A 144179-nucleotide genomic window follows, 5' to 3' on the forward strand; every position below is an offset into this window, starting at 1 on the left:
TATATATGAAAACCAAAAAAAAAATTATTATAGGAAAATAATTAAAATGAATGTTTAAAAGAATATGCAAATTAGCTAGATCTTTTGCAGATGAATGCAATTCCACGACCTATATATAACGAAGTGGGGAAAAAGGGTTTTTAATATGAACATCAATACCTAACCCCTCCCCAAATTTATAGGAGTATATATATATATATATGTATATATATATATATGCGTGTGTGTGTGTGTGTGTGTGTGTGCGTGTGTATAAAAATGTGTATGTGGTGCACGTAATTAACAAAACATTGATTTTGTATAGTTCCGATCGATTTTCATAGGAATTAAATTCCAGAACAAATATTTAAGTAACTAAAAATAAAAAAAAGCAATAGATAAAAAAATAGATAGAGAGATCAAAGTTGTATCATATTGCAATTTGATGGCAGTTTCGATGTAAATAAATGCTAACGTGTTTGGGAAAATTCAAAAAACGCATTTTGGACAAATTCAGGCAATAACATAAAACGTTTTTTGCACAAAGTTGCATTTTGCTGATCTCTGATTTTCATTTCAACAATATTTAATCTATAACAAGTTATTCAGTAGTAGATTAATTCCAATGGACGGTTTGGAACAACTTTTATGTCCTTTTATGAAACTTAAAAGCAAGATATATATATCGTGAAGCATTGATCACATTAGATGAATTTCTTTCGAAAATTTTAGGATTTACTCTTCCAAATAAATTGCTAATAAGTATGGATCATATTTCATGTAAATCTGAAGTCTTTGAATTTTCAATAAGCCGCTGTGCGCATATCATGCCTCCTTAGCAATCCTCTAAAACTCTCCAAAGAAACATATTTTGGGAAATTTTGTTGTCATTATCAGAGTTGTCACGAATCATTATGCTTATTAGTTTTATTTCCAAATATATATATATATATATATATATATATATATATATATATATATATATATATATATATATATATATATATATATATATAGAACTTGTTTCTTTTCGTTGAGCACTTTCAGTTGTAATAAGTCGGTTAACTTAGCTCATATGCGTAGATCGTCATATAATGACTAGATCACTCTGACTGATGTTAGAAGCATTCAAAAAGAATACATGTTTAATTTCAACTGCATGTCGTTGTCGGTAGCGGAATGGTTCAGGTGCTTGCTAATGAAGCCAGACATGACTTCTGTTGCCAGGGTTCGAATCTCTCGACTGGCGTTAATCGTGACATCCTGCACTGATGATTCCCGAAAGGATGACATACTAGTGTCTGTAGGTATTTAATTATTATAGTAAATAATCGGAGCAGAGTCGAATCAAGACAGCAGACTATTCACACATGCTCGACGTCATTTCAGACTTTTATGAAAATAATTTCTTTATTAATAAAAATTTGTAACTGCTTTATTTATGATTAGTCGATTATTTAATGATCTAAAAATGCTTTGTATTAAAACGGCCTTTTTAAAATCCTGTTAAAGAATCATTCAGTAGTCATAGTTTAAAATTTTTATTTTTTATTTTGTGACACTTCGAAATTAGAAAGGAAATTGAATGCATTTCAACTATTGACTGGAAAGGAAATTGTTATGTATTAAAATATTGAAATTGTTATGTATGAAAATATTGAAATTGTTATGTATGAAAATATTGAAATTGTTATGTATTAAAATATTGAAATTGTTATGTATGAAAATATTGAAATTGTTATGTATGAAAATATTGAAAATATTTTTGTAGACATGGAATAAACATGATTTTAATAAAATTAGTTGTAGCTTTATAAAGATTTGGTTCGATTATAAAAATATGGTTTAATTATAAAAATAAACGAGTCAAATCTTTATAATTAAACCATATTTTTATAATCGAACAAAATCTTTATAATTAAACCATATTTTTATAATCGAACCAAATCTTTATAATTAAACCATATTTTTATAATCGAACCAAATCTTTATAATTGAACCATATTTTTATAATCGAACTAAATCCTTATAATTAAACCATATTTTTATAGTCGAACCAAATCTTTATAATCAAACCATATTTTTCTAATCGAACCAAATCTTTATAATTAAACCATATTTTTATAGTCGAACCAAATCTTTATAATTGAAACATATTTTTATAATCGAACCAAATCTTTATAATTGGAACATATTTTTATAATCGAACCAAATCTTTATAATTGGAACATATTTTTATAATTGAATCAAATCTTTTAATTAAACCAAATCTTTATAATTGGAACATATTTTTATAATTGAACCAAATCTTTTAATTAAACCAAATCTTTATAATTGAACCATATTTTTATAATTGAACCAAATCTTTATAATTGAAACATATTTTTATAATCGAACCAAATCTTTTAATTAAACCAAATCTTTATAATTGAACCATATTTTTATAATCGAACCAAATCTTTATAATTAAACCATATTTTTATAATCGAACCAAATCTTTATAATTAAACCATATTTTTATAATCGAACCAAATCTTTATAATTGAAACATATTTTTATAATCGAACCAAATCTTTATAATTGAACCATATTTTTATAATCGAACCCAATCTTTATAATTAAACCATATTTTTAAAATCGAATCAAATCATATGATTCAATAATAAAGATTTGGTTCGATTATAAAAATATGGCTCGATTATAAAGATTTTGTTTCGATTATAAAAATGTGGCTCAATAATAAAGATTTGGTTCGATTATAAAAATATGGCTCAATTATAAAGATTTGGTTCGATTAATATTTAAAAGATCGAATGATATTGTAATAAAAATTTCAAAATACTATTAAATCTAGCATAGTTAACAAAAACAGCGAAAAAAAATATATGCTTGAGATAATCACGTGAAACAATAACATAAAGTTGTATTTTAGATAAATCGATAGTTCGATACTAGCGCTATAAATATTGGTCTTAAGGATTCCACGTTAAAAAGATTCATCAGTGATACTAGACGTAGCAAGATTATATATATTGTTCCTATTTACAATGCCTCCCCACGGGACAGAGTTAGACACCAGGGTCGTTTTTTTTAACGTGGAGAAAAGGGAAAAAAAACTATATATCATTTTAATAATTATTTTCGACAAGATTAACAGGACAAGAAGTAAAGCTATATAGACCTCTAGACAATTACTAAAACCATCCCACCAGTCTCCGAGCAGACTTGCCCTCACCCCTTGGGGTGGGGCCTAAATAATGACGGCTCCACATAGGTTTATAAAAAGAGGCGTAACCAAATGCTCTATGTAAGTAAAAAGGATTTACTTTGTAACTTTTGTCTTTCCACACTTGTTTGCTTGGATTTCCTTGCTCAAATATATATGTACATGTGTCGCATCACATTAATGCTAGGACTATATATATATATATATATATATATATATATATATATATATATATATATATATATATATATATGAAGAGAGAGAGAGAGAGAGAGAGAGAGAGAAGAAGAAGAATGAAGAAAAATTACGTGTACATATATATTTTTTAAAAAGGTTTTAATTTCGTTACGTTTTTTTTTCAACAAAACTAGTTGTCATTAACCGGCGTTATCCGAGAGTATTCATTTTTATGTTTAATTTTTGTTTAGCTTTCTTCTTTAAATGTATTCTTTTTTTTTCAGCAAAGTATTTTGAAAGATAAATTTAATAATTGTGCTACCGCTTGTTTATTAAATCATTAATTGAACCAAATTGTTATTACACTAAACTAACATGTTAAGATAATGTTGTATTCAATCTCTGTTTATAAACTTATTGGGTACAAATAGCTTCTCAAATTGTTCAGCTTTTAATTAAATGAAAATTTGCTAAGAATTTGAACGTCAAAAATGATTTACTATTCAGCAAAAAAAAATGCTTTCAAATTCCATACAAATTTGGAAAGATTACGACATATTTGATTCTCTAACATTTTATATAACAACAATTACAATGACTAACTTGTTTACGAAAAAAACGAAAATGCATTCTGCTGGATTACTATTTTTAATAGGATTTAAACATTTATTGCATTTTGTATTTAAATAAGTAATATATTAATAATAAATATGTAGGTTTACGCAGAAGCGAGAAACACATTCATCCTTACACACGAGAATAATCGGACATCTGAAAAATCTATCCAGAGAGATAATGATTTTAAAAGTAATAATTTTGTGTTTTTAATCACGCTGTTTATTAACTTTTCTCTAAATAAATAAAATTAAAAAATGTGGGTTCTGAATGAAAAATTGTTCGCATTAAGTGAAAGGCTATTGTCAATCAAATAAATACATATGTAAAACAGTCAAAAAAAAAAAAGAAGAGAGATAAGAAATATCTGTCTTACTGTTTTTCTTTTCTTTTTCTTTCATTTTCCGATTTCCTCCGATTGAAGCCGAAGTATCTTCGGCTCTGGTGACAGGCGGTCTCGGACCAATAGCAACAAACGACGTGCTACTTAGTGTAAAGAGTGGGCCGGATTAGAGACAACATAATAACTAACCGAGAGAGAGAGAGAGAGAGAGAGAGAGAGAGAGAGAGAGAGAGAGAGAGAGGGGAGAGAGAGAGAGAGAGAGGGGGTAGGGGTAGGGGTGCGTGTAAGTGTGTGAGATAGAGAAGAAGGGACTGGGGAACGTGGCTGTGGAAAAATCAGGGTTGATGACGACACAAGCTGTTTCAGATCGTAGCTAAAAGCCGTCAGTCGAAAGCTGTTACTCGCCCATTCAGTCATCACAGCGCCGTCTCAATCAGTGACAATATATATAAATATATGTATAAATATACGTATATGTACGTATATTTATGAGATTCTCTCCCCATTAGGAAAATCGTTACTTCTGATACAATACATTGGCTAATATCGTTTCCACTCTCAACGTACGGGTATGTATTGGACAATCATTCACGTTTGAAAGCAAAACAGAGTGGCGAAAACCCGACAACTTTGGAATAATAATAATAATAATAATAATAATAATAATAATAATAATAATAATAATAATAATAATAATGACAACAACAACTATATTTAAAAAGTAAAGAAAAAGGATAAAAAAAGAAAAAAGTGAAAAAGAAAAAGTTCTTGATGTTTTTAATATATTTTTAACTTTTAGAAAAATTCATAGAATAAAAGTTTTTTGTTGCTATTTTTTCTTGTGGTTTCTTTTCTTATAATACGGAAAATGACTACTGCACATGATTTATAAAAAAAAAAACTCTCTACAAAATGATATAATAATTTTTTTTACCCATTTTTTCTTTCTGTCAAATAATTAATAATTTATTTATTCTTTCACTTCGACATTCGGAGACGTTTTCTCGCATTTTTTCCCTAATGAAACCAAACCAGACTTTTATATATTTTTTGCCAAAAACCCAAACTAATTGTTTCTTATTAGATATATAGGTATTAAACATTAAAATAAAATAACACTTTATTAAAATAAAACAGAATTTATAAAACATAAGAAACTTCGGAAACCCCTCAAATCTAGAATGAGTACGTCATCAGACGAGGAGCGCCCTCGTGCAACCGAGGTTAATTCAGTGATCCCTTCCGGGACGCTGGTAGGTGCGGGTGGAGGCGGAAATCAACCACCACATTCTACCCCTATTTTCATTCGAGCTGCAGATCGCTACCCACGGACTCCTAAGTGTGCTCGGTGCCGTAACCACGGCGTCGTGTCGGCGCTCAAAGGCCACAAACGCTACTGTCGCTGGCGGGACTGTGTGTGCGCAAAGTGTACACTGATTGCTGAACGACAGCGGGTGATGGCTGCTCAGGTGGCCCTGCGACGCCAACAGGCGCAGGAGGAGAACGAAGCCCGCGAACTGGGACTGCTCTACGGGCCGAACGGTCTGCTCACAATTAACCCGGAAAGTATGCCGCTTTTCCAAGGCGGTACCGCTTCCGCAAACTCTGCCGGATCTCCAGGGATGACAGCGACAACAACAACGACAACCATGGCAGGTGAAGCCCGAACGGGGGCACCTACATTGGCCGGTCAAGGTGGAGGTCATATTACCAACGTCTACTCCGAAAGCAACGCTTACAGCTGTGACACTGCTCTTAACGGCGCAAGCCCAGGTAAGCCAAAAATTGGACAAGAACATTTCACATCTCTCTCTCTCTCTCTCTCTCTCTCTCTCTCTCTCTCTCTCTCTCTCTCTCTCTCTCTCTCTCTCTCTCTCTCTCTCCATATAATATATATATATTAAATATAATATATATATATATATTAAAAATAATTATAGTAATAATTATGTGTGTGTGTGTGTGTGTGTGTGTGTGTGTGTGTGTGTGTGTTACTAATCAGTGAATATGGATACTTTTGGTTTCAGGAAGTATGCCCGTTGGACTAGAGAATACCACATGTTCTCCGCTCATCAGTCGGATTAGATCATTGAGTGACGAACGAAGACAAACGGGCAAGATATACGATACATACTGTTAATATGAAATGTATTAAATATAATATATATAATTATATAATTATAAACCTAATGGAGAATCTTGTTTTTATTTTTTTATACAAGTGCAAAAGTATATCATATATATGTATATATGCGTGTGTATATATATATATGTATATATATATATGTATATATCTATGGGTGTATATATATATATATATATATATATATATATATATATATATATATACACACACCATAAAATTTATATCTAGATATATATATATATATATAAAGATTATTGGCTACATATGTTTAGACATGTTTCAGTCAGCTGCGACTTAATTCAAAATCCAGATTTGTCCCGCCACTACTGTTACATGTATGCATATATATATAACCAAAATATAATCATACATAATGCCTACTGGAGAGAACTTGAATGCCTCAGGTGTTTATGATGTTTCTGTACAGGAGTTTGTCAGGAGTTTTGCATGGAGGGGGGGGGGGTTAGGGTTAGGGTTAATAATTAAAATAATTAACCCCACAATTTGACATTGACTAAATATTCATCTGACATAGTATTCGTAGTCCGAATAAGATCTTACTATGGCTAAACCACACTAGCTTTACGAGGGATAATACACCTTCTCCAAATGATGCTACTTCAAGTAACAGCATGACACCGGACCCCACACCAACTAGAGGAATTCTTGTCCTAGAATCTGGTAATGTCAATAGATATGCAAGATATACTATAATATATTAAATGGTCAATTTGGGAGAGAAAACTTATGTTCTCAATTTGGTTATAAACTCAGTGTTTAAGAGGTAAATGAGATTTAATAGAATATTCGAATATCTAAGGGTTTAGGCTCATTACCGTTGGGTCCCGATTCCGAATCTCGCTAGATACAGCCACTCTGATGAGTCGTAGACGACGAAACACGTGTCAGTGGATAATTTCATTTTAAAAATAATATACATACCGCTCCCCATGTGGGGGTACCAAATTGGTTAAAAGGGAAAATTATTCCCAACTCGCATTTAGGTAAAAATGCACTTTCGTAAATGATTGAATTCATTCAAAACATATCGCTAAAACCAAAACAAAACAACATCTATGTCATATCTCGTGTAGAGATCAAGTGTTAGTCCCTAGGAAAGGAACCCTTGAATTCCAAGAACTTTCACTGAAGTAAAATAGAATTTGTAAAAATAAAAATGTATACTGAATTTTAGCTCTACTAGTTGCTGAGCACTTATCTATAAACATGTAGTTTGATTGGATTAACATCCATGAACCACCAACCACACAAATACTATATATATATATATATATATATATATATATATATATATATATATATATATACATATATATATATATATATATATATATATATATATATATATATCGACTGGTGTTAATCGTGACACCCTGTACTGATGATTCCCGAAAGGATGAAAGACTAGTGTCTGTAGGTATTTAATAATTATTATGGTAAATAATTATATATATATATATAAATATATATATAAAGAGAGAGAATGAGGAACACCAAGATCTGACAGATAGCCAGATCTTGGTGTTTCTTAATTCTATGTCATTGATTTACCGAAGTATTTGACAATTAATCTATTGTTTTGATTTTTTGTTTGTTTTTAGTGGAAATTAAAGTTTATTTTTGTTGATTTGTATTTCTGGTTACTTAAATTCTCTTCTGAAGATGATCCGAATTTGAAAAATGGGTACTTGGCATTACTTTATTTTTAATTTATTCATTTATTTTTGAGAATGTTTTGCTTTTCATTTTTTAAGAACACCGTTTAAGGGAGAAACAAGTCAAGACCCTTTCCAAAAATATCAACGTTTCGTGTAACTCTTAGTTAAATACAAAGCAAATCTACTAAAGTAATTCGATAACATAAAATGAAACATTAATTATCTGAACATTTATTCAATTAAAATAAAGAAAAATTCGTTTTCTCAAAAAAAAAGTCCCATGCATTTTAATAATGATTATTTACAACTATTTGTAAATTTTAAAATCGTACATGAATGAAAATCTTCATTAATTTTAGGATCTGTTCAATTTTTAATTCAATAAATATTCAAATATTTATGTTCGATTTTTGTATTATCATATTACTTTAGGATAATAGTTTGGTTTTGAACTAAAACTTACACCAAACTTTGACATGTTCGGAAGTTGTCTTTTTGAATTCTTTTCCACTCACATCAGTTCTTAAAAAAATGAAAGCAAAAAAAAAAAAAAAAATGGTAAAAATAAATAATAAATAAATAAAAATAAACAGTTATACATAAGTGCCGAAATATGTTATTTCATTGAATAACTTAAAATAAACATTGTTTTGAAAGCTGCAAAGAACTTTCATATTTTTGTGCATAAACTTGATTTTGTTCATGATTTGAAAATTATTTAAATCAGCAAACGCATACAATATATATATATATGTATATATATATATATATATATATATATATATATATATATATATATATATATATATATATATATATATTTACTCATGTTCACCCCTTACAAAGCATATCGCCACTTGGACGTAAGGGGCTACTATCTGGGGTCATGTCTAGGAAAGGTTAACAAGATATTTGTTTATGTTACATTTAAACTTCTGCATATAAGTACAGCCAGGGAAGCAGGCAACAGGAAGGGAATTCCAAAGTCCAGCTGTTCGAGGGAAGAAACTATTAGAATAGAAAGCTTTCTGGCACTTAGGGACAACAACAGTGAAGGGTTGAGATTTTGTTGCTAAGCGGGTTTGTCGGGGATATATATGGTTTCCACGTACGCTTCATATACAGAAAGATGTGTGTTAACTCGGTCCCCTGGAAAAAAAACCCCAGGGGGACAGATAAATTTGCAAGGTTAATTGATATTCTGCTTTCCTCTAATAGATTGGACAGTTTAAGCAAAAAATCTATTATTGCTCGTATAATTATCTCAATGTTATTTTGTTTTAAGTAAATAATTTGATATGTATAATTTACTTAACAATATTCTAAAGCTGAAAATCAGAATCTAAACAAAACTGTAAATTACACATTTCTGTGATGTTACCATAGTTGTTCGAGTTAGCATTTCTTCATCTCATAGTTCCCAAATGCAGTTTCATATTTATACAACAACCTGCGATTTCTATTAACTGGAAATTTGTTCATTTTAAATTAAGATGAATCTATAAATTCGATGGTGAGTATTCAAAAACCATATTTTATTTCATTCAGTTTTATCATTCAAATTATTTTTATTGGTTTCTAGAAAATGAAGAAAATGTATCTTTAATTGTTACACATATAAATTATATATATATATATATATATATATATATATATATATATATATATATATATATATATATATATATATAGTGAGATAAATTTGTCAGATTGGGCTAAGTTTCTGTTTGATTTTTTTCTTTTAACTAATATGTATTAATTAAATGGAAGGTAAATAAAACTTATAAATTATTATAAGTTGATTTACATATTCAGAAATATCAAGGCATAAAAAAACAACCAGGGATAGTGTACGACCGTTTCAGAGACAATATCAAGTTTATTTAAAAATAGTCTCCTCATCAGCACAGAGGTTTACACTAAATGATGATAAACTGCAATCGAATTGATCGTTTACTGGAAAAAATCACAATAAATAATTAATAATACATGAGTCTACTCAAGCTTAGGTATAGGCGAAGATCATAAAAAGCGGTAACATTTTTTCTTTTTCTATTTTTTTTTTTTTGCATGGGGGTCACAACTTATCAAGGTCCAAAGACCACTCAGGAATAAGGGTTATTGCGTGTACAGTAATCAGTGAGATAGTATTGTTGTAATCATTAGTATTGGGGGTTTTGATAGAGTGTCTTACTTAAGGGGGCGGTTTGTCAGGAGTTTGTTTATGTTGGACTTGAAGACGTCCAAGTTGTAGTCAGGTAGGAAACAGCCAATTGGGATATATATATATATATATATATATATATATATATATATATATATATATATATATATATATATATATATATATATATATCAGGTTGATAAGAAAGTTCCTGCGGTTTTTTATTTTTAAATTCAGATGAATGTATCTCGGTCAATATAAACACCATCAGAATGAACACTTGTTTGCCGGCGTAAAACAAGTGTATTTTTCAGTAACGTAAAAAATTTCGTGTTCTGGTGGGTGAAGGCGTTTTTGGTATCGGTTAGGTTCTTTAAGAATTTCTCATACAGAAAGTAGTTGAGATGCTTGAAAAAGTGGTAGTCGGTGGGTGAGTGTTCAGGAAAATATGGCGGATGAAGCAAAGTTTTGTAATTGAAATCGTTCAACTTTTGTATGGTCGGTTTAGCAACGTACGGTCGGGTATTGTCGAGGAGGAGAATTGCATCTTTTTTGTTGACAAATGCTGAGTGATGTTGTCGAAGTTTCTGATGCATGTCATCCATTTATTGACGATAATTCTCCGCCGTAATGGTTTCGCCTGCATTAAAAAAGCTATAATGGATGAGACCGGTTGCAGATCACCAACAGTTAGCATGATCTTCTTTTGGTGCAGTTCTGGCTTCGGGAAGTGTCGTGGAGTTTCATCATTGTCTAACTGAGCTGAGCATCGTCGGTTGCCGTAAAGAACCCACTTTTCATCGTAAGTCAAAATCCGGTGGAGAGACGGGTCGTTCTTGTTGCGTAAAAAAGGGAAGATGACACTTCATAACGGCGTTTTTTTTTTTTTTGGTTGTCGTTCAATTCGTGAGTCACCCATTTTTGTTTGTCTTCCCAATCTCTCTAAAATGTTTGGAAATCATCTAATTCAGAAGCAAATTATCGAACAGTTGTGCATGGATTGGCTTCGACTAAGGCTCTTAATTGATTGTTGTCAACATCCGATGGCCGACCACTACGCTAATCATTTTCAAAACTCTCGTTTCCACCAGAAAATTTCTTAAACCACCATTGTGCTGTGCGTTCAGTAGTAGTTCCTGGGCCAAATACTTCGTTGATATCGCGAACTGTTTCAGCAGCTTTTCGGCCTAGCTTGAATTGAAATAAGAAAATTGTGTTAATTTGCTTTTCCCCATCTTATATGTAACGTTCTGAAAAGAAGACATAATTGTTTTAAAACGATTGTAATTTAAACAATTATATTGATCGAAAAATGCTCTTAAAAATGATATATAATGTAAAGTATTATAAGGAAAACTTATTTGAAAATACATCAAAACTAAGAATTCCGAAATAAACTTTCTTCTCAACAATATATATATATATATTTTATTTATTTTATAATATAAAGCTGAACGTCTGTGTGTGTGTGTGTGTGTGTGTGTGTGTGTGTGTGTGTGTGTGTGTGTGTGTGTGTGTGTGTGTGGTCACGAATAGGCTCCTATATGGTTGATTATTTTCAAAAACTGATTACATATAATAATAGAAGATGTATCGAGGATCAGGAATGGGTATGTTTGATCTGGCAGAACGGTGGTTCATAAAAATTGTGGGGTCTACGTTCGCGCCTGGCCCCCAAAGTATGGAAATAAAAAATAAAAAAAAAACGTTTACAAGGTTTTTTTTTATGTAGATGTACATAAGAATACTTTGATAATATGTTTCAACTAAAATTGGGATAGTATAATAAAATTGTGGGGTCTTCGTTCGCGCCTGTACTCCATGGAAATATGGCACAAACTTTAACAGATTTTTCATATCTATTTTCGTAAGTATACTTTGATTATTATATTTCAGTTTGAAGAAATATGATATAATAAAATTATTGGGTGTTCGTTCGCCTCTGACCTCCATAGAATGTAAATATGTCACAAAGTTTAACAAGGTTTTTTAAAAGTGGTGAGGGTCTACAATAACACATTAACTTTAATTTTAATTCACGTTAGCTTTTATTTTTTTTTTTTGGTTGAATCATATTGTGTCGAATAAATTCACCTCATAAATTCAGGTTCTTATTAAAGTGAAAGCAAAAAAAAAAAGTCGAAACTTTAGACAATTCTCGACACAAATTTTGCATAACTCTGTTTTTTTTCCTTCTCCACTTGCACGTGGCACTCTTTCGAAAATAGATAAATAGATAAATAATAAAAAATAGGAACGTTACTTGTTATCGGGTCAAAAGAAGGAAAAAGTCCTGCTCACGTCATTACGTGTCTTTTTAAAAACATTTACATAACCTTTTTATTTTTATTTATATATCTGTTTAAGCTTTTTTTGTCAGTGTACTAGAAGGAATTCAGTTGATTACAACCCTTTCTGCGTGTTCTTTACATTACAATAGTACAACCCTGAATCCGACGGCGCAATATTACACCGTTCAATACTGTAAAACTGAAACGAAGCTGTTCTGCTTGAAAAGGGCGTCATTTTCTGCTTGAAAAAGGCGCCATATTTATATCGATTCTTTTCTATAAAAAACTAAAGTAATTACGTGTTTACTTTTTTAATATCCCATTTTGCTGTTTCGGATTATTTTACTACAGTAAGTAAAGCTTCATTATTTTTCAAAACTGTTTTTGTTTCTTTCTTTTTTCGATATTTCGCCGATATTATTAAGTAAAAGTGTTTAGCAGAAAAGCGAAATTAAAACGAAATTTGAGGCGATAACTACTTAAATGAATTTTTATATAAACTACACATGCCGTAATCGAATATTCCTCAAGCACAAAATAATGGAAAAAATTAACATATGTTTATAAATATTCCTTACGTTGACGGAACTCTCTTAAATTGTTAACACAGAATGCTCAGGTGCCCCTCCTTCAAATTGAAAACGGGGCTCTCCATTTCAATGTCGCTGCCATTTAGATTGTTTTTTAAACCGGTTCGTAAATTAAAAACAATTTTTTTACAAACTACTTAAAAATACAAACCAATGGACTTTTCCACCATAAAAAGTAACTTTTATTGACATTTATTTCTTGTATATTTATATTATTATATATATATAACATTTTCTTTTTGTAAGGAAACACCATTTTGTTGGTCACTCTTGGCTACGAATGGAAACAAAGTTGATATAAAAAATATATTTTCGCGAAAATTATCTTTACTTTCATCATATTTTACTTAGGGTAAAATGTTTGAGTATCAAAACCTTTACAACCCCCTTCTTTTCATAACCTATCATACTTTCATCAATCACTGTCCATTTTCTGTAGGCTGCTTTTGAGTTTTTGAACCTAGTCAACGACGGGTACTTCTGGTAGTAAATATATATATATATATATATATATATATATATATATATATATATATATATATATATTACATAGGAAAATGCGAGCGTGAAAAGTAATATGGTTACGATTCAGCTTAGAAAAGTAAAAGGACTAGTTGTTTAAACTGGAAAAGAAAAAGACAACATATTCTAGTAGAAAATATAATAAATTTATAACTTAAAATATTGCAGCATTATGAATTTATATATAATGTTAAATTGAATTCCAAAAAATTTTTTATGCTGACATAATTTTTAGTTATAAATTTATTATATTTTTTACTAGAATATCTTGTCTTTTTTTCAGTTTTAACAGCTAGTCCTTTTACTTTTCTAAGTTTAATCTTAACGATATTACTTTTCATGCTTGCATTTTTCTATGTAATCCTTTTTCCAGGCTTTGAAATTATATTTTCTTTTTTGTGTTCAACATCATACACATTGCCAACAATCCATAAAAATTATTACCAACTTCTTACATTGACTAAATAAAAAAATCAAATAAAATACGTAATTAAGTAAATAAACAGAAAAAAGGGGATAAAAAGGGGAGAAACAGAATTAACGGGCGACGTGGTAAGCGAAAGTTTATCAGTCCTAGCACGGCAAAGAGCATAACTTTTATTAACTCTCTCTATATAACTCCAATAAGATGGCATGCAAGAGACATTCCCTCTATGATTTATGAAGGTGTCAACGACGAAAAAGTTGCTATGGTAACCAACAGCCAATAAGAAGAAATCGTCTCTAAAGCGTCAATGTTGAAAAAGTTGCTATGGTAACCAACAATCAGAAAAAAAATTCGTCTCACATGTTCCTTACTTATTCTGAAGACTTTTGAACAACAGTAATTTTGTTATAACTTTTAATTTAATGAATGAACATTTAAAATTTTTATTTCAAAATATAGCTGAGAAGTGACATATAAGCTGTAAAAATTGTTTGAAATTTGGTTGAATATTGAGTGAATGATGAAGTTTTAAAGTAGTTCTATATGAGTAAAACTAATGCTTAATCATATGATTTAAACACTACCGTGTTTGAATCATATTATACAATGAATCTGAAGTAACCGATCATTTAATGCCGTTTTAGTTAAAGTTAAAAGTCAAGTATTACAGTTCTGCTGTTCTTTAAAGGTGAACGAACATATATTTCACATGCACACCTGATGTATCAAAGAATCGTAATTTCTTAAATTTTATTATTTGAAAAAGTTTTGGCTGTATAGTGCACACACATATGCATATCTATACACACACATACACATATACATTTAATGCGTGTGTATCTGTCTTAAACGAAATAATAATTACAAATCGTTATCTGTATATTTCATAATCAAACGTTTAGGAATCGTTTCATACTAAAACTGAAGATAAGTTGGTTATGTTCGAATAAAATTGAAAAAATGTGGCGTTGGAAATTAAACGTTAAAATTTGATTTTACATATGTGTGTTTGACGTCCGGTAAGATGCCCCATCCCCAGTTTGAACAAACTAATAAAACATTTGAAAAAAACAAATGTATTGTATAGGAATGCACTTTTGACGATTTGGTTTACTCTGAAACTGTCATAATTTTTAAATTAACATTTTTTTATTTAATTTTAATTTTTTTCTTATTGTATTGACATAATTTCTTATTGTATTGACATAATTTTTTATTGTATTGACATAATTTCTTATTGTATTGACATAATTTCTTATTGTATTGACATAATTTCTTCTTGTATTGACATAATTTCTTATTGTATTGACATAATTTCTTATTGTATTGACATAATTTCTTATTGTATTGACATAATTTCTTATTGTATTGACATAATTTCTTCTTGTATTGACATAATTTCTTATTGTATTGACATAATTTCTTATTGTATTGACATAATTTCTTATTGTATTGACATAATTTCTTATTGTATTGACATAATTTCTTATTGTATTGACATAATTTTTATTGTATTGGCATAATTTCTTTTTACTTATTGTACTTCTTTGACTTAATTTCTGACATAATTTCTTTTTCTTATTTTATTTCTTTTTATTTCTTATTGCATTTCTTATTTATTTTTTTCTTAATGTAGTGACATATTTCTTATTGCATTGGCATATATTTGTAAATTTACTGTCTCGTCACCTTCGGTTGCTTTCAAATCAGAACATTATTACATCCATAGAAAAAGACGATTGTTTAGGACGGTATTAATGGATTTCCAACATGTGCTCAGGTGGTTCTCGTTTGTAAACTTTTGAAATGCTGAAACTTAAAGAGCCATTTTCATTTCATTTTACCCTAATTTTATTTCCTATCTAGACCTGCATGAGACACCTAAGCATTTTGTGATATAAACCTAAATGGTTCCACGAAACAAAAACAAATCATTAAAATATGAGCTTCGTTATTGACTGTAACGTTCACCGAACGTAACGTTATTGGCTGTAACGTTCATGGAATATAACGTTTAAGACTGTAACGTTCATTGAACGTAACGTTATTGAACGTAACATTCATTGAATATAACGTTATTGACTGTAACGTTTATTGAATGTATTGACTGTAACGTTCATTGGATGTAACGTTATTGGTTGTAAAGTTCATTGACTGTAATGTTCACTGAATTACACAAACAATACATGGGGTATAGATTAGAGTAATAGGCGTGACTTATGTTAAGACATTTTCCAGATTAGTTTATTAATGTTCTTCCGATAATTGGCCAATCGATAAAAGTTCAGTAAAGTGTGAGGATGAGACATCACCAAATCTGAAGAAAGTCATTATTGAGTGCAAAATGTTTCACTTCGGTCGATGATAATTTGATGAACGTTTCGAAGTTGTTGTTTTTTAATTTTTTTTATTATTCTTATCAATAATTTCTGTCAATTTTACAAATAAATTTCTTGATAATAAACTCAAGACGTATTCAAACGTTTCTTAAGTGAAATATTTCTCGGTCAATTTTAACCAAAAGAATGTAATAAATCTGGAAGTTAAGAAACTATAATATCGCAATTAATATTATCATGACATTTTAATGATGCTTATAGATAGATAGATAGATAGATAGATAGATAGATAGATAGATAGATAGATAGATAGATAGATAGATCGATAGATAGACAGTTAATTTTGGATGTAAAACAGCGAATTATAAAAACAGGAAGTTAACAAAAGGTGAATATTATTCTAAAACTGACAAAAGAAGCACGTGAATAAAACTCGGTCAATGGAAAATCAACGCGAAATGATATGAAAGAAAACGAAATAACGTGAATAAAAAACTAATGCAAAACATAAAAGAAACATTATTCCAGTTTTTATGTCTTCTAATATTAGTTAATGTTATTTACATCAACAAGCAACTAAAAGTTTCATTATTGGTTTGATTTGAACAAAAAATGATAAGTAAAATGAAGAGAACAATTTTTTTATGGTTTTTGTTGAATTTGATGAAAATATTTAGTGTTTTGGAAACCAGATCTGACATTGCTCGGGATTAAATGACAACCACTATAATGAACTTTTTTACTATGTTCATTATAACTTATTTACTTTCTTTGTTTTTTTCTTCCCAATTTCGCCCTTAATAATTTTAAATGTTGAAAAACTGTTTAAATTAAGTTTAAAATGTTTTTTTGAAAATATTTGGAATTTGTTATTATGAAAAAATATTTGGAGAATAAGAAGAAACACTTTTTTTATATAAAATATTTATTGAAAGAAATTCGGAATATTTAAATAATTATTTCAGGTTTAGTAATCTACATTCTATTCATCTACGTATTTTGTGAATTTAAATTATATATATATATATATATATACATATATATATATATATATATATATATATATATATATATATATATATATATATATATAGGGTGTTTGTATGTGTCTGTGTCTGTGTCTATGCATATATATGCATAAGTATTTGTCCGATGTAAGCAATTTGAGACGCAAGATTCCAACATATTACCTGGTTTTACTGCCCATAAAAAAAATTTAAGAGAAGTATTTCATTTATTGCTATTTATTTTTTTATATTATTTTTTTGGCTGATTAATAATTTTCTGGTATCTGTTAAATACAAATTCTTAACTCAATTAAAAGAAAACATTGAGCTTAAATTGTTTTGTGATTTGTAATGTGTCCAAGTAGATTTAATAGATTTGTTTATTTTGAAGTTTCCACATCTGCTTCTATATAGACAGCTTTGCATAGAAACATTAACATTTAAATATACGAGAGCACTTCCAAAAAGTAAATCTTCCCATTTTTTTCCTATTAAAAACATTGAAAAGCTACGAAGATGACCTTTAGTGTCCGATTATTTATTTTTCCTACATAGTCACCACCATTTCCAATGCCTAAAACTTCAATGACGCAACTCCACTTCTGATGCACGCCCGTGACAGCATATATATATATATATATATATATATATAGTGCAAAACTTTGTTGAAATTCAAAGACTTACTTTTCCTTTTTTATAACTTATGTTTATTTTCTCCTGGATTTTTTTCATTACTGCTGTTTCGTTAGTAATGAAAAAAATCCAGAAGTCTTTGAATTTCAACAAATTTTTGCATTATATATACTTTGCACTTTTATTAAATAAATACATTTAGCTTAACTTGAAATTAACGGTGATTGGGTTTTTAACATCCATAGATATACCACTTTTTTTGGCAATTTCAAATTTCATTGACTATTGGTCAGAATTTTACAAATGAAATCTAATTGGAAAGGTAATGATCCGAATCGTGTAGTGCGCTATGTGACATTTGCCCTTAAGAGGACCGTCGATCACCAAGAGCCTATTTTTGGCACTTTTTTATCTTTTAGAAATAAACAATAGATTTTTACAAACTAATTTTTTTTAACAACCTTTAACTTAATGTATGTAATAGTAAGTGTAAACTGTATCCTTTATGTCGCATATTAAGAGGTACGTCCATTTTTTTCCTATTTCTTTTTTTGTTGTTAATTTTTCCCAAATTTATACACCCCATTTCACAGTCGTAAAATGTTTTAATCATAGTCATTTGTTGTCTTAGTTTTGCATATGAATTACAAAATATCTTATTTTTCCCCAAATCCTTTGGCCTTGACGGGGGTGGGGGAGACTAAACTTTCTAATATGATTTCAAATGATCTGAAATAGCAGCAAGGCGATACATGATTCCAAATTTATATTGTGTTATTTTAAATATTATTATTCTTTTTATATTTATATCAGACACATATCAATGATAAATATTTCTCATATGGTATAGCTCTTCGCTTTGGAAATAGGAGACGGTTATGTAAATCTCCAGTATCAAATAATCCTTATGCATTGTAAAATTTACTTCATGTATGAAACCCAAAATAACCACTTTGGAAATAGGGTACGATTAGTAATATCCCCAGTATCAAACCATTTTTATTTTATATTTATAATTTTTATATACTGTGAAATTTACTTTATGCATGAAAACCAAAGAGAGGAGATATAACATATGAGAAATATTTATCGTTGATATGTATCTGATATAAATATGAAAAATGTATCTGATATAAATATAAAAAAGAATAATATAAAGAAATTCAAAATGATATAATGGAAGTTTGGAATCAAGTCTTCCCTTGCTGTTATTTCAAATAATTTGAAATCATGTTAGCAAATTTAGTTTCCTCTTTATCAAGGCCAAAGGTTTTGGGGAAAATATAAGATATTTTGTAATTCATATGCAAAACTAGAAAAAACAATATATATATATATATATATATATATATATATATATATATATATATATATATATATATATATATATAAGTGAAAGTGTCTGTCTGTCTGTGTACATTTCCCTACACAATAATTTTGTCAATTTTCAGTCTATAGACTCGAAATTTGATATACAGGGTACTGAGATTTGGGAAAATCTTTGTAATCCATTTTCGGCAAGACATTTGGCTATTAAGGGGTCAAAGTTCAACAATTTGACATTTGAGAACTCTACCAAACTCCTCCGCCAATTTGGGGTATAAACAATCAAAATATTTGATATAGGTTCCTTGGACATAGATCTAGCTCAATAACTTGATTTGAGCCTAAAGTAATAAATTTTAAGAGGTCATAATAGGGGTCAAAGTTTTAAAAAAATTGACTTCTGCGGTCTCTACCAAATTGCTCAGCTAATTGTCGGTCTAAACATTATAAATTTTACATAAAGGGTATTCAGAGATAGGGCAAGCTTTTTAATCGGTTTGGGTCGAAAAGTTGAACTATAAATATATAAATCTATGTGTGGATGTTTGCATATCTGCCTAAACTTTCGAAAGAGGCGACGGTTTTACTAAGATCAGTATCGTTTTGAAGCTCGACCCTTCAGACGACAAATACCGAAAAATTGGCTAAAACTTTAATGTCTTCACCCCCAACTGGGCACCTTTCTACAGGGAGGGGTCGCTATTTTCGCCGATATTTTTAAAAGTCATTCCCTGTTTTCGATTGTCTAATCTTAATTAAAACCTACGTTACTTCCGGTTTGTCACGTTTTTTCACATTCTTTTCCTCCTTCGTGGTACGCGTTCGAGCCTGCCTTCCTACTACCTTTTTTTTTTTTTTTGCTCAACACACACCTCCAAACACTCGGGCAACCATCCTAATATATATATATATATATATATATATATATATATATTATTTTAAAAATATAATTATCCACGGTAATGAGCCTAAAGCCCTTACCGCTCACCCATCTCGCACAACTGTCTGGTAATATCGCGATTTACTTAGATGTTGTTTGTTTTGGTTTTAGCGATATGTTTTGAATGAATTCAATGTGGGGGGGTACCAAAAAAGGGAAAATTATTCCCAACTCGCATTTAGGTAAAAATGCACTTTCGTAAATAATTGAATTAATGCAAATCATATCGCGAAAACCAAAACAAACAACATCTAAGTAAATCGCGATATAACCAGACAGTTGTGCGAGATGGGTGAGCTGTAAGGGAGTTTCGGCTCATTATCGTGGGGTCCCGATTTCGAATCTCGCTAGATTTAGCCACTCTGGTGAATAATAATATATATACTGCTCCCCCATGTGGGGGTACCAAATTGGTTAAAGGGAAAATTATTCCCAACTAGCATTTAGGTAAATTTCGTAAATAATTGAATTCATTCAAAACATATCGCTAAAACCAAAACAAACAACACACACACACACACACATATATATATATATATACACACACATATATACACACACACATATATATATATATATATATATATATATATATATATATATATATATATATATATATATGCTTTTTAATGTAATAAAATAATTATCTTACACTGGCTTCTATCGTTACAGATATGTGCTGAATGTTCGAGATAGAAAATTCACCAAATATAAAGTTACATAATTTATAACTTCATAATAATCAAATGTTTCCACAAAGAGTAAATTATGAAAAAGTTTTTACCCATGGATTTCCAAAGAAACAAATATTTCCCCTAGAAAAACAACTTATAATTGACTAATGATTTGTAAATATAAATGTGAAAACTTTAGAGAACAATGTTAAGTCATATAAATAAATAAACAACAAAAAATATGATTAGATTTTAAATTATTTCTGGCTGGCTATTTTTATAAAATCGACAATTTACGGGTTGTCTTTTTTATTATTTTATTTATTTTAAATAGATTTTATTTTTCTACAATCCTTACAATAAATAAATGAATAAAACTGAAAACATTTTTCAAAAAATTGATTTGCGTTACAAATCAAAAGAATCGGACAAGATTTGAGATTAAGCGGCAAAATACTCTCGATTCCTATATCACATAAATATCGTCATGTTACTATGCGAACAATAGTTAAACAATAATACTGTTATTTCACAAGTTAAAAATTGTTAATTAGCAGAACTTTTTTCAAAATGAACAAAATAAACAGAACTTCCTAAAAAATAATAAACACTTTTTATTTATTTTAAACATGTATGTACAGAACAATTTTTCAAATTTTAACAAAATAAATAGAACTATTTTATAATCTTAAACAATATAAACCTTTTTCTTAGAAATTTTAAACAATATACATAAAAAAATTTAAAAACAAATATTGTTCACGAATGCTTTTGATTATATGGGGAAATACTTCCCCCATTTTCTCTTCTTCACATTAATCCCATCATATGCATTCCAAATGTTTCTCTCTCCAACTTTTCTCATTGTTTTACAAGGGACGATAAACCTTCTATCGTTTGCGTGTGTATCGAGGGGTAAACCGGGTCAACGAATTTTTTTTCATGAATAATTTCGTCATGTTGATACTTTCCATGATCGAAGTAGTCCAGACCTTTATAGACCACCCATCCATCCGAGAAAATTCGTGTCTCTGGTAGGATCTACGAATTATCGGGAATAACGTGTCCCAATCCCTGGTATGAACTCTAGTAATATTACACAGATTCGAGCAACGTTCGACGTCCCGATAATCAATTCGTGGATCCTATCAGGGGCACGAATTTGATCGGATGAATGGGCAGCCTTTAAAGGTCTGGACCACTTCGATCATGAGAAGTATCAAGATAGCGCATATTTTTGCACATGCTTGCGCCTACAACAACGACCACCACTTTTAACACAGTAAATTACAGTTTAATATTTCGGAAAACTATTTATTTGCGGAAAATTTAAATGCGATATTCGTTTTCAGCATACTTGTGTCATCATTTTAAAGAGAAATGCTAAGATGGAAACTAAGTCAAAATTTACCGAAGTTTTATTCAGTCTTTATTTGAATATTTCATAATAAATTGTAACCTTTATAACAAAAATGTGTTCAATCAAACATCAGGTGTTGGTAATTTTCTTTTTACATTAAACCTAAAAATATAACTGTTATAAAAATATTTTGACTTTTTTTTCCAACGAGATTTTGTTAAAAAAATATTTATGACCTGTTTTTTTTATATAATAATATACTATTTTTTGTTTTTATGCTTGATTAAACAAAAAACAGTTCATAAATATTTTTATAACAGTTATATTTTTATGTTTGATGTAAAAAAAATTGTCAACACCTGATGTTTGATTAAAAAAATAACAGTGCATAAACATATTTTTATTATGATGGTGATAATTTTTTATATAAAAGTTCAAGTAAAGACTGTTTTTTTTAAAAGCTACATTATATACAGTGTTAGTCATCGATATTTTAAACTTTGTCTGACGTCACTTCCGTCGAATGGCTTTGTAATTAAAAGAAGTGCGACTCTAAACAATAGCTGCCATACCTATAGAGTAATACGGTATTGTAGTGATAACCCTGTATTAATTCCTAACTGTGCATCGAACAGTTACCATAATACTTAGTTTGTTACACTTATCATAACAAAAAACACACACAAAAAAACATTCGACAATTAATATATTTTTATTATGTATATGAAATCGAGTGAAAATAATCACACGGACATATACTGGGGGTATAATTAGGTTTATTCTTGAAACGATTCAGAGAAATCTATGTTTTCTTTTTAATAAACTTTCACACGAATGTTTCTGCTATGTAACAAAATATATATATTCTTGATCCAGTTACGTAATAGTTAAAAATATTTTCTTACCGGCACGAGTATCACGTTTATACATTAATTCTGTATACTCATTAGCCCATAGCTAGCTATAACATATACTGACACAAGTATATAACTATCCATTCACGTGAAATCACCTTTTTCTTCACGATATTCCCTCTGCTTCACTTTTTGTTATCAAGTAAGACCTTTGACTAACTTGCAGTTTCATCAAATACTTTTGTATGCAAAATCCGATCCCGCATTTTGCTAATTCCTACCCTCTGATGAGAAGGAAAGTATTTCTTCGAAACTCCGCGGATTAAGGACTATCCACTTATTAAGTGTTTCCTTTTCAGATTAAATATGTTTTTAACTCTTTTTCAAAGTGTTTTTTAACATGTTTTATTAGCTATTTGTTCTTATATATATATATATATATATATATATATATATATATATATATATATATATATATATATATATATATATATATATACAGAGGGGGGAGCGGGAGAGAGAGAAAGAGAGAGAGCGTCTTGGAATTTTTTTTTACCTTTAAAAATATATAAAAACTTATTTATAAGTGTAAGTTTTTAGTCCTTCACTGGAAATATATATTTTATCTTCTGCAATCGTGGAATATATATATATATATATATATATATATATATATATATATATATATATATATATATATATATATATATATATATATAACTACTTCATTTATTCGTATAAATTTAATATACGAAAGTATAGATTTATGCGTAAACTTTAAGCATTTACTTCAAAAGTGCTCAATACGTAGGTAGAGCTAGTTAGTAATTTATAAAATATATATGGCGATTAAGCTACACTGAATATTCTGCGTTTCATCCAACTATAGGATTCGTCAGGCGCATAAGCCTGACGAATCCTATAGTTGGATGAAACGAATCCTATAGTTGGATGAAACGCAGAATATTCAGTGTAGCTTAATCGCCATATATATTTTATAAATTACTATATATATATATATATATATATATATATATATATATATATATATATATATATATTATTGTTGAGACGATTAATCGGATCGGCAATTCAAAAATTCATAACTTTGGGGGTATCGGAATCGAAAAATTAAGCCTAATTTCCGATTCCAAAAACGATTCTTTGCACTTTTTGAAAACTTAAGTTTCCATTGTTTGTATTACTTATATATACTTACTGTTTTTATTTTTCGTAAAATAAACAAAACAAAAATTGAAACTTTACATAAATTCGCTATGTACACTTTAAATGAATACTGTTTATTTACAATTTTCGAAAAATATTTTAAAAATCCAATAAAATATTTTTGTCAAGAAAAGTATGATCAAACATTATTGATTATTAAATCAAAAGTAGAATATGAAAAAGTATTTTTACATCTTTTTAACTATTTATTTTGTGCTCTTCGCTTTTGTCCACTTGGGTTTTGTGTCTGGTCCCTCATCTAGCATTTGCAAATATTACAAGGGAGGCGAAACGTATGAGAAAAGGTTGACTATGAATTGAATGAGATATACATCAATTTGGGAATTTTCATACTTCCGTGCGCAATAACGGTGTCAATTCTTCTTTGTATTACTTACACTTAGACACTTAGAATTCCTGTGACGCCTTAGGCAGTCAAAATAATCCACCGTTTTCAGCCCGAAGGCAGATCCATCTCCCCATAATAGATCTGTACACAGATTGCAAAAACAAAATTAATTAAGATTGTTTGAGGTGGATATAGAAAGCCATAAAATCGAAACTACTGATAAAAATGATTCTTGGTTTATTGAAATCTTTAGGTAGTTTATTTGTCACAGAAATGTTGCACTGACTAAACCCACGTAAAAGACTGAAAATTTGCCAAATGTAGGTGTATTTTTAAATATTATTCTAAAGACACTTAAATTGTGTTTAATGAATTAAAAATTAATTATTAACATTTTTACAATTGTTTTTCATATTTAAACATATATTTTAATGAATATTTGTAGACATTAAATAGATTCATTTTTACTATATACGAACTTATAAGTATTATTATCTATACATTATTACTCTTGTCGCTTCGACCGTTATCATGCTGAAATTCCTTAAAAGGAAAGTAGAATATTTCAAATGGCTAATAAACATTTGAGTTTAAATAAAACAAAAAAAAACTGATGTCACTAAAAAAATAAAACCTTACCACATTCTGATTGGATGATGAAAACTACATCCTTATTGGTAAAAGAAATATTGCTTATCAATGAAAACAAAACAAAAAAAATCGCGACGTGTTAAATTTCCGGCTTAAATACTTAAATAATGTACGTATTAACGTTTATTCATAAAAATAGAAAGAAATATAAAAATTAAACTCAAATTGTTTATATGAGGGTTCTATTGTGTAAATTTTAAATGAACGTAATAGATTCTTTTTTTTTAATACGAATTGTGCTGTTTTTTTGTTCGGATTTTAAAGTTAAATTCAATTTTTACCGCATCTTTTGTTCATTAAATTGTCAGTTGAAAGTACAGAATTGTTTTTTTTTTTTTTTTTTCAGTTATAATGATTTCATTAACACGGACTTAGAAGGCTTTTTTCGTAATGTTACTGAAATATTAAAATATTAAACAAGACAGAATTTCTGGTGCTTGTAGTGCTATTTTTAAAATAGTATTTTCGAGTTAAATTCAATTTTTACGATATTTTTATTTATTAAATTATAAGGTGAAATTACAGAAAAAAGTTACAAAATACCTTCCTTTCCATGTTTAGAATAGCTTTCTAAAAATAACGTTATTATTTCAGCGCAGTAACAAAAGTGCGTACTGCGTAAATACCAAAACTTAGGGGTTTGATTATAAAAAAAGCAAAAATAAAGTCATGCGTTTTTTCTTAGTCAAGATATTTTTGTTTACATAAAACTAATACTAACAAAGATTAACAAAAAAAAAAAGAATAATGCGTCCATTATATTCCATGATTATTAATTAATAAATACTGAAAATTTAATTACAATTGGTTGATTTCCTGAATTTAGGTGACATTTTATGTTAAGTAGGGCGGGAGGGGGGTCAAAATGTCGATCATTCATTTTGAAGGAACCCAAAGTTCCGTATGTTAAGAATGGTTTTCTAATTAATAGAGTAATTATTTCAGCACGATCCGTATTCTGTATAAATATATTTTATTATTTAATATTATTTTTTAAAAATGCTATAACGAACTTAAAAAAAATCCTATTTAAAAAAATCCAAAATTTATTTCATCAAAATACATTTCAGTTTCTTCGTAAACAAGTTAGGTGGCCTTTTGACTTGGAGCAATGTGTAGTATCTGTTCAATACGACACTTCATTTTTCTGTCCTTGATCAGTGGAAGAGAAATCCTTCTAGATTGAGGCAATTTTTTTTCCTATGCAGAGTGCTCCGTTTTGGGGAGCTGGATTTTCTCCACATAAAAAAACCGACCCTATGTTTAACTTTGCTCTCGAGCGGAGGCAAGTAAATAGGTACAAGTCAGCCATTTAAATATTTTTTAATAGTTGAAAAAATATTTTTATTAATTTTATTGAGAAACATCTTTATATTCAGATTTAGTTTTATAAAAATTTAGTTCAATTAATAATTTAACGCAATAAGTTAACTGTATTGAACATATGACTGATTTTTGACATCGACACTTTGATTTGAGTTGTTTCGTCAGATTTCATGATAACCGACGTAAACATTACGATTCGTTTAGTCGTAAAAGTTGATGTTTTTTGATAAAAAAAATACTTGATCGATTTACATGATTTTTAGAATATGACATTTTCGTTCTGTAACGATTGCGTACATCATTCAGACTTTTCTGTATTTTCTTTACTTTTAATTGCCACCATAAGTGCCAATTTGAATAAACACCCAAAATTCATTTTAATTTCTTCGTAAACAAGTCAGTCATTTTAGTATTTTGTTAAGAGTTGAAAAAAATCAACACTACATTCACAGCACTTATTTTTATAACAATTTAGTTCAGTTACGATACCGTAATTAGTGAGTTTATTCGGCGGACGTTTAGGAAATTACCCCCCCCCCTCTAAATTTCACAATTTATATATTTTTTTCTTTTTTCACGTTAATCTCATCGATTACGAACTTAATTTTTAGATTAAAACAAAAAATTTGAAACGTTTTTTTTATGACTTTTATCGTCCGGGTCAGTTTTCAATTCTATCGTTGTACTAAATTGAACACCTACTCTGTGACCTTCTCTCTTACTGGTGAATATTCCCGTCTACAAAAAGGATTCGGATAAAAACTTTCTACCCCCTCCAATTCTCCTCTCTCTCTCTCTCTCTCTCTCTCTCTCTCTCTCTCTCTCTCTCTCTCTCTCTCTCTCTCTCTCTCTTACGTATTTGAAAAAAATCTTAATTATATGAAAAAAAAAAACTATTTAAAATATTTTTTTTTAAGAATTAAGTAACAAATTGAAATAATCATTCCAAGAATCGATCTTTTGCAACATTTTACGGAAAATAATGTGTTACATGATGCACAGACAAAACTTCTTTTGGACATGCCATGACATGTCAAAAATAACATATTAATAAAGTTCTATTTTAGCGTCGGAAAAAATGTATGATTAAATATTATTTCTATCAAATGCTATGTTAGATCCATTGAATTGTTGGATGTTTTTATTCATTCAAAAACGTGTTTTTTATTTTTCATACCATTATACAAATTAAACTTTGTATTTAATTTTTTTTCTTTTAATTTTATATCTTAAAAACTTTTTTCCGACGCTAAAATAGAATATTACTGTGATATTAATTCTCAGCATACTCGTGCCGTAATCGAGTTAGAAAGAAAGTAAATATTTACCCTAACCCCTTTTTTAACCGGCAATATTCACCGGTCACGTGAGAGATAGCCATAATGTAGGTCTTCAATTTAGTAGAACGTTATAATTGAAAACTGATCCCGGACGATAAAAGTTTTTAAAAAAAGTTTCAAATTCTTTCTTTTAATCTGGGGAAAAACGTGTTGTGTGTCGAATTTTTATTAAAAACATTCTAAATTTTTTTAATCAATTCTTTTTAGCTTTAAAAGGTTAAAAAAAAAGAATTTGCTAAAAATTGTTTTAAATTCGTTGTTTGTTTCATATTATTTTTTGTTCATTTTATTTATGCGTTTCAAAAATGTTCAACTACTGTGGAATTTCCACGGGTTCTGCGAGTTATTATTATTATTATTATTATTATTATTATTATTATTATTATTATTATTATTATTATTATTGATGTGGTTGTTGCTGTAAATCAACACCCTCAGCAAAATCACCCCTCCAAACTAAAACGGGATTCAATCCTTTTAGGCGATTACGTGTTAACATTCTGAAAAACTTGGTGGGAAGGAAAAAAAGTAAATTATTTAAGAATTTAGGAGGGGGAATCTACTTCACATAATAATTTAACATAAAATGAGTTTCATTTCCTAGACGTTGTAGCATTTTAGAGCAGTTAACCAAAACGTATTAGTTTTCAGTTAACCAAAACGTATTAGTTTTCTCTGCGTTTTAGGGAAAGTTATGACCTTGCCAGTCTGACTTAGGGTTAGTGCTAAAAATTTAGTGAACATCCCTATAAAGTCAGAATATTCTAGAAATGATGATCATTTTACAATAACTATAAAGTTAATGTAAAATGATCATTATTTTACGAAATTTAACTGCGTGTCTGAATTTTAAAATTATTGCTGTTTTTTTTGTTAATATGTAATCACCTAAAACAAAAAAAAATCCCATTTTTATTTGAGTTAATCTGCAAATTTGACATTATTAATAATAGTAGTATTTCTATTATCTGTATCTGTTTTTCTTTTTGCATTAAAACAAATCAATCTACTACATATTTGTCATATTAACAGCAGCAATAACCAAGCAATTCTTTATAATTTTGGATAAAAACATTCTTTGGTAGAGAGAACGAACGAACAGAATAGTTAACAATACATCTCTGCTCCATTCTTCTCAGCTTAAGAATGTTTTCCTGAGTGACCATGTTATTTAGAAACTCATTCTTGACATGTTAATTTTTCTGTTTCATACACTGTCTTATTTTGCATACCAGTCATCAGCTATTTTCAACGGTTCATAAAAACATTTAAATAACATTTTGTCAACTAACAGCAAGCGCATATCGACTTTGTTTTATAAAAGAAATAAGTTTTTAGTTGTTTCACTATTTTCAATCAATTACAACAAAAAGATTTAAGAAAATATTTTAAAAGATTTATTCATGTAATGTACGCCCCCCCCCCTGTATTTTTTTTTTTTTTTTTTTTTTTTTGCGAAAATATAGGCAGATATAACATGAAGATTTTACAGTAATTGAAAAAAAAAATTAAACAAACAAATATCCAATTAAATATTTAGAAATTTAAAACGAATCGGAATCGGTAAGTGTATCAGAATCGGGAAAAATTTTGTAATCGTCCCATCACTAATATATATATATATATATATATATATATATATATATATATATATATATAATAATGTATGCATTTATATGTATATATATATATGTGTGTATGTGTGAATTTTAAATTAATTAAATGTTTTATTTCATTAACGTACAATTTCTTTATTATACAGTTACCCTAGGTGGTATTATTCCATGCAAACTTTTATTATATATACCGATGTCTATTACATTCCGTCATGCAAAACTTAGCAGGCAAACCCGGTGCCCTTTCTTGGCCCCTGGACAAAACAATGTCAGTAATTGGTGACGGAAAGCAAGAAAATAAATAGCAAGTCAGACAACCACTTCAAACTTACTTCGCTGGCTTAAATAAGTTTGCAAAGATATCTTCCAATAAATTATCGATTGTGGGTAAGTTATCAGAAATAATAATTATTATTTAGATATGAAAAGTTGATATATTATTGATAGCGATTGTGAAGTTTAATTTTTTTCGTCATTTTTGACGGAAGATAAGTGTTTAGATAAGCCACATTTATTATTTAGTATTGTTATGGATATAAACATATTTACATTTATATATATATATATATATATATATATATATATATATATATATATATATATATATATATATATATATATATATACTAGCAGGAAAAGCCGATGTTGTCCGGGATTAAATGGGGTTCAAGAAATGTTTGACCCTACCATGATTTTATTGTCATCAAAGTCGGTGATATCACCCATTTTTTAAAATCAAATCGATTGGGGCTTCCCAAAGTTAATGCCTTCACGCAGTCACTTAGACCACAATAAATTGTAGTATACATTACATTGCACATTTGAGAATTTACTGTTGATTTTATAGAAATTATTAAATAGTAGATTCAAATGCAAAAAACAATATCATGGTTTGATTGTGCTATAAAATGACACATTTATTTCGGACGCGCCCTTATCTTATAAAAAAAAATCTACAGTTGATTTTATAAGCTGGGCCTTTCTGCTTGTGTGGTGATAAAATATCTTGTAATGTTATATATGATAAAAGTTTTAACTTTGCTCAAAACAGACCGTCTTTCTTTAATCGGATTTTTCGATTATCTATTTTCGATATTTATCGGAGACATTCCGATACAAAACCCATGTACGAAACCTACAGACACATCAAGTACCTTCCAGTAAAATTTTAAAAGATCAATCCAGATATTTCCGCGTTCATAAACAACGAACACAAACAAAGTTCCATGTATATATATATATATATATATATATATATATATATATATATATATATATATATATATATATGTATATATATATATATATATATATATAACTATTTAATTTACTCACATAAAATAAATATACGAAAGTATAGATTTATGCATAAGCTTTAAGTATTTACTTCAAAAGTGCTCAATACGTAGGTAGAGCTAGTTAGTAAGTTATAAAATGTATATGACGATTAAGCTACACTGAATATTCCGCGTTTCATCCACTTTAGGATTCTTCAGGCTTATGCGCATAAGCCTGAAGAATCCTAAAGTGCATGAAACGCGGAATATTTAGTGTAGCTTAATCGCCATATACATTTTATAACTTACTATATATATTTATATATATATATATATATATATATATATATATATATATATATATGCATATAATATATGTATATATACGTATATACATATATATATATATATATATATATATATATATATATATATCAAGAGAGAAAACGCTAAATATACTAGTATGCGAATATATGACCTTGCTCGGCCATTACTTCTATAAATCGTTTTTCCGGTGCTGAACCCAATGTTACTATTTTTTGTTGTTTTCGATAAATTAAATGTATATTATTTTAAAGATTATTTGACAATAATTTAAAATAAAAATAATTAAACACGGAAAGACCAGATATTTACCGGTTTCGTTCGTATCAAGGAACGTCTTCACAAAAAGTGAACATTTATTGAATAACATCTAAACAAAGGAGAAGGACGCAAAAATTGTGTTTTCGTACCCCAACCCACTTTCACACGCAATTTAAAAAAAAATAGTTACCAAAATCATCCGGTTTTGCGTCTTCTTTTTTTCTATGTTTTGTCATCATTCAGTATCTTGACATTCTCTGAGGAAACATTGATCCAAACCAAACAGGTAAATCTCTCGTTTTATTGATTTCTTCCTGTGTTTAACTGTTATTTTTTTTCCATTTGCTTTTATAATGTTTATGGAATTCAAACAATACACATTTTTTAATGCGTTTATATAATTATTTTTAATCTGTTTTGGCTTTCTTGCCACACAGACACACAATTTTATATTATAAATAAGGAAATTATTATTTCATTAATGCTTACTATAAGTAATATTTCCTTTGATAAATATCTTTTAGGGTCAAAAATGTTAAGAAAATGTGTCTCTTTTTGTCCTGTTAAAATTATTGTCATTGGCAGTCATGCTTTAAATAAATAAAACGAATATGTTTACATGCATGCATTTATGCAAAAGTTTAACATATTTTAAATTGTAACGTATTCAAAAAATAAATATCCTTTTTTATAAAACTATTTATCAACTAAATGTCTTCTTGTAAATAAAACAAACGTTTTAATGAAAACTTAACCGCTGTCCATAAATATCTCGTTTTCCAATACTATCAAAACTTTGAAAGAATCTAGTCGAATATTACCATACTTCGATCACCAGCACACACACACACACACACACACACACACACACACACACACACACACACACACACACACACACACACACACACACACACACACACACACACACACACACACACACACCACTCGGCCTCTAACCCTAACCTATTCATTTCATACATTTACAATATTTTCTCTAATACCTCACTTCCTACCTTCGCATTTCTTCTTCCTCTTTTTCATGTTTTCCCCACCGCTGTAAATTTTCTCGTTACTTCCACTGCGGCATTGCCGCGTAAATATTTACCTTGAACTATCTTAACACATTATTGACGTCTTCGCCATTTCGACTAATCTCTATCGCAATTCGTATACATGTGTATAAATACCTTATATCTACCTGTAATATAATTCCTCTTAATAAAGCCTGAATACTTTGTTTTGGGTGAAATATCAATTCCTACACTATCACTGCATTGATTTTATTTCCCTCTCTGTTTAATCTTTTATAGCTTTTTGAATTTTCTTTATAGAATTTCGGATTTTAAAACGTGTAAAATGTATTGCGTGTTAGAACGTAAAAGATTACTTTTACGGTTAAAAATTCACAAAATACCAAAACGAACCATCTATATTAATCGTGAAACATAAGCAGCGGATATACCTGTAACACATTCAATAGAAACGGAGATCATCAGTTTTTTTACTATGTAACTGGTTTTGGGGGATTTCAAAAGAAAAAACAAAAACAAAAAAAAAAAAACCAGTTATTTTATTCAGGTCTCTCTCGTAGTATTGATCCATTTCTTCCATTTCCCACACGGTGATATGATTCAGTTATTATTTCACTCAGAGTAACATTACAACTCAGCATCATGCAAGAAATGAAAAGCAGGTACATGAAAGAAACACATGAAAGAATGGAAACAGAAACCCAAAAACATGGACAACAGTTCAATTATATTCAACACGATGACAAAGTTCATGCAGACAAAATTCTCAAACATACAGAATTTAAGCAAAAAATTATCAGAATTTTCATTATGCCGACTTTTCCAAGCCAATAATGAATGAACACGTGAAGCTCAGCATGATCTATTAATCTACTTACATAAAAGCATACATAAACACATATAAAAATCATACATAAACACATATAAAAAGCATACATAAACACATATAAAAAGCATACATAAACACGTATAAAAAGCAGACATAAACACATAAACAACATACATATACACATATAAAATGCATAACTATACACATAAAAAGCAGACATAAACACATATAAAAACCATACATAAACACATATAAAACGCATACATATACAAATATAAAAACCATACATAAACACATATAAAAACCATGCATAAACACATATAAAAACCATGCATAAACACATATAAAAACCATGCATAAACACATATAACACGCATACATATACACATATAAAAACCATACATAAACACATAAAAAGCAGACATAAACACATATAAAAACCATACATAAACACATAAAAAGCAGACATAAATACATATAAAAACCATACATAAACACATATAAAACGCATACATATAAAAAGCAAACATAAACATGTAAAAAACATACATAAACATATAAAAAACATACATAAACATATAAAAATCATACATATACACATATAAAAAGCAGACATAAACACATATAAAAACCATGCATAAACACATATAAAACGCATACATATACACATATAAAAACCATACATAAACACATAAAAAGCATACATAAACACATATAAAAAGCATACATAAACGCATATGAAACGCATACATATACACATATAAAAATCATACATAAACATAAAATAAGCATACATAAACATATAAAAATCATACATAAACACATTAAAAAATCATACATAAACACATATAAAACATACATAGACATATAAAAAGCATATATAAAAGTCATAAAATCATACATAAACACATATAAAAATCATACATAAACACATGTAAAAAGCATACATAAACACATATACATAATGTAGAAAAAGAAATGTATTACATATATGTTGTAGACCCGTCTAGGGGTTACAAATGAAAGAAACAACAGGTAGTGTAAAGTGTATAAAATATATGTATTTATCATAAACAATACAGGAGCCACTAAAATGGTATGAGAGGAACGTGTTCGTAGCATGTGGTTAAACATGGTATGAATGTTTCCGTTTTGTCTTTGAAACCAGTGGTATTCATAAGACTGGTTGATTCCACTTAGTTCTACAACAACAATATATATATATATATATATATATATATATATATATATATATATATATATATATATATATATATATAAGTTTCGTGGTTCAATTTTAAATTCTGAAAAAAAAAACATATAGAGACATATATTCAATTTAAGAATTTATTGCTTGACAAAGGAATATATAGGAGGGGTTATTTTAATTTCCTTAATCCATGAATTTTCAACAATGGCTCACATCATCAGAGGAAATGAAATGCAGTTAGCAAAATGTTCAGCTGCGAATGGACCACGAAACTTATATATTGCTCTATTCTTAAATATTGAGCTTTTCCTTTTTGGCTAGGATCTCATTGAAAGCATTACTTCAAGTAATATCTTTTTTCATCTGAATTTCTATCAGTGTCTTATCTCGCTTATACAGGGTGTCCATAAAGTCTGTGTGCACTTTAAAAAAATTATAACTTTATTTGTATTTGCAATAGAAATAATCTGTAAAATGGATTTAAAAGAAGTACATCTATATTTTTTAAGCTTTTATTGGAATTTTATTTAACTTTTCACATACCCTCCATCATTAGCAATACAAAGGGTAATACGATTTTACAGTTCACGAAAAACATTTGCCAGACCGTGGTTTATCATGGACAGAGCCTGTCTCTTTAAATTTTTTTCATCCATTTAACAATGGTGTTCCTATGAGGCGCTTTTTTATTGTATTCAATTCTAAACTTTCTTTGTACAGCAATAGTAGATTTCAATTCAGCCAACCAAAGGACACGGTTTACTTTTTCCTCAATGGGATCAAATTGATTCTGAAAAACAAAAGAAAATATTTTTTACTTATTTTTTACTTATCTAAAAATTGTTACGAATTTTGTGGTGAAAAATTATTCAATAACTCTCGGCTAGCCCCCCTGCGGGGCTGGATACCAAAGTTCAAGCAAAGACCATATGTGGGAGAAACTCCACATATAAGATCTTGGTCAATGTAGGGGCAACCCTTCATACCAATTGTCACTATCCAGCTCCCCTACTCCCCGGCGAGTTAGTCTCTATTTCCCCATTCACTCCTCACATTAAAAATCGGCCTTGTGCCTAATTTGCTCGGTGGGGGAACAAATAAATATCAACTATACTTAAAACTAAATACATAAAACTTTATAACATTATTTACAGATTATTTCTATCGCAAATATAAATAAAGTTATAAATTTTTTAAAGTGCACATGAACTTTATGGACACCCTGTATATATATATATATATATATATATATATATATATATATATATATATATATATGTATGTGTGTGTGTGTGTGCGTGTGTGTGTACGCATATATCTGTAGAATATATATATACATACAGATAAATACATACATACATATATATATATATATATATATATATATATATATATATATAGAGAGAGAGAGAGAGAGAGAGAGAATATATATATATTATTCCAGATTGCTATATGCCATGAATGAAGACTTTTTATATTAATTATATAAATATCTCTCTCTATATATATAAAGAGAGATAGACACACACATACACAGATAGATAGATAGATAGATAGATAGATAGATAGATAGATAGTTTTATATTTAAAAAAATCCTTCATTCATGGCATATAGCAAGTTGGGATAATATATCCCTTTTTCAGATATGTAAATGCCAAGAGAAAAACGTGAATAGATGCATATTTCAAATATTGCCGACACGCTCTTTAAAGTTTCTTTGTTGTATGCCCTTGATCAGTCTCCAGGGGACCATGCTCTCAGGCCGATGGGGATACCCAGGCATTTTTCGTGAGCCAGAGGACGCTAATCGCTGTGCGATTTCAAAATCACATCTTGTTACTAATTTTCTTGAGAGGAGATAAATAATATACATGGAAAGTTAATTTGGAATGAAAATCCTTTTTACATAAAATTTTTCTAATCATATCAAGAAAAATAGAAGGTGAATGATTTTTCCATGTGTTTCATTTCTTCCCATTTATTTTTATTTATTTATTTTTAATTTTTTTTTGATTTATGAGGCGCTGGTGATTTGGCGTGGACAAAAAGACGTACTTTAACTCAGAGACAGTCTCTCCGTAACAATAAAACTCTGGTTTGCCATCAACAATTGTAATGTATAGTTTATATATATATATATATATATATATATATATATATATATATATATATATATATATATATATATATATATATATATATATATACATACATATATATATATATATATATTATATTTAAAAAAAATAAATAGATAAATAAAATAAAAAAAATAAAATAAAATAATATATATACCGCTCCCAATGTGGGGGTACCAAATTGGTTAAAAGGGAAAATTATTCCCAACTCGCATTTAGGTAAAAATGCACTTTCGTAAATAATTGAATTCATTAAAAACATATCGCTAAAACCAAAACAAAACAACATCTCTCTCTCTCTCTCTCTCTCTCTCTCTCTCTCTCTCTCTCTCTCTCTATATATATATATATATATATATATATATATATATATATATATATGCAAAGAGAGAGAGAGAGAGAGAGAGAGAGAGAGAGAGAGAGAAAGACAGACAGACAGAGAGACAGAGAGAAAAGATAGATAGTTGGATAGATAGATATAGAGACAGGGAGAGAAGTAATAATGTAAATGACGAAAGTACAAAATAATAATTAATTCAAATATTTGATGCATGCCCCGAGTATAATCAATCATATAAGTTTCCATACATGCACATTTAAAAATAAATAAATAAATAAATAATAATAATAATAATAATAATAATAATAAAAATAATAATAATAATAATAATAATAATAATAAAAATAATAATAATAATAATAAAAATAATAATAATAATAATAATAATAATAATAATAAAAATAATAATAATAATAATAATAAAAATAATAATAATAATAATAATAATAAAAATAATAATAATAATAATAATAATAAAAATAATAATAATAATAATAATAATAAAAATAATAATAATAATAATAATAAAAATAATAATAATAATAATAATAATAATAATAATAATAATAATAATAAAAATTATATTTTAGTAAAGATACAGACTATAAATGATTTTTTATCCATACATATCATTTTTTTTTTTCATTTTTAAGCACAAAATATTGACATACATATATTTTTTTTAAAGTCGGGGCGGGGAAATACAATAAATCATAGTTTTCAAGGCTATATTTTTCAACTATACAGAAAAAGTAGCTAAAACGAATATTTGTTTACTTATAACTATTTTATCAATCAGTTTTATTTATTGTTTTCTGTTTTCGATCAATATGTAAAATACGTCTTAAATTGTAACACAATTCAAGAATAGTCATCACTTGAAATGACTGATTTTAGATTATATAGTTTATATTGATTTTTTTCAATCAGAGTTAATAAAAATTGTAAAACAGTGGGCGTTTATTAAATCAGATCTTGCATATTTCTATGGTATTATCCCAGAAAGTATCGATCTATTCGGCGATCACCATTATTGAGCTTAATTCGATCTTCAGTATAAAACTATTTATCGGATACTTATAGGAAATAAAAATAAATAAATAATATTATGTGATACCATATTTCCTTGTGATATTATTTTTCCCACTATAACTAGGAGGTAAGTTATCGCTGCTGTGGTCTTGAATCTCACTAGATCTAACCACACTGATGAGTTATAGAGAAGAACAAAACGCATGTATGCGGATAAAAATATTTAATATACACGCTAAAATATAATTCCCCGAATAGAATCGTTTTGAACTACTTTTATTTCTCTGTATGAAAATTAAAATTAATATATAATGATACTAAATCTTATTTCTATTGACCTAACTCCGAAATTGAAATAACAATTCCAGACATAACCTTTATTAACATTTTATTTTGAGCGTAATTTTCGTATGGGATATTAAAGTAGTGCAAGATTGTTTAGTTTGAAAAATTAATTTTCTCTGTCTTCAGACAAGTAATATATATATATATATATATATATATATATATATATATATATATATATATATATATATATTAGCATGGGTGCCCAGCCGTTGACCGGGTGTTTATGCTGAGTAAAAAAAAAGATCAATTTTTTAAAACTTGGAACCCTATTATGACCCCTTAACATTTTATTGTTTTGGGCTCAAATCAAGTTATTAAGTTAGATCCATGTCCAAGGAACCTATATCTAAAATTTCAAGTGTTTAGATCCAAAATTGTCGGAGGAGTTTGGTAGAGTTCTCAAAAGTCAAATCGCTGAACTTTGACCCCTTAACAGACAAATTTCTGGCCGAAACCCGATCACATAGATTTTCCCAAATCTCAGTACCCTGTATATCAAATTTCGAGTATGTAGACTTAAAATTGAGAAAGTTATTGCGTAGGAAAATGTACACAGACACACAGACAGACACATTCACTTTTTTAGATATCTAGATAGATAGTTAGATAGATTAAACAAAAATACATAGGCATACATAAATATATATGGAAACAATTTTGTGTTCCCCGTAAACTTTTTACGCAAATATTATGCAAGTATAAATCATGTAGAATATCTGCATGAATATAATTACACGTAATAGTTAAGTAAAGATGATCATCCTATAAGAAAACCGAAAAAAAAAACTAATAGGGAATTAATTAAAGTGAATGTTTAAAAGAATATGCAAATTAGCTAGATCTTTTGCTAGTGAATGCAATTCCACAAGCCATATATAAGAAAATTGTATTTTCTTTTTAAATAAATAGAAAATAGGATTTTTAATATGAATATCAATACACGCAAAAGAAAACCGAATTCATAGGAGTATATATATATATATATATATATATATATATATATATATATATATATAGATAGACATGCATGAATATATACGAGATGGTGTGTGCAAATTGTTGCAAGAAATGCCGCAGTTGTAACTAAATAATATTTATAATTTATATTCTTACAAATAAATTTTTATAATTTCTCATTTTTAACATTAGAAAATTAGACAATATTGAAAATGAATTAAAAATTCTCGTTTGAAAAAATTAAATACTGACATATATATAGTAAGTTATAAAATGTATATGGCGATTAAGCTACACTGAATATTCCGCGTTTCATCCAGTATAGGATTCTTCAGGCTTAAGAAGAATCCTATACTGGATGAAACGCGGAATATTCAGTGTGGCTTAATCGCCATATGCATTTTGTAACTTACTAACTAGCTCATCCTACGTAATGAGCACTTTTGAAGTAAATACTTAAAGTTTACGCATAAATCTATACTCTCGTATATTAATTTTATGTGAGTAAATTAAGTAGTTATATATATATATATATATATATATATATATATATATATATATATATATATATATATGAATAACATGAAGAGCATATAGCTCTTAAAGAAACTTGTTACGGGAAAAAATAAAAATAACAGCTTTTTAAAGTTGTTAATATCGCTTAAAAACGCCAACAACAAATCTTAAATTTAAGAGCGATAAAAAAAATCGTTAATTCAAGTGGTGATTGATCGTGGCACATTTGTACATTATAAGGCAGCCGATACTGGTGTAATGTGTTCGATCCTAACCTATGCTGATGACATGTACGTGCATAGGTATAATAAAATGACAATTAAATATATAATTATTACTAAAATTACTCTTAATACCTACAAACACTACTGTTTCATCCTTTCGAAAATCAGTGAAGTGTTTCACGATTACCACTGGTCGGTCCCGGCCACGAAGCAATCTCTGACTCCATTAGCATACAACAAATCGCTGGACTAACGTTAACCGCGAAAAATATAGTTGAAATTAACATTTATATAAAGCGTACATGTCATTCAACGTCATGATCTGTTCACGTATTGAGTACGGTTAAATAATGAAAAATACATACGCCATAAATTAATAAACAAATGTGTGTATATATAAGTAGTAAAAAGATTCATATTATCAGCTCCGAGGATTAAATGCAGGAGATATTGCGTAGTTTAATTGCCATATATTTTGATAATTTACAATATGTATATATATATATATATATATATATATATATATATATATATATATATATATATATATATATATATATATATATATATATGAGTGAAATTGTGTGTGTGTGTGTGTGTGTGTGTGTGTGTGTGTGTGTGTGTACATTTCCCTACCAAACTATTCTGTCAATTTTCAGTCTACAGACTCGAGATTTGACATAAGGGGTATTGAGATTTGTGAAAATCTTTTCAATCGGTTTTTGGCTAGAAAGTTGGCTGTCAATGGGTTAGTTGACCTTTAAAATCTCTACCAAACTCCTCCACCATTTTTTTGGTCTAAACACTTGAAATTTTAGATGTAGGTTTCTTTGACATGGATCAAACTTTTTAATTTGATTTGAGCCCAAAACAATAAGCGTTAATAGATTAAAATTGGGGAATTTTTTTTTAATTGACCTCTGTAGCCTCTACAAAATTACTCAGCCAATTTTTGGTTCAAACATTTGAAATTTTACATAAAGTGTATTCAGACATAGGCCAAGCTTTTTAATCGAGGTTGGACCGAAAATTTGGCTGCCAAGAGGTCAAAGTTAAAAAAAATTTGACTTATGGGGTTTCTAGCAAACTATTCAGCCAATGTTAGGTCTAAACATTTGAAAGTTTACATAAAGGGTATTCAGACATGCAACAAGCTTTTTAATCAGTTTTGTGCGAAAATTTAGCTGCCAAGAGTCAAAGTTGAAAGAGTTGACCTTTGCAGTAAATGTAGGTTACCTGGACATGTCAAACTTTTGAATATATATATAGATATGCACATAAAGTTATGAAAAGTACATAGGGTCTGAGCAAAGCCGGGGTGAACTGCTAGTATATATATAATTATATATATATATCCGCTTCTTCAGTTCCTCGCGATTAATTGTGTGACAGTTCCCACACTGACATCAAACTATGTCTATAGACATACAGCGATCCTTACCCATAGAGTTCTTTATTTAGCCAATCAATTCTGATAGTCTGGCTTTCTTACTCCTCCAACACCTCTCATTATCCCTTACAGACATCCTGCCTTCCTTGAATCTCTTATGCCGCTTAGAAACTGATGTTTGATTCATGCAAGATGGTTCGAATACATCCTGAAGCATGCCATACGTTTCTTTAGCAATTTTTCCCCAAGTTTAAAACAGAATTCTTTTACATATCGTTCTTCTAACTTCCAGATTACGTTTTTGAAATTCACCAGCTGTGACAATCAGGCTTTAGTAGGATGCATTCCAATTCCCACTGTAGCTGTTCATTTGAACCTAAAATCATAAAAATTGGTTATAAAAATATATGATAATTAAGTTACACAAAATTCCTGGGTTTAATCCTCGTAGGAAATCGTCAGGCTACACCTTAGTCTTACGATATGTATCCTATTAGTAATAATATATAGACACATTTAATGCTATACAATAATATATTAGATGGCGTATATATTTTTTCATTATTTAACCTTACTCAATACGTGCGTATAACTTAGCTGTATGAAAACATGCTTATGGCATTGCAATTAATCTACACAGTAATGCGTATGCTTCATTTTCGAAGGAAATTCATATTTGTGTACTTTTTTTTTAGTTTTTCGCCTTTTTAATTTAAATGTTCCCCTTTTAATTTTGTTTTGTTATGTTTGATTAACAGAAATTTGAAAGTTACATGTAATTATTACCATATCAGCTGGTCTTTGATTATTAGATGAAGATGCGATAAAAGTTATAAATCCAGAAATGCCTTTCTCTCGACAGTTTAAATGCCTCCAAATTTTAAAGGTTCACAAAGTAATTTATTCTTCCTTTAAACAAGTAATTAAAATGGTTGACTTGTTTTCGAATGAAACAGTAATCCATATTTAGTATTTCATAATTTTTTAATATATTTGTTTTACTTCATTTAAGTTTGCTCCATTTCATTTTGGTATTTTAATAACTATTGTATTATTTTAAATAAAAATCAAAATAACCTAGAAAGAAATTATCCAAGTCACATTAAGGCGAGAAATACACATACGAGTGAAGTTTATTTATTATTAATATAGATGTACAAAATTGATATTATCTTAGAGAATAAACATTTATTGAAAACAAGTAGACCCGGTTTCCCGGCGTTTTACACACACACACACACACACACACACACACACACACACATATATATATATATATATATATATATATATATATATATATATATATATATATATATATATATATATATGAAATTTATTTATACAAACATTGATGGCTACATATGTGCATACATGTTTCTGTAATCACCCGCGTTGGGGGATTACGTCTTCAGGCCAAGAATTATCGTCGAGAATTCATATATATATATATATATATATATATATATATATATATATATATATATATATATATATATATATATATATATATATATATATATATGCTACATGTAAAAATTCCGAAAATAATTTATGAGCCTTATTTTGTGCTTATTCTAATTTGAGTTTCGTAAATTGTATTATTTTTTATTAAATGCTAATAAAGAAATTATTGTGCTTCCCAAAGAATCAGTGACGTCATCATTTTGAGCGTATATTATGGAACTGTTTATAGGCGTTGTGTATTAATGGATAAAACAAATATTACTCCAGCATGGATAATGTTAAAATTTAGTGCAATATATTTTCAAAAATCAAAACGAACAATATATTTTAATCACAAGCAGCAATAATACATGATTTGTAAAATGAAAACGAATGATAAATTAGTTTAACCGAAAAACAGACGATAAGTTAACAAAAATCAAACAAATTAAATTCAAACTAATAATGTTAATATAAACAGAGTTACTAGTGCAGAAATATTTCAAACAGTTTTTTTTTTTTCTTTTCCTGATTTTTTTTAATATTGTCATTGTTTTGCGAGATTAAAAAAAGCATTTTTCAACTGTTTTTGCCGCTTTTTTTTTTACTCTAACAGGGATGCAGTTAAAGAAAAATAATAGTAAACTCTAATAATAATAATAATAATAATAATAATAATAATAATAATAATAATAATAATAATAATAATAATAAATCATTTAATGATTTCTTTGATAAATAATTAATATATACGATAATACTTATTTTATAATATCTTAATAAAACTTCAAATTTTACTAATAATTAAACTAAAAAAAAACTTTCCTATTTTCTACTCGCGAAAAGTCTCTTTTAATTGCATGTATCCAAATGTAATGGCTGACGAGCGTCAAAAAATGGATTCAAAGCTGAAAAAATAAACAAAAAATACTGATAGAAACAACCCAATAATTATCACTGTGACACTTTCTGACATTTGTTGGGTAGATCAGAATTTTGTGTACTTTTTTTTTTAATTTAAACCATTTTTGACGTTGGAAAGACAGCATGTTTTTAATTTTTCGTTTTTTGGCTTCTCTGCTAAATCATTGGAAACGGTTGTGTCATTAGACATTATCTACTTCTGGTTGTTTCTTGGGACACGTGACTAGATGTACAGAATCAGATTCAATGACGTCACTAGGCTATTTGACTTTAGTTCTTGGAAAATAAAAAAGACGTATATACAAAAAATAAATCCTATTAGATAAATTATTTTCTGGAAGAATTTTTTTTTTAAATAAAAACAATAATTAATAATAATTAACAAAATGATTGTACATTTCACAAAATAAAATATTGATTTTGTAGAAAATGAACATTATCGATAACAAACAGAAAATCCGATTGGATTTACTTCATATATATATATATATATATATATATATATATATATATATATACATATATATATATATATATATATGTATATATATATATATATATATATATATATATATATATATATATATAAAGAGGGGATAGAGAGAGAATGAGAGAAAGAGAGAGAAAAGAAGACAGTGAAACATTATACAACTGGTTGTGAATAAAAAGGTTTTCATCGAGAACACAACCATGAATAAGTATTAAATAAAAACACCTTTTTGACCTTTTCGCAATCCTCGACTGGTTTTCATTTATTATTTTTATGTCTTTATTCGCTTTTTTCCCCTCCGTTTTTTGTACGAGAAACGAAAATTGATACCTATGATAAATTAGATTACTAAAAGATACGTTTTGGCAGTTTTTAATCGACAAAAAAAAGATTGAATTTCTTCCCTTCCCTCTCTGACTTTTATTTTCTCATATATTTTTAATTTCTGTATACAATGAATGAATCGCTGAATAAATGAATGTTTAGATTTCAATCGGAAACCTTTCACCTGATTTCCATCGCTGATAAATGAGCAATGTCTGATTTCACGATCGCCATAAGTGTAAAGGTTTCATAAAGGACTGAAAAAAAATGTGATTCGTTGAGTTACTGACTGAGCCCGGGTTATATATATATATATATATATATATATATATATATATATATATATATATATATATATATATATATATCAGCACTTATCAATGCCAAGAGGCCACTCAAGGATAAGGGTTAAAGAGTGTACAGTATTTTGTTGGAATCAGGGAAAAAACATGTTTTTGAAAAATGTAAAATAAGAAGACAATATTCAAAATTTGTCTGCTTGCTATCAAGCAACTTCTCCCTCCCTCTTTTTTTATTTCCATTATTCATAGGAATGCCAAGATCTAGTCTACAAGTGAAATAGAATCTATACATTGAAGATCACCCTCAGTTTAATGATTTTAATCTGTGAAATTATCTCAAAGATAATGTCGATCCAAAACAATTCCCATATTATTCCTGTAATGAAGTGATTCAACGAAGTCAGAAATATTTTGGAGAATGGCTCATCCCCTATTACTTCACATGCTTTAATAGTGTCGACAAACTCTACAGTAGTTGTAAGCGATGGCATTTTATAATTATAATTAAATCTTACAGCTGGTGTAGTAGAGTAGTTTAGTTAGTTTAGCATAGTTTTTGTAGGGTTAAAGATGTATCGTTATAGATATGCTATTGTTGCGTTATCAAGGTTTAAAAGCCACTTGAGGACAAGTGTTAATGAAATGAAATGATCGTCAGCTGAAAGATGAGGAACAATCAATGATATGAACTAACTTTGATTACTTATGAAGTAGTTTATAACAAATATTTGTTGACATTGGATTTGAAAACGGTCAGGTTATAATCTGTAGAGTAGCAATCTCACGATAATTTGTTCCACATACGGGAAGTTATTACAAAATTCTTTGGCTACGGAATTTCCGTCTGACGCTACACGCATGGACTAAAAATAGAAAGTATTTTCTCGTAGTAATAACAAGTTTTTACTATGAATGTCTTACAAGAAGAAACTAGAGATTGGAGCTCAGTCGAGCACATTATATCAAAATGACGATAGAGCAGAAACAGACCAGCAGCGTCTCGTCTGTGAGAAAAGGGTTGTAAGGAAGAGATGATCCCACCAGATTTCGAAGTCTATTTTGTACTCGCCATATGTGGCAGCAGTACTCCATCTTAAGACGCATCTATTTTAGATTTTTTGAGCACTTTACTGGACATTCTGCATCGCACAAGCAACTTTTCGGAGAGTATCCATTGTTTCCCAAATCAGAATATGATCTGTCATATTTTTTAAAATTATAATTTAAACCTTTTACCAGCTGTAAAAGTATATTCAAGCTATACTAATATATATTTTGTAGAATATAAAATAAGAAAAAAAATCAGAAAGAAAAACACGAAATATTTATCGTTGTAGTTAAGTCGATGGGATTTTCAACGAAATTGCTGCGGTGAAATATGGCCGCCCGTTCAATTTATATTAAATCACCGGTTTTATTTATCCTCCGTACGCCTGTCGAGTTTCTTGACAATCTGACTGGGTTACACGGCCAGTTAACAGACCCCAACAAGTGTGACTAAGCAGCATTCCAATAAAAACATCGCGCAATGCCTGTAGCGTATGATGCTACTCAGGAAGTGATCCTTTATCCCACCGGACATTTGTTGGCTTCTTCTGAGGTTCGAGGAAAGAGTTGGCGACACAGGGTTGGCTAAGCCCAGCATATATATATATATATATATATATATATATATATATATATATATATATATATATATATATATATATATATATATATAGAGAGAGAGAGAGAGAGAGAGAGAGAGAGAGAGAGATAAATATATAGATATGTGTGTGTATTTATTTATATATATCAGAAAAACTGAATCATTTACAGAAAAATCTGAACCATTTGCAGAAAAAAAAATAGTAAACAATTAATATGATGTAATAAAAACAAATAAGATATATAAATGAATAACTGATTTGCTATTTAAGCACTATTTATAAAAGACACGTAAATGCTTAATCTACATAATGTAGCCAGACGTTGTGGACAGTCTGTATATATTAGTTGATTCTCTTGGTTGGAAAAATCATTCGGTTGTTAACTTGACAAGAGGGTCTTATGTATTTATGATTTCACAAAAGTCTGGCAAAAAGAAAAATGTCTGGTGTCATCTGTTATAACGATTGCCACATATGTTTGATAGTTATCGGACATTACGATGGACTATACGGGGATTTTTTTTGGGGGGGGGGCTTGATTACGTGTTATGAAATCTAATGTAAAATCATATCATATCATATCATATCATATATATATGTATATATATATATATATATATGATATCGTATATATATATATATATATGATATCGTATATATATATCAATCATGCCATATATATATATATATATATACATATATATATATATATATATATATATATATATATATATATAGTGTGTGTGTGTGTGTGTGTGTGTGTGTGTGTGTGTGTGTGTGTGTGTGTGTGTGCACGGTGGAAGAACGACTTAGCATTCCTAACTCGGGGTTTGTTTTCGCAATACTTTGTTTTTTGTTTTATTTTTAGTTTCCACATATTTTAATTTTCAACACATATTTAATTCCATTTTCTGAGCACGCATACACGCACACACATAAATGCTATATACTATAGTACCCCTCTTTGAAGATATACGGGATTAAGTTTATTTCAGTTTTATTTCCAACAGGTAATGTTATTAACCTCTGATTTCTCTAACCGGCATATCGAGCTTCCAATTTTTGTGATGGCTGCTAATTTAAAAGCAACCCTTTTTCCTTATATCTGTCATTTTATGTATGTATGTATGTATGTATGAGTATATATGTGTATACATGAGTGTGCATTATGAGGAAAATAAAAAAGAGACATATGGACACACAGACGGACAGAGGAACTAGCCTAATAGTCAAGATGTTTACACTGATATTTTAATATGTTTGAACAAAAATAGAAATTAATTAAGTAAATAAAAATGAACGTAAAGAACAATCTTCGTTTATTTTTTAAAACACATTATATGTTTATATGTATAAATTAATGAAAAACGCTAGAATCTACAGTAAGCGGGCGAAAAAATGTGTGTGTGTGTGTGTGTGTGTGTGTGTGTGTGTGTGTGTGTGTGTGTGTGTGTGTGTGTGGACAAACCAAACAAGCAGCTGTTCCTTTCACCCGGTCCCGTACCTAGAACCATAATAAATTTATGATTCCAAGCTTTTGGTCAGAAGTTTCTATTTATCGACCTACATCTATTTATGTTTATATGTACGTATGTCTATAAACATGTGTGCGTATTCTGTGTGTGTACGGGTACGTGTAGAAGCATATGTGGTAGTGTGCGGGTGTACATGCATGTACGTTTACATATGCGAGTGTGTTCGTGGGATGCGTAGGTATCCAATTCAATGTTTTAATTTAATATATCTGTATATATATAAATAAATAAATATATATATATATATATATATATATTTATATATATATATATATATATATATATACATATATATATATATACGTCGACGAGAGGTAAGACCTCGAAACATGCATGTCCGTAGATTACTGTCCAATAAGTAATATATATATGTGTGTGTGTGTGTGTGTGTGTGTGTGTGTGTGTGTGTGTGTGTGTGTGTGTGTGTGTGTGTGTGTGCGTGTGCGTGTGTGTGTGTGTGTGTGTGTGTGATATGCAGCTTAATACTTAACTGCAGTTTCACGGAACATTCAATCATCAGATTTTATTAACAAAGGGTTCATTTTATTTATAGATTTTTAACGATTGGATTTATTTAACGTGTTGTTATAAAGATCTATCTGAAAGGATGTCAAACCTTTTGCGCGCAATCTGGTTTTAAAAATAATATTGATGTATTCACTCATGTAATAGATGAGAATTAATTACGAATGTTAGTGTCGTGACTTAATTTTCTTATAATTATTTCATATGTTATTAAGATTCAGGTGATAATAAATGAAATAAAATTATCCACACTGCTAATAATTGTGATTTTTTAATTAGAAATACAAAATGGAATTTCTCATAATTTTATGTTTATGTCAAAATACGGTCACAGTAGATGGCAATAATAATAATAATAATAATAATAATAATAATAATAATAATAATAATAATAATAATAATGGATGATGAAGAAAATCAAAATAGTACCGATAATAGTAGGAACACTAAGAACAATTCCGAAAAACTTCGAAAAAAGAATGTCAGAAATTGGAATCAGAGGAATAACTGCAAAAATACAACGACTAACGATAATGAAAACGACTGAAATATTAAGGAAACCCCTTGAATGCGGAGAATAATACAAGAAGACAATTTAACGAATAAGCGTTTCAGGGAATGAAGAACACCGAAGCTGCATATCTACAAGTTCTACACCCCCACCATGCATCCCCCCATTGTCTCATCACCGCTCCTCACAATAGAAAAATGATACCAAACAGCCGAGAAGAGTCAAGAAGGATTGAAAGAACGAGGAGAGAGCGCTGGCCAGACCTCGGCTGGACAAGCGCAAAGAGAACTGGGACCTTGGGGAGGCTTAGTGCCACTCAAATTCAAGTATAAACCAATGGCCACTGCCAGCGAGAAATCAATGGTAAGAGGCCGTTGTGATGGTGCAAATCCATTTGCAAATGCTATCAAAGGAGGTGGAGAGAGCTAGACGTCTGGGGAGACTTGTTGTCACTCAGCTTCCAGAGAGCACCACAGGTTTCCAATCAGATCGTTTGTTGATTTGTGTGAAAACTCCATGTGAGCCAATAATAATAATAATGTGTAACGTTTATTTATTTACAGTTAGATAACATATTTTAATCGTCTAATATCTCGGCATCATACCATTTGAGGTTCACCTTGGCAGTTAGTGTCTGGGGTTTGATCCATCAGGTTCTTCTTTGTCGCAGTGAGGTATGGTTAGTTCTATTTCGGTAGGCACATCCTGTCAGGCATAATCTCCTCTTTCGAGACTTGGGGTCATTGTTGGTTACCTGATGCGTTTTACCGCGAAATGACAAGTTCGTTTTCGGCTATTTTTGAACTTGGCAAGAGTCCTCACTTGATTTGTGTATGGAGAGGGGCAGTTTGCTGCACCTTCCGGTCTTATGACACATTCTGCTGTAGTGAGTAGAATTAAATAGGGTCTACAAAAGTGATGTGTTCGCAGACGTTCATTAGTTAGGACAGTGCAGTTAGTGGCCGTTTCTCAACAACTTTACACATGCGTCAAGTGACAAGCTTTCATCACTCATTCTCGGGTGACTTTCGCACATGCACAGTGAGACACAGCTGTATGAACTTGGATCAACTTGTATGAAACGACGTGCCCAAAAAACAATCATCGTATTTGACACTATTAAATGATTTACATCGCATTCAAATGGTTTTTAGTGAACATTTGATAACTGTTGCTATTACAAGCAGCCAACAACAGTTGAACTGTAAGTTGATGACGGATGAGATACTGTTAATAATAGATGACATTTTAAAATACCAGTGGCGGGAAGGGGTGTGTGTTACCTTAGACTGTGAGAAATAATAGTTGATTCTGTTTCGGAATTGTTTAGATTAATGATTTGCATGATTGGGATGTAAATTATTATATTGACTCTTATTTTCACAACGTTTCGGTCGATATAACTTCCTACTTTACTCAGGTACATTGTTCGAACTTTAAAATCTTTATATCAAACTCGAAAACCTATAATACAGAATTTCGAACTTAAACTTTTAGTTAATCCACGGGGGTAGATTGTTCTCTTTTAGTCAGCCATGGTCGAGTAGAAGTGCTAATTATTTTTCTTAATTATTATCATTTGTAGTACGAATTGAACCGTCATTACCTGTCACTGATAACTGATTGTTAACCAACGCTTCAACCGTTACACCACGAGTTTAGACTTGAAATTCCTGATTATAGATTTCGAAATTCGAAAAAAAAAAAAACGTCGAGGGTTACATCAGCTGAAATGTTGTACAAATAACGCATGTTGAGAATAATGTACCTATTTACTATGCCTCCCCACGGGACAGAGTTAGACACCAGGGTCGTTTTTTAGTCAAAGTACAAAAAAATCCTTTCTGAAACTTTGAAACTACGAGAATTAAATTGAAATAACAAATAAAAAATAAAAACTAGATTTATTTTCCATCGTTTTTTGTCAAAAAAATAATTATATATTTTGTTTTATTTATCTGTTTTATTGGACATAAATTTGAAGTTTGTATGTTTTTTAAAGAAAAATAAAATAAACGCAGCACTAAGCAATAGAAAGTAGCCATTTTAGTCGGAATTTAAAAAGTATGCCGTTGTGAATAATTTTAGTAATTATGATATTTATATAAATATTTATTTCAATTTTCTTTAAAAAAGCATTTCGAATGAAAAAGTAATGCATATGGTATTCTTTTTTTTTTATCTAAATGAATATAATAATAAATATAGTTAAGTTCGAATTTTAATAAACAGTTATGATCATTTAAAATAATTCTGATTTCCGATTTTTTAGTATTATTTTTTGTCAAAAGCGGTTTTTCCCATTTTTTCATTCGCACCGTTTGGCTGTTATCTCTTTGCAAATGTAATTACTGATTATCGTCCATGAATATAAAATGCCCCTTGAAATAAAAGAGGGGAATGCAGCAATTAAAGTGACGTTATAATTTTAAAAATATAAAGTAATTATCTAATGTTAACATTTAGTTATTAGAAACTAAAATTTTCATTAAGATTAGATAATCCTCTGATTTTTTGGTGTTTTGTTTTCCAGGTTTTATTCATGATTTTTTGTTAGAAACAAATTCTTTTGCATTTTTATGTCATTTTCGTAAATAAATACAACGATTTGAATTTGTCTTTTCTTTTTTAAAAGTGAAATGTAAACTTACTAAAATAAATGGACTTATTTTAGTAAATCTGCTATTTTCAGAAATGAAGGAATACATATTTTATTCAGTCTTTTTTGCGGACTGTTATCCTCATCTTAATAGTTGTCGTTGGTTCACCACATTTCGGTCGACTCAGCCTCTGGCCTTCTTCATGTGATTATAAAGCCTCATCTTAAAGGATCTCTAAAAATAAAACAAAATATATAATAAATATTTCATTTCATCATTTTTCACAAACGAAAATTTTATAAATAGAAAAAATTAAATGCTTCTTTTTGAACAAATGTAACAATTTTTAACACAAAATGTATTATTACTGACAGAAGTTTTTCGCACATTTAAAGGTTAACGCTATTAGTTTAATCACAAGACATTCCTCTCCACAAAAAGATTTTACTTTTTAGGCAGTTACATGTGAACATCCTGAAAAACTTGCCGGAGATGAACACAAACTAGTATTGTAGAATTTATGGTAAAGGATAATTTTGTATGTAAATTTAACGTAAACTAATCATCATTCCAGGATAGCTTAATGTTTTAGGGTAGTTAACACAAAGAAATAGAACTCAATATCTACCAGTTAGGATTAGGATTAGGTGAAAAGAGCATGATTAATATTTTGAAAAATAATTTACTGGCAAAAATAACCTGGAATGTTTTTTTTTAAATATTTGTTCAATTATTGTCGAGATTTTGCTTTGTTTCACACATGATTAAAAATAAACATAATTTGTCTGACACGTGATTAGAAAAAAACATAATTTGTCTGACACGTGATTAGAAAAAAACAGGAATAAATATTTATCAACTGCGAAAGTTTATCTCGTACAAAATCTTTTTAGCATAAACAATAAAAAAACAAAATTGTTTTAACATAAACAATAAAAAAACAAAATTATTTCAGCATAAACAATAAAAAACTAAATTGTTTTAGCATAAACAATAAAAACAAAATTGTTTTAGCATAAACAATAAAAAACAAAATTGTTTTAGAATAAATAATAAAAAACAAAATAAGCGAAACAAAATTGTTTTAGCATAAACAATAAAAAAACAAAATTGTTTTAGCATAAACAATAAAAAAAAACAAAATTGTTTTAGCATAAACAATAAAAAACTAAATTGTTTTAGCATAAACAATAAAAACAAAATTGCTTTAGCATAAACAATAAAAACAAAATTGTTTTAGAATAAACAATAAAAAACAAATTAAGCGAAACAAAATTGTTTTAGCATAAACAATAAAAAACAAAATAAGCGAAACAAAATTCCAGTCAAGAAAGTTCAATAACATCTAGAAATCTTTGTCGTATTTATTCTAGTTTTATTTGTACGGCGTTGCCCGGGTTGAGTAATATTTTTAGAATAAAATATAATTGAAAATATAATTTTGAATATATTACATTTTTTTAAAATAGGAATTTAAAAAATATGTTTAGTATTTTTTTATATAGTTTTTATTATATTTTATAAACATTTGATTAATAAAATAATTTAATGTGTATTTATCAAAGTTACGTTGAGGTGACAAACACACACACAAGCTGGTACAGGATATCATGTGTGTTGGATGATGAAACATTTTTTGGAAGTTACATTCAATAATGCAACCAAAGCTAATAAGAAGCACAGGTTCAATTTTATACAAGGATAAGCTAGTTATGTTTGTTTAAATAAGATGTTTTTATCAATTTTAAGTTTTCCTTATTTTTATTTTTTGGTTCCAATAAAACATTCAATCGCTAGTAAATAAAAATAATTCACTATGTATTTATCAAAGTTATGCTTGGCCGAGAAACACACACACACACACACACGAGATATTGTCTAATGGGGGTTTTTAGCTGTCACTTTTGTTAATTATTAATGACTTATTTTTTAAATGTTGTCATGTAAATATGTTATAAAAATAATTGTTATTAAGAATTTTTTTAATTGAATTGTTTCATACATGAAACAAATGTTTATCAAAATCATAAATAATATATTGTATTTCAATCGCTTTCCCTATTTTCTCCCATACATAACGTAACGCAACGTTATTTTTATCTGCACATAATTTCGATTCCCATTCGTGTCTTTCTTTTTTTTCACTCAAATCCCCCGATACAGCTTTGATAAAGCGAAGGCGAAACCGGTCAGCTGACTCCCCCATTTTTTCCTCCTTTTATTCTCTTCACCTCGTTAACTTTATTTTAAACGTTAACTTTATTTTAAACGTTAACTTTATTTTAAACGTTGACTTTATTTTAAACGTTGACTTTATTTTAAACGTTAACTTTATTTTAAACGTTGACTTTATTTTAAACGTTGACTTTATTTTAAACGTTAACTTTATTTTAAACGCTAACTTTATTTTAAACGTTAACTTTATTTTAAACGTTGACTTTATTTTAAACGTTAACTTTATTTTTAACGTTGACTTTATTTTAAACGTTAACTTTATTTTAAACGTTAACTTTATTTTAAACGTTGACTTTATTTTAAACGTTAACTTTATTTTAAACGTTAACTTTATTTTAAACGTTAATTTTATTTTAAACGTTGACTAAAATAAAGTCAACGTTTAAAATAAAGTTAACGTTTAAAATAACGTTGACTTTATTTTAACGGTTTAATCATGAATTTTCGTCTTCTTTTCATAATTGCATTATATATATATATATATATATATATATATATATATATATAACTATTTCATTTATTCACATAAATTTACTATACGAAAGTATAGATTTATGCGTAAACTTTAAGTATTTACTTCAAAAGTGCTCAATACGTAGGTAGAGCTAGTTAGTAATTTATAAAATATATATGGCGATTAAGCTACACTGAATATTCTGCGTTTCATCCAACTATAGGATTCGTCAGGCTTATGCGCATAAGCCTGACGAATCCTATAGTTGGATGAAACGCAGAATATTCAGTGTAGCTTAATCGCCATATATATTTTATAAATTACTATATATATATATATATATATATATATATATATATATATATATATATATATATATATATATATATATATATAAATTTCATTAAAATTGGTTAATTCCCTGATTTTTGGTGAATTTTTAAGTAAAGGGGGCGGATCAAAATGTTTATACATCGACATTCATTTTGCCCGTACCTAGTTATAGTAATATGCCTTATTTAGGGTGAAAAAAAATTGTCTAAACATAAGTTCTCTCTCTCACTCTCACTCTCACTCTCTCTCTCTCTCTCTCTCTATATATATATATATGTATATATATATATATATATATATATATATATATATATATATAGAGAGAGAGAGAGAGAGAGAGAGAGAGAGACTAGTAGGCTCTAATAATTAATAGGAATCTAAATAAATAAAAAAAAAACACTTTAACATGATATTTAATCCATGCCGATTTCATATATATTATTATAAAGCCAATTCTTTGTTTAATATTATATTGTACTTAATATATAGTAGTGATTTCAAAAGTAAATATATATATATATATATATATATATATATATATATATATATATATAAATTGTGTGCTTATAACTAATATCGAAACCAAAATATATAGCTCTCCAGCCTTATTCATTACGCATGAACAACGTCCATACGCATATAAACATTAAAAAATTTACGTTATTTAACATATATATATATATATATATATATATATACATATATATATATATATATATATATATATATATATAGTGCGCACGTGTAGAAGACCAATTTAGTCGACTTATGCATGGAAGTCTTAATTTTTTTTTAATTTGACTCCACAGCAGCTATTTTTACCTGCTAAAGACTAAATCGATTTTGTTCCACAAGTTCAAATCCTTATATATCAACTTTCCAGTCTGTAGACTAAAAATTAATAAAGGAGTTTGGTACAAACCGTTTCTCACACAAAGAAACAAAATCACACACACACACACACACACACACACACACACACACACACACACACACACACACACACACATATATATATATATATATAAAGTAACCTTATATAATACTTTATATTAAGTTACATTAAATTATTATGAAATTCTGCAACTTTTATTGAGATGGAGTGACATTCGTTTAAAAAATAGGGTATTCGTTGTTTATTTAAAACGAAGTAACTCCCTACCTGTTCCTATTTAGTATAAAGACATTGTTAAGCACGTTTGTGATGCTTTAGACGCAGACTAATTTCTCGTTAACTGATTAGTTATAAAATGTATTTACTAGTTTGATTATAAAATTAAATTATAAAGTAAATATTAATCAATTTCTCTTTTCCATTATTTTAATTATTACAGCTTTTGTTTTCAGCTTCGTTTTTACAACGTTTTAGTCGATTTAGCCTCCAATTTTGTTGAGTTGGATCTTGTTCAACTCGGAAGTCTTTATGTCAAACTCGAAAACCTGACGGAATTTCAAACTAAACTATTTATTTAATCGACACAGATGGATAAGTGGATTGTTCTCGTTCTATCTGTCATGACTGAGTAGCAGTGTTAATAATTGTTTATCCCATTCTTCGTTATCTTCTGTGATAAGGATTGAACCTTCGACCCCCAGAAGACTATCACTTCGAACTGATTGTTAGTGAACTCATTTAACTTTTGCACCACGGATTCATTAGACGTAAAGGTTCTCAAATTTGAAAAAGATGCATATGAAACAAGATCAAAAGTTACATCGGCTAAAACGTTTTGAAAAAAATGTCAAAAGTCAAGATGATATGATAATAGTTGTCCGAATAATACAAATTCACAATTTTCATCTAGAAACATTCAGGAACGTTTTTTTTTTTTTTTATCGGATAGCTTTGTGGTATTTTCTAATTAAAGCAGAAATAAATATTTTATGAAGAATGTAAAAAAAAAATAGCTTTTTGATTTAAAACTTGTGTAAATCTTTAGAACTTTGTTAGTGCTTATTTATTTATTTATTTATTTATTATTTGCTTTTAACAACGATAGTTAAAAAGTAGTTTTAATTTGAAAAGTTTTTTTCTCCAAAATATGTAAAAATACAAAAGGGCATTCATGAAAAATAGAAATTATCAGTATTGTTTTTTAAAATATAATTATCCACTGACACGTGTTTCGCAGTCTACGACTCATCAGAGTGGCATATATAATAGTGAACAGCCATCGAAAATGAAATAAAAATACTTCGCATATATTTACACTAATGTCATAGAATTTTTAATATAGAATCATTATTAGAGAAAAACACTCACTGTTAACTTTGAGTTATAAATTTGTTTTCGCATCTTTTTCAGTCGGTGGAGGTTGTCTGACTTGCTATTTGCTTCGTCGGTATCCATGTCACCACTTTAAATAATTTCATACGTAGGCAAAAGAAAAATGCACGTTTTTACTCGAATAAACTTTACGTGACGAGATGGAATACACACACACACACAACACACACACACACATACATATATATATGTGTGTGTGTGTGTGTGCGTGTGTGTATGTATATATATATATATGTGTGTGTGTGCGTGTGTGTGTGCGTGTGTGTGCGTGTGTGTGTGTGTGGATTACTGTTTTATAAGTAAAATAAAAATAATAAATAAATAAAATATTATTTGTTTACGTCAAAATAAAATATGAGCGATTTTCTAAGAAAAACAATCTTTAAGGTCAAGACACTAACTAAATGTATTATCGTTTAAAAATCACCAGGAAATGTACGTAAGTTTAAAAACGATATAAAAAAATAACAGCAAAATTATCTCAGGTTTCGTGGCGTAATGGATAACGCATCAGACCGTAATACATATAATCTACGGTTCGATTCCTAGAAATAGTCAACTAACGCTGACGAGAGATAGGATCTCGAAACATGCATGTCTGTAGATTACTGATTTATAAGTAAAATAATACATACATATATATATATATATATATATGAAAAAGATTACGAAAAGTATAAAAGCTTATAACTTTTCTTTATTCGTTTTCAATTGGTGACGTGCGGGAATACAAAATAATATTATGGAAAAAATTAAAAAACATTTTTTACAAGTATATAATTTTCGACCGATCCTTTAGTCTTCATCGGTGTAGTGAAAGTGATGAGCATACACGGGAAAAAGGAGAAGGGAAAAGGAAGGGGGGGAGGAGAAGGAGGTATAGCCAATGAGAAGGTACTTCGTCAGTTTTAAATATATACACACATAAGTACGCACATACACACATGCACACAGTACATATACACATATAAACGAACAATTAAAAATTAAAAAATAAACAGTAAATAAAAATGAAGAAACGCTGGCCGATTGGCGTTGCCCGGTCGAATAATACGCCTAACCATGATATTTTAATTTATGCACATTGTATATGTATTATTATAGAATCAATCCTCTATCAATTTCTATATATCATGAGGAATAATTTGCCCGGTGACTAATTGGTAATATATATATATATATATATATATATATATATATATATATATATATATATATATATATATATATATATATATATATATATATATATATATATTAGCAAAAGTACCCGTCGTTGACTGGGTTCAAAAACAGCCTACAGAAAATGGACTCTGATTTATGAAAGTATGATAGGGTTGTAGGAAGGGTTGTAAATTTGGGTTGAATTTGGGGGTATCAAAACCAAAGCAAAATATGATGAAAGTAAAAATAAAATAGATAAACCCCATAATTTATTATACCATACCTGTTCACACTGAAACACTTATCACAATATTCTGTGGATCTATATTAAAAAACCTTGTTAAACTTTGTGACATATTTCCATTCTATGGAGGTCAGGTGCGAAAAAAAACACCCCATAATTTTATTATACCATATTTCTTCAAACTGAAACATAATTATCAAAGTATACTTACGCAGATAGATATGAAAAGTCTTTATTAAAGTTTGTGCCTATTTCCATTCTATGGAGGCCAGGCGCGAACGCGGACCCCACAATTTTATTATACCATCCCTATTTAAGTTAAAACATACTTATCAAAGTATTCTTATCAACATCTATCTCAAAAACACTTGTAAACGTTTTTTTAAATTTTTTATTTCCATATTTTGTGGACCAGGCGCGAACGCAAACCCCACAGTTTTAATGAACCACCGTTCTGCCAAATCCTATATAAATTATTCTTTTTTATCTATAAAAGAGAAAGAATATTTTTAAGATCGGATTTTTTAGATTCTCCATACTTATCCTATGCATTTCTGTATAAAACATATCTAAGAAAGCTGCCAGACATATAAATTACCTTTGTGTGAAATTTGCAATATGTATGTATATATATATATATATATATATATATATATATATATATTTGTGTGTATATATATATATATATATATACAAAATGTAAATACATAACATTTGCATTATAACAACTGCTTTCAGTATAAATATTATAACTACTAAAGTGCATAACTAATAGACATCATAGCTACTAAATATTATATCTATTATATCAAATAAATGTCATAACTTATAATATATAATAAATGTCATAACTACTAAGTATTAAAAGTGAATAAATCATAAAAATAAAAAAAAGCAGATTATTTCACAATTTTCTACATTCGTTTGAACTACTGAGCTTAAAAAAACAAAATATAAATATATATAAATACACACGGTTCATATTATAAAATGTATTAATGTATATATCATAACCAAATAAATAACTTTTGAATTTTCTACATTTGTTCCAGACATGTTCTAATTTCTACGTTTCAAATTGACCTTTTCACAATTATCGAATTTAAAATATTTAAAACTTTCAAAAAATACTCGTTGAGAATTTGTTATCTTTGTAATTAAATTGATAATAGTATGTAGTATTGAGAAATACCAGAAGTTTTTTTTTAGAAAACATAAAATTAAATTTACTTCCATTTTATATTTACGAATGCAAGGTAATTACAAAAGATGATGTTTTATACAAAATGATAAATAAATATTAATTTTTTTTAAACACTTCAGCTTTATAATATTTTGAAATTTGCTCAAGTTTAATATATTTCGTTAAATGAAATGCGGGGTTGCAGGATAAACATATACCAAAAATATTTCACCTCATATATTTTATCAAAAAGCTGGATTTTAAATATGAATTAATTCAAAAGTGAATCCGAGCATTAATTGATTTTTACTAGATTTATTAAATACGGGTAATGGCGTATACATAAAAACGTTGTTTTACGGCGTCGGTGATGTAAACACGTTTTTAGTCTCATATTAGAAGGTCCCTATAGAAAACTTTTTAATTTGACAGTTGAAATATATTATTAAAAATAGGAAGATTCAATTAATCTGCTGTTAAAAACAACTGATATATAAACATGTATAAACGACCTGTTTTGTCGCTTTAGTGAATAAAATTATTTTTCACAATGAAAATAAAATGTTACTATTATTAAGTAATCTACCAGAAATGTACTCCAAACCCCAAAAGTTGATTTCTTGCGAATGCACTAAATTGTAATTGAACTATTGATCTGTTTCACATAAATATTTTTCGATAATCAATTTTAAAATATGTTTTGGTTTCAGGTAATATTTCCATTCTAGTTTTAAAATTATATTTATTATTTAACTTTCTAACTGTGTGTATATTTTTCTACTATGGTCTACTTTTGTTTTAAATTGGTAATCTTTTCAACATGTTTAATTTTCATTAAAATTAATTCTCACACAATAAAGGTGAACTATGGCGGAAAGCATGATTACTCGATAAACAAAATGAATAATTCAGTTTGACTTTTTATACTTAAGAATTTCAAATGTCGATTTCAGCTTACAAAACCATCATACATTTTTGACACAATAACGAAATATTTTAATAATCGAAAACCAAAAGGCTGTAATTGAACAATATTAATTTATATTTCAAATGATTTTAAAATCACGTCTCTGGTGGTGACGTCACAAATATAGAGAACGTTATTTAACAGTAATTTAAGAAAAATGAATAATTAATTTGCTATTGAATAAAATAAAATAAATTAGTCTCTTTTGCATGTGCAAATACGCCCCTGTCTGTATCTCACTTTCTATCTTTCTCTCTCTCTCATACACACACACACACACACACACACATATATATATATATATATATATAGAGAGAGAGAGAGAGAGAGGGAGAGAAAGAGAGGAAGAAAGAGAGAAAAAGAGAGAGAAAAGGAGAGAGAATGAAGAAAATGTAAAAGAAAAAAAACAAACTATTCATATATTAATTATTAATTAATGTTTAGTCTTTATTTCAAGACTGTATCAAGATAATTAATTTAAAGAAATACAACACAGTAAAATACAATATTTGAACATATATTTGCGTAATATGAAAAAATGTTTTCCAGACAAAACAAGTCGTTAGAATTCCAAATACGTGGATCAATTAAGACGCGAAACGAATGGTTTTGTTCTTTTTTTTTTTCAAAGGAACTATTGCTGTTAGAATTATAGCTGTTAGAACTATAGCTGTTAGAATTATAGCTGTTAGAACTATAGCTGTTAGAACTATTGGTGTTAGAATTATAGCTGTTAGAACTATAGCTGTTAGAACTATAGCTGTTAGAATTATAGCTGTTAGAATTATAGCTGTTAGCACTGTAGCTGTTAGAACTATAGCTGTTAGAATTATAGCTCTTAGAATTATAGCTGTTAGAATTATAGCTGTTAGAACTATAGCTCTTAGAATTCAAATTGTGTGATGCGTTTATGAAACGGAATGGATGTGTTTTGGGGGAGTAGTATATCGATTTTATGTACAAAGTTTTGTTAGGTACGTGATGTAAAAATTAACATAGATCTTATCTCAAGTTCTGTTAGATTAATATAAATTGCATATGTTAGAGTTTGTAATGAGTGTTGATTCTAGAAATCTTCTCTGAGATTGTTTGAAATGAAACAATGAGTCTATATTGTTTAAAGTGAAAAAATGGTTGTATTAAATAATTATTAGGTTTTATATCTCTTTTATGTTAATCAGGCCTTTTCTTTAGTTAACTTGGAGTTTCACCGATATATATCCGACAACAATCAATGATTTCCTAAATTTCCATTTTTTCTTATGCAAAACTATTATATTACTATTTCCCCCGTTCTCTCTCTCTCTTTCTCTCTCTCTCTCTCTCTCTCTCTCTCTCTCTATATATATATATATATATATATATATATATCGATTCATATAATATAAATATATTCTGTATATATATATATATATATATTTCTGTAATTACCTCAACATTAATCAAGACATATTGATACGAAACATAAACATTTTTTGTGACATCAAGTGTGCACGTAGAGAAACGAGCAAACAATATAATAAGATCTACAAAATGTTAGTAGTCTATAGATGTCCAAGATACTTGAACTCGGGACAACGCCGAGTAAATCTACTCGCCTAGCATATAAAGTTATCTTGTTGGATTTTCAAAGTCGGATACATATGACTTTCAAACTGAAAAAATCGAACTTTACTTCTGACTTGCCAATTTTCATTTGTTAGTTTTGTACCATGTTATTGAAAATATGAAGACTATTTAAATCAAATTTATTTCAAAAGCACCATAGTTCGGCTCAGACGGCTGAGAATACGAAATTATTTCCCCAAAATAATTTTTTAAAAGGAGGGAGTGATTCTAAATTGAAGCTCATAATAGAAGTTGTCTACCTTAAGTTTAAAATTCACGCAAAAAAAAAAGATTATATTAAAATCCTATAATGACTTTATTGCATTCTTGGCAACATCGGTAGATAAAATTAGTAATTTATGAAATTGAGCATCTGATTTGTTTGAGTAATTGTAACGAATGTAAATAAAAGTTGAAAAAAGTTTTGTCTATTGAGACATTTTTTGCGTTTTAATTAAATATAAAACTTTCTGTCTGTTTATTGTAATCAAGAAAAATGATAAAATATAAATTAAAGACAAATCAAATTATCGGTAAACACTTTGAAATACAAGAAATTGAGCTACTGGCGCAACAAATACACACATGCAAACGCACACATACTCATCTGTCATGCTCTTTATATATATATATATGTGTGTGTGTGTGTGTGTGTGTGTGTGTGTGTGTGTGTGTGTGTGTGTGTGTGTGTGTGTGTGTGTGTGCTGTCTTTTACTATGTTTACAAAAATATATACTAAGCTTATTTCTTTTGCCTTTCAAGATAGCTGTTATGACGGTCTAGGTGTAAGGAGCTTGCATCTGAATTGTACGGGCTCGAGGGGGAGAGTGAAAGAGAGAGAACTTGTGACAACTTTGTGTCTTCATCGCCGAAGGAATTCATCAGTGTCAATGTATTTAACCTGTACAATTTCCTCAGCGATAAAACGCAAAATTTTCAATATAGCTTCTTAGCCGTAAATATAATTATAATTTATTAGGTTATACACACAAAAAAAAGTATCGAATGGATACTATATTGGATTTATCGACGAATTGTTTTCGAAACAGAAAAATTTCGAAGTATTATTTATGGTGTTCTTGAAAATTTTCTGAATAATTTTTAAAAAAATTATGTGGATTCATTATTCTTCAAAACCAAAATAATATTGCTTCCTGATGACGAAAAATCTTTTACAAACATATAATGTAAAACCTCGAAAAATCAGCATGTCTCAGGAACATGGGTAAAACAAAAATAGAGACGTCATTCATTGTCAGAAACTGTTTAAATGTTTTGAAATGTATTGATGTTTTGAATAAATCATATCTACCTGGCGTTGTCTTGTTGACTACTGATTACAGGAAAGGGGAGGGGACTAGAGGAAATAATCCAAATTATAGTCATGCTTAAATGCATTTCAAATGTAGATTTAAAACATTCGATTAAATTTTGCTTTTATTTCGTTGTAAATTAAAAAAAAATAATTTATGTATATTCATCGAAGTTACGTATAAGAGAGAAACATACGCAGACATTGCATTAATGCACAAATGAATGAATGTAGTCAAAGGAAAGTACTGTGAATATCATTATCAACGGAAGTAAACCAAAGAGCCTTACTTTTATAGATACTCGAAATAGATTTTAGAAAGTATCTTTTTTATTTGACGTTATTGTTTGTGTGATTTGAATATTTATCATACTAATAGTATAGATTTATAATGCTAATATTATTGTAAAACAATAGGAATATGTTATTCATGTGGATTACTCGATTTTAGTTTATATACGAAGTATTCTGATATACTTTTTGAAAAAGTAGAGCGCCGACAGTTTCATTATTGTTCGCTTACAGAATTCGTTTAAAACAGAATTTATATAATTAAGAAATGTTCACTTAGCAGTACGATGATCAACTAATGTTAAAAAAATAAATATGCTATTATTTATGTGAAAGAAATGTTAGCTCATAGGAAAATAAGCAAATGGTGAAAGGTGTTTTGTAGTAATGCTATTTTTTCTGTTAATGTGTTCATTTGAATATTTTTTAACCAGATTAAGTAAATTTGTGTTGAAACCGAAAGAGGTATATATATATATATATATATATATATATATATATATATATATATATATATATATATATATATATATAGTACGAGAAATATGGTATAACAACAGCAGGCAAAAATTGACTAATCAGAATCAAATATCGATCCGACAGATTGAATGCTATTGAAGTCGAATATTAAAAATTTCACAAGAATGCTTTATTTGTATGATATACAGACAATACTTTATCCACCCCCCCTCTCTCTCTCTCTCTCTCTCTCTCTCTCTCTCTCTCTCTCTCTTATTCTCAATATATATCTATAGTTTTTCCTCCCTTTTTCTTTCTTTTCATCTTCAACACGCACTCATATGCACATTCTTTCTCTCTATATACACATACTCTCTCTTTATAGTTTTCTCTCTTTTTCAATGTATATAGGCCAATAAACAATTGCCAAGTTAAAATAATACCAATACCTCTCCGCTGCAACAGTTTGACCACGCGGGATCGTACTTCCCCCTCCTCCTCAGCATTCACCTCAGCATTATTCCGTTTCTTCACCACACCTCCCTCCAAAACTTCTATTGCTCATATTCACATAGTATACACCTCACTTGCTGAGCATAAACCACACCTGAATATGTTTTATAAAAAAACGAATGACATTTTGACTCTCGTTTCAATATCGCCCCTTTTTTGGTCTGATGAATTGGGATTCCACTGAAACATGTACGCACATATGCAACAAATAATGTTTATATAATAAACAGACTATATACCAGCTCTGTCCTCCATTGAACACCCTTTAATAATCACTCGAGTTTCATTGGATTTATATCTATACACACACACACACACACACATACATACATACATATATATATATATATATATATATATATATATATATATATATATATATAAATGACTGAAAGCTTTTGTAAATGTATATTTACCTACACCACACGGACACACACACACAGGTTGAAATAAATCTAAATAAAATCATAATCCAAAGAAGCAATGACCCCGCATGGAAAATAGGTAAACTTCAAATTATGCTCACTCCAAAGAACAAGATAAATTGCTCAAAATCGATTAAAATCATGTTCTTTTTATTCCTTGAATTTATTTATATAAAAAAATAAATAACACAACCGACAGTTTTAAGCAATGGCAAATGTAATAAACAAATTTAGAGCAAAAAGTATAAAAAAATATATAAAACCTTGATTTGCACAATTTATTGCGAAGACAATTGAAACATCGACGTTGAGTACAATAAACATTTGTAAATGTTTCAAAGAAATAATTCGAAACGAAAATTGAAAGTGATTTATTATCCTGAATTTATGATCCGCAAACGTAACAACAATTTTAACGAATAAATTGTTTCAAACTCGAAATACAGGCGGAATAAATGCTTGTGTGAACGCCATAACGAGCTTTGTTGGCACATGTGTGTTTATGCGTAAGTATGGTGTGTATGAATGGTTGAATGTGAGTGCTTTTAAGCCTCAGTGTGCTTACATGAATATGTGTATATAGATGCATATGCAAGTGCCGTGGGTAATAGTTACGGGCACAGACCGTGGGCTCAGCGTGGCGGGTTCGAGTTATGCCAAGGCTATCACATTAATTTCGCTTGGGAAATATCCACCCTTCAGCTATGAATTAAATTATAGGAAAGCTATAATCACAATCCTTATTTGAAAAACTAGCCTAAGATTAAAAAAAAAGAAAAAAAAAAAAAAACTTTCAAATAACAGCTTATCTCTGCATTCCTTCCTGAATCTCCATATACCGGTTAATGAGATATGCGACTAGGGATAACGCAACACTTTTAACTGTTCTCCGCCGCGCAAGCATCCTTTTAAGTAATATCTATTGTCTCTCGAGACTATTGATACTTGTAATTATTGGTACACACACACACACACACACACACACACACACACACACACACACACATATATATATATGTATACACACACACACATATATATATATATATATATATATATATATATATATATATATATGATAAAGCCTCGATAAACAGATTTAAGAAATAATCATTTACATACGTTCAAAGAATTCAACATAAACAACAGTTTAATACTAATCTATAATCATTTATAACAAAACAATAATAAATAAATGCATCAATCTTGAAATTGGAGTGAAATCATTTTAATAAGGCGATTTCAAGAAGCAATATCAATCGAAAACCTATCTACGTGTAAATTCATATATATATATATATATATATATATATATATATATATATATATATATATATATATATATATAATATAAAGCTGCGTGTGTGTGTGTGTGTGTGTGTGTGTGTGTGTGTGTGTGTGTGGTCACGAATAGGCTCCTATATGGTTGACTATTTTAAAAAACTGATTGCATATAATGATAGAAGATGTATCAAGACACAGGAATGCGTATGTTTGATCTGGCAGAACAGTGTTTCATTAAAATTGTGGGGTCTGCGTTCGCGCCTGGTTCACAAAGTATGGAAATAAAAAATAAAAAAAAACGTTTACAAGTGTTTCTGATATAGATGTACATAAGAATACTTTTATAAGTATGTTTCAACTTAAATAGGGATGGTATAATAAAATTGTGGGGTCTGCGTTCGCGCCTGGCCTCTCTAGAATGGAAATAGGCATAAACTTTAATAAAGACTTTTCATATCTGTCTGCATAAGTATACTTTGATAATTATGTTTCTGTTTGTAACAAATATGGTATAATAAAATTATGGGGTGTTCGTCCGCACCTGACCTCCATAGAATGGAAATATGTCACAAAGTTTAACAAGGTTTTTTAATATAGATCCACAGAATATTGTGATAAGTGTTTCAGTGTGAACAGGTATGGTATAATAAATTATGGGGTTTATTTATTTTATTTTTACTTTCATCATATTTTGCTTTAGTTTTGATACCCCCGAATTCAACCCAAATTTACAACCCTTCCTTTTCACAACCTATCATACTTTCATAAATCAGAGTCCATTTTCTTTAGGCTGTTTTTGAACTATCCCAACTACCTCTTACCATTGATTTCTCGCCGGCAGTGGCCATTGGTTTATACTGGAATTTGAGTGGCACTAAGCCTCCCCAAAGTCCCAGTTCTCTTAGCGCTTGTCCAACCGAGGTCTAGCTGGCGCTCTCTCCTCGGTCTTTCAGTCCTTCTTGACCCTTCTCAGCTCTTTGGTGTCACTATTTTGTTGGAAGGAGCAGTGGGGAAACAATGGAGGGGATGCATAATGGGGGTGTAGAACTTGTAGATATGCAGCTTCGGTATTCTTCATTCCCTGTAACGCTTATTCGTTATATTGTCTTGTATTATTCTCTGCTTTCAAGGGTTTTCCTTAATATTTCAGTCGTTTTCATTATCGTTAGTTGTTGTACTTTTGCAGTTATTCATCCGATTCCAATTTCTGACATTCTTTTTTCCAAGTTTTTCGGAACTGTTCCTAGTGCTTCTACTATTATCGGTACTATTTTGATTTTCTTTATCATCCAAATCCCTTTTAACTCTCTGGCTAGTTCTGTGTATTTGCTTCGTTTCTCATTTTCTTTCATACTCACCCTGTGGTCAGCTAGGACAGCAAAGTCTACGATTTGACAGGATTTTTCTTTTTTTGTTAATTATTATTATTATTATTATTATTATTATTATTATTATTATTATTATTATTATTATTATTATTATTATTATTATTATTATATCAAATATTTAACGGGGTCCGAACACTAGAATCGTTTTTGGCGCATAACTGAGCTCAAATAACTCGGTATAGATTAAATAGACGGAAATTGCTATTGCTATAAATAATAAGAAGAATAAGAAGAAGAAGAAGAAGAAGAAGAAGAAGAAGAAGAAGAAGAAGAAGAAGAAGAAGAAGAAGAAAAAGAAAAAGAAAATGAAAATGAAATGTATAAAATTATTTCTATTAGAAGTATTATTAATATCAGAATAAAGTTTAAGCTAGAACAACACACTCGCAGGATTGGTAAGTGTAGTAAATACGCACCGATTTATTAAAGTTTTTTTTTTTATTAGATATGAAAAAATAGGCAATAAAACAAAGATTGAAATTAAATCTAATTATTTGGAGTTTAGATTAAGTCTTTATGTTATTTAAGTACTATTTAATGAAGTCATGTTCTCCCTAAAGTCTCATGAAATGTACAAATAATTTAGAATTTGTCGTTGTACAACAGTGACTGTTTCTGTTATTTGGATAGAACATGTACACTATACAAGCGATTGGAATTTTATAGAGATTTGTAGAGAATCTTCTGTTTATTCTATTAAATTATTTTTATTTAATGGCTTGAATTAAAGTCATGTATCATGGTTCAATTGTGCTCTGAACAGAAGCATTCATTTCGAACGCGTCCCTATTTATCAAAAACCTAATGTTGTTTTTAGACGCCGCATGTGCGGTGATAAAAATTCTAAAATGTACTTGCAATGTTAGGCTGTATAAGAGTGTTAACTTTAGTAAAATGACTGTTCCTTCTATTATCTTTTTCGATTATCGATTTTCAACACTTATCGGATGCATATCCTATTCTTATCCCAAGAACACTCCCACACACATGAAAAAAATCGGCCCATCCGTTTTAGAATCGATAGGTAAACAATCACACACACATTATTTTTTAAATGTTCACTGAATTAAATTTTCAATATTTACTGTTATTTTTGTCTTTTTAATTAAAAAGATATTTCTAATGCTCTGATAAAACGTTTCTACGCTTTATGTATATATCGCACGCTGTTCTGAAAAAAACAAAAAGAAAATATTTTTGTGCACATTAGTTTAGAAACCAGCTCCACCTCTCCGACGTTACCTGAGATGCACATGTCATTTTATTTTTCATTTTATTTTTTTAGGTTTTATTTGCACATTTTAAAGCTTATTAGGGAAAAGAGGGCGCTCTTTTTATTTTCTTCAATTAAAAATATGGGTTATTATTCTTGTCAATTTTAATTTGTCGATCAAATTGAAAAATATTTTCATCTTAACAGTTGTTCGGGCGAGATTGTATTTTTTAAAATAAGCTGTAACGAAGTACGTTGTTATCGTGCCAATAACAATAAGAAATTTAAATTAGCAAATCAGAAGCAAGATTAGGTATGTCAGCTTAAATGTTATTTACGTCTATTTTTTTTAACCTCATCCAATAACTTTTGCTAAATATAGTATTAAATACTATGTGATTTGAGTGCAAGTTCACAGAATAAGTTGTCTTACTCTTTCAGAAAAGTCAGTTCATTAAATAAATTCATATTAAATAAGGTGTGCTATAAATTGTTCGTTTAGTGAAGCTACATTAATCAATTACATTTTACTAGCATCGATTAATGAGTTAACGTGATTTTACTATAATGTCTTATAAATTGCACATTCAAAGAGAACATGTGAACTTACAATTTTGAGAACACCAGTTTATGCGATGAGATAGTCTTGAATACGATGTGTTATAATTGCACGTTCACAAAGAAGACGTGAAGAACTTTTAATTTTTGAAGTATCCATAGGAAGCTTAGACGCCATTTTTAAGAAGTCCATCTAACAATTTAACTTCCGGTGAAATCTGTGTGGTTGCCGGCGCCAGGGATGTGAGTGGGTGACATCAAAATATTACTCCCTTTTTCCTCTCCTTTTTGCCGCCTTTCGACTTTTGTGTTCACGCAAGCCTCGCAGATCAGAGGACAAACCGGAAGAGCAAATGTCAAACGTTTTGTGGCCTTCACGCTTTTCTTGATCTGAAGAACCGCCATTATCCCGAGGCGGAGTCGAGTTGCAACTGGGAGAAAAGAAGAAAAAGTTCGTCCCTAGCGTCACAAACATTATTTGAACAAACATTGTCAGCTGCAGCTGATTATTCATTACAATAATTAACGACATTACGTCGATTAATAAAAAAGGGGGGGCAGTCGTTGTTTGTTTTTGTGATGAAAGTAATTTGCTTAATGGGCGAATAAAATGCGTTGCTGTGGTCAACCGCATGAAAACGATTGTACACCAAACGAAGTGAACAACGTCTTTGTTATTCTATTAGCGTAATATTCTTTAATCTTTCGTGCATATATTGATACCATTGTAGTTACCTACGAATCTAACATTAACACGCTATATATTAATACTAATTATAAAAAATAATCTAACATTAACACGCTATTTATTAATACTAATTATATATTAATACTATATATAATACTAATTATATATTAATACGAATTATAAAAAAGCAATAAAAAATAACGTTGGATTTTTGTTCGTTTTATCATCTTGCATTTAGTTTATCTCAGATATTTTTAAAATAATGCATAACTACTTGCACACTTGATGACGACACGCAGGTATGACGTGATAAAAGATGGCGTAATTTGTGTAAATTGAATTGACAATAATTGAGAAAAGTGAATGACCTTACAAAATAATGACGAAAGAGATTCTTTGCCTATACGAGCCATCTCCGGAATAGCAAAAGGTCGTCTGCTAGACTTACGTGTATAGAAGGAGAGTAGTAATTTAATTCGTAAACAATTCGTTGTAGCAAACACTGAAAACTATAATTCTTAAACACTGAAAGTCATAAAATATACATATTACATAACACATAAATAGAAAAAGCCATTGTGTATATTTAATGGAATATATATATATATATATATATATATATATATATATATATATATATATATATATATATATATATATATAACTTCATTTAATCACATAAATTAATATACGAAGATATAATTTTATGCGTAAATATTTCAGTATTTACTTCAACAGTGCTCAATACATAGGTAGTAACTTATGAAAATATATATGGCGATTAAGCTACACAGAATATTCCGCGTCTCATTCCGCGAAATATTCTGTGTAGCTTAATTGCCATATATATTTGCATAATGCATAGATAAATAAATATATAGATATAGATTATACACTCTTTAAAAAATTTTAGTGATTGAGCACTCTGCTAGAGTTCTCTCCAACTAAACTACACACGAGCATACACACATATATTATTGAAAACATACGCACACACGTATATATCAACGTCTCTCTTACACACAAATATATATGAAAAATTTGAAATGGGATTATTAATTTAAAAAAAGCACAATACATAATCAAATAAATACATATTTTAAAAAAAATTAAGCCTAAACGACCTTAAGAATCGAAAGTAAACAAATTTTAAAAAATCAACTGCGAAAAATAATTAATATTTTTATCGCCTACTTGTCAAATTGAATCGGTCCGTTCAAAAATGAAGTTATAATTATTTAAATTCACTTGTACGTCGCCACGGGCATGCGCATTCTAGCGTGGAAAAATTGATGCACGCATGCATGCTGGTATTTGTGTAAATGCCTTCATGGGCGAGAAAAAGATATAAATTGAGAAGGATGAAAGTGAGGAAAAAGTTCATGCTTTTATTAAATTAAAAAGATGCGCGTGGACAATTCGCGTTTCTTGGGAACGATGTTTCGAAAATAATTGAAGGATATTTAAATTCAAAACGGTTTTAATAGTTTATTACATAACTAGAATAAAATATGTGCCTGTAAATTGAAAAACAAATGGCACGGCATCTGGTGTTATAAAAGAATGAATAAATTTTATCTTCTGACTTTATTTCAGTTTCAAAAGATCCGAAGTGTCCTTGCTACACACTTGAACGAAAGTCTACACTACTTTTTGTTATTCCATATTTGCTCCACAAAGTAATTATTCTACAAATTCAGACAAAATTTTTCACCCTTGTCTTTTGTTTATTTACTTTAATCATTTATGAATTGATTTAATTTATTTATGTATTTCTTTTATCATTAACAGCCAATTTTAATTGCTGATGAAACTATCGATTTTAATGAAAACGACTTGTCTCATGAAACATTCGATTTGCTGGAGGATGGAGGGGGGTTGTGTTAATTACTTCTACATTCCGTGTAATCATATTGTGTATGTTGTGAACTGCTGGTTAGCTGCGAGCTATTGGCACCATCGTCAGCCAGCCTCATTAACTGACAAATGCGTGTAATTGGCTCATAAAAGGTAGTTGTTTCACAAATCAGCACCACACACAGCCACGCGCGCCACCACGCCGGCCTTATTCCCGCCATTTTTTTCTTTTCTTTTTTCTTTATTTACCGATGGTCGACATCGCTGACAGGCGATTAATTGGAATTATGACAACAGCGACACACAGTAAACAGCCACACGTGACACTAAAATTAATTTTCGAACTTTAATATTATTCAAACATTTGAGAATGCTAACACGTATACAGACGCGTCGTACACATTCAAATACACAAATACACATATGCGTGCCTATGGTCCGTATTGTGTGCATGTGTTTGTATGGTTTATAAAGCTTTTATTAAGAGCAACAACGGTTTTCACTTAGTGTAAAACATTACTCTTTTTATAAGCACTGCAATCTCTCTTACTGTCGGGACGATTTCGATAAAATTCATGACTGCTAATCACAGTTACAAGTGACCATCTAGTGATCGACTTTCTTAGTGTTAAAGAATACTTATATATATATATATATATATATATATATATATATATATATATATATATATATATATATATATAATTAAAAGTGGTTATCATAACGTTTTATTGCATTTTCTCGGTAGATGTGATCATAGAAGAGTATTATATATAACGAATAAAGCTTGAATGTATTTGAACTCTTGTTCAAGTAAGGACATAAAATACACTTCCGAGCATCGAATCTACTTTGAAACTGCAATAAAGTCAAAAAGATAAATTTAATTATTTATTCTTTTATATTTACTGTCTTGATTCGACTTTGAGTTGATTTTTGATATATTTTTTAGTTTCTTAAAAAAAATGCTGAAGCTACGCTTACACAGAATGGATTATGTTTCGCTGAAAATTTCTTATCAGGCTTAACGTGATGATTAACATTCCATTTTATAAGCAACTTACATTAATAACTACCAATTAAAAAGCCTTGTTAATCAGCTCTTCAAGGAATTACGCTTCTCCTTATATTTTCACTTTCAATGCACAAGCCAAAAATTTTTCCGTTTAATTGTTTACATTTTAAAAGCATTTTAAACTTTATTACTTGTATTCTTTATTTATAGCGATGGCTATGTCAATATGAAATTTGTTCTGCGCCTACATTGAATTGTTATCTTACTTCTTTGATTTAGAATGTTTTTCGTACCTTCTAATTTTGCTCTAAAATATATAGATCATTTAAAATTTACACATCCGGATCCATTTTAATATTTTCCAACTATAGAAAAATTCCCACTCATTTTGAGTTGTGCAAAATAATTCTATAATGAGATATACATGCACATGACTTGATTGCTTCTTGAAGAAATTCATAAGCAGTGAAATCGCACAAGGCCAACCGACCCCCTTTACTTCCCAGACAGTGCTTGAATTCAGAACTTACTTCTTAAAGGAGAGATTATATATATATATATATATATATATATATATATATATATATATATATATATATATATATATAAATATATATATATATATATATGTTTCAGTATTGTACTATATATTAGAACTTTGCAAATTTTTTTTCAAATTAACTGTACTTTTTGCATGTTTCTTATAAATGAAACAGTTTTAGTAATGTTTTATATTTTTATTTTGTTTTATCTGTTTCAATAAGCAAAACACAATTATATATATATATATATATATATATATATATATATATATATATATATATATGCAGTTAACTTTTTAAAATTTGCTAAGAAAAATTAATTCAAATATCACTATTGAAATCTCTTAAAACATGATAACATCCGAGGAAGACTTTGGCAGATAAATCTGTTGTACTATTTAATTTTATTTTTAACTGCAAATCTTAATATTTACGTATTTATTTCAGTTTTTCATTTGTTTAATTTGTTTTATTTAATAATAGATGTTTTCGTCCACAGACGTCCTGATATCTAGCAAGTTAATTTTAGATATTGCATTCATAAATATTCGATAATTCTATTCTCTTAACCCCTCCCCCATTTCCTGTGCCTTATACGTTACTAATAAAACTCTTGGAACAAGAATCACGTTCTGACAGTTTATGTTTTAAATGTTTAGAACGCTGACCGTATTTAAATTGATCCGTCTTTAATAATTTGCAGAATAGACAAAAACTTCTATTATATTCTGCAATTGACTACTGTACCCTTACCCTCGAGTGGCCCCTGGGCCTTGATAAGTGGTGATGCCTATGTAATATATATATATATATATATATATATATATATTATTAAATAGTTATTCACGGGCACGTGTTCCGCCGTCTTTATGACTCATCAGCGCGACTGAATATATCAGAGCTCGGACATCTTGTCACAGGGACTATGATCGTGTGCGCATACCGTTAGGCTAAGAAGTTGCTGTTGTAATAAAGAGCTATTTGAATCGCTTTAAAGTCATGTCGATTTTTGTTGATTTCAGCGATAATTAAATTCGGTATGAGTTGTCGCCTACATGGATGTACTCTTTCTTCGACCAGAATAATCACCTTTTATTTTGAGAGCGTAAACAAATATATATATATATATATATATATATATATATATATATATATATATATATATATATATATATATATATTCATTGCTTTTGTTTATTTAATTTTTTTTTTTTTACTTATAAAATAGTTATCCACAGAATACTGAATTCAATTACCGTTGAAATGAACAAAAATCTACTTAACTTTCAAGCGATAAAAATAGCACGTAATATCAAACGGAGTTCCGTAAAGTAACGGTATGCCCATCAGATCATAATCTCTATAATTGAGTTTTCAAGATCTGGTATAGTCAACTGCGCTGGTGAAACGTAGATACAGCGAAACACATCTTCTTGGATAACTATTTTATAAGTAAAATAAATAATTAAATGAAAATAACCAATATATATGCAGATACATTTATATATATATATATATATATATATATATATATATATATATATATATGCATACATACATATATATATATGTGTGTATTTGTTTTGCGATAGTTTTTGAATGAATTCCATTAGTGCATTTTACCTTAATGCGAGTTGGGAATGATTTTCCCTTTAACCAATTTAGTATCCCAAATGGGGAGCAGCATATGCATTGTAAAAATATAATTACCCCTTGACATGTGTATTGTCATCTATGACTATAGTGGCTTAATCTAGCAAGATTCGAAATCCGGACCCCACGGTAAGAAGCATAAACCTCTAACACTAGGCTACCTCACACGTCTGCTGAATGTAGATGTTATTTGTTTTGCGATACTTTTTATTTGCGATATTTAAACTATAATCTATATATAGTAATTCGTATTCCTGTCTATTTTTATTGTTTGTTTGTTCACAATTTGATTAATATATACAAAAGATTCGCCACTTTTCTCTTCCATTTATTTCTATATATAGTATGATTCTTGCAAAATGTACAATGACGAGCTTACCTCATTTGTATATTACATTAACGAAAATCGATTTTACTAAATAGCGGTAAGTTTGTTAATGTTTCTAGCGAGAGAATTGTTTAAGTGTTCCCTTTAAAATTGTCATTTAATAAACTTTAAATAACAGTTATATTGGTAATATATTTAATTTAATTTATTTGGAATTATTATTTCCGACATCGATTTTTAAAAAACGAGCCTAGAGTTATTTCCCCGTAGGAACTTCGAAAGATAAAAAAACTCTTCCCCAAATAAAATAATTTGGTAATTTCAATAAATTTCTAGCTTTAAAAAAATATTCCGTGTAGGTAGGAAAATGTTTGGTTTTTTGTTTTTTTACATATCCAAATAGAAAAAACACTTACGAATAAACTGAAAAGATTTCATTTGTTTGTTTTTATTATTCTTGAAACGGCTATACAGGATCTTTGACCGCTTCGAATTCAAACTTAAGCCACACTTTTAGAAACAAAAAAGTCCCCCCTCAAAAAAGCAAATCGAAAATTTCCTTCATTTACGAAAAAAAGCCAATGAAAAAAGTGCTTTTACAAAAAATAAAAAATAAATAAACGCAAGTCACGCAATATAATTTTGGGTGGATCATGACAGTGGGTCAAATTGTTTTTAAATTATCTTTTCCTTTCATTCTAGTTTCAGATTCGAACCTGCTCACTTTGCTAAATTTTTTTTTGCGGTCGCTCGGGCACTCGCTGCTATATTTTATTGAAACAAAAGTTATTTTGATTTATTTTTTTACTTATTTTTTTGGGGGGAGGGAGTTTTCTTTCCAGCGTACGGGTAAAATTTGCTTAATATCCTGAGAATAGTTTCTTCTCTTTGTATCCCTTCGAAATAACTGGTGGAGAGGGTATCATGTACTTCTATTTTTTTACATGTTTTTATCCGTTCTTTTATTTTTGAAATTGTTGTGGGGGTATCGATATTGGCCATGATGAAAATGATTAATATCCTTAGTATAGCAGGTGTGTTCAAAACGGAACTTCATGTCAACCTAGGCAACGCCGGGTACTCATGTTAGTGTATATATATATATATATATATATATATATATATATATATATATATATATATATATTAAATTGGTGCAAAAGCAATATCCTTTTCTCACATATGTTACTTTTATGTATGATTTCTGAATTAATTCCTTAATATATATAACCATGTTATATATCATTTTAAAGCGCGTTTTTCGCTCCATCGAATCGTGTTATTTATTACCGTTCTCAATCTCTTCATTCATTTTTTGCTGAGGAAAGGTCAAAATTCAAATCTGCACGATTTTCTTGTTCCAGTTCAATTAGGCCTAAAAGCTGCTGAGACAGTTCGTGATATCAATGATGCGTTTGGCCCAGGAACCACTAACGAACGTGTGACACACCGGTGGTTCAAGAAATTTCACAAGGGTGACGAGATCCTAGAAGATTACGACGATCGTGGCTGGCCGGCTGCGGTTGATAAGGAACATTTGAAAACCTTAATTGAAGCTGATCCTCCCAAAACCACACGAGAAGTTGCTGTTGAACTCGAGGTTGACCCCTCAATAGACGTTCACCATTTAAAGCAAATACGGAAGTCAAAAAAGTTGGATAAATGGGTGCCGCATGAATTGAACGATATTAAAAAAATAATCGTCGTTTTGAAGTGTCTTCTACATTCCTTCTGCGCAACGTAAACGACCCATTTCTCTAGCGGAGTGTGACGCGTAATGAAAAGTGGATCCTCTACGACGACTGGCGACGTTCGGCATAGTGGTCGCATGCCGGAGAAGGTCCACAGCACTTCCCGAAGCCGAAATGGCACACAAAAAAGGTTATGATGACTGTTTGGTGGATTGCGGCCGGTCTCATTTGTCATAACTTCTTGAATCCGGGTGATCGATTACGACGGGGAAGTACTGCCGACAAATTCACGGAATGTACCAGAAGCTCCAAAGTATGTGCCCGAGATAGGTCAATATAAAGGGACGAATTCTCCTCCATGACAACGCTCACCCGCATATAGGTCATCTGACCCTACAGAAGCTGAACAATTTGGGCTACGAGACTTTGCCTCATCTGTCATATTCATCAGACTTCTCGTCCACCGAGTATCGATTCTAATGGTTTTTATTTCGATTTATAAAGTTTATCATGAAATGAGTTATGTTCTTTTGAAGTTGAATGTAAAAAAACATTGTTTTTAGACCAATCTAATATATACACCAATCTAATATATATATATATGAACCTGGTTGTAAAATACACTGAAATATGATATTTTAATGTATGCGGATTTCTTATTACTTAGTATTGTTTTATCCAATATATATTAGTGATGTCAAAAGAAAAAATATGACTTGGGTGCATCATCGAGAATCGAAGCCAAAAAATGTTGTGATTTGTAACGATCTGAACCATCATTTGGATATCAAAACTCTAAAAATTAACCGACATTAACTTATAAATGCTTGTTTGCTCATGCGTAGAGAAGCACTTAAGTCGACTAACACCTGGAAAGTCCTAATTTTATTTCTAATATTGACCCCTTAGCAACTATTTTTCTAAACATCAAATCGAATTTATTTAAGTTTCAAGTCTGTAGAGAAAAAATTAACAGTAGTTTTAGTAGACACAGTTCCTCACACAGACAGAAAATATCACTTATATATATATATATATATATATATATATATATATATATATATATATATATTTATATATATATATATATATATATATATATATACTAGCATTTCAGCCCGGCGTTGCCCGGGTGTTTGGAGGTGTATGCTGAGCAAAAAAAAAAAAGAGTATTTTTTTTTTAAATTTGACCCCTATTATGACCCTTTAAAAGTTATAGTTTCGGGCTCAAATCACTTTATTAAGTTAGATCCAGGTTCAAGGAACCTATATCTAAAATTTCAAGTGTCTAGACCCAAAATTGTCGGAGGAGTTTGGTAGAGTTCTTAAAGGTCAAATCGTTGAAATTTGACCCCTTAACAGCCAAATTTCTGGCTGACACCCGTCACATCGATTTTCCCAAATCTCAGTACCCGGTATTTCAAATTTCGAGTCTATAGACTAAAAATTGACAGAGTTATTGCGTAGGGAAATGTACACAGACAGACAGACAGACAGACACGTTCACTTTTTATAGATATATAGATAGATAGATATATATATAGGACCAGCGATGCGGGGGGGGGAGGCTAAGGCTTCGCCCGGGCGTAAAATCACGGCCACCTATTAACTAAAAAATGCCTGCAGGCAAGATTTCTCGAACTGTCACTGCCGCTACTATGTGAGGGAATTTGTAAAAAGAGCATTAAAACATGTTAAAAAAGAAAAGAAAGGAACCGAATTCGATTCGAAACTGAATTTTATTCAATATAAAATATAAATATTATCTATGTAAAATTACGTAATTTTAAAGCAATATACAATCTAATACTGATAAAACTGAATTATGAATTTATGGTAAAAACAATTAAAGAAACATAAAGCACAAACAATTCTTGGCCTTCGGGACAAGATCACAGTGGAGTATCTGTTCTGATGCTACAATTCACCTTTTCTGTCCTCGGCCGGTGGAGAAGAACTTAATGACTGAGACAATTTTCATTTTTGTTCCTATCCTGAGTGCCCTTTATTTGGGAAGCTGGATTTTCCCCACAAGATTACATGTTGAAATATTAAAATAACTATTACTTTTAATACATAAATTATATTTAAAGTTTTGGTTTTCTGGGTTTTTTTATGTCCATTTTCCTCATGTTTTTCATCAAAATATATAGCGTATTTTCATCAGTTACATGGTTAGGAATCCTATACTCGGCTAAAGTCTTAATTTTCATTTCAGTGCAGAATACAGATATACGGAAATGGAGTTCACATAACTACTAAACGACAATCATACCATACTGTGAACATTGGTTAAAACTAAGAAAATATAGTAAACATCTACGATATTAAATAAGGTTGGTGTCGATTTTGGGAGAGGACGTTATTATTATTATTATTGGCTCAGATGGAGCTTTCACACAAGTCAACAAACGATCTGATTGGAAACATGTGGTGTTCTCTGGAAGCTGAGTGACAACAAGTCTCCCCAGCTCTCTCCTCCTCCTCCTTCGATAGCATTTGCAAATAGATTTGCGTCATCGCAACAGCCTCTTACCATTGATTTCTCGCTGGTAGTGGACATTGGTTTATACTGGAATTTGAGTGGCACTAAGCCTCCCCAAGATCCCAGTTCTCTTCGCTCTTGTCCAGCGGAGGTCTGGTCAGTGCTCTCTCCTCGGTCTTTCCATCCTCCTTGACCCTTCTCGGCTCTTTGGTATCACTTTTCTATTGGCGGGAGGGAGGAACGGTGATGAAACAATGGGAGGGATGCATGATGGGGGTGTAGAACTTGTAGATATGCATTTCTCTTTTCTCGTTTTGTCATTTGTCTCTCCGTTTTTTGTTTTGTTGGGTTTTTTTTCAGTGTCACTCACTGCCATAATTATCCTTTCAGTGTTTTTTTTTTACACAGGCATTACCACGTTATCAAGGCCAAGAGGTCACTCGAGGATAAGGGTTAAAGAGTGTACAGTAGAAATTGGACAATATAGTAATAAATTCGGTAAATTTGTTAACTTATATGGAACGGCTCATCAAGAACTTGTTTACGTTAGACTTGAAGACAACCATATTGTAGTCAGCCGGAAAGCAGGAAAACGGAAGTCAATTCCACAGGCGTGCAGTTCTAAGAAAGAAGCTTTGTTCATGGAATCTACGTTTAGGTTTAGGCACAGATAAAGAGTGAGGGGAATTAGTGATAGTGTTTTCAGCTAGACGAGTGTTTCTTGTGAAAGTTTGGCGAGAGGGGACCATAGATTGAAGCTCAGTCGAACAGTTTCCATGAAAATAACGATACATCAGAGACAAACTCGCAACATCTCTTCTGTGAGAAAGAGGTTGCAGAGAAGAGAAAAGGACATATCCTACGAGGCTACGAAGTCTATTTTGAACTCTATCAAGGCAGGACAAGTTCTTTTTAGCAACTCCTGCCCAGATGTGGCAACAGTATTCCATCCTAGGACGTACTTGGCTCTTATATGGATAGAGAATTGCATCAGCAGTGAGATATCTACTGGATCGATAGAAGGATCCTACCATTTTCCCAGCGGCCTTGGCAACAGATTTGATGTACGTGTTCCATTTAAGATCAGGAGTAATGGTCAAGCCCAGAAGCTTGTCAAAACTTGAGGCCTCCTGAAGACGAGAGCCATTCATTTCAATTGATGCCAGATGTGGATCAGAGTGTTTATGATGTAAAGAGAGAAGCTTGGTTTTAGATGCATTAAAAGTAACCAACCACTCCTTTCCCCATTGTACTACGTGCTCAAGATCAGAAGAGAAAGAATCGGAGAGAACTTAGAAGTTGAAGTTTTGCATTATGTATTTTTCTGGTTCTTTTTTGTCCTTCACACAGTCTTCTATACAGATCAGTCCTCTTCTGCCGTCTTTCCTTTTCACGTAGAATCTGTCAATATTGTCCTTTGGGTGTAATGCATTATGTATGTTCTGGAGTTTCCTGGTTTTCAGGTCGAGCTGTCTCAGTTCTTCTTTTGTTCAACCTATAAACGGTCCAGAGTATCTTACTAGTGATACTGCCTATGTATTAATACCTTTTATTATGTTTCTACAATATAATTTAGTTTCCAGGAATTTTCTTGTTCTCCTGAGGTATTCCTTTCCAACTTTCTCTTTCATTTCTGTTGCTCTGATGGTGTCTGCTTCCAGAATGTCCAAGTATTTATAGTCGTCTTGTTCTCCTAGTGCCCTCATTTCTGTTTGGTTGGGTAGTTCCATGCCTTCTGTCGTTTCCAGTTTTCCCTTTTTTATAACTAGTTGTGCGCACTTTTCCATTCCAATTCCATTTGGATATCTTGGCTGAAGAGCCTGGTAGTGTTAATTAGGGTCTCTAGCTCCTTTTCGGTCCTTGCAAAAAATTTCAAATCGTCCATGTACATTAGGTGGTTCATTTCTTCCTCTGTATTGGTGAACTTGTATCCGGCTTGGCACTTTCTCAGAATATTATTCAGGGGCATCATGGCTATCATGAACGTTGGTGACCCCGCTTGGTATTTTATACATTTTTAGGCATTCTATTATCCATGCTTGGGGGATCCTGTCGTACGTTTTTTTGTAGTCGATCCATTATTATTATTATTATTATTATTATTATTATTATTATTATTATTATTATTATTCTTATTATTATTATTGCCTCACATGAAACTTTCACACAAGTCAACAAACGATCTGATTGGAGACCTGTGGTGTTTTCTGGAAGCTGAGTGTCAACAAGTCTCCTCAGACGTCCAGCTCTCTCCTCCTCCCTCGATAGCATTTGCAAATAAATTTGCATCATCGTAACGGCCTCTTACCATTGATTTCTCGCTGGTTTATACTGGAATTTGAGTGGCACTAAGCCTCCCCAAGATCCCAGTTCTCTTCACACTTGTCCAGCGGAGGTCTGGTCAGTGCTCCCTCCTCGGTCTTTCCATCCTCCTAGACCCTTCTCGGCTCTTCGGTATCACTTTTCTATTGGGGGTAACGGTGGTGAAACAATGGAGGGGATGCATAATGGGGGTGTAGAAGATGCAGATCTGCAACTTTGGTGTTCTTCATTCCCTGTAACGCTTCTTCGTTATATTGTCTTCTTGTGTTATTCTCCGCATTCAAGGGTTTTCCTTAATATTTACAGCAAATTCTACAATTTGCCAGGATTTCTCTTTCTTGATAATTATTACGACATCTGGTCTTGGATGGGTTTGCCCGTTTGTATGTCCATGTCCCATAGGATTATGTGGATCTCGTTTTCGAGTGCTGTTGCAGGTTTATGCTTGTACCATTTACCTGTGCGCTCAAAATGCAGCCGTTTGCACAATTCCCAGTGCACCGCCCTCCTCACTTGGTCATGCCTGTTTTTTTTTTTATTCCTTTTGGGCCAGTTTGCTGCATTCACTTACTATATGGTTTATCGTTTCGTCTCTTTGTCTTTTATTATTATTATTATTATTATTATTATTATTATTATTATTATTATTATTATTATTATTATATAACTCACTAGGAGTTGTCTCACAGGCCATCATAAGTGATCGCTAATTGGCAATAACTTATGGTATTCCCTGGAGACCGAGTAACAACAACTCCCCAGATTTCCAGTGTTCTCCACCTCTTGACTACTCGTGTAAATGATTTCACGTTATCGCTACAGCCGTTTGCCATAGATTTCTTGTTGGCATCGGCCAATTGTGTTTCCTGGGGTTTTGGTGACAAAATGCCATTCCAAGGTACCAGATTTTAACTGCACACTTCCAGTGAAGATCTTGTTAGTACTCTCCCACCGCGCTTTTTCCATCCTCCTTTACCCTTCACAACTGGTTAGTGTGGCGCCAGTCGGTGTTATCTGCACAATTTTTTTTTATTATTATTGTTATAATAATAATAATAATAATAATAATAATAATAATAATAATAATAATAATAATAATAATAATAATTGTGATTGTGCTGTGTACGCACCGTGCTATATTTTGAATAGTATTTCCAAGTTAAATTGGATTTTTATGGTATCTTTTTTTCATTAAATTATTAGGTGAAAGTGCAGAATAGTTAGAAAGAATGTCTTGCTAAATAATGTTAAGAATGGCTTTCTAAATAATGTTATCATTTCAGCACGGTGCGTACACATACCAAACAATATTTATTTATAAAATAAAACACAAGAAAATATGTTGACTAAAATTTAATGTACCCTTTATTTTTAATGTACCCTTTATTTTAGTTCATATCAAAGCTTTAATGAAAACTGATTAGTTAATGAATTGTTAAAGAGAATTTCATTTCCCATTTCAGTCATGTAAATTATATACAATAAAAATGTTACCAAACAAACAAAAACTTTTCACTTTTAAATATATTTCAAAGAAATAGATTACGCCCGGTGCTAAAATATTGAATTCATCAATCGTTTTAGTTTTAAAAAAAGACAAAAACAAACAAAATAAAAAAAACTGTCGTGAAAAATGCTTTTAACTTTTAAATATTTGGAACTACTCAATAAAAGTTTTATTATTAAAAGAAAAATATTCTTATATAAAATATTTTGCAGTTGAAAAAATAAATTAATTAAATATTCGACTTTCTTCGATAGACATATAAGAAAAATTCAAAAACAAGTTCACTTACTGCTATATTTTGTTAGATTAAAATTGTCCCAGTGTGCAATTATAATAATTGCAATTATATAATTATCCAAATGGAGAATTGTTCTTTCTCTTTAGAAAATACATGCACGTTTTAGACTACCTTCATAAAATTACCACAGCCATTCTCTAAGGCAACGAAAAATATTTTTTATGCCACGTAGTTGCACACAGGAAACTTTAGGCACCCTTTACCCACCTGTCAATTTGGCAACGTCGTCAAGCTGTCATGTTCACTGGCCTCCTTCTCTCTCGGTAGCCTTGGTAAAATAAGCTTAAATATGATATTATAGTTTATCAAGATTTCGTATATAGTTTATAGAGTCGTGATTTCAAAAGTAAAAAAAAAAACAATACTTGGATGCCATCAGCTAGAATCCAAACCGAAACTATAGCATTCAAAGCTGGTGACGTTACCACCGTACTAACGAGACACGCATATGAACTGATTAAAAATTAAAAATAAACTAAGATGAACGTATAAAAGTTTTTCAATACGATTTTTTCCAGTTTGACCCCTTAAAACTAATTTAACCTGCTAAAGACGCATAAAAGAGTAGTCCGTAAACAATCCAATCCTTTTAAGCCTCTAGAGCCGCTTTTAGTTTAGTTTCGGAGGAGATAGAGTTTGAAAAATGGAGACAAACTGACAGATAACTTTTCATACATATGTAACGAGAGAATATTATTATTATTATTATTATTATTATCATTATTATTATTATTTTTATTATTATTATCATTATTATTATTATTATTAGTAGTAGTAGTAGTAGTAGTAGTAGTAGTAGTAGTAGTAGTAGCAATAGTAATTTTTACCACAACTGTACTCTATCATTTTCTATAATAAACGAAATACAATTTCCTATCACAAAATACGCTTTGTTGCTTCAGCAATTAAATACAAATTACGTTTCGTCACTTATAGAATCAACGCAGGAAATATATTAAACTGATCTATCTCTAACTATTCAAATGTGTAGCTCAAAATGCTATACATATTGCTTACAGCTTACACCACCTAGGACAGGACGAATATTCATTTTAATCTCTATCTCTCTCTCTCTCTCTCTCTCTCTATATATATATATATATATATATATATATATATATATATATATATATATATATATATATATATGCGTGTGTGTGTGTGTGTGTGTGTGTGTCGCTTTGATTTATGCCAATTTATATTTTTAGCGCAGTTATTTGTTTTTACCAAAAGAATTACTGCCCATTGGCCAACCGCCGTTTCCAAATGACCCCCAAACCCGACCCACTCTACGAGTTAGACATCCGCATTTGATATGATATATTGTTTGTGCGTGTAATTATCAAAACTGCTGTTTCAAGCTGACAATATGGAGATCGTTCGCAAACCACTTGACAAAAAACGAATTAATGGACGCCAGCTTAATGTCCGCTCGTTGAACACAAAAGCACACAAAACAATGATCTTTGCTTCCATGTATAATAGAAAACATTGCCCCTCCGCCTACCTTGACCAGAAACGTGTGAGGGAGCTGGTAGGAGACGAGAAAACTGAAGTCATCTTTTACTGTTATGGCCGATCTGGATTGCAGTCTAATAAAAAGGAAATCAAAGAGGGCCAAAGATGTGAAACTTGGGGTGGGGGCGCTTATTTGTTACCGGGCGATAAAACGAACAAAAATAAAAAGAAAAAAAAAAAGATCCGCCTATTAAATACACAATGTTGATTTTGCTTTGGTAAAAATGATTATAATCAATTGCACATACGAAAATTTTCGGTCATAACAGCATAATCACCTTGTAACAGAAAATTGCTATATATTACAAAGGATTCGGCCAATGATTATCAAGAAAAAATAGTTAATAATAAAGGAATTAGTGGTTTGCACTTGTGAAATCAATACTCATTTATATACACGGTGCCTTCAATAAATTTCCAGACTTTTTGTACAATTGTAGTAGACTCTTGAAAATTCAGTATGTTATTGCTACACATATTATGAGATAACTGACTAATTTTTATGATTTCAGATTCAAATAAACAGCTACAACAGGAATTGGAACACACCCTATTAAAGCTTGATTATCACAGTCGGTGAATTTCAAAAATGCAATCTGGATGTGAGGACACTTTAGAACAACGATATGCAATAAAATTTTGTTTAAACTTGGAAAAATGCCACAAAACGCATGGAATGCTTCAGACAGCTTTTAGACCATCGTGCATGAATCGAGTATCAGTTTTTGAGTAGCATAAGAGATTCAAGGAAGCAGGTAGTCTGTGAGGGATGATGAGAAAGTTCACCAGAGTGAATTGGCCAAATAAAGAATTTCATGAATAATGATTGTTGTGTGTCTATAGAGACAATAAGTGCACAGTTTGATGTCAGTGTGGGAACTGTACACACAATTATTCGCGAGGAACTGAAGATGCGGAAGATTTGCACAAAGTTTGTCCCAAGGCTGCTCACAGAAGATCAGAAAGAAAGATGTTGTCATGAGTATCAAGACGGTTTCTCACCATCCCTAGAGTCAAGACCTTGCTCCTATGACTTTTGGTTATTCCCTAAGCTCAAGGGAAACCTTAGAGGCTGTCGGTATGAGACAATTGAGGAGGTCAAAGAGGCTGTGATGAGGGTCATTGAGATGCTCGCAGAAATTGTTGGGACGGAACAACAAGTGCATTGGGGAGATTATTTCGAAGGAAACTTATTGAAGTCACCTCGTCGAATAATTTTCAGTTTCCTTTGAATATTTTAAAGATGTTCATTAGCATGGTATTAGTACAATTCCTAATTTAGAATTAAAATATTTCAGATTTCATTCATGCTCATTAAAGAACATTGAAGCAGGATCCTCTGACTTTTTTCTTAAACCTAAGACGTCTTAATAAAAAACTGAAATTGGAGAATCTTCCTAAAATTTTTAGATGTTTTTGTTTTTTTAATTAAAATAATGTAATCAAATTTGAATAAGTATTCTAAATGTAAGCTTTAGAAGCATGTCTAAAATGAAAGTGGTACACAACTGTTTGGTACACGAAATTAATTTTATCTATCCTGCAGTATGCAAACAGTAGACTTTTAAGTCCGTTAAAACGGGCAAAAGTTATAGCCGTTCACTTCTGATAAGCCATATTGGCTTTCATTTAGAATCGGACTCCTTTGTTCACGAACTCATTCGGCGGAAGTAACATCAGACATATTTTAAGGTATGGATGACCAACACTGAATATAATGTAGCTTTTTGTAAAGCAAATATAAAGTAGAATTTTTGGTATATTTTTACTTGGTTTCCACCTTAAGCAAATATAAAGTAGTAGTTTTGGTATATTTTTACTTGGTTTCCACCTTAAGATTTTCCTTTAAAATGACGGGCTTATCGGTTTTCTGGTATGCTGAAAACGAATATTGCATTTAATTTTTCCGCAAATAAGTAGCTTTTCGGATATAAAGCAATGTAATTCCTTATGTTAAAAGTGGTGGCCATGGTTGTACGCGCGGGCGCACATATTTTTGGCATAATTAATATACTCACTATTTCATAGCTAGCTATAACATATACTGACCCAACGATGTACGAGTAGTATATATATATATATATATATATATATATATATATATATATATATATATATATATAGTAATAACAATATATTTGGTTATTTCAAATTATAGGTGGGACTGTCTGAAAGTTCGTAAACAAACTTCTTAAACGGTGGAGATATATTGATTGATTGCGACTGTAAATGATTGGAAATATCCACATCGATGATATCAGTAGCCATCGAATATTTCCACATATTTTAATGATGCGTAAGTGCAACTGTAGTCATTGTTATCGTGTTATTCGCAATCTAATTATGTATTGCGTTACACTTTAGCTTTTAATTATACAACGAACAACGGCTAATATTTAAACATATTTCACTAAAAATCGTCCAGAATAACTCATTTGTTAATTTTTTAAAATTTTAATTATAAGTACTCTTGTCTTTTCTCGTTTAAGTTTTAAAAATATGCAAACTTTAAATCTAAAATGACTTTAGACTTTTTCTAGTCATATTATTATTCATGTTTAGCTGTAGTATAATCTGCAATTATTTGCACACCATACATACACACCATACATACACACCATACATACACACACCAGTCAAATGTGTGTTGTGGTTGGGAAATGCTTCTTTAGCATAATGCAATACTCTTACTTTAGTTCAGGGATAGTTTTTTTAGAAGAAATTGGGTAGAACTGAACTATTTAAGGGGACGGTGTAGCAAGAATTTGGATTTGAGGACGATCATGTTGTAGTCAGTTGAGAAGCAGGTCAGTGAATCAGGGTTCCAGAGGAGGCCAATTTTAGATCTTTAGAAGCTTTGTTCATAGAAGTCCTCTCGGTTACTACTATCGTAATGTTTGTAAACAAATGAATTAATTAAAAACTATAAAATCTTTCCCATGCTCAGTAGTGAATTTTTTTTACTACAGCTGGTAAAACATGTGACACCAAATAAGTTTAAAATCTCAAGATTAGTGCGCTTGTTACGTCTAGCCACACTGAAGAGTTGTTTTTAGAGTTTTTTCTTTTCTTCTTCCTTGCCATGTTATAAAGTTGGCGAAAGAAAAGTCTGTAAAGAGCCGCGCGTTGTATCTCAGCGGTTGTATTTTGAAATGTTTGAACTTGACAGTATAATAATCATTTTCAGAAGATAACATATGGTGGATAACATGTAGTGACATCCTAGGGATGCCTTGTTGTTAGGTGTTGGTGAAATATAAGGAAAAGGCATAAAGATAGGGGAGTAAAGTTGATAGAAGTGCATAAAGGGACAAAGAAGTAATTGGGGGTTGGACGAATGGCGCGGTGTGATAATAGGGGAAGGAATTATAAATCGATAAAAAAAGGTTCCGAAATACCTTAGTATGAAGAGTCCCCTTTACCCTCAAACTAAATGTATGTATATCCTTATTAAATAAATGACTCATTCTATATTTTCCAATATATAGCACTTGTGAATTCATTTTCCACTCCTATTGTCTCCTATATGAGCTCCATTGAAATTTGTTAAGCTTTATATTATCCCGATAAGTTTCCTCTTATTGAATTGAATTTACTCTCCTCTTCTATCTACTCCCCTCCCTCTCTCTCTCTCTCTCTCTCTCTCTCTCTCTCTCTCTCTCTATATATATATATATATATATATATATATATATATATATATATATATATATATATACCCACTAAATAAAGTGATAAAGATAAAAATTCAAAATAATCTTCATACAATAACCTATTAAGATACAGAAAGCACTACATGAACAAATCGAGCAAATTAGATTTAAACAAAAAGAAAAAAAACAATTTATGACAATCCAAAGTTAAATAAATTTATTTTATCGTCAAATCTGTCAGGAAAAACACGTGAAATATAAAGAAAACTCTTGAACCACGGTATTTCGAAGCTTATGCATACCATCAAGAGTGAATAGAAGAGCATAAAAAACATTAGTCTGGGAATAAGAATAAAAAAATATACTCTTGGTATATAAAGGCTGAGTAGATTGTAGAAATATAATTTAATAGAACCATAGAAAAAGATCTAGAAAATATATAGAGAGAAATGTATGAAACTAAATGAGAGAAATAAAATGAAAATAATATATATAAAAATAATATAAAAAATATAAATAATATATTATGCTGATGATGAGAATAATGAAAATAGTAATGCAACGAAATACAGAGATAAAAGAGGAACAAACCAAGTTATGTGTTCATTAATGCTTCATCTTTATTTTTAGAAGATATGGATCATCGGCTGTTTACCATGAGGACAGCTTTTAAATTCATGGTTCACCAGTGGAAAATAACACTTCGCCAATAACAAAATGTAGACACAATACAGTTACTATTTGACTAATATATAAATGAACATATATAATAATATAAAGGTATATATATATATATATATATATATTTATTTATTTATTTAAATAAGTAAATAAATAAATAATAAGTAGTATATAAACACAGACACAATGACACACACAAACACACACACACACACACACACACACACATATATATATATATATATATATATATATATATATATATATATATATATATATATATATGGAGACATAGCAGAAGTTAAGATTGTCTGGTGACTTGTGTTTTTCATAACATGTGGAGTAATCCATAAAAATATCACGATGCGCTGTAAACTTCATGTACTACAAATTTGCATCACACTTAAGACAGTTGTACGCATCCTATATTAGTATTATGTCATTAATTTCCATCTTCATATTCTTTATTCGACTTATAACTTGAAAACTTCTGGCAACACAATCGTTAATGACATTTATGAGAACGCTAGTTTGTATGGATAAAATACTACGAATAATGAACTATTTATTTATCTTCATAAAGCTGTATTCTCTTTGGGTTTATTTTTCATTTACAAAACTGTATGGTTAATGTGGCATTACACACAAAAAAAACTTTCTTAGAAATAGTTAACTGCTGAAATCTATTTTTCTACGCAAATACGCATACACCATGTCATACAACTGGATGGATGGGTTGGGAATCTAAGAGGCGTGAAAAAGTACAGCAGAAAATTAATTTCACTTAATTCTTTTAGCATCATCAAAAATGTATTACAAATATAATCATAAAGAATCTATATAGTATAATTCTATTCGGTTTTGTGTCTCAGTGTATAAAGATACTTTACCAAAGCAAGTTCAATTCCCATAAACATTTCTTCAAAGTTATCTGATTTTTATCAAGTAAAATGTTCATTGTAATTGCACATTGTAATCCGTTTTTTTTATATAGTTGAATATTTTTTCTAAGGAATATGTAATTGCGTTTTGATCATATTTTTTATGTAATCTTCTTAACAAATATTGAAAATTCTATTTCCTCTGTCGTTTGTGTGTTTCTCCAAAGAAATCGACATAGTTGACGGTAAATGTCACATTATACATTCCAAATAAGCTGATGTTGGTGATGGTGACAGGAAATAACTGTTCCGTTGTACATTTTTTATACGAATATGTAATAATAGGAAAAAAAAAGACGAAACATGCATAAGTATATATAAGTGTGTGTGTGTGTGTGTGTGTGTGTGTGTGTGTGTGTGTGTGTGTGTGTGTGTGTGCTCATGCATTTTTCGTCTGTTTTTTTGTTTATTTTTCTATTATTATATATTCGTATAAAAAATGTACCACGAAAAAGTGCATTATATATATATATATATAATTGTTGAGGAGTACTGAGGGGTACAAATCACCCCTATTTGAAACTAAGTGGAATCAACCAGTCCTACGAATATCACTGGTTTCAGTGACAAAATGGAGACATTCATACCATGTTTAAACGCATGCTATGAACATGTTCCTCTCATACCACTTTAGTGGCTCCTGTATTCTTTATGATAAATACATATTATATTTTATACACTTTACACTACTTATGGTTTCTTTCATTTGTGACCCCTAGCACGGGTCTTCAACAACTGGCTGACGAGGACGATACTATAACTACCCGGATCAATCTACAATAATTGCTAGAAGCAACTGAATGACGAACATTCGGGCAACGAATTCACTCTAAAAATGAAATAGCCATTCGAAGACAGCATTTGACGATCAAAAGAATTCAAGAAAAAGAACATGCGGATATTCGAAATAATTATTCCTACATTCGGGGGAAATTTGAAACTTCAAAAGTATTTATTTTTCAAAGTTCGGTGAAAAACAGCGAAAGCTACTTGTCTACGTTGGGGAAAAAACAACATTCGAGCGTAAAAATCTACAAAAACGCGATAAAGAACACTTTGAAAAAAGGACAACAATTCTTGCCGAAAAAAGGATTTTACAAAGACGTCGTAAAAAAGCATTATCTTGAGACGAATTGCGCGGAGAATTATTATTACTGAATTAACGAGACCAAGTTTTTAGTTAGTGCAAAAATAACTTTGTCGTTCTAACAAGCATGTCTTCCTAATACGTCTTATGGTTAAAAGGTATTAGCGTTGGAAAAGAGAAAAAAACTCCTGCAAAAGTAAATGATATATTTTATTTTATTGGCTAAAGCGAGTATTTGCACAAATTCAAAAAGACGTCGGATTTTAATCCGATTAAAATAGACTTTTCACTGGTTGACGAGACTGCACGCCGAAGAAGAAAAAAAAACGATTTCGCTAAGCAAGACAAATAAAGTGTTAACGAGAAACGGGCATTCTTTTTTCGCACAGAGATAAAAAAAAATAATAGTCAGAATTAAATAAATGCTATAAACTCTCTTTCACAGATAAGTAACCTTTTCTTTTTAAAGAAAAAAGTGGAAAAACTGTGTAGGATCAACAAGGAATTGAACCTAGTACCTACACGTTACGAAAATTGAAAAATGAGAAACGAAATCTATATGAATGCAAACGCCGAATTATTTTCTCAGAAAGATTGCCACATTAGGAAGTAAATATATGAAAGAAATATTCGTTAAATAACCAGGTACGAAATTTGTAAGGGTTTTTTTTTTATAGAGTTGGTACTATACGAAAAGTAAATCAACTAATTGGATTGTTTTGTAATATTAAGTAATTCCATACCATCCCCCCCAAAAAAAAAAATCAAAATGGACGAGTTTGCAAAACAAATTTTGGAAATGGTGAAATTCCAACAAATCAACAATTTTCAATTGAAAAAAGTTTCAGAAAAGAGCAAGTGGCAATGCAGAAACAAAACGAAGACAAACAGTTAAATTGAATAAAATACCTCGAAGAAAATCGAAAAAAGAGAACAGAAAGAAATGAATGAACAAATATTGGAATTGAAAAAATTACATTTAGAGCAACAAATCAGATAAAAAATGGATTTGTTAACGAAAGTTTGAGTGAATAAGGACAGCGGAGAAGAAAGCAGCACGGCTTTTTCACAAAATGCGATCTGATCAGCTATTGATATATTTCGCTATGCTCCTGAGGAAGACCTAACGTTTGAGGCATATTTCAGAAGATTTGATGACCTTTTTAAAATGATTGCAGTGCATGGACGGATCAAAAGAAGGTTCGTTTATTGATACGGAAGTTAGGTACATCCGAATATAACAAATTCGTGGACTATATTTTACCAAGAAAAACCAACGGATTATCGTTTGACGAGGCAGTCAACTTATTAATGGAGTTATACTGTCCAAAAAGAAGCCTTTTTTTTTATAAAAGATAGAAATGCATGAATGAGGGTAATGTCGTATAGTCCTGATTCTCCTTACGTGTACGTAAGGAGAATCAGGACTATACGACATTTACGTCTATAGTTAATAAGCAGTGTGACGATTTAAAATTGTCATCATTAACGGCGGACAATTTCAAATGCTTAATATTCACACAAGGTTTGATAGCCATAAAAGACGCTGTCGTGCTCAAATAAATTGGAATTAGAACCTGATTTGACGCTTCAGAAACTGGCAGAAGATTATCAGCGGTTTGTGGCAATAATGCAAGATTCCTGAAATATAGAGGAAGCAGGTCTCGCTCACATACGCTTCAAAAATAAAAGACACCCGCCCGCCAGCAATTACCAACGAAGAGGCAATAAGTACCCTTCACAAAATTATCAGGATAGACAAAATCCTAGGAACCCCTTGTAGCAAATGTGGAGGACCTCATGGGTACAATGCATGTCACTACCAACGGAAAATAACATGTGACCTATGCAAGCGAGCAGGGCACAAGGCCTTATATTGCAGAGCAAAAGTAGCAAAAAAGAGCTACGTAAAAACTGTAAAAAATGTACCCTTCATCAACAGAGAACATAAGAAAATATGTTACGGTGAGAATCAGAAAAAAAAAGTAAAACTGCAGCTCGATTCAGGGTCGGATTTATCAATTATAAATTTTCACACGTGGACGAGAATAGGAAATCCCTTGATGACAAAGACAAATAAAGTCGCAAGATCGGTAACTGGTGAAAAAATAAATTTTGAGAGTGAGCTAGTTATTAATGTGTTAGTAAAAAGAACGACAAAAAAAAAAGCTAAATGTTTTCGTTCTAAGGAACGAAACGAACTTATTCGGGACCGATTGGATTCAGGAATTTGAATTATGGGACTCGCCAATGAGTGATTTTTCTCACAAAGTCGAAAACCCAACGACTGACGCCGACAAACTCAAAAAGGATCTCAAAAAATCTTTCCCAAGCGTTTTCTCCGAAAATCTTGGATGCTGCACAAAAATAAAGGCGAGATTCGAATTGCTGGACGAAGCAAAACCAATATTCAAAAAGCCACGGAGTTTACTGTTCGCTTCGAGGGAAAAATTGAAAAAGATTTGGAAAGACTAGTTAACACTGGGATTTTAACCCCTATTAACTACAGTGAGTAGGCATCCCTCACCGTATACGTGAAAAAAATCTAAAGAGTTTATGGTATGCGCGGACTTTTCGACCGGATTGAATGCGGCGCTCAAGGACCATCACTACCCGCTACCAAACCCAGACGAAATATTCGCTAAGTTAAATGGCGAAAAATATTTTTCCAAAATAGACTTAAGCGAGGCGTACCTACAAATACCAGTAGAGGAAAATAGCTCGAAACTTTTGTGAATCTCAACGCACAAAGGACTTTAAAAATTCAATAGATTAGCATTTGGTATAAAAATAGCACTTGCAATTTTCCAGCAAGTAATTGATACTTCGCTAAGCAGTTTGGATTTCGCAATAGGCTATTTGGACGATATTCTTATGTGTAGTCAAAATGTTGAACAACATAGAGATCATGTATTTCAAGTGTTTGACAGAATAAAAGAATACGGCTTCACATTGAAGGAAGCAAAATGAAATTTTCTTTTTTTGGAACGAATTAAATACCTGGGTCATATCATAGATAAGGACAGGAGGAAACCCGTTCCAGACAGGTCCACAGCTATAAAAGATAATACAACAATATTTTTATTTATTTAGACAAATATTACAAAGTCGCTACAATGAACATGTTAATGTTTCGGACGAGTTGATTTGCAAAAAAACAAAAGTCATTTGTCAGGAGACGTAAAAAAATTATATTTTGCTCTTTTTTTATTAAGCATTCTTAATAACCTCGTTTTAATTCTTGAGTTTTATCTCCTGAATACCTTAAACTTTATATATATATATATATATATATATATATATATATATATATATATATATATATATATATATATATAGCTGCTTTCAGGACTGCCAGCAACCACTGTAAAAGAGTAATAAAAAATGCAAGAGAACTATATGCCCAGTCTGTTAAATCCAAGGTAGCTGATCAGCGGCTTGGTTCCCACCAGTTTTGGCAAATAACAAATAGGATCCTGAACAGAAGTGTGCGTTCTATCCCAACCATTATCAATGGACCAGAGGTCATCTCGTCAGCGTCAGACAAGGCCAAACTATTTGCCAAGAACTTTGCAGCTAATTCTACCCTATGCGACGAAGGCCATCAACTCCCCATATTTCCACCTATAACACAGAACAAGCTAGGTAACATACAAATATCCGTGCATGAGGTCGCCAAGCTAATCAAGAACCTAGATTCCAGTAAAGCAATTGGCCCTGATGGTATCCCAATTATAATGTTAAAAAAGCTTCAACCAGAACTTGCTCCCATACTTACCAAACTATTTAAGCGCTGCCTTAGGGAGAAGTGCTTTCCGACTCCCTGGAAGACCTCATCAGTTTTTCCTGTATTTAAGAATTCAGGTGATAAGTCATCTCCCTCTCAGTACAGACCAATAAGTCTCCTGTGTGTTATGAGTAAGTTGCTGGAATCCATATTAAATAGAGAAATAGTCAACCACCTCAGCAGGAATAACCTTCTTAGTGACACACAATATGGTTTCCGCTCTGCAAGATCTACCGCAGATGTGCTGACGGTTATATCCCATAGGATTAGTGAATCTCTTAACAAAGGGTTCCTTTCTAGGGCAATTGCTCTTGACATATCAAAGGCCTTCGACAAGGTATGGCATAAGGGTCTACTTCACTAGATTTCCAGCAACGATATAACTGGAAATGTTTTCTCAATCATTAAATCATTTCTCTCCGATAGGTTCATAAGAGTAGTGGTAGATGGACAAAAATCGGAGGCCTGCAATATAAATGCTGGAGTCCCTCAGGGGTCAATCCTGGGCCCAACTCTCTTCCTGATCTACATCAATGACCTCCCTAAACACATACTTAAATCATTCGTTCACATCTATGCTGATGACACGACCATCTACGGCAACACATCAAAGGCTGTAAATGACAAAGTTCTCTCTGATTCTCTCTCCTCTGATCTCGAGCGCGTGGTTCAGTGGGGGAAGATGTGGCTGGTTACAATTGTGATGGATGGATCTCGTCTGGGTGAGGCCCTGTGTTTTGACAAGCTTCTGGGTTTGACCATTACTCCTTATCTGAAATGGAACACGTACATCAAGTCTGTTGCCAAGGTCGCTGGAAAGATGGTGGGATCCTTCTACCGTTCCAGAAGATATCTCACTACTGATGCAATTCTCTATCTATATAAAAGCCAAGTACGTCCAAGGATGGAATACTGTTGCCATATCTGGGCAGGAGCTGCTAAAAATAGCCTATCCTGCCTTGACAGAGTACAAAATAGACTTTGTGGCTTAGTGGGGGATGCCCTTTTCTCTACCCTGCAACCTCTCTCCCACAGAAGAGACGTTGCGAGCCTATCCTTGTTTTATCGTTATTTCCATGGCAGGTGCTCGTCTGAACTCCAATCTCTGGTCCCCACTCGCCAATCTTTCACGAAAAACACCCGTCTAGCTGAATCCACTGTGAAAAATTTCCCCCACTCTATATCTGTGCCTAAATCAAAACGCGGATTCCATGAACAAAGCTTCTTTCTTAGAACTGCACTCCTGTGGAACTCTGTTCCGTCTGCCTGCTTCCCACCGGACTACAACTTGGATGTGTTCAAGTCCAACGTTAACAAATTCCTAATGAACCGCCCCCTTAAGTGAACACTTCATTAAATCTCCACACTAACGTAATGTACTTGCAATACCATTCATCCCTGAGTGGCTTCCGGGCCTTGATAAGTGGTGATCACTGTGTAATATATATATATATATATATAATGTCTTATTTTACGGTTACAATTGATTTTTAATAAATAAAATGAATGATTATGAAACTTTGACGAATGAGGCATATTCCAATAAACACGTAAACACAAGAGTTTCATCAACTGACAATATACATAAGCGTTGTTCGTTGTTCATTCAATTTGCATTAATCCGATGATTCTATTGTTGGCATTGGCTTCCCAGATATTTTTTGTTAGAATTATATCTAGAAAAACACAGGGTACTTACGGGAGGGACCACGTTAATGTTGCTAAGTGAAAGTGTTTCTATGGAACGAACTGGATTCGAACTCGGTACACCCAGGTTGTCAGTCAGTGTCATCGTCAATTTCTTTGTTTATTATTGTAAACGGACGACACAGTGAGAAAAAATAAATCTCTTAAATATATCCGACGCCAATTTATTCATTAATTTCGTGTGGAATAAACTAAATTAGGTAATTTTCTATATTTTTTGAATAAATATACAGACGTTTTAGGAATACAAATACAAATTTTTAGGAATAAAAATACATTTTTTTAGGAATAAAAATACAAATTTTATAGGAATAAAAAAACAAAAATTTTAAAGAAATAAAAACAAACTTTTTAGAAATAAAAATAAAAAAATTTTTAGGAATAACAATAGGACATTTTTAGGAACAAAAACACAAATTTTTTTAAGAATAAAAAACAATTTTTTAGGAATAAAAATACAATTTTTTTAGGAATAAAAATACAAATTTGGGGGAAATAAAAATACAACATTTTTCGGGAAATAGAAATACAAAATTTTGCGGAATAAAAATACAAATTATTTACGAATAAAAATACAATTTTTTTGGAATAAAAACAAATTTTTTTAGGAATAATAAAAAAAATTAAACGGGTTTGTTTATGCGAATAAATGAATAAAAATTTTGATAAAAATGACACCTAAAATCAGAAAATTGTCCGAGCTAAATTAAATTTTCTCAATTTCTAAAGTAATGAATAAATCATATTTTAATTAATTAATCATAGTTAATTGAATGATTAATAATATTAATCATACTTTATTTATTGATTAATAAAATAATAATGTTTGATTCATTAGTTAATAAATTAATCATGTTTAATTCATCTATTAATAAACTAATTAAATTATTATTTATTAATTAGTTATAGTTTATGTATTAATTAATAATAGTAATTATGTTTATTTTATATTTTAATAAATAAATCATTCTAACTTTATTTATTATTATATAATTCATATTTAATTTATTGATTATTAAATAATTCAGATTTAATTTATTATACTAATTTAAATCATATTAAAATTATTGATTAAAAATAATCATATTTAGGTCTTTAATAATTAAAGCATATTTTAGTTAATTAATATTAAATTAATTATATTTAATTTGTTATTCAATAAATTAATCAAATTTAAATTAATTATATTTAATTAATAAAAATGACGATTGTTTGTAGATTAGTTTAATTATTTTATAACTTTTTTGTTATTTAGTTACGTCTTTCTACACTTATAGTTGAAACTTATAGTTGAATACTGTTAACTCTTTTACAAAGAGTTAACACTATTGGGAAAGTTCGAATGAAAAAAGTGTTAAAAATAATTAAAATTTGAAGACTTTTTATATTTCTACATTTAACTGTATTTTTGTACCATTTTTTTGTCGGGACTATATTTTCCAAATTTCTTCTTTTTGATTCGATATTTTTCTGTCGTCTTCAAATGATTACCTCACGAATTAATAAAGATTGTGTGTCTAAAAAAGATACGATACAATTAGAATTTACATAAAATCGATATCCGATTCTGGTATTTTTGAAACAAGTCAATAAAGACCACCAATCCGTGAAGCAATTCATGTAAAAGTGAAAATGTTTGAAGTAATTTTGTATCAAGAAATACGGCTATAGAAGCGAACATTTTTCTGAGGCAAAAAAATTAATTCTAATAAAAATGGTTGGGGATTGAACTGTTTTATGATTCAAATCTAGCTTACATTTTTTTATTAATGCAAATTCTATAGAAACTCTTTACAATCGATCTATCTAGCTTTGTCAATTTGTGAATGATTGGAGAATTTGTGAGAGATATTGTGGGCCAGTGTGTGTGTGTGTGTGTGTGTGTGTGTGTGTGTGAGAGAGAGAGAGAGAGAGAGAGAGAGAGAGAGAGAAAGGAAGTTAATTTCAAAAGATATTTATAACAGCACATTATAGGATCTTTCAAAGCCAGTTTATTCCAGAAATTAATAGTATAACCAAAACAACATTCTTTCTTCAAAGTTTGGAATCCTTACGCAAAACGTAGGAAATTATAAGCAATTTGGAACTGAACGTTTTATTTAATCCACATTAAATTGTATTCGTTCCGTCGGCTTTGTAATTATTTTTTATGTTATTCTTTGTTATTATCTCCAAAGAGCCACTAATATCTAGAATTTAATTATTGATTCTCATGAATGCATTAAAGCATTCAGTTCAAACTTATGTATATGCTCCCGTGTCCGATATGTTTCCAACTTTAAAAATATACACTTGAAGAAGGTCAGAGGTTAGATCGGCCGAGATGTGAGAATAACATACAAGATGTGAGAATAACATACAAGGCGTGAGAATAACATACAAGACGTGAGAATAACATACAAGACGTGAGAATAACATACAAGACGTGAGAATAACATACAAGACGTGAGAATAGCATACAAGACGTGAGAATAACATGTGAGAATAACATACAAGATGTGAGAATAGCATATAATACGTGAGAATAGCATATAAGACGTGAGAATAACATACAAGACGCGAGAATAGCATACAAGACGCGGGAATAGCATACAAGGCGTGAGAATAGCATACAAGACGTGAGAATAATATTCTGAATAATCCAAATCATCAAATTTATCTAAAAAAACAAAATTATCTGATCATGATTTACGTCAAATCAATATTTACTTAGTTTAATATTAGACCAATCAAATTATCGATTGGCGAAAATTGATTTCGATAAAAGCAATTAAAGTAATTTCGTATCAACAAAGACGTTCATCGTAACTTCAACTTCGTCTTCACAACTACAAACACAAATTGTTAAAATGAAGATTATAATTTGGATGCAAATTCTTCAATCGATTGAAAAAAAAAACAATGATAGATGATCCTTCATCGATACGTCTTGTTATCTAAACAGTATCGACAGAAAATCGAAATGAGAATTTAAAAGAAATTAATTACGAAAAGAAACGTAAAAATGAAAGACGATTAGAAATAGTAACGCTAATGCAATATACACATGTCTTAGGAAACAAAAAAAAATTATTTGTTCAATCATTGAACTTGAATTTGATTGTTTAACCAGGAAAACATGGGTTTGCAAAGTCAGCTGAATATACTAAAAAATAAGACAAAATCTAAAACTAATTTCTCTCTCTTTCTTTCGCTTTTTCTCTTTCCAACTATAGATTAAATAATATTCATATTCTTATGTTCTCGCTGTCTTTCTTCATCAAAATAGAAAGGGAGAGAGAGAAGAATAGTTTTGAAAATAGGGAGACATGCAAAGTTAGGAAGTAGCTAATTGAGAAAATAGCAGTAATCAACACTTTTGCGATCGCCGATCTTCTTACTGTCGCCCTTCGTCAATATAGATAAAGGAGGCAGTAAGAAGGAATATTGTATTAACTTCGCCTGTTAATAAACGAAAAAAGAAAATGGAGAGAGAGAGAGAGAGAGAGAGAGAGAGAGAAAGAGGACAAGAGTGTTGTACACTGTATAAGATAAGAACGAGACTGGAACAATTCGCAGTGAGAGAGGGTGAAAGTGATAAACAGAAACGTAGTAAGAGACGGATTACTGGGTAAGTTAATTGCAACGTATGACGAATTACAATAATTCAAACGGAAGTTGTTTTTTTTCCAAACATAACTCAGTATTCAAATCGAGCAATAAATTAACCATGTATAATTTTTAGTTTGATGCAAGCGGTAAAATTGCTATCAACCCCAGCATAATGTGTTCAAATTCAATTGGTCTCAAAATGTTTCTGTGATAGGTCAAATAGAAATAGTTTGTTACGATCTTACATTACTCTAACGTCTATTTGTAACGGAAACAATTCACATCAGAGACCTTTCTATCGCTACCAACTATTTCGACCTCTTGGTAAATTAGTTCAGCAATCCAATCTATATAATTATAAAACTCAAATGACCTTGTAACGGTGTATGTAACCCACTTTCCGGTTTACGACATCCGGTTGCGCATGCGTGCATGACCTGCGCACTGAAATATTAAAGTTATTATTTTGAAATTATTATTTAACATGGAAAGAGTGGGATTTAAAATAACTTAAACGTAATACAGAAATGAACGATGTAAAAAAAATGCAGACAGCATTAACAATTGTTTATTTGGATAATTAAAACGCGAAAAAAAAACAGAAGAACAATTGGGACGCTGAAATATTAACTTTATTATTTCGAAATTATTATTTAACATGGGAAGAGTGGGGTTTAAAATAACTTAGACGTAATACAGAAATGAACGATGTAAAAAAAAAAGCAGATATATCAAAATTTGAATTTAACTATAATAAGTATTATGGTGTCAGTTCAGTGCACATTTACCTATAAGTATGGCCAACCACTTATAATTCAGTAACTGTAATTTTTTTTTTCAAAAATAATCAATTATAATAAACAGAACGACTTATAGAAATCTATCTATATTCTTTTTTCATTTTAATATACTTTCATGGAAATGTTTCTGTTATATAAAAAAAGCAAACTATTTTCTTTACATCACAAGTGTCACGCTCATACATGAATTTCATAGCTAATATAATATATTGACCCAACGGGTCACGGGTAGTCTAGTATTTATATAAAAACTTAGAAATTTCAATCGTTTTGCTATATTATAAGATGTTGGTTTCATCATTAAAATGAAAATTCAGTTATTAGACAAGTGTCGCCATTTTTTATTTCAAAAGTTAATAAGAATTTGGAAAGTACCAGATTTTCATCCATTCATTAATTAATAAATTTTACATTCAAGGTAATAATAAGCGATTATGAATTTTTTTCTTGGTCGTCACTTTGATTTAACTATATTTTACTTTTATGTTCTATATTCTACTTCATGATAATCTAGTGAAAATAACCTGTCGTTTCCCTCAGTGAAAATAAAATAAATTATACTTTTCAAAGTTAGGTAACTGTATTAACTGTTAAACGAATTTAAAGTTAATTCCATTGAAATAGTTAAATTACACCCGAGTATCGTTAGTAAATACGTAAAGATTAAATAGTCGTTTACCTTCAATGTGTGCAGCCACAATTCAAAATGGCTACCAGAAAAGTCCCGTAGTCAAAATCCAAGGTGACTATATTTTTGCGGATTGATTCCGATGCAATAGAATGATTTTCTCTGTCAAAATAAAATTTCAATCGGACAATAGAAATCAGTAAAATCAACTGAAAATAACATTTTGTTATTTTAAGAAAAATAAATAAAGCGAAAGGAAATGAAATCATATTCGAAAAACGGATTTACGTATTTAGATTGTAAGAACGGCGCTTTATTAATAGAGAAAAGAGTTACGAAAACTAAAAATATTTAATATTTAAAAAATTAATAACTAAAAATATTTGATATTTCCAAAATTAATAACTAAAAATATTTAATATTTCAAAAATTAATAAATAAAAATATTTAATATTTAAAAAATTAATAAATAAAAATATTTAATATTTCAAAAATTAATAAATAAAAATATTTCATATTTAAAAAATTAATAAAAAATATTTAATATTACAGACATTTTTAAATAAAGAAAAATAGTTTGATTATTTGGATTATTTGAACTTTTATTATCATGATTTTATTATCATCACATTTCGGTCAATGTAACTTTCAATCCTCTTCCGGTGCGTCTTATTTAATTTAGGAATCAACACGGAAGTTCAAACGGGGATATATTGTTCTCATTTCGTAACCAGTAAGAATCTTACGTAATTCTTAATTATATGATTAGTTTTGCTTATATTTGAGATTGACGCTTCAACCTTAAGAAGATTGTCAATTAGAACTGATTATACTCAGTCATTTATCCGTTACGCCACAGATCCATCAGTATAGGCGATGTTAAGAATATAATAAAATATTACTAAAGATTTCTACCTAATCTTTCATCGTGGTTGATAAACAATCTATTTACCTGGATTAAATAAACGGTTCAGTTCGAATTTTAGTAAAGATTCCCGACCTCAACAAGACTTTTATGGTGTTACATCAGCCGAAACGTTGTAAAAATAGCATCCAAGATGAGCACAGTAGTTTGAATAATCCAATTTTAGAATCGAGACCAAAAATGTGTCTCATTTATCTGTGCGAGGTGAACTCCTTTTTGGTCCCCCGTTCACCCTTGTCCGTTCGTCCGTTCGTCTGTCTGCACTTTTTTCATTAACTACGCCTTGGAATGTTTTGAAATTTTGCCCAAACATTAAATATGATAGGAGTAAAAAAAGTAACAGAACGGATTTCCCGGGAAAACTTCGGCTGCCCCAGCGGGGCCTTTCGGGTTAAAATAGCTAACATTGACACTTTTGTGCTTATTAAAAAAATTAATGCCTTGGATTTTTATAAAACTTTCTGAAAAGTTGTAACTAACTGATTTCTATATAATTTTGTTTATCTAACTTCCTAACAATTCTTGTGTGTGCCCCAGGGGCTCTTTAGGGCTAACGAAAACACTCCATTTTTAGGACTATTTTACCATATTTGTCCCAAATTTTCTGTGTATGTCTATTTAGCAATTTTACATGGTGCTGAACTCAAATTTAAATATGTTAAGGCCTTGGGAACCTTTAGGGCTAAATGGGGGAGGGCAAATGTCATTTTTTATTTTTTGCATGGTGCAGAACTCAAATTTACATATGTTAAGGCCTAAAACTGCACCATATTTCATTTTACCCAAGAATTTGACGGCCCCTGTGGACTTCTGGGGCTAAATAGGCGAGGGGGGAAATGCTGAACTTAGACATTTTTTATGCATCATTCATTGTGTACTCACAGGGGACCACGCATGCTTCACTTGTTTTTATTATTTCTGAACTAGTAAAAAGCACTCGTTTACGTTATGAAGGTAAAAATAATTCCTTTTTTTTACATAGGCATCACCACTTATCAAGGCCAAGAGCTACTCGAGGATAAGGGTGAAAGAGTGTACAGTCGAAATTGGACAATATAGTAATCATTAGTAATGGAAATTCGGTAAATTTGTTAACTCATATGGAACGGCTCATCAAAATCTTGTTTACGTTAGACTTGAAGACAACCATGTTGTAGTCAGCAGTCAGTATTGTAAAAGCAGAAAAACGGAAGACAATTCCATAGACGTGCAGTTCTAAGAAAGAAGCTTTGCTCATGGAATCTACGTTTAGGTTTAGGCACAGATAAAGAGTTGGGGAAATTAGTGATAGTGTTTTGTGCTAGACGGGTGTTTCTTGTGAAAGTTTGGCGAGGGGGGACAATAGATTGGAGCCCAGCTGAGCACTTGCCATGAAAACTTTTCTGTGAGAAAGATGTTGCACTGAAGAGAAGAGAACATCCCCCACGAGGTTACGAAGTCTATCAAGGCAGATGTCCCTTCTAGCAGCTCCTGCCCAAATGTGGCAACAGTACTCCATCTTTGGACGTACCTGACTCTTATATAGATAGAGAATTGCATCAGCTGTGAGATATCTACTGGATCGATAGAAGGATCCTACCATTTTTCCAGCGGTCTTGGCAACGGATTTAATGTATGTGTTCCATTTAAGGTCAGGAGTAAAGGTCAAGCCCAGAAGCTTGTCAAAACGAGAGCCATTCATTTCAATTGATGCCAGGTGGGGATCAGAGCGTTGATGATGTAAAGATAAAAGCTTGGTTTTAGATGCATTAAAAGTAACAAGCCATCTCTTTCCTAACATAAATGCGTATTTTCAGTAGTTCTCGATCTACGCGCAAACTTTACATTTTGATACAGTGATTGAGCACCCAAAGGAGAGAGACGAAACTGTAATTACTGGAATGCAATCAATATTATTGATACTGATACAATTAATCGATTTACTCACTAAGAAACTTAATCGGTTCGATATATATTAAAAGACAATTGAAGTTATCCAAATGTTACATTTGCTTGACGGATTGCGAACATTTCGATGCAGAATTAAAACTAGTCGAAGTACACGTCGACGACAGGTTTCTCAAAGGTTTCGTACGGAAAAAATATGTTTCCATTTAAATTGTGATGAAATAATTGAGGTACCATTGGAACACTGAATCATGTGCTAGTTCTCTGAAAATAAAATAAATTTCTATTGTTTTATCGATTACAAGTTAATAGCTTGAAATAGTTGCTGGTAAAGAGAAATAAAATGAAATTTAAAAAAATATTTTACAATTAGAGCGGATGATCATTTTCGCATACAAGTTTAATGTATAATAATCACCTGCTTCTGAGCCAGTGGGCGATATTGATCACCCAGTTCTGGTTCACTGCCATTTTAAAGGATATTCTTTAATAACGCAATCCGGTTTGGGTGATCATTACCACTTAGGGATAGGAGTGGACGATCATTTACGTTAAATTTATATATGGAAGTGATCCCCCACTCTAAATCGTAAATATTGTTTTTTTTTTATCGTCAACTATTTCAGAATGTTTACATATAATCGCCTAAAAAAGTAGAGTTTTATTTTTCTGTGTACGGTTTAGCAAGGATGCAAGGCTACAGTTTATATATATACAACTGGGTCATTTAAAACACTGGAAGTGAGATTAAACTACCAAAGTCATATTCAAAATTGCCACAATACATTACTAATATACTAATATACTAATATACTAATCATGTGTTTCGTAATCGTGTATAGAAAATTAACATTTTAGGCGAAAATCTCTTTCAAGTCTTTTACAATCAGTTTACTTCCGGGATTAAAATCCGGTTCAGCATTGTAAATTAACAGCAAAGCCCCTCTCGAAAACCCACATACATACGCACATATATACAAAGCAAAGAAATTATTTATTTTATTACGAAATTAGATCCCATCATAATATATTTCGTTTTTTTTTATTAAGAAGTCAATTATGTATTTTTTTTTGTTAAATAGTAAAGTACTCCATCCCTTAAAACATACATTCACAACACAACCAAGCAAACAAGTCATCGAGTACCCACCAAGTTATTTTATAAATATATTTTTGATCATGAACAATGAATTTTGGTTGAAAAGAGCTTGCCTGTTTTTTTTTGTTTGTTTGTTTTTTTTTGGTTTTTTTTTACTATCTTTCCCGGTTGATTTCCTTCATTTTCCTGAGCAACGCCCGAAAACAGATCCAGCTAGTTTTACTATAATTTAAAATCTCTATTTTGAATAAGTAAACATGTCATTAGAATTAAGACAGTAATAAATGTCTTCTTATCACTAAAAGATTTAAATTTTAACACAGGCCCAAACGACAATTAAAGTCACAGCGTAATTTTACTTTCAAAGTAAGTAATTGTCAATTAAAATACACTATATTTCTTATTAAGCGTTTTCTAGAAAAGTTATCTCTCTTGCTCTTGATTGGTCCTAAAGACAGTGGCTGCAAAAACCAGCAGAGTTCGGTGATAAATCGCATGGAGAAATCGAGAAAAGAGACAAACAAATAATTTCTTTCTTTCAGTTTAATAAATATGCCGCGATGTCGAATAACATTGCAGCTGAACAAACTATAATATTCATTCGCTTTCGGTCAACAGAAATATTATTAGAATATGCCGATGTCTGAAAAATTATTTTCCTTAATTTACATTGCTTTCTTTTTTCGTGTATCAGTTGACAAAATTTGCGCATTACACACTCGCAAAAAAGTAACCAGACTGAAGATGAAGATAGATAGCTAGATAGCTAAATATACAGCCAGATAGATAGATAGATAGATAGATAGATAGATAGATAGATAGATAGATAGATAGATAGATAGATCCCCCGTACCAGTCCTGCTAGTTAGTTATAAAAGGGAAATCAAAAGTATCCACCGGGCATGCCGTCTCCCTTTTGTTTTGAGATTATATGTTATTTTGCCTTAAATGCCGCTCTAGTTATGAATTCACAAGCAAATTTACGTGGCAGCCGTGGCATTAAACATTAGCTTATTTCCATTCAAACAAGTTGAATTACATTTGTTTAAGTTTCTAGACGTTCCTGGTGCTTCAGAGACATGATAGTGGTTTAGAGATACGCTGATAAATTATTATCGTGAAATGTGTAAATAAATTATGGAAAGGTTATGTTATATTATGGATCTGTTGAATAAAGTCATGGTCTGTCCATTGGGTTCAATATTCGTATTGATATTATATATAAAAAAGAGAAGTTGAAGCTTACTTATCTCCCTTGAAACATATACTATAAAATAAACCGGAAAAGATGGCGCATGCAAAACTAATTAATTTACTTTATCGTCGCTGTTCTCTCTTGGGCCATCTCTGATCCGAATGAAATTTAAGTATCATTATATATATAATTATATATAAAATATATAAATATATATATTATATTAATTATACATAATTATATATGTATATTATATATATAATTATATATATTATAATAATTATATATAATTATATACTATATATATATAATTATTATAATATATATATACATATATATATAAATATATACATATATAATTATATAATAACATATATATATAATTATATAATACATATATATAAATATATATATATATTTATATAATTATATAATAACGATATTAGTTTGAATTATTTTATTGTTCGTTCTTTCTTACAATTGTATAAGTTTATTGCCCACCGCTAAAACTATAAATTTACACAGAAATCAACAAGAAATATATAGAAAAAGTTGTAACTAACCTAGTGTGCCCCTGTTCGAGACATTGCCGATGGAGTGTTTAGAGAAAATAATTTAAATATCTATATTTCTCTTCGTTTGTTTGTTTGTCTGTCTGTTTGTTCGTTAAACTTTTTCTCAGAAACTACTGGCCCAATCTGACTGAAACTTTGTATGAACCTTTGTTATGATAATGTGCAGCGGACATTATTATGGTATCCGTTCTATTCACCGTTAGGGGTCAATAGATATCATTACTTAATGCAAACATAAACACAAATTTAACCATATTCAACCATCAATTTGGCATAAACCACTATTTCTAAGCCAACGGGTTATAATTTTTGCCATTTCAAACGCGCTAAAAAGACTAATGTTAAGCCTAATTAAAAATAAGTTACAAAAACAAAAACAAAAAACACAAACCAGATTTGTTTTGGCTTTATTTCCATTAAGATTAATGAATATTTTCAAGTTGTGTTCAAGAATATTAATCCCGCCACGCAAGGTCATTTATTAGTATCACAATGTATCAGCTTGTCATGAGACAAAAACAGTGTAGTTTATGTAGTTTTTGTTTTTATCATGATTGCTACAATTGATATAATTGTTGGTTTTATTCTTGTTTCAGCCACGAAAAGAGCACGAACAGAAACGGATAGTTCCGATAGTAGGCCGTCCACCCCGTCAAAAGAGGGCCAACGGGAAATGGCCGAAGAGAAAATCAACATTTCCGAGCAATCCCCGGCAACATCACCGACGCCTTGCTCCGATCCTGACAGCCCGAGGAGCGAAGGTCACTCAAACGACGTCGTTGCAAAGATCCCCATGCCAGAACCCACATTGAACCCATTTAGTATCATGCATCATTCCTTGAACAATCGACGTGCCCCTCTGGAGACACTCTGTCGTATATTCCCCCACATGAAGAGGTCAGTTTTACAGCTCATCCTGCAAGGTTGTAACAGTGACATCGTCCAAGCCATTGAACAGGTACTCAACAACCACCCTGATCAGGCGGATCGATCGGCCTTGCTCTCGGCCGATCCCACTTCGATTTCAGTGACAGCCCCTTCCTATCTACCGCCATCGCTTAGTGGGAGTACCGGCTTCAAATCAGCATTTTCACCCATCTCAAGTTTGAGCAGCGCTGCGGCTGCCCACTCGGCACTCAGCTCTGTTCGGTACGCGTACGGGACCGGCGGTCGCGGTCTAGCATTCGCCATGCCCTATCCTCCTGTCCTTCCAACCTTTGCTATGGGATCGGCTGCTTATAGCTACACTGGTCTAACCGGACCTGCTAACAAAGCGTTCCATTACGCCATGTGCCCTTGCTGCACAGTTAAACCCTATTCACAGACAAACACTGAGAAGACAACAGGATGCCTTGGAGAGTCGTGACGTATAAAAATAAACAGATTATAGTTACAATTTCAATCTTTGAAGAAAAAAATTATCGTAGAATTTGATCGGATTAATATTGGCGCGACTTTACAATCACACCGCTATGAACAAAAAAAGACGCTTTGATATTTTTTGAATCAAGCGCTTGCAGTTAATGCGTTTCAGATCCACTCGCGATAAGTGAAAATCAGCGAAATATAAATCACATATTTATTGTATTATTTCAATATATTTAAATACATTTTAACGTATTTTAAACCATTATAGAGCATTCACTCTTTTTAACATACGTGGATCTAATTAGCTATTTGTCAAAAAGAAGATAATTTCATCAGAATTCGATTTCATGTAACTGAAAACCTGGAGATTAGAAATTGCACACACATGCACAAACATATTTATTATTCTTTCTGTTGGATGTATAAAAATCCAATAGAGTGCTCGATTAGTGCATAACACTATAATATTTATTCATAAATTTTAAAGCAGTTTAAATCATGTGATAGCAATTGTTTCACGGAGACTTGTGAATAAAAACTGAACTTAAATACGATTCATCGCTTGCCAACCATTTGTTATTTACAAAAGATTTTGCAGACAAAAAATTACAGTTAGGAATGCAAAATGAAAATCTACACTCTTATAAACTAAAAATTTAAAGTTTAGTTCCATTAATTTTTTTCAAATCCATGTGGATACTTTGTGGAAATAATAATCGGATTTTCTTCCATTTTAGAAAATTGCATAACATTTTGAACGATAAAATTATAATCTCATATAATGTAAAACTGTTTTTTTCAATATTTTTATCATCGATAGTTTTCGTTGTACAACATCAATATTTAATTCGAATCGCTTTTTTTTATGTTCATAAGAAAGATAATGTGTATTTCAATTTAATCTTTCCAGAAAATACTTAGTCCAGGTCGGAAAATATGTTAGAGTGGAAAATAGCCGAATAAAGTTTATAACAACTGATTTAATCAATAAAAATTACGCTTTTTTTCATGGCGGTGTGATTGTAAACAAATCCCTCTATATTTTATCGGCAATACCGAATAAGATTTTTATTTTTATTTTACTGTACAAAATTATGAGCGACTCTTGAACAAATGTTGGTTAAACTGATTTTTTAAAAATACGTGAATAACAAATGGCGCAAATATCAACTTAGATCATTCCAATATTTCATCTGACTCAATTTTTTTTAATCAAAATACAGAATTGACATTGTTTCGACTACAAATTGGTGGCAGGTGTTTATGTCTTTATTTGCACACACACAGGCACATTATTTTTTGTAAACTGTATCATGTAGGAAGTTGCTCTCTACCTCCAGAACATTTCAAATAAGCGACATACAACAGATTTAATAGAAAAAAACTGTTTACATCAAATTTTGCGTTGAAACATTAAACAATAACATTTAAACAGTTCGACGCCTGAGCATTAGTCTGAATAATAAGTATGTACTCTTCAAATGATCATTATGATTTATGGAATACGTATTCTAGACAACTTTTTTTTTGTAAACTTCAAAATTGTGAGAAACTGTAGCAAAAAAAACATTTTAAATAAACGAAATAGTCTTTCCTATAATATAATAATCTTTAGTTACCGAAGATATCAAAAAATAAATTACCTTTCGTTATTTATGATACAGATGGATTAAACGTGTATCTTTTATATATTTAAATATCTCTTAGATATTTCTTATATGAAACGTTGCGTGACTATGCATATTTTTGTCCATCATGGGACATGTTTATTCTGGTATATATATATATATATATATATATATATATATATATATATATATATATATATATATATATATATATGTGTGTGTGTGTGTGTGTGTGTGTGTGTATATATATATATATATATATATATATGCGTGTGTGTGCGTGTTTCAGCATTTATTTACAACTGTGCTCAATAATAGAATAGAGTTTAGTAGTAGTATAAAAATATAATTAAAGCAAGGACACCACGCCGAAACTTTTTTGCTTCATAAAGGAACATTAACATATATATTACTTATGTATTTCTGTCCTTCCGACGATGTAAATTAAGACAAATCTTTATAACTATATAAAACAGATAAATTTTTATGATATATCTATATCTATCCACATGTTCTTTTAATATTTTATGTTGATATATATATATATACATATACATATATATATATATAGAGATATATATATATATATATATATATATATATATATATAGATAGATAGATAGATAGATAGATAGATAGATAGACAGTGCAGCAACATTTCAAGTTCCCAATATTTATTTTTCTTACTAAATTCTTTATTCCAAATTCTCGGCACATCTTTTTTTTTTACAGATCTCTTTCGTTACGCAGAAAGAATCGAATTTTTAGAAAGGAAATAAATTATAGGATTTAAATGCAAATAATTTTTTAAAAATCACACCATAAAAATGTGGCTATCCATCCCGAACTCTTCTTTTGAGTCTCGAGGAAGATACCAATATATACAAAATGCCGAAGGAACAATAGCGACACAAGAGAAGAAAAGAATGATTTAAGGAAAATAAATCAGAAAAGAACGTGAATTGAAAATGTTAAAACTTTGTATGAAAAGTGATAATATTTCAGCTTGCGGAAAGAAGGTTTTTAGAAGAAGGAAAAGTCAAAATGTTAAGACGTTGGATTGATTGAACAAAATCTTATAATTTCTGTGACTGAAACAAGTGAAACAAAAACATTTCTTTAAGAGAATAGGAGCACCGGTCAATTGAGCTATTACGATTTTTTGATTAAATTGGAGCCAAAGTGCTCAATTATGTGGTTGAGATAATCACTTGCGGAGTTCAAAGACCAATATTTATTTTTTTATAATATTCTAGCAGGAAGACCCGATGTTGCCCGTAATTAAATGAGGATCAACGAATGTCCAACACTTCCAATACATTTATTTAATTGAAATTAGTGAAATCACCCCTTCGTCAATCAAATCAAGTGATTGCCTGCTCTAGCAGGTAACTTGAATTAAAGTTTAAAATGTAGAAGTCACGTTTCATGGTTCGATTGTGCTCTAAATAGAAACATTCATTTCGAACGCGTCTCTGTCTTTTCAAAGAACTTAATGTTGATATATACACCTGGCCCTTCTGCTTGTGCGGTGATAATTCTTTTAAAATGCATTTGCGATGCGAGGCTAAAATTGGTCAAAATCGAATAGTTCCTTCTTTAAATGGGATTTTTTTCGATTATTGATTTTTTATACTTATTGAAGGTGTTCCAATACAAAACCCATGTAAGAACACTCTCTGATACATGAGGTACATTTGTGTGACATTTCATAAAAATCGGCCTAGCCGTTTTGGAATTCATAAAGAACGAACACACATATACAAAAAGTGTCTTTTATATATAAGTAGATAGGTATAATACATATATATAATCGATATAATACGCATATAAATAATATTATATTATATACATTATAATAATATAATATTATATTAATTTAACCTGGTGGGTTCTTATGAGCGAAATGCAAACGTTTTTGTGTAAAACCATCAAGCTCTACTATTTATTCATCAAATGCTGCAAGAATAATTATTTATAGTATATCATAAATATATGTAATAGTATATAGTATAACACATTATATTCGTATGTCAGTATGTCATGTGCGTATATATATATATATACGTACATATATACACACACTCATGTAAAACGTAATTACGCTACATATGCATGTTTGTTTTTTATACATGAGAGAAAGAGAGAAATAATCTGAATAGTTATGAATTTACATTCTACGGTTATTTTTATAGTTTATAGACAACTAATCCAAGTGTTTGATTTAATTATTTCCTACCTACCTATTTGTTTACTCCAACCATTGAATAACTGAATTTCTCTCTTACAATTAATTCCTTTAATTCAGTTGATATTTGCAATTCTTGACAGTATCTGTTTCGTAGCACAAAATTATTCACTTAATTATTATATCAATCAATGAATCTATTTTGCCCTTAGCTCATCAGAAGAAATAGCAACAATCAATCCACCAAAGAAAGTAAATGCGTTTGGCGTGATTAAAAATCCAGAAATTGGAAGAGAAGCTGCAATTACCTTATTGTTTGCTTACATTACGCCATTTTGAACTTAGAAATAAAGTCACTAACGCCCAAATATTCGTACTAATAAATTACATTCACTTAGGTATATACCACTAGAAATCTTCTATTTAGGAATTACTAAATTTATCATTTATGATTAATATATCTACCTAAATAACATCAATGAATATAATATATAACACAAGTTTACACACCCACTCAATTTATACGAAACTTTTTACAAAAAAAAACAAACAAAAAAAAATGTTTTCAATTTCCTGTTGTATTCAATTATTTATATATCTGAATTTAAATCTTTACATAACTTAGTTCTTATTACCGTTATAATCAAATTTACTATTCCATAAATTATAATTCTATATAGTCCCCAATTCTAAAACTACATTCTTATTTAGTTGCAATATACGAATTTCCTATGTAATATGTTATCATAATTTTTTTTACGTACGGTGAAACTATCGATAATTCAACTTATTAATTTTAAACTTAACAGAGTAGTTTCCCTATAACTTAAACCTCAAGTATATCTTCTTTGATTTTTATTTATATTTTATCATTATTTTTCCTAATAAATAATATTTATATAGTTTTAATGTTATTCATTTTATGTTATTCATTAATTAATTCAATTTATACTATAAATTAATTAACATTTACATTGAGTATAAAATGTTAGAATTAAAGCCATTTTCAATATACAATAGTATATATTTATGAATGTTATTTATCGGTAATCTAAATTAAATAATAATTTTCAGATGAATTGTTAATTATAATTTCTATTTGTTATTAAACATAATTATAATTCATTTTCTCTTAATACCGAATTATAATTATTTAGTTACTACTCTTATGTTTTCATTTATTTATTATTATTATTATTATTATTATTATTATTATTATTATTATTATTATTATTATAAGTAATGCTTTAAAATTCACGTAGTTTTTCAACTCTAACATTCTTCAATCAATTATTAATAATCATTTCCTCAACTAGTTAAGTTGTTCAGTATAATTTTTGTTTATCATTTAATAAATCATAATTCCCCTTATAATTCGGTTTAAAATACACTAATCACATAATAGTATGTTAATTTAATTAATAAAATGAATAGTTAAATGAAATTAATTATTATTTTGCTTTTAATTATTTAAGGATTTTTAATGTTATTTTGATATAATATTTATATTCATATACCCCAACTTTTTACCTTTAGATTTAATTTAAACTCATATTTAATATGTTTAAATACTGTAATTGTAATAACACTTAAACCACGTCAATCTTCACACCCACAGTTTTATAGATATTTGATTTCCTTCTTCTTACTTTCCCCCTTTTCCTCTTTACCTTCCTTTTTTTATATTTTAACTTATAATTTCGAAATAAAATTATAAACGTTTAGTTAATGTATATATCAAACAAAGGAAATGTGGTTTATCCTAATTTATGTTCTAATTTATTTCATGGATATACCTTACTATAACTAGTGTTTTTACATCTATTCTAACAATTAACATATTTGGCTTATTTATTTGAGTCAATACATCGATCATATCACATTAACTTATTTCAACATATTCAACAAATTTTTAGATCAATTTTGGGGATTTTAATTCTATAAATACTTTATTGTATTATGATTATTAATAATTTATTATTACAACCCATTATCTTATATTCTTACCAAACTAATGTTTAATATTTTCAGGTATTGCGATCAGAGTCAGTAGTTAGAATATTACGAATTAACTACTAATCCCTATTCTAAGTTAATATTTAATTTATTATCTACATATAATAATAGAATGTAATTACATGCTCTTAGTTTTAAATTAAATATTACATTATGTGAAAAACATTATCATATTTACCTTCATAGTTTATTTTAAATATAAATTAATTATAACTTGTCATTATATTTTCTACCATTATCTAAATACATTTGATTGATTTAATTAGTTTATAATGATTTATAATTACTAGTTTATTTTATTTTATTAGCTAATTTTATATTTTATTTAATATATTTCTCTCCATAAAGAAAAACGCTAAATTATCATGTTATGATAGTTTAATATATTTTCACCTAATCTATTGTTCGAAACAAGTTATATTTAAGTCAAGATATATTTAATTATAAATATAAATTCATTATATGCTCTGTAATTACATTGAGGTTCTTAAATAAGGATTGGTATATATAAAAGGAAATATTAGTGAATAGAGAATATTTCCACAGAAATACACACACACACACACACAGACATACACACACATACACACACACACACACACACACACACATATATATATATATATATATATATATATATATATATATATATATATATATATATATAGTAGAACAATCTCGTGGAATTAGTGATCGAATCATGTTACTGGGGGTACTTTTACCTTGTTACCGTTATGTGTCAGTTATCTCAGTATATGCCCCTACTCTTGATGGTAGGCTGGATGTCAAAATGGGATTTTATTAAGATCTAGGGAATTGTATCAAAAGGATACCAAAAGCAGATAAGATTTTGTTGCCTGGAGACTTTAATGCATGCGTTGGAAATGATCACAACACCTGGGATGTTTTAGGAAAATATGGCCTTGATAAAACAAATAATGGGATGCTTCTTTTACAGTTGTGCAGTGAACATAATTTTGAAGTATGTAACACATTCTACTAACATTCACAAGGTAACTTGGATACACCCTATATCAAAACATGGTCATATTCTTGATTATGTCATCATGCGCAAGCGTCAGCTTCAGGATATGTGTACTGTCAGAGGTATGCGGGGTGCAGACTGTGACACTGATCACAAACTTGTTCTGTGAAAAACTTAAGTTGTGTATAAGGAAAAAGGGCAGAGGCAATGGAGTAAAAGTGCCTGAACGCATCGATATCTCTAAATTATAAAATAAGGAAGTGTGGGAAACTCTTAGGGACTCATTATTAATATCTCATTTAATGGAACTTGGTAACGATTCAAGTCACAAAGGGGCTGAAATCTTTGGTTTTAAGAAAACCAAACATAAGGATTGGTTTGCTGAAAATGATTTTGCAATCACCAACTTTTTGGAAGAGAAGAAAAAGTCTCACGATATATGTCTGTGTTCTAATGGACCAGCTAAAATAACTGAAGAAAACGTGAATAAAGAAGCAATACTAAAAGTACAGGATAAGACACGTCAAATAAAGAACAAGTAGTGTCATCAGACATCCAGACGGCTTATGAGCACAAAAATTCAAAAGATATGTATAACAAAATTAGACAAGCTTTTGCACCACAGCATCCAACATTGGTAATTGTGAAATGCAAAGATGGTCTGCCCTTTCAACAATGTTGATGGGCCATGGAACGATAGACAACATTTTTTAGATCTTTTTGATCATTCATCTGAAGTAAATAATAAGTTATTGATAAGCTCTTTTAAAAAGAGATTATCGATGATCGATGATGATTGATCTCTACATTTATGAGAATAAAAGCACATTAACAGAGATTAATAAGGGAAATAACATTAACAGAGATTAATCAGGGAAATAACATTAACAGAGATTAATAAGGGAAATAACATTAACAGAGATTAATAAGGGAAATAAAATTAACAGAGATTAATGAGGGAAATAACATTAACAGAGATTAATGAGGGAAATAACATTAACAGAGATTAATAAGGGAAATAACATTAACAGAGATTAATAAGGGAAATAACATTAACAGAGATTAATAAGGGAAATAACATTAACAGAGATTAATGAGGGAAATAACATTAACAGAGATTAATAAGGGAAATAACATTAACAGAGATTAATAAGGGAAATAACATTAACAGAGATTAATAAGGGAAATAACATTAACAGAGATTAATGAGGGAAATAACATTAACAGAGATTAATAAGGGAAATAACATTAACAGAGATTAATAAGGGAAATAACATTAACAGAGATTAATGAGGGAAATAACATTAACAGAGATTAATAAGGGAAATAACATTAACAGAGATTAATAAGGGAAATAACATTAACAGAGATTAATAAGGGAAATAACATTAACAGAGATTAATGAGGGAAATAACATTAACAGAGATTAATAAGGGAAATAACATTAACAGAGATTAATAAGGGAAATAACATTAACAGAGATTAATAAGGGAAATAACATTAACAGAGATTAATAAGGGAAATAACATTAACAGAGATTAATAAGGGAAATAAAATTAACAGAGATTAATGAGGGAAATGCACCAAGACTTGATGGGATACCTGTTGAATTATTGCTGTTTGGGGGTGACAGCGTTATCATCCTTGCTTTTTGGTATGGTAATGGTGATTAGATTGATTCAATATTGATGACAATTTGCAAAGATCAAAATGTGAGTGCGGTGATTACAGAGGCATTAGCTTGCTCCAATCGGTGGGAAAGGTTTAAGCAAAAATGTTGTTAAATCGTTTGCTGAAATGGATTTGTCCCTCTATCATCCCAGAGAATCAATGTGGTTTTAGATCTGGCCGCATCACAATGGACATGACGTTCTCTGCGTGATAACTGATAGAAATATGTATGGAGCAGCGAGTGCCTTTGTATCATGTTTTTGTCGATCTGACAAATGCTTTTGATACCATTAATCGCAATGCACTTTGGAATATTCTTAGGAAATTACACTGTCCTACACGTTTTATCGAGATGTTTCAGCAGTTACACCATTATATGAAAGCTCAAATAAATTTAAATGAGTTTCTGTCTGATCCAAACTTGTCTGTTGAAACCAGTGTGAAACAATCGGATATCTTTGCCTCAACATTATTTTCCATATATTTCGCTGTGATGCTTTTAACAATTATATCGATATCAAAGTGAAGTTTGTTTTTGAACTTTTATATGCAGATGATGCAGACCTTGTTTCACATTCAGAAACAAACACACAGATGATTATGGACAAGTTATCAGAGGTTTGTAAAGATTTTGGACCAACCATATTATGTATTTCCTTCCTATAGGAATGTCATATGTTGAACTAAACATGGTAAGAAGTTAAATGTCACTGGCAACTTTTTATATATTAGTAGTACATTGAGTAAGGACTGTACGTTTGATGCTGAGATAAATTACAGAATAGCGAAAGCCAGGTCTGCTTTTGACAAACTGGAGAAACGTGTAGTCAGATCGTAAAAGTGTTTTTGAAGCATGCGCTATCACTACTCTGATATATGAGTCAGGAACGTGGACAACAAATAGAAAGTATCTCAAGCTATTGGAAAGGTTTCATCAAAGTTGTATTTGGAGAATACGTAATATAAACTGGAAAACTCTAATACCTGACCGATCAAATAGTGCTAGTATTGAAATGAAAATCATTCAAAATCAGATGCATTGGACTGGATACTTGGTTAGGATGGAGGACAAAAGATTTAAAAAAACAACTGTTTTAATGCGATATAGATGTGGACAAAAGACCACAACATAAACCAAGAAAAAGGTTTAGGGACTTTCTGAAAAATAATTTGAAAATATTTGAGATGGATTTACATAACTGGGAAGCCCAAGCGAAAGATTGCTCACTGTGGAGAAAAACCCTCTAAGAAAGCTGTAAGATTTTTGAAGGGCATCGTGTAGATTTTACCGCCTTTAAACGTGTTTTAAGAAAGCAGGACAAAAATATGATGTCAGAGAAATTACAACAGAAACTGAAGTTCACTGTATGTGTCAGATACCTCTGTCAAAAGCTGGTTTTGTAAATCATCTGAAATCACGCATTTAAATACAGAAACGACAGTCTTATGAGAAGGCTATTACAGCAAATCTGGCAATGATAAGTTGTCATATTTGTGGTCTAATTATGCAAATCTAGAAATGGCATAACACGACATTCGGGGATTCACAATATTATCATGCGAATATCTTTACAAGAAGGAAAGTTTTCATGTCACATACATATGTGTATTTTCATGTAGAACTACAGCTGGATTTAAAAAGCCACCTTCGAGCACAAAGCTACGCAACACTCAACTGAATAGATGGCAAACTTCTTTCAAGAAGTAGCAATAATATATATATATATATATATATATATATATATATATATATATATATAAGAATACTGAGGTGAATAGGATCACAGCTTATTGAATCCTGCAGTATCAAGTCTTACAAAATATTGGGGGGGGGTAATATTTTATATAAGACAATTCCAACCAAAAGAAGAAATAGCTCAATATTCTTGATAGAGCAAACTAAAATTTATAATTTTTTATATTTAAATTTCATTCATAAAAATATAATTTTTCAAAACGAAAATTTATTATTCTAACAAAGAATATAATTCTAAGTCATTTCCTTAACCTATATATTTTCGATGTAGGCTCATCTCATCAGAGGAAAGTCATATATGATATCTTGTTTGAAATAATATTATTATTCAGCACATACTTAGAAAATGTATTTTAAAGATTAAATCTTTTTAATTGATATAGATAAAGAAAATAAGAGTTGAAGCAAAGAAATGATACGAGATTTTGGTATCTGAATGAAGTAATAATCCTTGAATAAATGCATATGTAAAGTACATTACAATATGACAATCCTTTAATTTCTATATAATAATAATAATAATAATAATAATAATAATAATAATAATAATAATAATAATAATAAAAATAATAATAAATGTATAAAGGGGCTTATATTTAGTTATGCAACGAAAATGTCTCACTCAGTGTATCAGGTTAAACATTTCAAAATAAAATCAAAGCTGACAAATGGTGCTTATTGTTGTGACCCCAATGATAAGAGATTATGGTGGTGTAAAAGACAATTATGGCAAGTAAACTATACACAGGCGTATTTGTTACATTTCAGCAGAAAAATCTCAGGCATTTTTTCATACTACTACTACTACTACTACTACTACTACTAAGCTCTACTCACATATTGAGTACTGTTCAGGTAATTAAAGGAAATATATCTAACTATACATTATAGCACCTTTTAATATTATGTGTAAGTTAAGTACTGACATTACGAAGAAAGTATCGATTTCTATTGGTCTGTCGACGCTTATAATTTTCCACTGATGCTCATAACGCGACATATTGATACAATTGTCATTATTTACGTCAGTAGTTTGAGGTGTAGACCAAGTTTACTTTGAACAGCTTTTAAATTGATAATCAAGATGTCTGATTTTTTTATCATGTTTCTAATGTACTTAGTTTTTCGTTTTCCTCAAGTTTAAAAGTAAAATAAAAATAAATTAAAGCAATTACACGAATCTTCAGACCCGTAATAAGATTTATTACTGTTTATTAGTAAAAGGAAAATGCTTTTCATTAAGAGATTTTTAATGGACAATAAAATGCAAAAAAAAAATTAACGAAAGAAAATATATGCTATTTGCGTGATAAATCGTAATGATCTCAATAAAACACGAAACATCCACACTATACTTCCTGAATCATGGAATTGGATATTAAACAAAAAGTTTTACCCTTTGAATATACAGCGCAAGAGAAGAAGGACTCAGCTAGTATATGTAGTCAGAAAAATGGCTACTCAGTTTCAAAGAACTACAGATTTTTTTTTGAGCATTGAAAAGTCAGTGATAATTTGTAACCGAGAGCTTATGTTGATGACACCAGTCTTTACTGAATTTGTATTACCGATAGTTTCTTCCTCTTCCCAACCTTGTGTAAAATACTATTCAATCTATTTGATTAATTCATTAATAGTAAACTATTCCTGTATTTATTGAATGAGCACACACATACCAAAACACAGGGTAGCAAAAAAAAAAAAAAAAATAGAAAACTTTTATATTTGCCTAAAAACTTTGTTGTGGCTAACCGTCTTGTTACTGAACGATGAGCATGTGAACACATAAAGAGACAAATCTATACAAATAACTTCACAAAAAAAGATATTTTGCAACTGGAGTTTCAGCTGATGAACATTGACCTTACTGAAACGTGGCACTCGTCTTCAAACGTGAAATAAAAACGATTCCTTTTTTCCGATGTAATAAGTGAAATCCATTAAATTGGTTTTTAAGTATACCCAAAAGAAATATTGTTGAAATGAAATTGTATGGTGAAATGTGAAGAGACAAAGAAAAAGAAGAACTGAATTCGATCCATTTTTGTGCTTAGTTAATAAAGAAACGTTCATATTTCTTGCGCATGTTTCGTTGTCAATTCTTCATCGAAATATTCAAAAGAATGCAAATGTAACAATACATTAATGTGTATATAACACACATACACAAATACATTAATGTGTATATAACACACATACACAAATACATTAATGTGTATACAACACACATACACAAATACATTAATGTGTATATAACACACATACACAAATACATTGATGTGTATACAACACACATACACAAATACACACATAGGCAAATGCACGCGCACGTGATAAATCTCGACTATGAAATCCAAAAACTGAGTTAAATAGTGAGCCATAAGAAATTCGCAACTATGAAATGCTCGACTAGTCGCTGTAAGTTAAAATAATCCATGTCTGCATCAGTGGTAGTAAGAACTGGAACGGGACGTCATTGCATTGGATACATTATATGCAAGTTATAATTTGGTTAAACTAAACTTAATACACATCTCTATAAAGTTAGATATGCTATATTCTTATATAGATGTGTGTAAAGGATTCACTGCTAAACCACAAAATTGATCGTAGTAAATTTTGGAAAGTTCAAAGGATCGTTATATAGTCTATATTTAGTTTCATTTGTAAACTGTGTAAAAAGGGCTTGAAAGCTTTTATTAAAAATTCAAATACCTCCGACTTTTGTGAAATTTTAATGAGTATTAATTAATAATTAATCCTCAAATTTCAGTTGCATTTGATCCATAATTAGACACGAAATATTTAGAACATGGTGTGTATCAAAATTATAATAGAATGAACTTTAAGCCAAATGTTAATTAAAGTTCCAGACAATTTTAGCAACATTATATCTAAATTTAAATCTTACGTGATGCATTTTGGAAGAATTAATTTTACTCGTCGTGCAATCGTTATCCATCTAGTAGAAATAAGCATCACACACACACACACACACACACACACACACACACACACACACATATATATATATATATATATATATATACATATATATGATGAAAATGATGGAAGTAATATTCCAAAGTGATGAAAATGCAAAAGGTAAAAACAAATTTTCTCATATATTTATCAACGTTTTGTCTTTATTTACAAATTTTAAAAATATGATTGATTTAAAAAATAACATACAAATACAATATTTGAAAATATTTCATGCGTTTATGACGCGAAAAGAAAGCATTTCTTTATTAGTATAACAGGCCACGCGCCTTGGTAGGATTTAGGCTTTTATAATATCACAAACTTGAGAAAATATGATTTTCAAAAACCTTTTGTCCTCAAATTGTAAATTTAGAATAAGTGATTCGTGAAGTTTGTGGTATAGGTAGACACGAACCCTCGACCAAGCAACTCAGCCTTCTCAGTTGCCGTGGCAGCGACCTAATGGTTGGTTGATATTGGGGGGATTGTTGATTGCTAATTATTTCTGCGATCTATTACGTTTTATTTTCATTTCAGTATGTCTCCTCTTGGCCGCGACGATTTCACTCTTACATTGATTTCTGGTATCTATAAATGTTGCTTATTTCTACTTGACTTATGAAGGATGAATCGGCGGAATGTATGCGGTTTTTGCCTAATGGCAGATACCAGTTTGTTTGTTTTTTACAAAGGACACACCACTTATCAAGGCCCGGAGGCCACTCGATGATAAGGCTTTATGAGTGTACGATAATCAATGGAAAATATCGTAGTAATCGTTAGTAATGAAAATTTTGTAAATGGAATTACTAAAAGGGGCGAGAACTTGTTTACATTGGACTTGAACACAACCATATTGTAGTAAGCTGGAGAATGAAACAGTAGTCAATTGGAAAGCGGGGGAAAAGAACAGAGTTCCACAGGTGAACAGTGCTAAGAAAGAAGCTTTGTTCACGGAAGCTGCGTTTAGATTAAGGCACAGATAAGAGTGGGGGAAATTATTGATAGTGGTTTCAGCTAAATGATTGTTTTTCATGAAAGCTTTGTAAGGGCGGCCATAGATTGGAGCTCAGACGAGCACTTGCTATGAAAATAACGATAACGCAGAGACAGGGTAGCAACGTCTCTTCTGTGGGAAAAAGTTGTAGTGAAGAGAAAAAAGCATTCTCCACTAGACTAACAAGTCTATTTGGAACCCTGTCAAAGAATGATAAGGTCTTTCTAGCAACTCCTGCCCAGATGTGGTAACAGTACGCCATCCTTGAACGTACTTGGCTCTTATACAGATAAAGATTGCATCAGCAGTGAAATAGCTACTGGAGCGGTAGAATGATCCCACCATTTTTCTCGCGACCTTGGCAACGGATTTGATGTATGTGTTCTATTAGAGATCAGAAGTAAAGGTCATACCCAAAAGCTTGTCAAAACATGGAACCTCCCCAAAACGAGAGCCATTCATTTCAATTGATGCCAGACGGGGATCAGAGCGTTGATGATGTAAACTTATAAGTTTAGTTTTATATAAATTAAAATTAACCAGCCACCTCTTTCCCTATTGTACCACGTGCTCAATATTAGAGGAGAGAGAGAATCAGAGAGAACATGGTCATTTACGGTTTTTGAAATGTTGCTATGGTAGTGGTAGTGTCCACAGCATAAATGTCTACGAATGATCGTAAGGAGTGATTTGGAAGCCCATTGATGTAGATCAGGAAGAGAGTTGAGTCCAGGATGGCCTCTTGAGGGACTTCAGCATTACACTGTTAGCTTTTGATTTCTGCCCATCAACCACTACTCTTATGAACCTATCAGAGAGAAATGATTTAATAATTGAGAAGACATTTTCAGCTATATCGTAGTTGGAGATCTTATGGAGTAGACCTTTATGCCATACCTTATCAAGGGCCTTTTATATGTCAAGAGCAACTGCCCTAAAAAGAGACTCCCTAATCCTATGAGATATAATTGTTAGCACATCAGCTGTAGATATAGCAGAACGGAAACTATATTGCATGTTAGCGAGGAGAATATTTCTGCTAAGGTAGTTGACTACTTCTCTATTTAAGCAACTATTCCAGCAACTTATTCATGACGGACAGGAGGCCTATTGGTCTGTACTGGGAAGGAGATTGCCGATCACTTAAATTTTTAAATACAAGACATACTGATGAGGTTTTCCATGGTGTTGGGAAGCAACTCTCCTTAAGACAATGCTTAAACAGCTTTATAAGTGTGGAAGCTAGCTTGGTAATATCACGCACAGATATTTGTATGTTGCATAGCGTGTTTTCAGATACAGGGGAAAATATGAAGGTTGGGGTTGGAGGCCTTGATCGCAGAGGGTAGAGTTAGCTGCAAAGTTCTTGGCAAAGGGTTTGGCTTTGTCCGATGCTAACAAGATTATCTCAAGTCTATTGATGATGGTTGGGATAAAGCACACTTTCTGTTCAGAATCCTGTTTGCTATTTGCCAAACCTAGTAGAAACTAAGCCGTTGTTCAGCTACTTTGGACTTAACGGACTGAGCATACAACTCTCTCACGTTCTTCATTACTCTTTTACAGTGGTTACTGGCAGTCCTGAAAGCGACTTTAGTCTCAGTACATCTATTACGTTTGAATCAGTGGAAAAAAATAATTTTTGTGCGCAATGGCAGCAGCACATTTTGGGGAAAACCACTGCTGCCTGTTAGGCTTTTATTGGAAATTTTTGAAGGGTATGAAACGGTCTATAGCTACAATTAACCATTTTGTCAGGTCTGATACTATAGAGTAACCATCCTTTTTAAACATGGAACGCAGAGATAGCTCTGATATAAATGTACAGAAGCTATTCCAGTCAGCCATAGTGTATCGATATACTGTACGATGGAGAGGTACGTCTTAGGACATATTACATTTCGTTTTTTATCTTAATTGATACAACCGAGTGGTCGGAAGATCTCAGTGGGGACAGAACGAAGGATGAACATAGCTAAGGGCATACTGCGGGTACAAGGGTGGGTTCGTGAACAATCTGAGTGAGGTCATAAGCTTCTGTATGGGAGCATGTGCTTTCATAGCTACTTTGAACCATTCAATAGCCTCATTTACATGCTGTTCAGCAGGAAGAGAAATATATTACTGTATAGAGAATTTTATAACCATAATTATAAAAAGATATTATGTAAACTTACATTAACATACATTAATATACATATAAAATAATTTTTTAAAAGCTGAACGCTTCTTAATTTGATGGCTTCATAATCAACCTTTTTGGACTATCTCATCATTTGGAGTAACGGCTCCTCAACTAGTATTTATCCATCAATTGCTGCTAACTGGGGAGTTATTTATTTTATTTATATTAAGTGCATTAAATAAGTAATGTATAATTGCATTTATCAAACTTATTTTATTCATTAACTAATATTTATTATTTAAATAAGCTGATCACAATAAAAAAAATGTATTATGAAGAACATTTCAAATAATTATATAGTTGCAAAACACATACATCAGACGGACCACACCAAGACATACAGAAATCTGTAAAGATAAAAAAATATCCCGAGTGCACCAAAATACCTCAACGATTTTATAACCATAATTATAAAAATCTTATGTAAACTCACATTAACATTACATCAAAATACATATATAAATATTCTAAATACATATAAAAATAATCAAAATACTTATGGGAATAATTAATATACATATAAAAATAATCAAAATACATGTAAAAATTATAATATATATATAAAATAATACAGTATTAAAAACGCAAAAAAAATCTCAGATTTTTTATGAATCGTTATCTGTGTATATTATAACGGATTTAATAAAAATATCTGTATCTATTTTTCAATTTATTTCATTAATACATACAGGGTTTATTTAGTCAGTTCAAGGGTAGCAATTTCAAGCATCCAAAAAATACAACCCACTGATTACACCACATACGGTTTCCTAAATAATTTCCCGTATTTCAATTCTAAAAGTCAATGCAACCTTTTAAAACACACCAGCAGAATCTTGAATAGCCTTTGGCATTTGAAACCATTTAAAAACAAATCTAACAAAAGAAAAATATAATCTTTATCTCTTTGTCTTTCTCTGTCTACCCCCTCCCTCTCTCTCCCCCCCTCTCTATCTCTCTCTCTCTCTCTCTCTCTCTCTCTCTCTCTCTCTCTCTTCAATGGCCCGTACATGCACAATTCACTTTTTTATGACTCAATCCTGTCAACGACATCTGCTTCGCTGAAGGTTTTTCTGCCAAGGAATAGAACAGAAAAAGGCTGGTTTCTGAAGTTGAAATGTAGATGTATAAAAAGAGCACTTTGAACATTTTATTCTCACTAGAGGTTATCCTCCTATGCGTAACCTTCGCCATCACCATTCTTCAATTTTATGAGATTCCACAAAATTATGTTTTCAACACATAATCATACGCGGTTAAAAAGAGTATGATTATAAATGAAGATATGAAACCGCAGAGATATGATAGATAAGTATGCAATACACACACACACACACACACACACACACACACACACACACACATACACACACACACACACACACGTGTTGCCCGAAACGATAAGAAAGGGATCCAAAAGTGTGCGTAATATGAAAACTCCCATCTCTCAATCTCTCTTAATTCGTCTCTTCATCTTTCTCTCTTTTCCTCTTCCTTGTTTTCTTCATTCCTTACCTCATCTCTCTTTCCCATCCAACCATCCCATTCCTCTCTGTCTTGTTTTAATGCATTGAAATAATTAGAATAATGTTATTTAAATTCTAGTTGATAATTTATGCAAGAAACATGGTTTCACGATCCCCCGCTGCTCAAGTGACGGTACTTTTCTAAAGATCAATTACTATAATGCGTCCAACGCTGCCTTGAACTGTTTGGTCGTCTGTAAGTTGGCCATAACTTTTGGCAGCCTGTTTAAGGGTGCCAAAAGAGACGCTTTCGACGATTCAACTAGAATTGTCCCAGAGTTTGTCTTTGAGTTTCTCAGAAAGCTGGATTTGGTATGAAGAAAGGTCACGAGACATACATTGACGGGCATGATGTTAAAAAGTGAGGGTGAATTCCCCACGCAGCCTATATTCCATCGGCCTAGTACAATCAGGCGGCAAATAAGTATGCTCTTCTTAATCTACTCTAATCCTTTGCCACCGCATAGGCTCTAGCGAATACAGGTTGAGAATCTTCAATCGTTATTTATAGTACTTTATGTGGAGTCATCGCCGTTGAATATCCCAAGCGAAATAAGTAGATGAAGTTTTGGTGATATATTCAACAATAGGTCACGTCAGAGATGTGTATAGTAGTAGGAATAGGGAGCTGTCACGGTGGCAAAGGATTAGAGTAGATTAAGAAGAGCATACTTATTTGCCGCCTGATTGTACTAGGCCGATGGAATATAGGATGAGTCTATCACAACATCAAAGTGATTGAACTGCATTATCTCGTTCAGCATCAATTGGTCAAGTTCGAAGTCACTTATGTGAGCAATTTAATATCCAAATGTAGATTTGTGTAGAAGTAGAGGCCACGGTAGTGAAGATATGAAGTGTTCGTTTTTAGTATGAAAATAACAGATTTTTACGTATTCAGGCAATCAAAATACCCGGAATGGAAGTTATTTTCGAATTGTAAAGGTAGTCGTATGTCTATCAGTGTATGATGCAGTTAATCAGGGTGTCATGGCAATATTTATATTGTGTATATTTTTACCCAGTCTTCCCTGGGGTAGCAGGAGTACTTGTGGGGTAAAGGGTAAAAATACGAACCACTTCGTCTAAATATGTTGTCATCGTGATGATGGCGCTCGTTGGATATAATGTAATGTAATTATTATAACGAATCAATTTGTCTGTAAAGGCATGCGAAAGTTACATGAGATGTTGGGTAACAGTTTAAACAAAAGAAAATTGTATATGACCTCTGCCAGTGCAAATCTATGATAAATTGGTCCAGACGGGAATTTCTGCAATATCATACAGATAAATGCGGACATTTTTTTTTCAATTTCGTAAGCAGTTGGAGCTATTTAAGTCATTTAATTCAATGTAAAGTGGTAGTATAGTAATCGTTAATGGTGTAAATTTGGTAGAATCTGATTTTTTATGGGGACAACTCAACAAGAACTTGTTTACTTTGGATTTCAAGGCTAGCATGTTGTATTCAACCGGGAAGCAGGCCAGCGAAATAGTGTTTCACATGCAGATAGTTCCGGGAAAGATGTTTTGTTCATGGAATCTGCGTTTAGATTAGGCGCAATTAGATAGTAGGGAAAATCGTATATAGTGGTTGTAGTTAATCGTGTGTTCCATGTAAAAGTTTTGCAAGAGGGAACCATAGGTTGGAGTTCAGTCCGGCATTTGCCATGAAAATAATGACAGAGCAGAGACTGGCTCGCAACATCTCTTCTGTGGGAAAGAGGTTGCAGGGAAAAGAAAAGGACATTACCTACTAAGTTTCGAAGCCGGTTTTTTAACTTTATTGAGATGGGATACGGCGCACCGAGCAGCTCCTGCCCAGGTGTGGCACCAGTACTCCATTTAAGGACGTACCTGACTCTTATACAGATAGAGAATTTCTTTTTTTTTTTTTTACAAGATGGTCACCACTGATCAAGGCCCGGAAACCACTCGAGGATAAGGGTTATTGCGTGTACAGTACGTTAATGTTGAGATTTGATAAAGTGCCTTACTTAAGGGGGTGGTTCATCAGGAATTTGTTTATGTTGGACTTGAAGACATCCAGGTTGTAGTCAGGTGGGAAACAAGCAAACGGAACAGAGTTCCACAGGCGTGCACTTCTAAGAAAGACGCTTTGTTCATGGAATCTACGTTTTGGCTTTGGCAGAAAAATTTCCCCACTCTTTATGAGTGGGGAAATTTTTTGACAGTGGTTTCAGCTAGACGGGTGTTTTTCGTGAAAAGCAGTTGGAGCTATTAAAGTCATAAACTTAAAATGCATTCTTTCTAAAAAAATATCTTTTTTTTAATTGAGAGACACCATTTATCAAGGCCCGAAGGCCACTCGAGAATAAGGGTAATTGAATGTAAAGTGGTAGTATAGTAATCGTTAATGGTGTAAATTTGGTAGAATCTGATTTTTTATGGGGACAACTCAACTCTTTATGAGTGGGGAAATTTTTTGACAGTGGTTTCAGCTAGACGGGTGTTTTTCGTGAAAGATTGGCAAGAGGGGACCGGGGATTGGAGCTCAGACGAGAACTTGTCATGGAAGTAACGATAAAACAATGACAGGCTCGCAACGTCTCTCCCGCGGGAGAGAGGTTGCAGGGAAGAAAAAAGGGCATCTCCCACTAAGCCACAAAGTCTATTTTGTACTCTGTCAAGGCAGGATAGGCTGTTTTTAGCAGCTCCTGCTCAGATGTGGCAGCAGTACTCCATCCTTGGATGTACTTCACTTTTATATAGATAGAGAATTGCATCACCAGTGAGATATCTTCTGGAGCGGTAGAAGTACCCTACCATTTTTCTAGCGACCTTGGCAACAGACTTGATGTACGTGTTCCATTTCAGGTTAGGAGTAAAGGTCAAGCCCAGAAGCTTATCAAAACATGCCCCTAGATGAGAGCCATCCATTTCAATTGATGCTAGATGGGATAAGAGCGTTGATGATGTAAAAATAGGAGTTTGGTTTTAGATGCATTAAAAGTAACCAGCCACCATTTCCCCCACTGTACCACGCGCTCGAGATCAGAGGAGAGAGAATCAGAGAGAACTTTGTCATTTATGGCCTTTGATGGTCGTATCATCAGCATGTATGTCAACGAATGATTTAAGTATGTGTTTTGGGAGATCATTGATGTAGATCAGGAAGAGAGTTGGGCCCAGGATGGACCCCTGAGGGAGTCCAGCATTAATACTTTCTGCCCATCAACCACTACTCTTACGAGCCTATCAGAGAGAAATGAGTTAATGATTGAGAAAACATTTCCAGTTATACCGTAGCTGGAAATCTTGTGAAGTAGGCCCTTATGCCATACCTTATCGAAGGCTTTTGATATGTAAAGAGCAATTGTCCTAAAGAGGAAGCCTTTGTCAAGAGATTCACTAATCCTATGAGATATAACCGTTAGCACATCTGCTATAGATCTAGCAGAACGGAAACCATATTGCATGTAACTAAGAAGGTTATTTCTGCTGAGGTGGTTGACTACTTCTCTATTTAATATGGATTCCAGCAACTTACTCATGACATACAGGAGCCTTATTGGTCTGTACTGAGAGAGAAACAACTCATCACCTGAATTCTTAAATACAGGACATACTGATGATATTTTCCAGGGTGTTTAGAAGCACTCTCCTTAAGGCAATGCTTAAACAGTTTTGTAACTATGGGGGCAAGTTCTGGTTGAACCTTTTTCAGAACTATAACTGGAATGCCGTTAGGGCCAGTTGCTTTACTGGAATCAAGGTTCTTGATTAGCTTGGCGACATCACGCATAGATATGTGTATGTTGCATAGCGTGTTGTCTGTTATAGGAGGAAATACAGGGAGTTGATGGCCTTCATCACATAGGGTAGAATTAGCTCCAAAGTTCTTGGCAAATAGTTTGGCCTTGTCTGATGCTGACGACATGACCTCAGGTCCATTGATGATGGATGGGATAGAACGCACGCTTCTGTTCAGGATCCTGTTTGCTATTTGCCAAAACTGGTAGGAACCAAGCCGCTGCTCAGCTATTTTGGATTTAACGGATGGGCATATAGGTGTCTTGCACTTTTTATTACTCTTTTACAGTGGTTGCTGGCAGTCCTGAAAGCAGCTTTAGTCTCAGTACATCTATTACGTTGGTAGCTATGGAAAAAGTGATTTCTCTGCGCGATGGCAGCAGCACATTCTGGGGATTACCATGGCTGGCTGTAAAGATAGGAGTTTGGTTTTAGATGCATTAAAAGTAACCAGCCATCATTTCCCCCACTGTACCACGCGCTCGAGATCAGAGGAGAGAGAATCAGAGAGAACTTTGTCATTTATGGCCTTTGATGGTCGTATCATCAGCATGTCTGTCAACGAATGATTTAAGTATGTGTTTTGGGAGATCATTGATGTAGATCAGGAAGAGAGTTGGGCCCAGGATGGACCCCTGAGGGAGTCCAGCATTAATACTTTTTGCCCATCAACCACTACTCTTACGAGCCTATCAGAGAGAAATGAGTTAATGATTGAGAAAACATTTCCAGTTATACCGTAGCTGGAAATTCTTATTTCTATTTTTTGTTGGAATTTTTTGGATGATATGAATCGGTCTATGCCTACAATTAACCATTCGGTCAGGTATGATACTATAGAGGTCACATGCTTTTTAAACATGGAATGCATGGGTAGATCAGATATAAATGTATGGAAGCTATCCCAGTCAGTCGTAGAGTATCGATATACAGTACGGTGGAGAGGTACGTCTGAAGACATTGCATTTCGTTTTTATCTTAACTGATACAACCGAGTGATCGGGAGATCCAAGAGGAGACAGAACGGAACATGAACATAGCTCAGGTGAAGTTGTAAGAGAAAGGTCTAGAAGGCTAGCGTACTTACCGGAAGTGTCGGGCAAACGGGTGGATTCGTGGACAATCTGGATGAGGTCATAGGCAATGGTGAAATCATGACAGAGCCTCTCCTCATCATCTGTCTTGTTCGAGTGGGTCAGCCATTCCACATCGTGGACATTGAACTCACCACAAATGTGGATGTTAGCCGAAGGATGAGCAGACAGCATGTGGTCAATTTTCTCAGATATGCTCTTAAAGAGAATAACTTAAAGAGAGCAACTCCGCTATTGTGGGGGCGATAGAGGGCAGTGGTGTAAGCAAGTGCAACCCGGAAGCATATATAAGGAAAATTAGGGTCTTCACTAGAGATATCCCTACCACACGGAAAGCCAGCTTTAATGTCGGCACATATTCCATGCCCATGGCGATTTGGGGGGTCAAATTTAGATGTTAAGTTAGAGTATCCTTTAATTATGAACTCGTCTAGGGAAGTGGTCGGTCCTATGTCAGTTTCGCTTAGGAAGAATATGTCCGGTTTCCTCTCCTGTAATTGGGTTTCAACCTCTAGAAGGTTGAAACATAGACCCCTGATGAAGAAGGAGATATGGTAGTAGGGTTCTACGTTGGAGAATGGGGTTCTAGGTTTATTCGTGATTTGTTTTTTCTTGAGATATTTTATGTTGAGGATTGGGGATTTGTGGAACAGGTCGACAGACTTGGTTAGAGCAGGACAGAGAGGGAAAGTAGGAGAGAAAAGGACAGGATTTGTTTTATTGTAGCACATGCTAAGGTAACCCCGCAACAATTACCCACTAGAATGGCATCGAGAGGCTCCATCAGAAATTACTGCATGGTCCAGAATCCATTCACCAGATGCCAATACAGCAGCCCCAGTACTTTGCACCTGTTGATAGGACAGCCTCCTTAGTGGTTAAATCCAAGGTTCGGGTCTCTAACTCTCAGGCGGATAACGTCAGTCCAGATGAAACGTTTACCTCCAGTGCCCTTACTAGTGACATAGCCACAAGGATAGACATAGAACCAGAAGATTTCCGGCATCTCAGGCTACTGTTCACGAAGTACTGTCGTCCTGAAAAGCAGCTTTTTCTTCACCCTTTATCAGAAAAATCACTCATTCGAAATAAAGACTGAGGGACAAATAAGGAGAAGCGAGAGTAACGAGAGCTGCCAATAACGCATCCACAATGCATTGTCTACTCTCCATTTAAAAAAAGGGGTTTAAACGACTTAATATTTAATTAGTATAAGTCCGTAACTCTAATTCGAAATTAAAGATATTTGAAAATAAATTCCCCTCTCATGTTTACGAATGAAATGAATATAGAATACATTACTGTAACTTCCTTTTTTTCTTCTTATCCAAGAGACACCTCCAACAAAAGAATTATAATAAGGACAATTTAGCACCAAAATAATTTTTTAAATACCACTGCGGAGTTATCACGTGTTGACATGTTCATTAAACTTATTTCCTATTCAAAAGACACCTCCAGCGCATTTGAAGGCTTTTCGTTCATTGACTCTTGCTTTCGAGTTTCAGTGCTTATGGCAGACTGGGTGGGAAAGGGTCACGGTGAGAGGGATGATTTCGTTTATATTTATACAGAAAAAGTAAAGTAGTTATCCTAAAACAATATTTTTTTCTCTCGTGGGGGGGGTATTCTAGATAATTTTGCATTTAACGGCTGGCCGAAATAAAATATATTAGATAAAATTAAGTCAAATAAAGAAATTATAATAACGGCATTTCATCGGCAGTGAGATACCTACTGGGCCGGTAAAGTGATCCAACCATTTTTCGAGCGATCTTGGCAACAAATTTTATGTATGTGTTCCATTTTAGATTAGGGGTGTAGGTCAGTTTCAAAAGCTTGTTAGGACGTAGCTTCTCCAAGACGAGGGTCATTCATTTCAATTGGGGCATGATGAGGGTCAGATTAATTATGATGAAACGAGAAAAGATTAATTTTCGATGCATTAAAATAAACCAGCCAGCCTTTTCCTTATTGCACTACATTTTCAAGATCAGAAGAGAGAGAATCAGAAAGACGTTGGACATTACTAGCCTTTCAAGTGCTGCCATAGATCGTGATGTCGTCTGCATAAATGTCTACGAATTGATGAAGATCAAAAAGATAGTTGAGCCCAGGATGGAACCTTGATGTAAGCACGTGTCAATATTATTAGTTTCTAATTTCTTCCCATCAATGACTACTCTTATAAATCTATCAGTAAAAAAGAATTTAATAGTTGAGAAAACATTTCCAGCTATTCCATAGGTGACTATCTTGTGAAGTAGACCTTTATGACATACTGTATCAAGAGTTTTTGATATATCAAGAGCTATTGCTCAAGAAACGAAACGTCTGTCGAGAGATCGCTAATCATGTGTGATATAACAGTTACAGGGGCCCGGCAATATTTTTCGGACACTTTAGTATTCGACTTTCCGAATACCATAGAGTGGCGAAATTCATTCAATAGAATAGCATAAACATATAAAGACAATACCTATCATAAAAATGGAAGAAAATCGATTAGGTAAGGAAAATATTTAATTTTTATCATTTTTTACAAAACACACACGACATTATTTTTCGGAGATCGTTGAAAAACTGTTAATAGTCTGTAATATCTTTCTTCTCAATAACTTTTATCAATCTCTCTTCAGAATGATCAAACATATGCACAATAACATCTCTACGTGTTTCTATTAGTTGTTTTTTGGCATCTAGTATTCATTCCCATGGTTGAGCCTCTTTCGTTATTTGAGGTCCATCATAGACAGGTTGCGCAAGCATTTCCCAAACATTTTTCATTAAATTTAGATCTGGACTTTTTGCAGGCCATTCCAAAGTAGTCATATTCACTTTAACCATCCATAAAAAACCTTGACACCTCAAAAGCATGTGGACCCGATCTTATCCCAGCTGTGCTATTAAAAAAGTGCTCAGCCGAAGTAGCTCCAGTTCTCTCCAAACTCTACAACAAATGTCTTAATGAAGCTTGCTTTCCGGGCTGTTGGAAAACTGCTTCTGTTGTACCAGTATTCAAGAATTCTGGCGAAAGGACAGATCCATCAAATTATCGCCCCATTAGCCTCCTCCCACTTTTTGCCAAAATATTTGAGACCATAATTAACCATGCTCTAGTCCATCATCTTACAGATGCTAAACTACTGACTGACAAACAATATGGATTTAGACAAGCCCGTTCCACAGCAGACATCCTCACCGTGATCTCTGAACGTATATACCAATCACTGGACAAAGCGGGGGAAGGCAGAGCGGTAGCTCTAGATATATCTAAGGCTTTTGACAGGGTATGGCATGAGGGTCTCCTCAGTAAAATCAGATCATACGGTATCACTGGTAGAATACTTAACATAATTAAATCCTTCTTAGATAAGAGAAAAATCCAGGTAGTCCTCGACGGTCGCACATCTAAACAATATGATATAAATGCGGGAGTGCCCCAGGGTTCTATCCTTGGACCTCTATTGTTCCTGATATTCATAAATGACCTCCCCGACAACATTGCCTCTGAGATGGGTATATATGCTGATGACACTACACTCTATGGCAGACACGACAGGAAGACGAATGAACACATTTCTAAAGAAATGGCAGAAACACTAGAGGAAGACCTCCAATCTGTAGTGGAATGGGGACAAAAGTGGTTGGTCGCGTTTAATGCTGCCAAGACTAAACTAGTTTCATTCAATAATTACAAGAAACCCTCTCTACCACCAATAGCAATGGCCAACGACTCTTTATCTGAGAGTCCATCTTTCAAACTCCTTGGCCTAACGTTCACAGGAAACATGAGTTGGAACAATTACATTGAAGGCATTGCCAGGGCCGCTGCAAGAAAGGTAGGCTCTCTACCGTGCTAGAAAACTACTAACACCCGAAAGTATCCTGTACCTCTATAAGGCCACCATTCGCCCATGTATGGAGTATTGCTGCCACATCTGGGCTGGTGCATCTGCTACTAGTCTCTCGCTCCTTGACAAGGTTCAAAAGAGAGTCGCAAATCTGATAGGCCCTGAACTGGCATCTAAGCTTCAGCCTCTGTCCCATCGACGAAACGTTGCGTCCCTCGGCCTGTTCTACAAGTATTTTAGTGGTGAATGCTCTGATGAACTGCAATCACTTGTGCCCCCACGACGCGAGCACCCTCGACAAACCCGACAGGCTGCTAGATCCCACCCCCACACTGTAGAGGTCCCTAGATGTAAAAGATCTTTTTACTCCAATAGTTTCTTCCCCAGAACCGCAAGACTCTGGAATTCCATTCCAGGTCCCTGCTTCCCCAACAGTACTGACGTCCAGAAGTTCAAGTGTAACGTGAACCGACACCTTGCTGCCCAAATCCCTACATAGTACCCCAGTAGTTGTTGCCCCTGATAGTAGCCCCCTACACCAAAGTGGCAATTTGCCTTGTTTGGGGTGAAAATGTAATAAAAAAAAAATAATAATAAATTCTTTCATGAGTTTTGACACATCGATGCTGCAATTGTATTGCTGTAGAACGAAATCATTCCCCATCTCTCTTCTTATCCTTGGTTGGGCTTTATCGTCCAGCAACTGTTTGTAGCTTTCGCTGTTCTGTCGTCCTTTCAGCCACCCCAACCATATATTTCCATCATACCCCAAAACTATAACTCCTCACATTTGTCGTTTGTTCAGTATAACAGGCTCACCCCTTCTCGACTAAGTACACCATCCATCGGGCCCATCAAACTTGAAACGCTTCTTTGTCAGTAAATATAACCTTCTTAAATTCAACATGCTTTGTTAACCACCTTTTAGCACTCTCGAGTCTTGCTCCTTTCTGTTTCTTTGTTAGTGTAATTTTTTTCTTTGCCTTTGCATACTTCAAGCCAATCCTATGCAGCGTTCTTTGTACTGTTCGAACGTTTACATCCAATTCACATTTCTCCTTCACTTTTCTTGTTGTAACTTTTTCTCCAGATGCCAAAAGCCTTGTCACAGTTATCTTCATTCTCCTTTCAGTCCTCTTGCCAATTGATCTTTTCCGTCCTCTCTTCTTTTTCTGCTCGAAGTTTGTCTTAAGCATGTATTCGACCGTTGATTTCGATAGCTTCAAATCCATGTCAATCCTTCTGGTACTGAGACAATCTTCTCGCTTCTTCTGTGCCAAACAAACGACTTTTTTTAATGCATTTTATCTCATTAAACTTATTTGTTTTGCCAGTAGAGTAGAACAGATAATTGATTCTAATGATAACAGCTAAGCGTACAAACAGAAAATTTGCATACAGTAACATATACATGAACATAGCTCTTAATAAAAATAGGATCTTTGTCCGAAAAATTGTGTCGCGCGAATTTTTGCAAAAATCACAACAAAATTAAAATTATCAAAACTAAACTAAAATAATGATTACACTAGTAGTGGATTTTCACTCCTCAACTACGTACTTACAATCTCAAAAGTTTTTGGCACCTTGAAGTAACTTTTTCAAAGTGTCCGAAAAATACTGTCGGGCCCCTGTAGCACATCAGTTGCAGAACGGAAACCATATTGCATTTTTGTTCCATGAAAATAGTTCCTTTTAGGAAGCTAGATTCTCCCATGTTAGTAGTGGATTTCATGTCTTACGTATCCCAAGTAAAAAGACACACCCACACCCACATACACAAACACACACATTTATATATATATATATATATATATATATATATATATATATATATATATATATATATATATATATATAAATTTGAAATATAAAATATGGATAACTATATTATTATAATATGTTTTGATTCATATAGTGGATCACTCAGAACTAGAAATCAAGGTGAGATTGTATCAATGTTCGGATCTGATTGCATATAACGGACAGGAAGGGGAGAAAAACGTGAATATAGTTGAAATAGTTTATTATAATTCCTACACTAAAATACTTTTTACTCTTCCGATTTCACATAATACATACAGTGGTAATGACCGATTAAAAACATAATATATTCAAGTATTATTACCATGACCTACATAAAGATGGCCCTTGTACTAATGTCACGTAACCTGTTGATATCACGGAAGAAAGTCTGAAGGAACGACAGTATTATTGAATTTCAGAGGGAAATTATGCAAATCCCCAAAAGTGACTATTTTCTTTTCCTAAATACAAGGAATTCTTTTTCTATGTCAACACGTTCAATTAAATAAGAAAATATCTTGTCGAGGAAATACAGTAAAGTACGAGATATTTATATTTTCAAATTTTACTATTATTAGAAATAAAAATTTATGCGAGCTAAAACGATGCGTTTTTATCTTTAAAAATATATTTTTTACCTTTAAAGATAAATAAATTTTTATTTATTTTTCAAATAAATATTTTAATGAGTTTTATTTATTTTATCAAAATCATTTTTTTCACTTTTTTAATTGTTAATGTTTTGTAGCAAAACTATGCTTTAGTGCATTTTTTTTAATCTCGTGGGCATTTAAATATTTAATTTTGGGCATATTTAAAAATATGTGGAAATAAATGCCATACCGGAAAAATAAAGTATTCATCTTTTTAAACAAGTAAGTGATAGCTAGGTACGGGCAATTTAATGACTACTTCCATAGGGACATGGCTTTTAATGCCGGTTAATCATAATATTTTTTTTTAATTTTCGAGTACTTTCTTATTGTATTTGAAAGATTATAATTTAAAGTTAATTTCTCAAAGAAAACAGTGTGTGAAATAAAAAAAAATACATGGAATAATTTTATCTCAACTCTGAAAACTCCCACATTTCACGTAAAAATTCATTATGACAAAAATTGCATTTACATTTTTCTGGCAAGAAAAATGTAAGTTTTCTGGAATTATTTCCAAGTATTAAGTTAAAATCTTAAGATAGTAAATTAATACAATAAATGTATTTAACCTTTGCTAAAAACGTAATAAGTATCCAAAAATGTATCACTGGTTGGAACGAGACTTGTTTATCGTATCCAAAAAAACTCTGGCGGCAATATTCAAATATGTATGGAAGAACAAATTAGACATAATTTATGTCTTTATTTAACATAATCCTGGCATACCGAGCAACTTTTTTTTGAGTCGCAGACCCTCCTTCCTTCAGTTAAAAATGCAGAAAAGCTAATTAAATTCATTAATTATACTACTGATAATTTATTCATTGAAAAAAGTTAGCACCATTATTTATTAATATCGATACAGAATTACAATTGGTTAAGAAAACAATTTATAATCATTGAAAAAATTACAAACTAAAAAAATACAAACCTAGGTTAAAATTTATCATAATGTTTACGTTAAATTTAAAGTTGATAAACACAAACAGGCGGGTAGTTGAAGAGAGGAGGAGGGTGGGCAAAACAGACTGGTTTTCTTTTCAAGTCTATGCATCCGTACTTATCGACATGGAACGTTCATATAAATTTTGCCATTTTTTAATTAAATTATTTTTCTATATTCCTGTTTTTCGATTTAATTTTTTTTACTATATTTTCCAAGATTATATGAACATTATTTTACGTTGATAATTATACGTTCTTGCGTGCAATGGAAATATTAGAATCTTACATGTAAAGATTACGTTAAAAATGTAAGCGTAAAAAAATAGAAATAATTTTTGCAATTATATTTTTTTATGTGAAAATATTAAATAAACAATACTGAATTCAATGATAATATTGCTACTTCGAGAAATTAATTTTTCTTCGAGTTATTTCGTTTTCATTAATATGGACTTCGGGGTCTTTTTTTTTGTAATGTTCCTGTAAAAATTATTTTATTTTTATTTTATTGTTACAAATTACGATGCTTTATTTACATAAAAAAGCAATAATAAATTCTTGCGTTTTTTTTATTTACTACTGAAAACCATAACTTTACTATTTTTTACTACTCGCCTGAGGATGACCAATGGAGGTCGAAAACGTCCGCGATTATGGGAAATTTCTTTTTTCACTGGAAAAAAACGTCCCGAAAATGGTCCGACAAAGAGAAAAGGAGAATTACAAGAAAAAGAAGCAAGAGTTGTCTGTGCTATTTAATGAAACGTGCATAAAAGAAAAAAATGCTGCCTAAATATACTAATATATATATATATATATATATATATATATATATATATATATATATATATATATATATATATTAGTGTTAGGACGATTCATCGGAATAAAAAAAAACGGAACATTTGAGGTATTGGAATCGCCTAATTTCCGAGTCCAAAAACTATTATTTACATTGTATTTTTTTAGTAAAGGTATTTTTTAAAACAAAACGTGTACGATGTAACTTGCTATGAATTGTTTTTATTATTTCGGTACTAATGCAGAGAAGGTATCATGATAAAATAAGAACGTTGTTATTTAGAAACCTATTCTTAACATGGGGAGGGAAGGACGATATTTTGTGACTATTATGTATGTTCAACTAACAATTTAATAAATAAAATATACCTTTAAACTTGAATTTAACTTAGTCACAAAAATAGCACCGTACATTCTCTGTATAAGCACCATTATTTCTTTTTAAAACATAGTTTTAGTAAATAAAAAATTTAGGAGAAATGTCGAAACTCATTTCATTAAATAATTTACATGACTGAATAGGAATTTATGTGATGGAAATAATCTTTATTGAAAAGAAAACGGAACTTATAGTATAAAATTTTAAATCTGTAACATAGGATGGAGTCTAGATAAATCCAGAAAATTAAAGGGCGAATAAAAATCCGTGCAGAAACGTGTAGAAAGTTGTAAATCCGGTTGGGTAAAATCCAGGTCTCCATATGATAAGCTGGAGGGGTTTTCCGTGTAAAACGTTTTTCAGTCAAACAATATACATGACCAAATGTCAAACCAAGAGACAGTGTGTTTCCTGAAGCCAGAATAAAGTGAAATTAAATGGTATAAATTAAACTCAATCTATTAAATTAAACTCAATCTATTAAATTAAACTCAATCTATTAAATTAACCCAATCTATTAAATTAAACCCAATCTATTAAATTAACCTAATCTATTAAATTAAACTCAATCTATTAAATTAACCTAATCTATTAAATTAAACTCAATCTATTAAATTAACCTAATCTATTAAATTAAACTCAATCTATTAAATTAACCTAATCTATTACATTAAACCCAATCTATTAAATTAACCTAATCTATTAAGTTAAACTCAATCTATTAAATTAACCTAATCTATTAAATTAAACTCAATCTATTAAATTAACCTAATCTATTACATTAAACCCAATCTATTAAATTAACCTAATCTATTAAGTTAAACTCAATCTATTAAATTAAACCCAATCTATTAAATTAACCTAATCTATTCTTGACCAAGTAAAATCAGTGTAAAGAACTGCAATGTCAAGATGACCCGGGCAGCTGTAAGCATCAAGGTTTAACAAGCGTTTATCTATGATGAAAATAAAAACTGCGTTGGTGAAAACTTTTCAGTCGATATTAATAGTAATTTAAATGGCCTAATTAAACGATATTAATAGAAATTTAAATGGCCTAATTAAACGATATTAATAATAATTTAAATGGTCTAATTAAACGATATTAATAGAAATTTAAATTGCTTAATTATACGATATTAATAATAATTTAAATGGCCTAATTAAACGATATTAATAGTAATTTAAATGGCATAATTAAACGATATTAACAGTAATTTAAATGGCCTAATTAATCGATATTAATAGTAATTTAAATGGCCTAATTAAACGATATTAATAGTAATTTAAATGGCATAATTAAACGATATTAACAGTAATTTAAATGGCCTAATTAAACGATATTAATAGTAATTTAAATGGCCTAATTAAACGATATTAATAATAATTTAAATGGCCTAATTAAACGATATTAACAGTAATTTAAATGGCTTAATTAAACGATATTAATAATAATTTAAATGGCCTAATTAAACGATATTAATAGTAATTTAAATGGCCTAATTAAACGATTTTAACAGTAATTTAAATGGCCTAATTAAACGATATTAATAGTAATTTAAATGGCCTAATTAAACGATATTAATAGTCATTTAAATGGCTTAATTAAACGATATTAATAGTAATTTAAATGACCTAAACCGCAAGAAATAAATAAGTTAGTTGGAATTGTAATTAGAGTAATAAAATTAAAATATTTATATTAGAAATTATTTTTACTATCATTTTATTTTTAAAAAATAAGATTATCTCGCAATGCAAACAAAAGAAAAAATTTAAATACAGCAAACATGAAATTACTTGCCAATTTATGCACACCTTGACTATATAAACACTTTTTATAAATAATTTCCTTACTTCTCTAAACATTGATATTTTGAACCTTTAAATCCATATTTTTTTTACATACATTTGTTATTTCATCATTTTTTCCTATCATTCTTTATAGCCGTTAACCCTTTCTTTTTACTTTATTTTACTCCCAATTTCTTCGTATTGATTATTTCCCTATCCAACATGATACCCATGTTTCATTATTATTTGACCCATTACATAACCGCAAATTTACACATAAACCCTCTGAAATCTATTAGAATTTCATTATTTTCCTTTAATATACTTATAATACCTTTATAATCTATAGAATTGTGTTAGAATTCCCTTAATATGATAGTTAGAACAATCACAGTTTATGATTTATAATTTCATAATGTATTATTTACAGTTTATATAACTCTTTTAATAAACGCTCTTAACATTTGTAATCTCCCTTCACTCCTTTTTAATACTGCCCGAGTACAAAATTGATTGTCATTTTATGTATCATATTTTCATTTTAACAGTTTGTCAGGCTTATATGATTTAATTAATTATTTGTCTTAACGCTTATATTTCCCCTATTTAACGCTTATATTTCCCCTATTTAACGCTTATATTTCTCCTATTTAACGCTTATATTTCCCCTATTTAACGCTTATATTTCCCCTATTTAACGCTTATATTTCCCCTATTTAACGCTTATATTTCTCCTATTCTTTGAAAACATTTTTAAGCGCATATATGTTAGTATATATATATATGTATGTACTTGGATGTGTATACATAGTGTATATTTCTATATAGTTGTGAGAGAATATGTACCTATGTAATTATTTTCTTTTTATATAGAAGATTTTTTTTTATATAAGTATATAAAAAAAAAGTTTTTTTAAAAGATTTTTTTAATTAATTTTTTTAATATGCGAGCCAGTAGAAACTTGTGTCGGGTAAAGTCCTCTGTGTAGGATCTATGACTCTACGCAATGACAGTATCTCTCTACATCCTCGCAGCGTAGTCAGTGTTGGCCTTAAGAATTACGGCCACTTATTATACGCTGTCTGGTTTAGATCATTAGTTCTTATAAAATAATCAAGTGAAATACACGGATGGCAAAAATAACAGAACACGTTAACAACCAAGGGTGTATATGTATAATACTTTTATTACAGAATAGAATTTAATTTACCACCTTTTATATACATATTCAACGAGCCGGGAGGGTTACAAAGGAATTAAAGAAAAGAAAATGGAATATGATTACGAAATTATGAGAAGTCATTGGTTAAATCCAGAAATAAAAAGAACATTTAAACAGGAATGCCACTGTAAAAATTAGCTGGGCTGTTCAAGAGAAGGTAGTGATATAATCCAATTTTC

General features: G+C 30.7%; 1 protein-coding gene across 1 annotated transcript; it reads left to right on the forward strand.

Moving 5' to 3' along the window:
- Positions 1–5392: 5392 nt before the first annotated feature.
- Positions 5393–111301, forward strand: LOC145279880 (doublesex- and mab-3-related transcription factor A2-like). The gene is made up of 2 exons (XM_080131339.1): positions 5393–6113; positions 108963–111301. The coding sequence occupies exons 1-2, from the start codon at positions 5522–5524 to the stop codon at positions 109730–109732; spliced, it is 1362 nt and encodes a 453-aa protein (XP_079987465.1). The 5' UTR covers positions 5393–5521; the 3' UTR covers positions 109733–111301.
- The last annotated feature ends 32878 nt before the right edge of the window (positions 111302–144179 follow it).

This window comes from Euprymna scolopes, chromosome 7, assembly GCF_053919585.1.
Source record: "Euprymna scolopes isolate OS-2025 chromosome 7, ASM5391958v1, whole genome shotgun sequence".
Taxonomy (NCBI): domain Eukaryota; kingdom Metazoa; phylum Mollusca; class Cephalopoda; order Sepiida; family Sepiolidae; genus Euprymna; species Euprymna scolopes.

Coding starts and splice junctions, on each gene's coding strand:
- LOC145279880 (XM_080131339.1), top strand. CDS start 5,522: ATGAGTACGTCATCAGACGAGGAGCGCCCTCGTGCAACCGAGGTTAAT. Junction 6,114..108,962: donor TCTTAACGGCGCAAGCCCAG/GTAAGCCAAAAA, acceptor TTCTTGTTTCAG/CCACGAAAAGAGCACGAACA.